The sequence below is a fragment of the Gadus macrocephalus genome, chromosome 21 (genome assembly GCF_031168955.1).
Source record: "Gadus macrocephalus chromosome 21, ASM3116895v1".
NCBI classification, from domain to species: Eukaryota; Metazoa; Chordata; class Actinopteri; order Gadiformes; family Gadidae; genus Gadus; species Gadus macrocephalus.
This window is the reverse complement of record NC_082402.1, coordinates 16,203,983-16,344,168: the sequence shown is the minus strand read 5'-3', so window position 1 is coordinate 16,344,168 and position 140,186 is coordinate 16,203,983. Positions and strand designations below refer to the sequence as shown.

At 45.3% G+C, this 140,186-nt stretch overlaps 11 protein-coding genes across 19 annotated transcripts in view; 5 read left to right on the top strand and 6 right to left on the bottom strand.

The window, feature by feature from the left end:
* serinc1 (serine incorporator 1) overlaps positions 1–6,125 on the top strand; it is an 8,314-nt gene extending 2,189 nt beyond the window's left edge. The window contains exons 3-10 of the mRNA XM_060042231.1: positions 1,108–1,301; positions 1,666–1,745; positions 3,028–3,165; positions 3,418–3,587; positions 3,746–3,836; positions 3,962–4,106; positions 4,377–4,607; positions 4,927–6,125. Coding sequence (XP_059898214.1) covers positions 1,108–1,301; positions 1,666–1,745; positions 3,028–3,165; positions 3,418–3,587; positions 3,746–3,836; positions 3,962–4,106; positions 4,377–4,607; positions 4,927–5,065 — 1,188 coding nt within the window. The 3' untranslated portion in view covers positions 5,066–6,125. The remainder of the gene's footprint in view (positions 1–1,107; positions 1,302–1,665; positions 1,746–3,027; positions 3,166–3,417; positions 3,588–3,745; positions 3,837–3,961; positions 4,107–4,376; positions 4,608–4,926) is intronic.
* A 95-nt stretch (positions 6,126–6,220) lies between these two features.
* Positions 6,221–15,294, bottom strand: hsf2 (heat shock transcription factor 2). The gene is made up of 12 exons (XM_060042230.1): positions 15,073–15,294; positions 12,825–12,933; positions 12,378–12,505; positions 11,535–11,659; positions 11,219–11,294; positions 11,068–11,129; positions 10,919–10,982; positions 10,518–10,615; positions 9,957–10,241; positions 9,323–9,425; positions 9,097–9,163; positions 6,221–8,702 (listed from the first exon to the last, which is right to left on the bottom strand). The coding sequence occupies exons 1-12, from the start codon at positions 15,163–15,165 to the stop codon at positions 8,428–8,430; spliced, it is 1,485 nt and encodes a 494-aa protein (XP_059898213.1). The 5' UTR covers positions 15,166–15,294; the 3' UTR covers positions 6,221–8,427.
* A 123-nt stretch (positions 15,295–15,417) lies between these two features.
* On the top strand, positions 15,418–17,073 carry gtf2h5 (general transcription factor IIH, polypeptide 5). Its single transcript, XM_060042232.1, has 3 exons — positions 15,418–15,575; positions 16,423–16,497; positions 16,705–17,073. Exons 2-3 carry the CDS (start codon positions 16,463–16,465, stop codon positions 16,883–16,885), a joined length of 216 nt encoding a protein of 71 aa, XP_059898215.1. The 5' UTR covers positions 15,418–15,575; positions 16,423–16,462; the 3' UTR covers positions 16,886–17,073.
* Positions 17,074–39,691: 22,618 nt separating this feature from the next.
* On the bottom strand, positions 39,692–48,146 carry tmem181 (transmembrane protein 181). The gene is made up of 18 exons (XM_060041567.1): positions 47,798–48,146; positions 46,446–46,549; positions 46,264–46,328; positions 44,841–44,931; positions 44,536–44,657; positions 44,094–44,210; positions 43,909–43,989; positions 43,380–43,479; positions 42,988–43,118; positions 42,480–42,571; positions 42,309–42,366; positions 41,980–42,082; positions 41,849–41,900; positions 41,680–41,762; positions 41,479–41,568; positions 41,328–41,394; positions 40,194–40,949; positions 39,692–40,081 (listed from the first exon to the last, which is right to left on the bottom strand). Exons 1-17 carry the CDS (start codon positions 47,926–47,928, stop codon positions 40,865–40,867), a joined length of 1,572 nt encoding a protein of 523 aa, XP_059897550.1. The 5' UTR covers positions 47,929–48,146; the 3' UTR covers positions 39,692–40,081; positions 40,194–40,864.
* A 698-nt stretch (positions 48,147–48,844) lies between these two features.
* On the bottom strand, positions 48,845–83,423 carry tulp4a (TUB like protein 4a). 4 transcript variants are annotated; one of them, XM_060041560.1, is made up of 15 exons: positions 83,343–83,423; positions 81,360–82,329; positions 73,658–73,786; positions 73,407–73,568; positions 72,885–73,065; positions 65,747–65,854; positions 65,249–65,415; positions 62,927–63,151; positions 62,339–62,573; positions 58,865–58,888; positions 58,104–58,248; positions 55,463–55,634; positions 55,250–55,343; positions 51,450–55,150; positions 48,845–51,315 (listed from the first exon to the last, which is right to left on the bottom strand). In XM_060041560.1, the coding sequence occupies exons 2-15, from the start codon at positions 81,609–81,611 to the stop codon at positions 51,199–51,201; spliced, it is 5,712 nt and encodes a 1,903-aa protein (XP_059897543.1). In that variant the 5' UTR covers positions 81,612–82,329; positions 83,343–83,423; the 3' UTR covers positions 48,845–51,198. The 4 variants fall into 4 exon arrangements, with proteins under 4 accessions (XP_059897543.1, XP_059897545.1, XP_059897544.1 ...); XM_060041562.1 differs by lacking the exon at positions 83,343–83,423 and having other exon boundaries at positions 55,463–55,607; XM_060041561.1 differs by lacking the exons at positions 58,865–58,888; positions 83,343–83,423.
* Positions 83,424–83,988: 565 nt separating this feature from the next.
* Positions 83,989–88,849, top strand: mrps10 (mitochondrial ribosomal protein S10). Of its 3 annotated transcripts, XM_060041693.1 has the most exons (8): positions 84,046–84,127; positions 84,235–84,262; positions 84,345–84,397; positions 84,974–85,019; positions 85,182–85,321; positions 86,294–86,402; positions 86,562–86,651; positions 88,493–88,630. In XM_060041693.1, exons 2-8 carry the CDS (start codon positions 84,257–84,259, stop codon positions 88,595–88,597), a joined length of 549 nt encoding a protein of 182 aa, XP_059897676.1. In that variant the 5' UTR covers positions 84,046–84,127; positions 84,235–84,256; the 3' UTR covers positions 88,598–88,630. The 3 variants fall into 3 exon arrangements, with proteins under 3 accessions (XP_059897674.1, XP_059897675.1, XP_059897676.1); XM_060041691.1 differs by lacking the exon at positions 84,235–84,262 and having other exon boundaries at positions 83,989–84,127; XM_060041692.1 differs by lacking the exon at positions 84,235–84,262 and having other exon boundaries at positions 83,990–84,127; positions 88,536–88,849.
* Positions 88,850–92,248: 3,399 nt separating this feature from the next.
* Positions 92,249–93,417, bottom strand: msgn1 (mesogenin 1). Its single transcript, XM_060041559.1, has one exon. The coding sequence runs from the start codon at positions 92,984–92,986 to the stop codon at positions 92,531–92,533; it is 456 nt and encodes a 151-aa protein (XP_059897542.1). The 5' UTR covers positions 92,987–93,417; the 3' UTR covers positions 92,249–92,530.
* Positions 93,418–93,920: 503 nt separating this feature from the next.
* LOC132449743 (flap endonuclease GEN homolog 1) lies at positions 93,921–100,413 on the bottom strand. Of its 2 annotated transcripts, none has more exons than XM_060041555.1 (13): positions 100,124–100,413; positions 99,802–100,015; positions 99,305–99,481; positions 98,988–99,098; positions 98,836–98,909; positions 98,651–98,736; positions 98,219–98,363; positions 97,585–97,621; positions 97,416–97,496; positions 97,175–97,305; positions 97,028–97,089; positions 96,073–96,222; positions 93,921–95,502 (listed from the first exon to the last, which is right to left on the bottom strand). In XM_060041555.1, exons 1-13 carry the CDS (start codon positions 100,282–100,284, stop codon positions 94,166–94,168), a joined length of 2,766 nt encoding a protein of 921 aa, XP_059897538.1. In that variant the 5' UTR covers positions 100,285–100,413; the 3' UTR covers positions 93,921–94,165. The 2 variants fall into 2 exon arrangements, with proteins under 2 accessions (XP_059897538.1, XP_059897537.1); XM_060041554.1 differs by having other exon boundaries at positions 97,175–97,287.
* Positions 100,414–101,356: 943 nt separating this feature from the next.
* ppil6 (peptidylprolyl isomerase (cyclophilin)-like 6) lies at positions 101,357–103,051 on the top strand. 2 transcript variants are annotated; one of them, XM_060041557.1, is made up of 5 exons: positions 101,357–102,000; positions 102,154–102,301; positions 102,419–102,478; positions 102,557–102,692; positions 102,829–103,051. In XM_060041557.1, the coding sequence occupies exons 1-5, from the start codon at positions 101,953–101,955 to the stop codon at positions 102,938–102,940; spliced, it is 504 nt and encodes a 167-aa protein (XP_059897540.1). In that variant the 5' UTR covers positions 101,357–101,952; the 3' UTR covers positions 102,941–103,051. The 2 variants fall into 2 exon arrangements, with proteins under 2 accessions (XP_059897540.1, XP_059897539.1); XM_060041556.1 differs by having other exon boundaries at positions 102,133–102,301.
* Positions 103,052–104,040: 989 nt separating this feature from the next.
* cd164 (CD164 molecule, sialomucin) lies at positions 104,041–113,873 on the top strand. 2 transcript variants are annotated; one of them, XM_060042226.1, is made up of 6 exons: positions 104,042–104,262; positions 105,027–105,101; positions 109,255–109,326; positions 110,185–110,271; positions 110,468–110,539; positions 110,760–113,873. In XM_060042226.1, exons 1-6 carry the CDS (start codon positions 104,187–104,189, stop codon positions 110,933–110,935), a joined length of 558 nt encoding a protein of 185 aa, XP_059898209.1. In that variant the 5' UTR covers positions 104,042–104,186; the 3' UTR covers positions 110,936–113,873. The 2 variants fall into 2 exon arrangements, with proteins under 2 accessions (XP_059898210.1, XP_059898209.1); XM_060042227.1 differs by lacking the exon at positions 110,185–110,271 and having other exon boundaries at positions 104,041–104,262.
* Positions 113,702–122,874, bottom strand: cep57l1 (centrosomal protein 57, like 1). The gene is made up of 11 exons (XM_060042224.1): positions 122,652–122,874; positions 122,222–122,372; positions 121,918–122,103; positions 121,707–121,828; positions 121,205–121,321; positions 120,995–121,072; positions 119,886–119,963; positions 119,708–119,791; positions 118,166–118,422; positions 117,767–117,911; positions 113,702–116,872 (listed from the first exon to the last, which is right to left on the bottom strand). Exons 1-11 carry the CDS (start codon positions 122,670–122,672, stop codon positions 116,657–116,659), a joined length of 1,455 nt encoding a protein of 484 aa, XP_059898207.1. The 5' UTR covers positions 122,673–122,874; the 3' UTR covers positions 113,702–116,656.
* Positions 122,875–140,186: the final 17,312 nt, after the last annotated feature.

Here is a 140,186-nt window from a genome sequence, read left to right as displayed (position 1 = left end):
TAGGGACTGAGTGGAGGGCAGACAGTCTGCTAACACTCCCATCTGAACCTGAGGAGGGGGAGGTTCCAGTCTGGGATGAATAAAGTATATCATCTCATCTTGGCTCGTCGTTACCCGCAGTACTCTGCTTTCAGCAGCAAACACCAATCTGCATGCAAGGCAACTCAACCACTACTCAACAGCAGTAGTTATAATACATATATTAGTAATGATTCACAGAGCAGTAGTTATAATACATATATTAGTAAGGATTCACAGAGCAGCAGTTATAATACATATACTAGTAAGGATTCACAGAGCAGTAGTTATAATACATATACTAGTAAAGATTCACAGAGCAATAGTTATAATACATATACTAGTAAGGATTCACAGAGCAGTAGTTATAATACATATATTAGTAAGGATTCACAGAGCAGTAGTTATAATACATATACTAGTAAGGATTCACAGAGCAGTAGTTATAATACATATACTAGTAAGGATTCACAGAGCAGTAGTTATAATACATACACTAGTAAGGATTAACAGAGCAGTAGTTATAATGCATAGAGTAGTAATTGTGATAAATATAGTAGCGTGTAAGAATAATAAAAAAGAAGTAGTAATAATACGTACAGCCATGGTAATAATAGATGTAGTAGTAGTAGTATTAGTAAATAGATTATAATAAGAAATAAGACCTCCCTCTGGTTAAACATGGTGTAACAGAACAACTTCTGTGACACATACTTTGTTTGTGGGCAGTAGCTTTCCGTTCATCACCTCATGTGTTTTCCTGTTCAATCTAACTCAGTTTTTCTCGTTTCTTGTTTTTGTTTCTTGTTGCTCTGCCTCTTCCTCTAGACATTTCAGGGTGTTTTGAAATCTGGTCGCATAACGAGCATTGATCAATAGTTATGCAGACAGTCTCATTGGAATCGGCATTCAGTAGGATTGGTGCGTTTTTCCGCATTAGCCAGTGTCAGTGTCGCCTCTTCAAAAATGAGTTGACAGTATTTCTGCTCTCTACTAATTGTAAACCTGGTTCCTTTGATGTTTTGCGTGATAAGTGCTCTATCAGTACAGATGGATTGATCAGCCGTTCTGCCCCCCCACTCCCTACAGATCCCCGGCTTCTGCGAAGGAGGGATGGGGTCATCGCTGCCTGGGGTGAAGGGCCACGTGAACTGTGACGTGCTGGTGGGCTACAAGGCGGTGTACCGCACCTGCTTCGGCATGGCCATGTTCTTCCTGCTCTTCTCTCTGCTCATGATCAAGGTCCGCAGCAGCCAAGACCCGCGGGCCTCGCTGCACAACGGGTATGCAGCACGGACCCCCAAAGGGCATAACTCCATGCAGCATGGACCCCACAGGGCACCACTGAAGATCCCCCGTGGGTCTCCATGCAGCATGGACCCCCAAAGGGCAGCACAACGACCACCATGGGTCTCCATGCAGCATGGGCCTTCTCAAGGCATCACAACGACATGTGTTTCCATGCTAGTACCTGCTTGACCACTCAAGTGTTTCCTAGGGAGGGGTCTTTAATGCACAGATGCATTCATGTTTGATACAAAAACGTGTTCAGAACAAAAAAAATCAACGGTGTGTCTTTCCAACATGTTGAGGTTTTTTTTCTCCACTATGAGTCAGGGTTAACCCTTCTCCTCTGCCCCTCTCCAGGTTCTGGTTCTTTAAGTTTGCGACGGTTTTTGCCATCACCGTCGGAGCTTTCTTCATCCCCGAGGGATCCTTCACTACTGGTAACCATTACTATTACGGGTCTTGACTGGGAAACTAATGTGTTGCACTTTGTCAACCCCTTGAAAATACAACATACTTCTCTTTAATCTTCATGGAGAGGTGTCCAAAAACACATCTTCTCTCCTCCAACTAGTCATCTGTTTTACAGATCCAAATGTAAGACAGGAGTGGAATGCACTCTTAATGGTTGCTCGTTTCCATTCATGCGTCTGTGTAACCTACAAGGTGTCGTCGCTCCTTTCCATTACCTTGATTCATTGACACTAAAGAGTGATTCACCAACGATTGAAGGTATTGGAATTAGGGCTGCACGATATGTGCAAAATATGATATCCCGATATTTTTGGGCTGAATGGCGATATACAATATATATCTCGATATTTTCTATAGAGTGGGTTAGATGTAGAGATTTGTAAGTCAAAAGCCACATGTGAGATGTTGCAAGCAGTTTTATTAAAACACGTGATTTTGTATCGTTATTTTCAACAAAATGAACACTTTGAAGGTTACACAAATAGCCAGTTAGAACATTGGTTGTGCCATTAAGGAACTCTGGCTGGCACATGTGCCAAGTGCTAGAATGTTAAATTGAATGAACAGTTTTTCATTTTCAAATAATTTCGATTTGGCAAGTTGTACCATGGGTCCAATGTGTGAAGCAAATTTTTTAATCCATCCTGGCCCACCGTTGCGACCGGGATCATGTCTTTTGCGATGTGGTAGGCCACCGCTTTAGTGATATATCGCCACTTTGCGGTTTTCCTGTCATATGGCTCACTGCGAGTGAAGGAGGCTTGCAAAATACATTGTTTCGGGGCAGAAGAAGCTTTCGCGGTCGGTGATGCAGCAGCACAGCAACAGAATTTTCCGCAGTCCTCATACTGCACTTGTGCCGCTGCTGTAAATGGTGGAACAGATTTGTCGTGCTTCCACCGCAACGGCTTTGCGACACTCTACTGATGACCTGCAGCTGCTGCTCATCTGTTTTTTTTAAACCCGAAACATTTCCATATTATGGAGCCGTTGTTTCTCCTCTTTGAAACAATTTCGCCTCCCGCCGACGTCTCGTTATCTTATCGGTATCTTGCTTGTTATATATGCTTGTTGTGTTGTGAGGGGGCGGCTGGGGCGGGAATGAGGCGTCTTTGCGCACGTTTGGAAGGACAGAGTGGGAGGGGGAGGGGACGCGCTCACAGACTCCAAGGCAACCACAGACGCCCTCAGCCGGGGTTGGGACCCTGGTGTGTTTTGTAAACTTTCTCTCCCCCCCCCCCCCCATAGTGTGGTTCTACGTGGGCATGGCCGGGGCCTTCTGCTTCATCCTCATCCAGCTGGTGCTGCTCATCGACTTCGCCCACTCCTGGAATGAGTCCTGGGTGGAGAAGATGGAGGAGGGAAACTCGCGCTGTTGGTATGCAGGTAAGCTGAGCTGACACACAGCTTATCCCATACATGGAAGATAACCCTCTCAAGTTCTGCAAGGTTAAGTGCGACACAACCAAGCTTAAAACAGAGTGGAGTGGCCGTAGTAAAACGAACACATGGCTGTTTTGTTTTATTACTTGATAGAGGCCGTTGGCTGTCCAAACTGTTACAGAAGTAGTGGTGGTAGTAGCAGCAGCCAAAACCAAATTCATATCCAAAGTTTGGCTGTCTCGTGTCTCCCTGCAGCGCTGCTGTCCGCCACCACGCTCAACTACCTGGTGTCTCTGGTGTCCCTGGTGGTGTTCTACGTGTACTACACGCATCCCGAGGGCTGCACCGAGAACAAGGTCTTCATCAGCATCAACATGCTGCTTTGCCTGGGCGCCTCGGTGGTGTCAGTGCTGCCTCAGATCCAGGTGAGTCTCTACAGGGAACTATCCCCCCCCCAAACGGCGCTGATCTCCGGGTACTCTCCTCTCCGGTGGCTCTAGTTGCAGCCCATGGGCTCGACGCTCGGCGGTGGACTTCACAGCAGCCTCACGATACCATTGTCCATTGTTCTGTGCTGCTGCAGGAGTCCCAGCCGCGGTCAGGCCTGCTGCAGTCGTCTCTGGTCACCCTCTACACCATGTACCTCACCTGGTCCGCCATGACCAATGAGCCCGGTAAGTCAGCCCTGAAATCGGGGCGCATTTGAGGAAGAGGCAGTGTATTTGTTTAGCTGCCCCACCCAGGCTCTGGGTGGGGGTCTCTGCTGCTGCGGTGGGCTTCACTGAAGGTGTCTTCACAGACAGGAACTGCAACCCCAGCCTCCTGGGGATCATCGGTCTAAACAGCACCGCCCCGGCGGGGCAGGAGCACGCGACGGTGCAGTGGTGGGACGCCCAGGGCATCGTGGGGCTGCTCCTCTTCCTCATGTGTGTCCTCTACTCCAGGTGAGGACCAGCGCATTCCTCCTTCGTGTGGTTTGGACCTTTCATTGGGGTTCCTTACATTCGGATAGAAAGTGTATTATAGTAAATGTATAGATGGTAGCATTGTACATTTATTAAACACTGTAGGTTGTGTGAGAGTTGTTTTAAATTATTGAAGCTGCTGTTGAGGAGGCTAAAGATTCCTAACGGCTCCTTGACGATATCTAAAACCCTTTGGAGAGAGGCGTCGGCTAAACCAGTGGTGTCGTCGTGTCCTCCTCTTTGCCCTAGCATCCGCAACTCGTCCACCTCGCAGATGAACAAGCTGACCCTGGCCAGCGACGAGTCGGCTCTGATGGAGGATGGGCCGCACTCCGACAACTTCCAGGAGGGCAGCAGCGACGGGCAGTCCCGGGCCACAGACAACGAGAAGGATGGGGTCACCTACTCCTACTCCTTCTTCCACTTCATGCTGTTCCTTGCCTCGCTGTACATCATGATGACCCTCACCAACTGGTACAGGTGAGGTCTGCCCTCCCTCTACCCCCTCAGAAGAGGCTCAGGAGTGATGGATAATGGCTGTGTGTTTATAGCTTCCTACTTCGGTTTGTTTGATTATGTAGATTTCTATATGCAGTTTTGATAAATTTCCATACATACCTGCACAATTTTGTATATTTGTATTGCCATAATTACTTTTAGGTTCTCTAAATGTATTGGATTCCCTTTCTACTCTGAGCTTGAGCAGAGCAGCTGTAGCGGCCTCCATTCCACCCTGTGGAGGCTGTGCATGTGACTATGTTGTGGAGGTTTCTCATGTCCATCCGCTCTCTCTGTGCAGCCCTGAGGCCGACTACCAGACCATGACCAGCCGCTGGCCCGCCGTGTGGGTCAAGATGTGCTCCAGCTGGATCTGCATGGCCCTCTACGTGTGGACCCTGGTGGCGCCGCTGGTCCTGGTCAACCGAGACTTCGACTGAGGCGTCCTCCGTCGCCTAAGCACCGCCCACTCCACCCGTCTCATGTGTTTTAATGTCGTTGACGTCAAGTGAACAAAGGTTAGGTTTGACAAGCAGGCCTACACTAGACCACATCATTTTAATGATCTAAAGTTAAAAAGAAACTCTTGCTTGGGGATGGTTTTCTTGATGTGATGCGGACATCAGAAGATGGCTTCATACCCGATGTACCCAAAGGTATTTACTCATTAGAAAAGACTAAAGAATATGGAAATTACAATGAATAAACAAAAGCCAATTTTAGCTCACATGTGATCTAGTGTAAAGTCTAAATGAATGTTTTATTTCTTCAAGCCCATCTAGTTGTATGACGTATGATGTTGGCTTATGGCTCAAGTCTGCTTTAGATTCATCCCTTTGTTGTCATTGTTGGAGGAAATCCTAAAGAATGGTATATTTTAATCGTTCAAAGATTTTCTGCAGTGTTCTCTTGCTTCCAAACAGCCCATAGCCTGTTGTGTATTGGTCAAAGTTGTGATTTCTCAGTAGCCTGATGTATTGGTGAGGCCGGCTGTTACCGTTGTAAATACTTTACCCCTCTTTGATGGGGTATTATTTCATGTCATTTTTTCCATATTCTAGATAGAATAGTAACATGCTTTTGTTTTAAAGTTGTGATTCTTGAAACTGATGAGCAGTAACATTATTTTAGTAAAATAAGTTTTGGTTCAATTTGAAGGCACGTTTAAGTATTGCGTATTTACAAATATGAATAAAAAAACAGAATGACCTACTTCCTCTGCACCAGACATGGGATTCATTGCTTGCAGTCGTGTGTATCATATAGCTGAGGGCTGGAACAGTTCATGAATTACAACACGATGTAGGATAAAGCTCTGCATGATATAAACTTTATCGTTGCTGTGGCTATTTTATTATCCTGATTTAAAAATAAATATACAAGAAGTCTGACATTTGATCCTGTACTGGTAATTTCATTTGCACTGGACTTAACTTGGCTTGTATTTATGTTAGGCGCTTAGTCACAATGTAACAATGTTATAAATTAAAGTTTCCTCCCCACTTGTCGTTTCTTTGTTGTACTGCTCTTTAACAAGGGTCGTTTTGACATTGGTTCATATGTGCTGAAATGTCCAGTGGTGAAAAGACATCAAGAACATTTTATTCTCTTTATTGCAGTATTGCAAGAACGACAACTCAAATGACCAATTGGTAAAACAAATAAAAGCGTAAAGGTATGGGGTCAGAACAGTATTAATAATGAATGCAAAGATAAGGATTCACAAATGTAATTTGATTTATATATAAATAACTCCTCATACATTACAATGCACACATGGATATCGGTATGTATAAATGTAAAATAAATCCATAAACAAATAAGTTTCACAAACACATTTCTGATCCACACATGTGTCTTGTTTAAAATAAATGTTCTATAAATATATGAATTAAAAATATATTTGTAATTTTCATCAAAAATGTATTTGGATGTAACATTTGATGAAAATTGCAAATATTTTTTAAATTAATATATTCATGGATTCATTTAAAACACGACACATTCGTGTGGATGTGTTTGTGAAACTTATTTTTGTTTATGGATTTATTTTACATTTATACATACCAATATCCATTTGTGTGTGCATTGAAATGTATTTGTGAGAAGAGACAAAATACATTTGTAAATCCTTCTCTGTGCATTCATTATTAATGAAACTGTTCTGACCCCATATAAATTGCACTCGACTCTACTGGACGGAACAGCAGTTAAACGACACCACAGGCACTTCTATGTTTGACCTGTAGAGGGCGGTGTGAACGCCGCTAGACCTGTTTACAGAAACTCCCTCCTGTGAACGCCAAGGGACAGAACATCTCATTGCAACAAGAGAAACAGCAACCAGGGATTAATGAACGGTTTTAAATATAGGACGGACGTCTGGGAATCCAATTGCGCTGGGGAGAAATAGGTTTTGACAGACTAAAGACATCCACAGTAAAACGGCAGCAGTGAGCAAAAAAAAACACCTTCCAGAATTGAATAACCTGTCGCTGTTCTATGCCATTTTACGAAGACGCTTGTACGTGAAAGCAGGTACTAGTATGCTGTTCTATGGTCTCTGAAAGAAAATGTGGCAAAGACAAATTTGTGATTCATTACTGAAGCGAATTTTTTTCTCATTGAAAATGATCAAACATGAGTCAAAGCCACTTCTTTGCATGATTAGGATGATTATAATGCAATTCAACAATTTACTTTTAAAGAGTTGTAAACAGACAGCACTCTAATACAAAGTGGAAACAGTCCCATGACAAATATCATGTCTACATATTGTAATCCTTTACATGGTAGTCATCTATTGGAATATATTGCACAGCTTGTGTCAAACCATTGGGCACCAAAATATGACCTTATAATTAAAAACCTGTGCTTTACCAAGTAGCCAACAGCTGACTGAAATAAAAATAAGCATCACATTGGCATGCATTACAATAATTGTGGAAAGTTTAAATATTGTTTTATAGTGTTTCCGTGGCCATGTGAGAGTATGAAGAACTCCCTAAAGGAAATGTGTAAAGAACAGTGCTTCAAACCAGCATCTACACGTTTATCTGGAAGTCTTTGGTGACATTAGCATTAGCACATTTCTTAGATGGATATGGTTTCCATATGTACTGCGTTTACAGTAGACATTTCCCTGTTACAGACAAAGGAGGAAACCTAACAGTAATACAGACATGACACTAGACTAGGACCAGTGCTGGTCCCCGCAGAGCACACCACAGGGACCAGTCTTCACCATGAACCAGTGAGTCGTCTCCACACGTCCTCCCAGACTCACTTCAGACTCGCAGCTCAATTTTCAACCTTTTGAAAATATTTGCCCAAAGACTCAAGCTTCCACTTCCATGCTGAGCGTCTCGCTAAGGGGCTTCGACCGGATCGGGACAACAATCATATTAATACACAGTAAAAAAAATAACAGCACAGAGGGTTGACTTTCCTTGTACCACATTTAAGGAACACAACAATCAGAAAAAATAAAAGAGCGGGAAAAAAAACATTAAATATATTAAAATGAGTTTTCAAACGTTACCTGGGGAGGCCGTCTCATGGCCAAACTCTATTCTGATTGCCATGCCAACGGTTGGACTGTGTCCTCAGCCTAGTGAACCAGGCCTCACACCATAACGACGGACCTCAAACCGAAGCAGGAATGCCCAGACGTCCCCTGGGGACCTGAGAGACGGGAGCCCCTCTGGCTCTATACTTCCTCCACCACGCTGGTCGGGGGGCCTGCTGGTGGAAGCGGTCTGGCCGGCGGCGGCCCCTGTGGGGTCCCCGGGGCCCCCTCCAGTCAGACGGCGTCCAGCAGGGGGCTGGCGGGGGGCAGTTCACACAGGTAGAACAGAGACGTCTGGCTGGCCTCCGCCTCTGTCAGGGGCTCCAGGCGCACCGTGGCACTGGGGGGGGAGGGGGTCGGCGAGGCCTCCAGGATGTCTGTGGGGGGCTCGGCCTGGACCGAGGTCAGGGACGACTGGAAGCCCCCGCCAAGCTCAAGCTCGCTGCTGGGGCCGCAGCCGTCCAGGAAGGCCAGCAGAGGGGAGGAGGTGTACTGGATCAACTGGTGGGCTGCACCGGGGCCACAGGGAGGGAACCAGAGGTCAGCCTTAGTCATCTCCCTGTGCAGCAGCTTATCCTAGCCATCTTTGTGGCATACAGGGAATGGGTTAACCTAGTGATGGTTAGTGCTTGGCACTTGGTTCTATGAACATCCCTACTGTACCGACGGCGGTATATTTCTCCTTCTTCTGACATATTGACTTATTGTAAAGTCGCTTTGGATAAAAGCGTCTGCTAAATGCCCGAAATGTAAATGTAAATTTGTGATAAGCAGGAACACCATCAGAGTGGCTGGGATTATTTTACAGTTCCCTTGCAGTGTCTGCCAGCTTGTTGGGTTTGGTGTTCATTGTATTATTTCATTGTTTGAGAGGTTACTCAAGTCATATTTTTGGAGACTCACTTGTACTGCTGAGCCCGTCTTTGCCTCTGTTCAGCTCTTCTGGGGGTTCTTTAACTGTTGCAGTCTCCTAGAAACACCAAAACAAAACACCAGGTCAGGTTTATCCAAATGATGGATGCATTAATGTCACCCAAGCAGTAACCTACCGGTTACCTTAACCAGAAAACCTAATCAGACAATGTTACAGCTATGACGTGTGAAAGGTGTGTGTGCATCCTTATATGACCTCCAGGGGGTCAGGGTCAATGCTGAAGTGCTTTCCGTAGAACATGGCCGTGAAGTCCTCCAGACTGCAGTCGATGCTGTCCAGGTAGTCCATAAGCTCCAGCCTGGAGACACAAACACAGTGATCACACTGACCTCCGTTCCCCATCCTCATGGCGCTGGGCTTTTTAATACCCGACTCATCTGGGCTCCGACAGCCCTACTATGCAACAGCATACCTTCTGGGGGAGGGGAAACAGCACCTGGGCCAAACAGAGGGGGTTACACCTTGTTTCCTGTTTCATTACAGTGATCGCTTACCCAAGAGATTTAAATTAGTATTTCTAAAGTTGCCAGCCTACACAGTGTTCATTTAAACCTCTACAGAAACTTTTCTAAGAACACCGGACTGAAGGTTTGAGCTCATCTGACCACAGAGAAAAGTCTACTAGCGCGGGATGAGTTTGTATTGCTGTTGGCCAATCATAATAGATCCCTCACTCTAAGGTTATGACTGATACAAACAGATCTGAAGGAAGAGAAAGTGAAAAGTCCCTTTCACCCAGAATTACTCCTCTGCAATCAGACGGTGGAGTATTCATCCAAAGTTAGAGCAACACTCGTCCAATACTATTCCAGTCCGAAGGCCAGCTTACTTCCCCAGCAGGTTGATGTTCTGGGAGACGGCCCCGCTCTCCTTCAGGATGGAGTCCATCATCTTCATAGGGTCCTCCATGGACAGGCTCGGCGACGGTTTGTTGAGCTGCAGGGCACTGCTGCTGCTGGCCCAGCACCTCTGTCCCTCCTCCTCTTCCTCCTCCTCCTCCTCCTCCTCCACCCCCGAGGGGGGGGGAAGCTCGTCTCTGGAGCTGGTGCTCACCTCCGTCTCGGCGGGCAGGACAGTGCAGCAGTCAAAGTCCAACTCCGTCGTGTTCCCATCGCTGATAGCCAAGGAGAGAACACCTCAATGTGTAAAGCTTCATAGCAATGATGGCGACCGTTGCCCCACAATGTAAACACAGCATTGCGGATTAGATTCCCGAAGAGACATTCAAATTAAATTTGGAACAGATACGTCCTCTTCAGTTCTGCGTTCGGCATTGGGTGGAATCAGAGGTTATATAATTGGTCCATCTCTTCCGTGGGGTTTCCCCAAACACGTATGAAGCAGTACTGTTTGAACACAGGGTGTCAGACAGGACTTTGTAAGAACGCACCATTGCTCGAGGACTCTGGCGGGCCCTTCTGCCTCCTCATCAGTGACATCACAGATGATGACGTCTTCAGAGATCTCATTGAGGCTGTTGACCGGTGACTGTAACAGGAAGGCTAATTACCGTCCTTACATGATATGGTCCCTCAGATCATATTATTACACCCAACAATAATTAATTAAGAAATTATTTTACAAGTTAAACATCTACAAATCGCAAATAAATAACTATTCCGAAACAATAGTTAAAATAAATATAATGTAATAAATAAAAATGTTCATGGAAACAAATCAGGACACATAATCCCCCCATTATGGCTCTCCTGTGTTTAATTTGAATGAATGAAAAATGTGTATGATAGTGTATGAAAACTAACGTTTAGGTAGTGGGCATTTCACACTCACATTGTCATCATAGATCTGATGGATGTATTTCGGCTTCTTTCCACTGGCGTTCATAAGGATTGGCCTTTAAAATTAACAAGAGGGGGGTTACAAATGACTGAGTGACAATGACTTTCAGAGATCTAGAATAATGTCTATATGTATCTTACCTTTTACGCTTTAAATTAATAATTCGGTTGTTCTGTACCAAAGTTACAATGAAATGTATCAACTGAAAGGAGAAAGTTATACGAGTTAGTCTTCTCCTCAATATTTTAGCTACGGCATCTTCAAAATAATCCATTGCTAGTTGAAACAAACCTTTTTGATCAGTTGTTGTTGGTGGACATGTTTCTGTCTTAGGTCGGAGATCTCCTGCCATAGTGCCTCATTCTCCCTGGATGCCGAATACAAACAACATTAAATAATTCTGTATACTTTTGAGTGTGACTCATGCACACCTTAAGCATACCTCAAGCACCATACAATAATCAATACTTAAAACTGTATCCAATATAAAACAAGCAATTATTACTTTTACTTTGATTTAGGATTAACAAATTGTTTCCCCAAGCAAAACAGTATATTAACCAACAAATAGATGTAAACTCTTTGGTTAACAGGAAGGGTGAAGCACCTTTTCAACGCAGAGAGTCGGCTGTCCATAGTTTCTTGTTTGCCGTGGACATTCTGCACACTGGCCAGGATCTTACTCAGATCCTCCTGTCTGATTTTACTCTCTTCTGGACGAGTGTTGGAAACCTGCCATTGACAAAATAATTAGAGCTGCAGTGCGTTGTAGTAGCATGTAGTGGAAGGGCCTTGGCACAAGTGTGGGCGTATACTACAAGGGGGATTGGGACAGCACTTCACAAGAGCACATGTTAACTTGGCAACGTTTAATGATGCAGACTCACGGAAAGGGCTCGGTAAGTGTGGACTCAAACCCTCACGCCCTTTGGAATTCGACATTGGGACAGCCCTAAAGCCTTAATAATTTTGCGAGAACCCGCAGCAAAGTCAGTGAGTCCGGACATTGGGATTGGGCCTTTCTGGTTCACTCAGTACGTCTACATGACACTCAAGAAAATCACATTATTGGGTTAGTCCGACTATGATTGGATTATATCTATGCATGTATATACCTTAGTAGGACTAAAATCTAATCGGGTTTCTCATAGTTGGGTTAAGACCACTAGATTATTCCATTGATAGTCGTATTAATCGGGCATGTATACGCTATATCGGACCGGAATTGGATTTTGTGTTCTGCGCATGAGATTTTTTCCGTGGGCCATGAGCCGGAAGTAGAAGGACACGATAGTGGTGTTGTTTTCGCCGTCGGAAAGCGAGAAACAGCGATTTATTTAAAAAGGTGGCGAAGATGATGGAGGAAGCCAGGGTCGTGCAAAAGTAATAAGTGTAAGATTGACTCTTTTAAAGTCTCCATCTAGAACGTTTAGATGGCACTGGCCCCCACCTTCCTCTTGATGTTCTCCAGCAGGTCGTCCTGTCCGTGTTTGAAGTAGGGGTGTTGGAACTCCACCGGCCCGTCTCTCTCCTGCTTCACCACACCGGTGTCAATGTGCATGACTTTACGGAACCCGTCTGCAAACACAACATACCACTGTGAACCACTGGGATGAAACGGCAAAGAACCCACACACACACCCAAGGGAAATAATAGGTTTACAGGGGAGGTTTGAGTGTCAGATAGAAATTGCCCTGTTGCACCATGTTAAACTGGATTTACAGGGCTGTAGTCAGCTTGATCCAGGTGCTAAATAATATAAATAGTGAATTGCTATTATAAGCGCACGTTTCAGTGCTTCACGTTGAAATATTCAACTAAAAGTAATCCTGACTAAATCTAAGGTCTTCCATGTTTCGGTGTGATGTTTGTGTGGCCAGGAGAAGCAGAACATACACATGTTGAGTTGTCTGATGAAGCTGGCCATGTTGTTGTGCTTGAAGAACCTTGGGAGGGTCTCTTTGGCGAAACGCTGCTCATCCAACACAAGGAAACTGTTACCCTCCTGTAAATGCAGACAACAATCAGCAAACATTAACACTTTAATCACAACCATTTTGAGTTAACAAGAGCGCATGATAACCTCAAGAGAATGATAAAATCTCACAAGTTATAGTTGTATATTAGAATAGGTGTATGTGTATAAGTATTTGGTGTTAACCGATGGACATCATAACTGGGGTCCAATGAGGGGGACAGAGGGATAGTGACAGAGCCCTATGCAGGCATGCAAACTGGCTCGGGGTGAAAAAGGTGAGAATGATGCGTGAGCTGAGAAAAACACAGACCCACTATAGGGTTCCAGGTTTATACTCCGGGGAGTTTTCTTTTACATTTTTTATTACTTTTTTAATATGTTAGGGTTCGTCACAAGCTAAAAAAAATTACAGGACTGCGCACAATTACGAACAAAGCATTAATTATGTACCTATTGGGGGCAGCCCCAATAGGTACATAACTTATTACAAAATTAAGAAAGAATATTGAGAAGAATAACAAGAGGTGGGAGGACAGGGCAATAGGAGTATGCCATTATTTATTTTTCTTCTTGGCCTGGACCAGTGTCTCAAGGGCCCGCTTTCCTCTCTGCTATATCGACTAGTATGTATCAACACAACTGGTGACCCGCTGAAAGGGTGCGTTCGGTTCGCAAAGTTGCGGCACGGTTTGCGTTTCCACCGCCAAAAGTGGGCGTGACATGGGGATAAAAACAAGCCGCGAGGTATAATTCTGGACAATGGACGTGTCGCGTAAAACGTTAGCTTGGGCGAACAAGGAGGTGGACCATGGACCTATTAAAGAAGGCAATACTTTATTAAAGCATGCAATTGTGATGTAGAACAAAATAAAAACAAAACAAAGTGCTTGCATGACATTGAAGCCTACAGCGATCGTTGTAGGCTTCAATGTCATGCAAGCACTTTGTGGTGGTGCCTTATCATTTGTTTACCCTCGCGTTGCCATTGCACTCTCATTGGCTGAATGATGATAACGTTTTAGATTATATAAGGTCGCGGGGAGACGAAGCTCTGTTCGTTTGTATATTTTATTTACGTGACCATATTTTTGTTATGTTTGTTTTGGGAATCAGTTCTCGTCGTTCACCTTCGGGATGTTTACGTAGCTGCCGCGGCGATCGACATCCGGCCTACCATGAGGGTACTGTTGGCGGTGGAAACGAGGCATTTAAAGGCTCGCGCTTGGCCGTTTCAGATGGTAGGCGACTTTCCGCTCGCGCTGTCGGCTGGCCGCGCGGCTTCACGAGCGCGCGCATGCGTTTGACGAGCACGGAAGCGACAGTTCCACGGGAGTGCGCCCACTTGTCGTGCCGCCTGACAGAATGTTGCGCCTTCTCTCTGTCCGCTCGCCTCTCCATTGAGAATGCATTAGCAGGCGCTACAAGGACTCCATGGCTGGCCATCAGCCCCCCCCCCCCCCCCCGCAAATGTTTTCTCAACGGATCTCCACGAATCACACAAGTGGTCAATTTTGTCTTCAAAACGGCGAATTTCGCCAAAAGGTGACTAGTTTGCATGCCTGCCTATGGGGTCAGTGACAGAGCCCTATGGGGTCAGTGACAGAGCCCTATGGGGACAGTAACAGAGCCCTATGGGGACAGTAACAGAGCCCTGTGGGGTCAGTAAGAGCCCTGTGGGGACAGTAACAGAGCCCTGTGGGGACAGTAACAGAGCCCTGTGGGGACAGTAACAGAGCCCTACGGGGACAGTAACAGAGCCCTGTGGGGTCAGTAACAGAGCCTTATGGGGACAGTAACAGAGCCCTATAGGGACAGTAACCGAGCACTGTGGGGGACAATAGTAACAGAGCCCTGAGGGGACAGTAGTAACAGTGTCCTAATGGGGTCAGTAGTGAAAGAGCTCTATCTGGACACTAACAGAGCCCTATGGGGACAGTATCAGAGCGCCATGGGCTCAGTAGTAACATAGCCATATGTGGGCATTCCTACTAGGTAGCCACCGGGTAGCTGCTACACCAGGACCGTAAGCTTACTAGCGCCACTAATCTCTGCCTAATCACTGGATTCCTCCAATGGACACTCATGGTAACAGCGCTGTTCCTAACAGGGGGGTGCTCTGAGGCTGTGTGTCCGCCTGCTGCGGACCACCGTGGGGACAGACGTCACCTGGCTCCAGCGGATCAGCCCGTCGCTGTCCTCATCCTCTACCAGCGTCCACAGCTTGGTCAGGAAGGCGGGCACCGTGGCGTTGTTCTTCATGTTGCTGTAGTAAAGAATTAACCTCGAAGAATGATGCGCAATGTGTTCTACCTTTCGTACGGGAGGAGGAAAAACAAGCGAACTAAGAGAGGAAGTACGATTCAACTTCCGGTTGGAAGCGGATTGGTCAGATGTAGCCCGACGTCATATCCCTCGCCTGTCATGGCTTGTAAAAGCAGTAGGCGGCACCAGAGAGTTGTGATTGTGATCTGGGGGGGATGGATTGTTTAGCAGGTGCTATATATCATAGTGATAAATATAACAGAGTGGCGACACTTTTTGGACTCCGTTGTAGCGTTTTTTGCCGCCTACTTCCGGGGTATGGAACATCGCATAGTTCCAAAACATCCATTTACGGCGTAGGAGATCATTCATTTCCATTGCTGGCCGTCGAGTAACTTCTGAGGTAAGTGCATTAAATAGCTACCTCTTTTGAATTGTCAACTTTCGTGTGTGTGTGTGTGTGTGTGTGTGTGTGTGTGTGTGGGGGTGGGGGTGGGGGTGGGGGTGGGGGTGGGGGCGGGTGGGTGGGTGGGTGTCAATGTGTTTTTACATAAATGCAACTCGTCGGGAGTTGCATTTATGTTGCACTCCTCGGTCGTGCGAGTATCGGCCACGAGAGTTGGCCCATGCATTCCCGTGTTGCTCGCCACTTTATTGGTAAAAACATTTTTTCATATACATTTTTGTCATCACAATATGACTCGGGTTTTTTGGAGGGAGGGCTTTGAGGGGACTCGGCCTTTTTCAGTGGGAGATAAAGCCCGCCGCTGGTTTTGACTAGGGCTTTAAAAACAAAAGAAGTTTGTCCCTCGACACGATTCGTAGTTTAACAACATATCCCAGAATGCATTGTTAGCATCGTTGCTTCACATCAGAGCTACTTAGAGAAACAACAAACCGATGATTAATAAAAAACAGGTAAATTGAATTCATTATCCTGTCCATTGACATTGTATGCTAATCAGCTTTTTTTATTGTATTTTATAGAATCTTATGTAAGTGGGCTGTTTTACTTATCAGTCATACTTATTCCAAATTATGCTTTTATTATTAGGGCAACAACTATCAGCTGAAACAGAAACAATGGCCAACACGTGTGTTCTATAATTATGAGCTCGGCAAAGGCGTCGCTATTAAGTTGGATTCAAATGAATCCTAGCAATCTTGCAATTATATGCCGAAAGCAAATAGGAAGCTAATAGGTCCGCGATAGGAAGGCTAGCCCCTATGCTGAAGGTCTCTTGTGTTGCAGAGAAACAGCATCGCAGAACCCACCACTCTCTGGACCGTCAGGATGGTCAACGTGCTGAAGGGAGTTCTGGTCGAATGGTAAGATAAATATACATAAAGTGGCTGCGCAAAGAATGCACCCTTTTATGAACTTGTTTTACTGCAAGTAGGCATTGACCAGTAGGAAACAGGAAAAATAATTATGATCCAGGTGGGTTTGTCTAACACGAGGGAACACAAAACAACCATTGCACCATTTAACTCCTAATTTACAGAAATGTTTCTGTGTTCTATTTAAATCCACAGTGACCCTGCTATGAAGCAATTCCTCTTATACCTGGACGAGACCTCTGCACTAGGAAAAAAGTTCATTATCCAGGACCTTGATGACACGCACGTCTTCATTCTGGCAGAGGTGGTTCAGACCCTCCAGGAGAGAGTGGGCGAGCTCATGGACCAGAACTCATTCCCAATGACTCAGAAATAAAGGGACTAGTATGATTTTAAAAAGAAGGCATATTTATGGAAATGTTGCAAGTGTTTGGGTTTTGAGGATATTAATAGGGTGTACAAGTTTGAAACTGCAGTGTTGTTTAACCATTTGGATTGTTTTTGTCATGTTGAAGTGAGGATATTGTAAAATGTGTGAGTAAAGTTATGAAGACTTTGCTTGTTCTTAATCTATTGTCCTATTTTGTACGTTGGAAAATGGTGATAGCATGGACATACGTCTATTGAATGGCTATTTAATGCAGCTTTTGATAAAAAATTACAGAAATAGGATAGCGGGGATGAACACCGTAGAGAAGTTGTTCCCAAACCTTTTACTATCGGTGTGCCACACAGTTCAAGACCTTTTGCAGACCCACCTTATAGATAATAATAAATCTTAAGTAGAACAGTTGAGCGCTGCATGCAGCTCCAACCAAGGTATGTTTTAGGCTAGCAGTCTGTTTTCTGGGAATAATTATAAAATGGGAATAAAAAAAGCATAAACCAGAAAAAAACAAATCAAAAGTTCAGCTTATTTATTCGTTTTTTGGTTCTTAACAAAACGAATGTACCACTAAATATCTGGTTCTATTTCATGTAGGCTACGCCGTCTAGGCTTCGCCTTATAGGCTTGTCCCGTAAGGGAAAATTTCAACTATGCACCAATCAACTTGGGCACCGCCAATATTTCCCAAGGTACCGTGTATATATGCATACCGCCGCTCATCCTCCCTTTTCTTTCAGCAATTGTACTGATCTACGAAAAAGAAGAATGACTTCGAACCTTCAAACGGGTGGCAGCGGTGTGGGCGAGGCGACGGACCGGTGGTCCATTTCAGGGCCACTGGAGAGCGCATCTATAAGAGCTAGGGGGCCCTTTTCAGGGCCTCAGTGCGCCTCCTGTCCCGCTTCCCTGGCGCCGGGTGACGGGCACCTGGCGTGTTTTAGGTGCCTCGGCGCTGAACACGCTGCGGCTGCCATGGTTACTCCTGCCTCCTGCGTCGCCTGCCGCGCGCTGCCTGAAGAGGGGCTCCTCTCCAGGCACCTCTACTTCTCCCCGTCGGTGGACCTCTCTGAGGCCATCGACATCTTTAGGGCCGGAGTTCCGGACATCGAGGACGTCGACGACGATCACATAGAGGTGGACGACGTCGCCTCCTTGGACAACGTCTTTGCAGACTCTGCGTCCGGATTCTCCTGCTCCAGGGCTTCCACCGCCACGGTCGTCCCCAAGGAGAAACCACGCCGGATGGCCGATCTTTTCAGCGAGATCATGGGCGAGGCGACGGCCATCAAGGGCATCCCTATGCCAGCCCCGCCTCTCGTCCCCATGTCGGATGACATGCAGGGCGAGTGCTTTCGCACCCTGTCTTCCTCCCGGCGGGCTACCCAGTACCCCCTGTTCTCACCGGTTCAGCACCTTTTCACCGCTGCTGGTGGAGACCCTTCTACTCTGAAGGCCTTCACTGACTTCACTAATATGGAGGGGTGAGCCTTCCCTGGCAGCGCTTCTGTGTCCGGGCGCCGGATGGCGTCCTAACGAGAAGCCGCTGCCCCCCGACCGACTCCAGAGGCAGATTACCGGCCTGACGGCCTGTGTGCCTCACAATCTGCGGCGGCGGTCAACAACCTCGCCCTGCTCTCCTCTGCCCTGATCTCCTTGTCGGCTGGCAGGGAGGTTTACGGCCCGGAGGAGGCCGCAAGATGGCTGACGGTTTCCCGCATCTCCAGCGCCATCCTCCAGCTATGCCAGCCGATAGCCGTTTCGGCCGGCCGGCATATGGTATGGGCCACCATGATTCAGAGGGTCATATGGCTCTCTCACACTGCGGTGCCGGAACGAGAGCGGGCCAGCCTCGTCCAGGGCCCATTAGCTTCAAATGGACTAATTGGGCCCCGGTTCTCGGAGGTGCTCGCGTACCAGCAGTCCGTCCGTGAGAATCGTTCCCGGTTCGGGGCGATTCTCACAGGCTCCTTACTCCCTAAAGAGCGATATTCCTCTAGGCTGCCTCTTTCCCCCCCTCAGCCCGATGGCTGTAGGGTGGCGGCCGGACGGGTGTTAACATAACCTCTGGTTCACCTGCTTCTAAGAAGCAGGTCCCTTTGAGCTTCGTGGGTGGACTGGCGACTCATTACACAAGCCCGTAGATACGGGCGCTTGTACCAGTCCCCTAGTTCCCTACATTATCCCCTCTACCTCCCTTCTACAGTCTGTGGAAGGTGAGAAGACGGGTCTGTGGTTACAGCCAGCGGACATCGCGCGGGCACGAGTGCAGCGGCTAGACGGGTCGCTGCCTGTAGCTCTGTAACGTCTACCACGCTCACTGAGCCTCCTCCCTTTCATGGGATGCCCCCATTTGTTCACACACAGTGTGGAGGCGGTAGGGGCCGAGGAATACGGGTTATTCCTGGACAGCGTTCCTCAGCTGTCAGCTCGCCCTCTCTCCGACCGCTATGCGTGTTGGCAAGAGCGGTGCAAACCATCTCTTTCCTGGGTTTTGCCATCAACTGGGAAAAGAGCTTCCCGCTCCACGGCCGGCAGATAATCTACTTGGGGCTTTGCCTACACTGAGCCGCCATGACAGCGATGCTCTCGCCTCCTCGGCGAGACGCCATCCTGTTGGCACTCTCCCGCTTTCGCGTTCTCAGAAACGTGACCACACTGCCCACCATGCGCCTGTTAGGGCTGATGGCAGCCGCCCATCCCGTGGTTCCTCTGGGTCTCCTCTTTATGCGCAGACTCCAGCGGTGGTTTGCTCGCTAACGGTTGGACCCCATGCGACACAAGCTCAGGATGCTCCTCTTACCCCGTACGGTGTCACCAGACCTGGAATATTGGGGAAACCCCCCCTGCCCTTCTGGGGTGTTCCCCTGGGCAAAGTGACGTCCTACGAAGTGGTCTTCACGGAAGCCTCGTTCCCGGGTTGGGGAGGAACGTGCCTCTCTCACTCGTTGGGAGGTGAGTGCCCCCAACACATATATGTGCTGGAACTCGTCGCTGGGAGGAAAGTGCTGCTGCATTTCTTTCACCTGGTACGTGGCGGCCACGTTCTGATCAGGACAGACAGCGTGTCGGCGGCGGCATACATAAACAGACAGGGGGGAGTGCGCTTCTCTGCTCTCCACCAAAAGGCGGTCGAGCTCTGGCTTGGGGCTCAACAGTATCTCCTCAGTCTGAGAGCCCTGCATATCGCGGGCGCCCAGAACTTCGGGGACCTCATGTCTCGCGGCGGTCCCCGCCGAGACGATTGGCGGTTACATCCCGACATTGTCAGACTGATCTGGCAGAGGTTCAGGACGGCTCAGGTGGACCTGTTCGCGTGCAGGGAGAACACACTGCAGGTGGTGGTTCTCTCTCAACCCTCGGGATCTTCCCGAAGGTTGAGAGGGGTAGATGCATTGGCACACACACCTTGGCCGCGGGTTCTCTTGTATGCGTTTCCTCCGCTCCAGCTGATCCTTCGTCTTCTGGAACGGGTCAGACAGGAGAGATTGTCCCTGATTATAGTGGCTCCAGAGAACCGCCCAGCTCTGTGGTTTCCAGAGCTAGCGGCGCGCTCTCACGGACGGCGCCGTGGCCGGTACCGTTCGGATTGGATGCGCTTTCACAGGCCCACGGGACAGTGCACCACCCGATATATCGGGACGGCTGTTGGTTTGGCTCCTGAGAGGTTGATCCTGCAGGAAAAAGATTTAACTGAAGCGGTTATCAACAATATCCAGGGTGCTCGTGCACCTTCTACTTCTTCCCTCTATGCGGCGAAGTGGTGCGCTTTCTCTGATTGGTGTGACAGGAACGACGCTGTCCCATCTCAATGCGAGATGGGACATTTCTACAATACTTTTCCACTATCAAGGTCTATGCGGCAGCCTTTTCGGCTGGCCATGCAGGCTGTGATGGTGGACCGATCTTCCGACATCCACTGGTCAAGAGATTCTTGCCATGTTTGTTTTATTTAGTTTTCTGAACGTTGATTAAATGAATCGCAGGGACTGGCATTTGACATGGGTGCTTTACTTCCTGGTTTGCCGGGGCGCATTCTGGGAGCTGTAGTTTCCTATTGCGGAGAAAGACTAGATGCACCTTTGCAAAGGCTGTTGGGTAGGATTTGAATATAGCGCATAATTGACATTTGAAACGTGTACATTAATGATTATGAATTATTATTATTATATATTTGTATTTTGATGAATGCAGGTGATGTTTGTGTAATGCACATGAGAAGTGTAACATTGCATTCCTTATTTTCCAGATTTATTACCTGCTTTCCCTTTGTGAAAAAATAAACAAACAAAAGTGGAATACTGAGTAATATCCTTTGTACACCGGGTTACCCCTTCCGTGGGGAGAAAACGATAGTTATGTTATTATAACTCTAGTTCTATGATTGTAGCCGTCTAGGCTTCGCCTTATGGGCTTGTCCCGTGCGTGCGCCTGCGCGCGCTGAAAATTCAAAGTATGCACCTATCAGCGTGGGCACCGCCCACATTTCCCACGGTATCGTGTCTATATAACGCGGTGTATACCGTCGCTCATCCTCCAAGCTTTTCTTTCAGCAATTGGAGGGTACAGCAGGTGGGAAACTAGACGGCTACGCCTACAATCATAGAACTAGAGTTATAATAACATAACTATCGTTCTATTTCATGTAGGCTACGCCGTCTAGGCTTCGCCTTATGGGCTAAGGTGAAGCTGCGAGCGGAGCCCAACACATTAAGACTCAAAAAGCCAAGGAAGTGTAAAACACAACAGCTTTATAAAAAACTAATTCCTCCTAGATCAAGCAAGGCAATGATCAAGGGAGAAAAAAGTGAGTCTGTAAAGACTCACTTTAGGTTTCCATTAGGTCCGCTACCACCGGGGGCGGAGCTACGGAATTCGGCTCTCCAATAATGGGACTCTCTCGGCCGTTTCTTATTTGAAGAAAACGGCGGGAGTGCCATACTGGTAAACAAAACCACCAGACAATTGGTGAGCCAATAGAAAACCCCCTAGCCTGTTTTTCATTTGAAAAAAGGTGGGAGAGTAAGACTGGTAATCAAGTCCAACTCGCCAGCCGGCGAGAGGAAATCCAACCACGACGCTTTAAAGAACATGTCTATATTCTTAAGCCGTAAAAGGGGTCCCGGACTCTAGCACAGAGTTGCCGAGTGAGCCCCTGGACATGTCTAACATGTAAAAACGGACAAAGGGGCCGGGGGAAGACCAAGACGCAGCCGCGCAGATGTCTTCCACCGAAACGCCCTTGAGTAGAGCCGTTGAAGCGGCCACGCTCCGTGTGGAGTGAGCTTTAACGCCCAACGGTGGCGCCAAGCCCTGCCGAGAGTAGGCTAGGCAAACACCCTCACATACCCAGCGAGAAAACCGCTGCTTAGAGAGAGCGCGGCCCCTGCTAGCGTCGCTATAACACACAAACAACTGTTGTGTGGAGCGGAACGCTGCCGAGCGATTCACGTACATAGCCAACGCCCGAACCGGGCACAGGAGATGCAACTCCGCCTCCGCCTCACTAGAATGAGGCGGGGGGTGAAAAGCCTTAAGCACAATATCCCTCGACCGAAAAGAACTATTAATGTTCTTCGGGAGGAACGCAGGATTAGGTCTGAGCAACGCAAAGGAGCTGTCCTCGTTTAGCAACAAGCAACTCGGGCTGACAGACAGAGCGGTTAGCTCACCGGCCCGCTTGGCAGAAACCAAGGCCAACAAGAGCGCCGTCTTAAATGACAGGGCATCCAAAGGGGCCTGAGAGAGAGGCTCGAAAGGATCCCTGGACAATCCGCGCAACACGGTGGGGAGATCCCAGCGTGGTGTAAGCACGCGTGAAACAGGCCTAACCCGTCTAGCCCCACGCAAGAATCTCTTGACCAGTGGATGGCTGAAGATCGGTCCACCATCACAGCCTGCATGGCCATCCGAAACGGCTGCCGCATAGACCTTGATAGTGGAGAAGGCCAAACCTTTTTCCAATAAGTTTTGCAGAAACGAAAGCACGCTTCCCACCTCGCATTGAGATGGGACAGCGTGGTTCGTCTCACACCAATTAGAGAAGGCGCACCACTTAGAGCCGCATAGAGGGAAGAAGTAGAAGGCGCACGAGCACTCTGAATAGTGTTGAAAACCGTCTCAGGCAAACCTTTGCCCTGCAGGATCAACCTCTCAGGAGCCAAACCAACAGCCGTCCCGAGACATCGGGCGGGTGGTGCACCGTCCCGTGGGCCTGTGAAAGCGCATCCGGCCTGAATGGTACTGGCCAAGGCGCCGACCGCGAGAGCGCGGCCAGCTCTGGAAACCACAGAGCTGAACGGTTCTCCGGGGCCACTAATATCAGGGACAGTCTCTCCTGTCTGACCCGTTCCAGAAGAGGAAGGATCAGCTGGAGCGGGGGAAACGCATACAAGAGAACCCGCGGCCAAGGTGTGTGTGTCAACGCATCTACCCCCAACGGGGGAAGATCCCGAGGGCTGAGGGAGAACCACCACCTGCAGTGCGTGTTCTCCCGGGACGCGAAGAGGTCCACCTGCGCTGTCCCGAACCTCTGCCAGATCAGTCTGACAATGTCGGGATGTAACCGCCACTCGTCTCGGCGGGGACCGCCTCGAGACATGAGGTCCGCCCCAAAGTTCTGGGCGCCCGCGATATGCAGGGCTCTCAGAGCCAGAGCTCGACCGCCTTTCGGTGGAGAGCAGGGGAGCGGACTCCCCCCTGTCTGTTGATGTACGCCGCCGCCGACACGCTGTCTGTCCTGATCAGAACGTGGCGGCCGCTCACCAGGTGAAAGAAATGCAACAGCACTTTCCTCACAGCGTCGAGCTCCAACACATTTATGTGTGCTGTAGGGGGCGTGCGCCACTCGTCTCCGACCGAGTGAGAGAGGCACGTTCCTCCCCAACCCGTCAACGAGGCGTCCGTGAAGACCACTACGTAGGACGCCACCCTGCCCAGGGGAACACCCTTGAGAAGGGCGGAGGGTCCTTTCCAATATTCCAGGTTTGGCGACACCGAAAGGGGGACGAGGAGCACCCTGAGCTTGTGTCGCCTGGGGTCCAACCGTTGGCGAGCAAACCACCGCTGGAGTCTGCGCATAAAAAGCAGACCCAGGGGGACCACGGGGTGGGCAGCTGCCATCAGCCCCAACAGGCGCATGGTGGACAGTGCGGTCAAGTTTCTGCGAACGTGAAAACGGGAGAGCGCCGACAGGATGGCGTCTCGCCGAGGAGGCGAAAGCATCGCAATCATGGTGGCTGAGTCTAGGCAAAGCCCCAAGTAGACTGTCTGCCGGCTAGGGAGCGGGGAGCTCTTCTCCCAGTTGATGGCAAAACCCAGGAAGGAGAGATGGTTTATCACCAACATGGTGTCCCTTCTCGCGGTCTCTTCTGAGTTGCTCAGAATAAGCAGATCGTCTAGGTAGAAGAGAATCCTCTTTCCCTGACGTCTGAGCGGTTCCAACGCCGTCTCCACACACTTCGAGAAGGTGCGCGGAGCCAGGGAATAGCCGAACGGCAGACACTGGTACTCGTACGCCATCCCCATAAAGGCAAAGCGGAGAAACTTCCTGTGCGCCTGCCGAACAGGGACGTGGAAGTAAGCATCCTTGAGATCCAGGGATGTGAACCAATCGCCCTCTCTCACACACCGGAACAATGCTCCGACCGTGAGCATTCTGAACTTCCTCGTGGCAACGAATCTGTTGAACACGCGAAGATCCAGAATAGGTCTCATTTCCCCTGACTTCTTGGAAACCAGGAAGTAGCGGGAATAAAAACCTAGGTGAGACTCGTGGGGGGGAACGACAGTGATGGCCCCCTTTACCAAGAGACGTGCCACCTCTGCTGCCAGAGCCGTGCTCGCAGCCGGGTCCCGTAGCGTGGTCTCCACCAACCCCATAAAGGGTGGGGGACGACGCTTGAACTGTATGGGATGGCCCCATCTCAACGTGGTGTCCAACCACGATGGCAGAACGCACCGCTCTTGCCAACACGCATAGCGGTTGGAGAGAGGGCGAGCCGACAGCTGAGGAAGACCGTCCAGGAATAACCCGTATTCCTCTGCCCCTACCGCCTCCACACTGCGTGTGAACCAAGGGGGGCTTCCCACGAAAGGGAGGAGGCTCAGCGAGCGTAGGAGACGTACCAGAACTAGCAGCTGTAAAAACAACGAGCTGTCTAGACGTCGCGCTCGTGCCCGCTGAACAGGGAGCGAGCCGTCCGGCCGCAGCACCTGTGCGCATGCGCTGTCCGCAGGCTGTAGCCACAGCGCGCGGACCCATCTCCTCACCTATAATGTGGGGAACCAGGAGACCGGTACAAGCGGCCGTATCCACGGGCTCGTGCAACGAGTCTCTGATCCGTCCATGAGGCTCCAAGGGACGCCGCTTCTTAGAAGCAGGTGAACCAGAGGCCATGTGAACACGCCGTCCGACCGTCACCCTACAGCCACCGGGCTGAGAGGGGGAAATAGGCAACATGGAGGAGCGCACCACAAGCGTAGGACGCAGGTGGCCTGGGGAATATCGCTCTTTAGGTACCATGTACTGCCGTTCGGCCGAACGGTCTTTACTCTTTTCTTTAATAGGGAAAGAAAAAGTAGGAGCAAGCGTCCGGAACTTCCCGGTCCGTGGCGCTGCTGCTCTCCCCGTGCGCGGCGGCTGCGGCTGCTGCACCGGGGCTGGAGTCGGAGGCGGTCCCATGGAACGCTGGGACCGGCCTAGACCGCGCTTCCTCTCAGCCTGCTGGCGGGAGGAGCCCGTGAGAATCGTCCCGAACCGGGAACGATTCTCACGGACTGACTGCTGGTGCGCGAGCACCTCGGAGAACCTGGGACCAAATAGGCCATCCGGCGCTAGTGGACCCTGGACGAGGCTGGCCCGCTCTCGTTCCGGCACCGCAGTGTGGGAGAGCCATATGACCCTTTGAATCATGGTAGCCCACGCCATATGCTGGCCGGCCGAAACGGCTATCGGCTGGCATAGCTGGAGGATGGCGCTGGAAAAGCGGGAAACCGCCAGCCATCTCGCGGCTTCCTCCGGGCCGTAGGCCTCCCTGTCAGCCGACAAGGAGACCATGGCAGAGGAGAGCAGGGCGATGTTGTTGACCGCCGCCGCGGATTGAGAGGCACAAACGAACACCCTGTCCGTTAGGCCGACAATCTGCTTCTGGAGGCGGTCGGGGGGCAGCGGCTTTTCGTTAAGGAGCCCGGCGCCCGGACAGAGAAGCGCTGCCAGGGGAGGCTCCAGGCGAGGGATCCCCCTCGCCTGAGTATCGGCCCACCCCTCCACGTTGGTGAAATCCGTGTAGGATCTTACCGGAGCCTTCAGGGTCGAAGGGTCCTCACCGGCAGCAATAAACAAGTGCTGCAAAGGCGGGAACAAGGGGCACTGGGTAACCCGCCGGGAAAAAGATGGGGTGCGAAAGCACTCGCCCTGCATATCGTCAGATACGGGGGCGAGAGGCGGGACCGGCATGTCTGGAATCCCTTTGATGGCCGCCGCCTCACCCATGATCTCCCGGAAGAGATCGGTCATCCGGCGCGGACCCTCGTGTTGTATGACGGTGGCGGTTGTAACCCGAGAGCGCGAAAAACCGGACGCAGAGTCGCCGAAGACGTCGTCCAGGGAGGCGTCGATGATGCCATCGTCGACGTCAGGTCCGAACAGGTCGATGGCGTCAGCCATTTCCACCGCAGGGGAAAAGAAGAGATGCCTGGAGAGGATCCCCTCTTCAGGCAGCTCCCGGCAGGCGACACAGGAGACGGGGGCCGCCATAGCAGCCGCGGCGTGGTCGGCGCCGAGGCACCAAAAGCACGCCAAGTGCCCGTCACCCTGAAAAGGAGTCCTGAAAAGGACCTAGCTCTAGGAGCGCTCTCGGGTGGCCCTGAAAAGGGCCGTTTGTCCGCGGCCTCGCCCGAGCCGCTGCCACCGGCTTGGGAGATCCGTGTTGAAGTTCTCATCTTCTTAATTGTAGTTCTCAATTTCTCGCTGATAAGCACAAGTGCTGAAAGAAAAGGGAGGATGAGCGACGGTATACACCGCGTTATATAGACACGATACCGTGGGAAATGTGGGCGGTGCCCACGCTGATAGGTGCATAGTTTGAATTTTCAGCGCGCGCACGGGACAAGTCCATAAGGCGAAGCCTAGACGGCGTAGCCTACATGAAATAGAACGGAACAGTGGGGCTAGACGGGTAGGCCTGTTTCGCGCGTGCTTACACCACGCTGGGATCTCCCCACCGTGTTGCGCGGGTTGTCCAGGGACCCTTTCGAGCCTGTCTCAGGCCCCTTTGGATGACCTGTCCTTTAAAACGGCACTCTTATTGGTTTTGGTTTCTGCCAAGTGGGCCTGTTAGTTGACCGCTCTGTCTGTCAGCCCAAGCTACTACAGCTAAACGAGGACAGCTCCTTTGCGCTGCTCAGACCTAATCCTGCGTTCCTCCAAAAGAACATTAATAGTTCTTTCCGGTCGAGAGACATTGTGCTTAAGGCTTTTCACCCCCCGCCTCATTTTTGTGAGGCAGAAGCGGAGTTGCATCTCCTGTGCCCGGTGCGGGCGCTGGCTATGTACGTGAATACGCTCGGCCGTGATCCGCTCCACACAACAGTTGTTTTTGTGTTATAGTGACGCTAGCAGAGGCCGTCTCTCTAAACAGCGGTTTTCTCGCTGGATATGTGAGGGTGTTTACTTAGCCTACTCTCGGCAGGGCTTAGCGCCACCATAGAGTGGCGAAGTCACGCCCCTTCCGGTAGGGCTCATGAGACCTATGAGATCGAAAAATATGAATGGGTGTCAATGGAGAGAAAATAATTATTTTCTGGTCCCGGTCTTTATATGCCCTGGATTACACATATGTTGTTTGTGGATTTAAAGGATAATTTTTCATGCAAAGAGTTCGACCGTTTATTGTGCAATTGTTCAGATAAAGGCTGTAGAGAAAACACAACGAGAAAGACTACACGGCTCGTATGTGACGTCACGCTCCCTGCGACTGGCGTGGAGAAGACCGACAATCTTCCCATCGGCATAACTGAAACTCTGCACGTGCCCCGACTTATAATGGTTTTCACCTCTTTCGATGCTTTTATCCTCCCCTTGGAAAAAGCGGTGAAGTGGGGCAGAGAGATCGCCATCTCTGTGCCGAGTTCCAAGGGCGGGTGTGGTGACGTATATCATATGAAAAAAATTATCATTTAAATCCACAAACAACATATGTGTAATCCAGGGCATATAAAGACTGGGACCAGAAAATAATTATTTTCTCTCCATTGACACCCATTCATATTTTTCAATCTCATAGGTCCCATGAGCCCTACCGGAAGGGGCGTGACTTCGCCACTCTATTGGGAGTTAATGCTCACTCGACACGGGGCGTGGCCGCTTCTAATAAAATAGAATATAGGCATGTTCTTTTAAGCGGCATCGTTAAAATTCCTCTCGCCGGATGGCGAGTTGGACTTGACTGCCAGTATTTCTCTCCCGCCGTTTTTCAAATGAAAAACGGACTAGAGGGGTTCCTATTTGCTCGCCAATTGACTTGTTGGTTTTGTTTGCCGGTATAGCACTCCCGCCGTTTTTTTCAAATAAGAAACAGACGAGAGAAGCCCCTTATTGGAGAGCTGAACTCCATAGCTCCGCCCCCGGTGGTAGCGGACCTAATGGAAACCGTATTACTCTGGTTTTTCTCTTCACTTTTCATGGATTCCATGAAGCACGGATTGGGGCCGGAGTCTTTACAGACTCACTTTTTTCTCTTGATCATCGCCTTGCTTGATCTAGGAGGAATTCATTTTTTATTAAGCTGTTGTGTTTTGCACATCCTCGGCTTTCTTGAGTCTTATGTGCCCTGGTGACTTAAGTTTTTTGACTGGGGTCCAGCAGGAGTACATTGATTGGGCTCTGCTCCCAGCTTCGCCTTAGCCCATAAGGCGAAGCCTAGACGGAGTAGCCTACATGAGATAGAACGATAGTTATGATATTATAACTCTAGTTCTATGATTGTAGGCGTATAGCCATCTAGTTTCCCACCTGGCGTTTTTACATGTAAAAAACAGGTGGGGCTAGGCTAATATTTTTTATTCTTTTAAACGACGAACCAGTGTTCATGACGTCACCTGTTTATTTTCACAGTCGTGGCGATCTTTGTAGACATTGACTCCGTCTGCTCCCGGCTATCCTGCACAACACGGGACTATGTAAAAATCTAGTTCAACATCTGACCTGTGAAGGGCAGTAATACGCTAAACGGCGTCTAAACTGCCGAAAAATGGTAGACCCCTTTAAACTGCCGAAAAATGGTAGACCCCTTCACTTTGATTAGTGTTGCTACTGGCTTTTCAGGCATACAGACATCCATCCAAACAAATTACGGGGCATTTTAATTTTGTTTGAAATTCATTTTTGGAAAAAGTTACAGCCCTAATATATTACAAATAAAAATGGTAATTTTCATAAAAAAGCAAAAGTATTTCAAAATAGAGATTGAGCTTCCTTCATTGGTCTTACTTACGGGTCAATAGGTGCGTTTCCATCCCCCTGATTTTATGCAAACTTTGAAGTATCGAATCAGTAAACGGTGATGGAAACACAAAAATTTGCATTAAAATCCTCTAATTCGCAAAAAGGTTTATCCGCTCGCTTGAGGTGGTTTTTGAGAAATGCGAAGGAGAGTAAATTCGCAAAATGGGAGATGGAAACACACTTTTCGAAACAGCTGTGACGTAGCGAACTTTGAACACACAGGACTGACAGTCTTTCCGATTTCCGCATAACGACCGGCCATAGCAACCCTGCCGACATCAACGTGTAACGTCATCACCCTATTCCGCTCCAACCACTTGATGGAAACGCACGTAATTCGAATTACTTTTTTGCGAACTTTCTAAAGATTTGCATCACCTTTTTAGATGGAAACGCAGCTAGTGTCCCATGTGTTTTTTGCTATTTTTCCCCTGTTAAAAGGGTTTTCCTGGGAGTTTTTACTCAGTGGATGTGAGGGTTTAAGGGAAGAGGATGTTGTTATGATGCTCATGCTATGTAAAACCCTTTGGGACAAACTGTTTTTTAAAAACGGGCTAGGGCCTATACAAATAAAATTGAGCATCATAACAACATCCTCTTTCCTTAAATCTTCACATTCACTGAGTAAAAACTCCCAGGAAAACCTTTTAACAGGGGGAAAATTGCAGTTGGTGCAGAGGGATGGAGCTGTGGAGAATCTGGAAACACAGAGAGACTGTGAGACGCCAAACTACAAGGTGCGAAAGGTGACGGGGGGGAGATTCTACTTAAATGTAGTTAGAGGTCTGCCTCTCTGACCCATGGAGAGAGCTGGTTCCACAGTAAAGGAGCCCAGTAACTGAAGGCTCTACTTCCCACTCTGTTTTTAGAGATACTGGGAGTCACTAACATACCCGCATTCTGGGAGCCAATAAAAACATTTAATAAGTCTCTGAATGACTCATTATTGTGCATTTAAAGATGTATATTATTAAATTACAGCATTATTTGTTTTGTCGCGGGATGACAATACAAGACTTCCATGAATGTGCATTTGAGAGAGTTTGCTTTGTATTCCAGCTGGCCTGTTATCAGCAAATTTCTATAGGCTACTATAGATCCATTTCAAAACATGTTCTAAGTAGGCTATAGGACAAAGCATAATACATCCAGGAGTGAGTGAAGCTTGCCACACACCCCAGCTCGATCCCTCCGCTCAACTACCTCAGCTGGACGCCTGGTACCGCCATCGTTAAGAGCTAGGGGCAGGGGCGGACTGGCCATCGGGAATACCGGGGACATCCCCGGTGGGCCGATGGCCCAAAATGCTATAATGTACCGGCCCACGCCCATCATCGCATCAGCCCTACAATGGTTAACGCAGCGGCACAAGTGTATATACCTCCAAGAGCTATACCTATCTAATTGCAATCGCACTGACTGACTTTTATACTGCTACTCGCAATCGGTCTTTACACTCATGGTGACTATTTTTCGTTGTTTTTTTTAAGTGTCTTCTAATATGTGTTTTACAGACTTCGGAAGTCCAAAGTAAGAAAAGATCTCCACCTTATTAATAAACACCTCTAAATTGGTTCTTACACAGCCGAAGTGTTCTCAGCTGTGCGGATTGAGGTAGAGAATTTGGATTTGCATACATACACGCAACGCGGCACCCAGTTCTACGCATGCGCTCAACCCATGAGGAGAAAGGGATTGTTAGCGGCGAATGTCTCCAGCTTGAGACCCGCTGAGGGACCACCGCCGGAGGCGGGGGTGCCTAAGCGCTGCCCGGCAACGATCCCTTTCTCCTCCTTGTCGTGGTTCAGTCTACTTCACATTGATGAGGACGTTGAAGAACCAGGAACGTCGGAGAACCCAACGTGGTCGTTTGAGATTCATAATATCGGCTCACACATCTTTTGGCCGTTATAATATTATGATATAGATATCTATGTAGGCTATATGATAATATTTTGATATAGAGCTCCAGGACTCCCGTGTGTTCTAGAATATTTACAGAACACGGCTAAAGGCTGTGTGCGCCTCGCCATTGCGATACATCCACTGTAAACAGAGCGAATGGTACCGTGGCTGCAAGCTGCTCAGGGCCACACCCCCACCCTCCTCCTTGACCCGCCTCGCTCCTCCTCATTTGCATTATAGCTACAGACACCAAAACAGCGCATTTGGGGGAAGCTCAATGTGCGACTGGCTCGGAGTGGCTGTAACTGCACCACGGCTGAATTTCGGGAACGTCGTTATGTAACTTACTGTTTTGTTATGCACCTTCAGCAACCCTACACACACAAACAATCACACACCCAGCATGCAACACTACTGATACCACTGATGTTCACACCCCATCGTATGTTCTGTTCTGTTCATTTCTAATATATTGTTCATGCTAATTCTACCCTCTGATTCCAGTTTCTTTATTGTGTGGTCTTTCTCTGCTGACATTCATTCCTTAAGGCTTTGTAGTTATACTTGTATAACCATCTGATACTAGCCAAGAGTTAAGCATATTCATCTAGCAAACTATACCTACCTTGGAGTGTTACAATAGCCAATAATCATTTTATTCCATGTGTCCATCCAGGCAAATTGGTGGATCCAAATGTTATTAAAAAACAAACATACATATATGATGTAATTTCTTTGTAATCATCCAAAATAATGTTAAGTGTATGGGTATTTTTCCCAGAAGGCCACTGACTGTTCGATGCGCGCGATCCATTGAGTGGGCAACGCGGCGTGTACTTAGTGGGCCGCGCGCCGTGTATTGAGTGGGCCGGTCTGACAGAAACTCCCGGGCCACTTTTTCCCCCCAGTCCGCCCCTGGCTAGGGGAAAACCAAATCATAGGCTAGATTCACCTGAAATTATTCAAATGGATGCTTACAACTTCCCATATTGAATAATATTTTTATATTTATTTTTGACTTGGCCCCATGTTCGTAGGAGCAAACATGGGGCCCCACATAAATGGGGGTAAAAGGGATGATGATACATAATATTTTTTAGACAATATGCAGAATCTTTTCACTTACGAATTAACACGGTCGGCTATTTTTTGCCAGCACGCCACCCTAGCCATATTATGGGCAACCGTGTTCCCCTTGGCTGTGATTTGAACTTTGAATTCCTCGTAGGAGTTCATAATAATACACTGCTCGCCTTGGATGAAATACACCGCTCTCGCGTGATTTATTTTGCATAAGGGTGAGTCAAATGACGCGATAAACGCCCCTTTTATGTGAACGCGCATTGAACCTAAAGCGGAAAACCTGGTTCAACTAATTGAATCTAAAGTGAGCTTCGTAGCTATCCTTTCTGTACCGACAGCGATATATTGATGCACTTCTTATGACAAATGTACTTATTGTAAGTCGCTTTGGATAAAAGCGTCTGCTAAATGCCCTAAATGTAAAAAAGCTTCGTGGTACCATTTATATGAAGGTATTATTGTAGCAAAAGTCTTTAGCACCTGTAACTGCAGAATTTGAATGCGTACACTAAAGTCACAGTAAATTTGAAGTCGTATATATTTATTTTGCATGTGTACTCTAAAGTCACAAATGTGTAACAGTACATTTGTAGTCGTAAAAAAAATATAAATATTTTTTATACCATTGTAAACACAAAATAGGGTCTACGAGTACGCTAATCTGTGTTACAGGTGCACAAATCCTTTTGCTACAATTATTGCAGCGCAGTTGGTGCAAAACACATTCGCACACCCGTGTTTCATAATCTGAGAACATGCCCAAAAGGTGTGCATTCGTAAACCCAAATTTGAACAAATGCATCAGAAGTTGCACATCTGTGAACGCTATGTTAATTCAGCATTTTAATGAGCGAGCACAAAACCATTTTACAACTGCTCGAATCTGCTCCTGCAAGTCTCAGCTGTGGGGTTTTTTGCAGGTTGTTTTGCAACACCCCTAGGTGGTAAATGTGTAGCAAAAGTATTCGTATCCGTAGATGACAGAGCGTCCGTGAGCGGGACAAAATAGTCCCGCCCATAATTTCCTAATCCAATGAAAATCGCCGGCAGGGATGCATTTCTCAAATTACAGTGACGGCTGGTGGTGATTTTGGGTGGGTGGGCTAAAGAATGCATTACATTTATCAATACTTCACAAGGTGACGCCATGAGGTCACCTTTATATCTCTGTTCATAACTTTCATATAATGTGAATGATTTTTAAACAAGATTAAGGTGTAGAGAAAGGCATTTCTTTATTTGAAGCACAATTATAAATAAAAAGAAAAATAAGGTGTTTAAAGTGCTTCACTGAGCTGAAATTGAACATTTCGAACTAAACCATTAAGCAAAATAAAACTTTTTTTGTGCTTAAAGTATTACACAATTAAAATGTTGACTGGTCTCCCTTTGCGCAAAATGCGGCTGTAGACGATCACACACTCTTTGGTAGAGACGTCTGTGTCGCCGTCAATCATGAAGGACATGTAGGCCTATGTGGCGTTTCCGACGTCCGCAGCTGTCTTTTGCTTTAAGGTGTCGCCCATTAGGCCTACTGCAATGAATTGTGCACATGCCATCTCATTGCTATAGGCCTACGTCGGGTTGATGTTTAATCCATTTCTCTTCATGAGAATAATTTCGGATTTAAATTGAGAATGGCAACTCCTCTTTGGCAATGTTGTATGCAACATTAAATGAGATCATTTCCGATTCCTTAGAGAACCTTATTGTTACTGCCTGTCGCTGAAATGCAGCTTGGAGAGGGGCCACTATCTCTACACACTTGTCACGTCATGTTGGGTTATTTAGACAGCTTTTTAAATGTTTCGATACGAAACGTAGTTGACCCGCTTACAAATGCACTATTACCGGCCATATTCTGACCGCACTCCTGACAGTAAATCTGTACATCGTTTGGTTGATGTGTCCCCAATCTTTTCACTTCCAATTTTTCCTCCAAAGACATTAAAGAAAACCGATTAGAAAGTAAATAATCCACTTCATTCATTTTCATGCTAACGCCCGCCATACTGCACTTGCGCTACTGTGCTGTGATTAGTCGAAGGACACTGTACTGTAGCTACTGTGCTAGGTCAGCCTTTGGGCTAAACTAATTTAGCCCAAATGGGAAGCATATGAAGGGGGCGTGTCAGGGCACCTGTCAATCAAACGTCAATGGAAGCTTACGCTACTGCGCTTGGGCTGAATACATATAGCCCATTCACAGGAAAAAAAACGAAGATATATATATCCTGGGTTTTTCTGTCACTTTTTGGTGCTGTTGCTCCTTTAGGTTCTACCAAAATTTAAAACAATATGTTCTAAGAATTTAATAATATATTTTCACTGTAAGAGGGCTTAGCCCTGTTAGCCCATTTATACCAGCCGTCCCTGACTGGGACCCATCGCGTGCCAGCCATGGAGCTATAAAGATCGCAGCATTCTTAGCGCGGTACGTTTCTTTCTGGAGAAGTGAAGAGGGCGTCTTACTGAACGGAGGTGGGTATCCTACATTATGTAAAATGAAATGACTTAGTTCAAGGGAATTCTCCCCAAAGTATTGCATTAACATTTCTGAATTTATGTTATGGCGACCATTACAATACATTCAAGGACATTTGCGGCATGTTAATGAAATACTTTGGGGGGAATTCACTTGAACTAAGTCATTTCATTTAACATAATGTAGGATACCCATCTCCGTTCAGTAGGACGCCCTCTTCACTTCTCCAGAAATAAACGTATCCCGTGCTGAGTATGCTGCGATCTTTATAGCTCCATGGCTGGCACGGGGTGGGTCCCAGACAGTGTAATTTGAGAAATGCATCCCTGCCGGCGATTTTCATTGGATTAGGAAATTATGGGCGGGACTATTTTGTCCCGCTCACGGACGCTCTGTCATCTACGGATACGAATACTTTTGCTACACATTTACCACCTAGGGGTGTTGCAAAACAACCTGCAAAAAACCCCACAGCTGAGACTTGCAGGAGCAGATTCGAGCAGTTGTAAAATGGTTTTGTGCTCGCTCATTAAAATGCTGAATTAACATAGCGTTCACAGATGTGCAACTTCTGATGCATTTGTTCAAATTTGGGTTTACGAATGCACACCTTTTGGGCATGTTCTCAGATTATGAAACACGGGTGTGCGAATGTGTTTTGCACCAACTGCGCTGCAATAATTGTAGCAAAAGGATTTGTGCACCTGTAACACAGATTAGCGTACTCGTAGACCCTATTTTGTGTTTACAATGGTATAAAAAATATTTATATTTTTTTTACGACTACAAATGTACTGTTACACATTTGTGACTTTAGAGTACACATGCAAAATAAATATATACGACTTCAAATTTACTGTGACTTTAGTGTACGCATTCAAATTCTGCAGTTACAGGTGCTAAAGACTTTTGCTACAATAATACCTTCATAGTTTGAAGACGAACACATCGCAATGGAACCTCCGACGGCGACGACCCATACGCTACAACATTCACGATAATGAACTACGAGAGCACTTACATACGTAGGCTAATAGTTAAAAGTAATACATTAATGCATTATGTTATTTACTCATATTAATTTTGACAACCTCTTGGTAGCCTACCCTGGAAAGCACATTTAACTGTGACTGATCCAAAACTAAGGAAATCCTTTACAGACTCAGTGAGCACAGCCTCGCCTTCGAGAGTGAAGGATATTGGATATATTGGATATATATTGAATATATCCAATATATATTTTCGATATATTGAATATATACTGTATATACTGTATATATTCAATATCCAGCCAATTTAGCCTGCCATATTCATCACCCATCTCCTATTTCTTGTTTGCAAAGTCTGAGAAAAGTATTGACGATCGAGTCGAGTGTTGAGTGTTACTGAAAAGACAACATTTTCTTCATTATGAAGTCTTCGGCTTTGAACTTCAGGTGACCATTCTCCAATTATCACGAAAGTTTAGGTGAGTGACAGCTCACAGGCCTGTGGTGGCCTGTGAAGGATATTGGATATATTGAATATATATTGAATATATCCAATATATATTTTGGATACATTGAATATATATTGAATATATATATATATATATATACTATATTCAATATCCAGCCAATTTAGCCTGCCATATTCAACCCCCCCTCCTATTTCCTGTTTGCAAAGTCTGAGACACTTCAAATTGTTTGGGCTTACATCCTTAGGTCACGGGATGTGACTGTAGAAATTTCAGACGTGTAGTCACAACAGGGGACATTTGGCGGGGGGGGGGGGTTGTATTTCGGCAGGCAATTTAGCCTGCCGTATTTCAACCCCCCCTCCTATTTCCTGTTTGCAAAGTCTGAGACACTTCAATTTTTTTGGGCTTACATCCCTAGGCCACTGGATGTGACTGTAGAAATTTGTTCTCACAGCCAATTCATGCCGGCAGAATTACTCACTCATTCAAAATGCTCCCAGTGTTGATGCCTACCATGTCAATATAATGAACAGTACACATTATGAATATGTGTATGGATGTACATATGTAGATGTATGCATGAAGTAATTGCAATTAACAACTTCTGACTTTGAGGAATATTCTAGAATAGACTTCCTTTCCGAAATCCTATGTAACATCAACAGATATCAAAGTTGAACACACATTACATTAATGAGCCCTACAAAAGTTTGGTGCAAGTACAAAAGTAGTGTATACATTTACATTTTTTTGTGATAATAACCTGACTGTAAGGAATACGAAGGATGCCAAGAATAGGTTTCAAGCGCAGAGCATGATAGAATGTTTATTAACACAATTCCCAAGAAGGAGGCTGGAGATGGGTCAAGGGACAGGCAGGAGGTCATACACAGGAAATTTGATGGGTAGGCGATGTCCAGGCAGGGAGCAGGCTAGGAGTCGGAGACTACATTAGTCAGGCAAACTGGTCGATGCACGGTAATCCATTATATATAGGTAATATTAAAAAAAGGCACAGTACGGTTGTGGTGAAAACAAACAAGAAATAGGAGATGGGTGATGAATATGGCAGGCTAAATTGGCTGGATATTGAATATATACAGTATATACAGTATATATTCAATATATCGAAAATATATATTGGATGTATTCAATATATATCCAATATATCCAATATCCTTCAATCTCTCGAAGGCGAGGCTGTGCTCACTGAGTCTGTACCTAGTAAAGGATTTCCTTAGTTTTGGATCAGTCACAGTTAAATGTGCTTTCCAGGGTAGGCTACCAAGAGGTTGTCAAAATGAATATGAGTAAATAACATAATGCATTAATGTATTACTTTTAACTATTAGCCTACGTATGTAAGTGCTCTCGTAGTTCATTATCGTGAATGTTGTAGCGTACATGGGTCGTCGCCGTCGGAGGTTCCATTGCGATGTGTTCGTCTTCAAACTTACAATCTAAAATATGCCATCGCTTTCTGTGATAAGTTGCTCAATTTGTGATGTTGTGATAGAATATAAACACTAATTTAGACTAATATTGTCGGAAGGAAGAGCGCCTCGAACTAAATGAAAGTATGGGGCGTTGACAATAAGCGAATGCGCGTTCACGCGAAGGGGGGTCGTAATATGCGGGGGGTCGAAATTCAGCACAACACCGGGCAGCGCACGGGCAGCGCGGTTTAGTCTACTTCAGATTGATGTGGGAGAACCAGAGAAGTCGGAGAACCCGACGCAGACGTTTGTGATTCATAATATCGTCTGGAGGCGCACACAGCTTTTGGCTGTGTATCATAATATTATATGATATTATTTAGATATAGAGCTCCAGGACTGTAACGCAAGTGTTGTACACTTCGTTGTTATTTGGATAACACTTCTGCTGTTGGTGTTACGGCGCATAACACGTCGGAATCTCGTCTCTGGTATTTCTACAACGAGACTCGTAGTGGGGGTTATCTCAGCCAAGGTTGAGAATGAATTGGGGGGAAGGAACTTTGGCTTTGGCTCCCTGAAGTACATGAACCACGACATGGAGGAGAAAGGGATTGTTGCCCGCGAATGTCTCCCGCTTGAGCCCCGCTTCCCGCTGCCGAGGGACCACCGCCTCGGCGCTGCCCGCTGCAGGAGGCGGTGGTCCCTCGGCAGCGAGGCTCCGGTGGGAGACAATCGCGGCAACAATCCCTTTCTCCTCCATGTTGTGGTTCAGTCTACTTCAGATTGATGTGGACGTGGAAGAACCACAGACGTCGGAGAACCCGACGCAGTCGTTTGAGTTCATGATATCGTCTGGAGGTGCACACAGCTTTTGGCCGTCATAATATATATTATATGATATAGATATCTATGTATAATATGATATTATTTAGATATAGAGCTCCAGGACTCCAGCCGGAGCACCCGGAGTGTTCTAGAATATTTACAGAACACGGCCAAAGGCTGTGTGCGCCTTGCCATTGCGATACATCCAAACAGATTGCATGGTAACGTGGCCGCAAGCTGCTCAGGGACACACCCCCACCCTCCTCCTTGACCCGCCTCTCTCTTCCTCATTTGTATTAAAGCTACAGACACCGAAACGGCGCATTTGGGGGAAAGCTCAATGTGCGACTGGCTCGTAGTGGCTGTAATTCTGCACCACACTGAATTTCGGGAACGTCTTCAAATACTATGTTAGGGGCCCAAAAATATCGATATTAATCCATATCGGGGGAAAATAAACCAAAGCTCGAGCTAAATCTGGAACAAGTGAAGCAGGTGTTCCAGTAGAAACAGTTTCCAAACGGCCCCCATCCTTTGCTCCCTTTTGGTTGCCTTAAATGGCTTGTTTGTGTGCCTCCAGTGACCTGTATCATCATGCAGAAGAACGGAGCAGGTCTGCAGACAGCCAGTACCTGCTTCTGGGACAACACCACTGATGGTAAGCCTGGAGGCGTCATGTTATTATGTGCAAACACTGATAGATATACACAAGCACTGATAACATGATAATAACATGAGCAGTCAGCACATGTTCGTATCACAATAAGATCACTTGTAGTTTTTTTTAATATCATTGGAGGAGAAATGGAACAAGCTATTGAAGGAAATGTTTGTTATATTGTATCGCCACAGGAAGCTGCACAGTGAGATGGGAGAACAAGACCATGTACTGCATCATGAGCGTGTTCGGCCTGGCCATCTGAATTCACTTCTGAACGTTGACTTTTTTTGAAATGACATGTATTCTCAGGTTTAATAGGGATAAACTTCACTGACATATCATAGGTGTACTGTTTGGATAAACTTTTGTTCTAGATTCTGATACATTTTCCTCCCACCCACCAACACACACGCAGAATTTAGTTCGCTTATGATATAACGGTGCAGAACACAATTTTATTTTAATAAGCAACACATATATTGCAAGTAGGTCCCTCAACACAAAAGGTACCACTCTTAAACATTAAATATACTTAAATCAACAGTTACATTCATAAAATAAATCAAAGTCTATCAAATGCAATTTAACCCTGGTATGACAGTCAAGGCACAATCTCGATCAGAATACTTTAATTCATTTTTTCAGGCGAGTTCAAAATTGCACTTGTATAAACAGCAATGTGTCTTAACACTATTACAGTAGCGGAGAAAAGTGGTTATTGAAAAGAGGTTTCTTTAAATACTTATACTAAAAAATTGAATTGGTCTCATGGCATCACATCAATAGCCAACATTACTGGTCCTGTCATTTTTCTATACACAAGCACTGATAACATGATAATAACATGAGCAGTCAGCACATGTTCGTATCACAATAAGATCACTTGTAGTTTTTGACAGGATCACTTGTAGTCCTGTCATTTTTCTTCTCACGCCACACACCAAAAGCATAATGCAAGTTGCAGAAGAAAACAATCACAACAGTCAAAAACGAAATAAGTGCAATCATAAGCTGATCACAAGAAAGCTTTGTTTAAGGAATGGAACAGTCCTATGAGTAGCCAATGTTTATAGATAAATCATTTTTGGCAAGGGCATACACATATGCATGCTAAACTTGCTTTTTGCATCCGATATTGTGGTCTCAGATTTCCAAAAGAAAGCGTTTCCTGTTGTATCATTGGCAGAAGTAAAACAAGCACCAAAACGTCAGTGGTTGAACATAAAGCACATACACAATATTAAAATATGAATGAAACCCATTACAAATACCATATTGGCAACTTTCCTGCTCCGTCATACTAAATGCTGGCTATCCAAACTGCGTAGTCTGAGGGCTGTGATTAGTGATGGGCATTTGTTATGTGGCTGTGAAAATCCCTAAAACCCATGAAAGAACATTAACTGTAGTGCGGAAAGGGTTTTAAACATTGCATAGCTGCAAAACTTCAGCAGAATGACATTCAGTACACATTTATCATCTATCTTAAAAAAAATATTTATGTACAGTTTCATGTTTTATTTCTGCCTATATGTTCACATGGGTTGGCCATGGTACGAATCCATACTCTTCCAACCGGGAAAGTCAAGCAAGAAGGAGATTCAGCATTCAGTCACTGTCACTCTCGTCCTGGTACTTGGCAGTTGCTTTAATGGCGCGGCCGTTCTGCAGGGGCATCTCTTCATAGTCACTCCTGCAACCCAAAGGGACACCAAGAGGCAAACTGAGTGGAGTAGAGGAAGTCAAATCAAACCAAGAACAGGTCAATAATGGGAGCCTGTAAGACACAGGTTGTTGTGTCATGTGGTTCTCAAACTCTTTATGTTGTGTACCAGCTTGGAGTAGCACCTTCATGCAGGAGGCACATTTATTCCTTTAACATATTTTAAACAACATTTTAATGATCTCACGGTTAATGTATGTCCATTTGTACTAGAATTTTGATATTATATTTTTTGGAGATTCCTCTGCGTGCCACTTATTAGCACAATTAACTGTGTACCACAGTTTGAGAACCAAAGATGGACTCTACTTCAACATGATGCATCATTGTGGAGGCGTTGAATCTTACCCATATATCACTTCATCATCTGAGTCGTTGAGCATGGAGAAAGCAGGGTTGTCCTTCAACTGGGAGTCTTGAAAATTAAATTCAAGCATTAATGCAAAATCATGACAAAGCAGCCAAAAATAATAAGAATCAAATTAGGAATGATACATACCATAAAGAGCATTTTTAGAAGGAGAGTACACAAACGCTAGTGTGTACAAATAAAAGTTGAGCAGGCCGTAGAAAGATAAAAATTCGGCTGGTAAGTTTCGAGTAAAGGAAACGTCAGACAAAGAAAACTTCACTCAAACATGCAACAATATAAAAATATCTTCAGCCATGAAGTGAAATCCTTAACAGTGAAAAAGGATATAGTTTTGGTAGTGGGTGGACAGCTCAGCCACAAAGTTGTCTTGAAGAGCCTTGGCACCGAACCGCAGGTAGAGTATGACCATACTAGAGACATGAATAGTCAGGGTTAGGTTCAGAATGGACAGGTAATATTGGGACCATCCACGTTCTAAATTCCTTATAAAACATACCTTATAATTAGCACCACAAGGGTCAAAGATGTCAAAAACCTCAGCCGGAGATCTGGTGGTACATTTGACATGGGTCAATAGAGTGAAGATGTTTCTAAGGGAGTGCCAATGTCAACAATATAATAAGCTACCTGAGTAGGGCATGTTCTTGAGTTCTGAACAAGCTCTGACCACCAGGAAGATGAGGTAGAGGATGTAAAGCGCTACCACAATCAGGAAGAAGATCTTCATGCCCTACAGATAAAGAGATTTACTACATCTAGCTTCAGCGGACACACCTTCCTGAAAGATCATTGTTATCTCACAAAATTTGATTTATTAATAATATTTATTGAGTATTATGCAACAGGAACTGCTTTTATAAGCCTGTTTAGGTAAATTAACTCTTACCCAAGCTGTTATTTCATAAATATCCATAATGCCTGAGACAACATTGTCATTAATAACAAAAACAACTGACCTCGAAGTTGGATATGTCGACTTTGTATTGGTAAGTGGGATCCTGGAGTTCATTGACTCTGCATGAGAAGGAGAAAGTAAAGTAGAGTAAAAAATAAAAACCAAAGACAGCAGAGTGTTGTGTACTTCACACTGCAACCAGTACTATGCTGGGTTGATGATTCAGACTCACGTTTGCCATATCCCCAGTGTGACGGCCGCAAGCCACAGCAGACCAACGATGACCAGTTTGGGCATGTAGAAGGTGAGGAATCTTCTCTCCCCCTGAAGAAAGTAAAAAGGTACATGGAGAAAGGGATCAACAACAGATGTGTGACTGTGTAATCCCTCTGGCTGCCATAGTTATTTCCCTAGATAAATGCAATGTTTGCAATGTTAAAACTAAAAATCATTGATCTGAACCACAAATGATTCAATCAGACTTCTTGCAACAGGCAACTGCTTGCCAAAGAATAACAAGATAACTTGCCAGCATCAAAATATCAATACTGATAATTTACTTTTTATGTTGTTATAAGACCCCATCTCAAATAAATAGACCTATACTTCCGCCTACTTTTGGTACGCTGCAAAAAAGTCACAGTATTGTCAATGTTATATTCCATTATCCGGCATATAAAAATAGTTGGGTAGATAGGTTAGTACATAATACGTATATACATACGGACGGACAGACTCACCTGGACCCGGATGCCATGGTAGACGCAGAGCCAGAAAAGCAGCAGGGCACAGAGGAAGAGAGCCTGGAAGAAGGTGTCCAGCATCCCTGGGAACCAGCTGTTGACCAGGAAGGACAGCGGGAAGAAGGGGTCTGAAAGTAGACAAGGAATGGCACTCAGAATGAGCTTCCTGGGGTCAGGACTCTGGTGGAAAGGGGATGTTGTACAATCCTGTAGTCTAGAAGGAACCCTATTTCAACTGTTTGGTCGTTGAAAGGTCGACCAAATGAGTGCAGTGGCCTGTTTGGTGCACCGACCAGCCTACACAGAGGGACTGTATCCACTCAGAGTCCCATGGGGCCACATGTTCCAGCACAAGGGGGCTTTATAAGGGATTTCCACCTGAAACGTACCGTTGTAGAGCAGCAGCAGAGGCAGGAGGATTGACATCCACTTCTGCTCTATCCCCCAGTCCCTCATGGAGAACTTTCTCAGAGAATGAGCAAACAAACACTGCAACAGAAATGGAATACATTTCAAATCATGCTGAAAGTGCATTTTGTTGTTGTGGAGTCGGCCGGTTATTTTAGTAGGACCCTTCAGCGGTGTGATACACATTTAATGTACTCATTTAAGTTTTTAACCAAAGTGACCAGAAGTTAGGATGGAAAATCAAAAGCATATCAATTAACATTTCATATTTTTTAGGTTCACATTTAACAAAATATAAATGAACTAGAACAGAAGAAAAAGAGAAATGTATTTGTTAAACACAGTAAATAAAGCCTAGGAACAATATAAGCATGGCGCTGCCTAGCTGATCTTATCTAATTATTATGCTTTTTTCATGCGATTAAGCCAAATTGAAGCCACGACTAACATCTTAACTTATAAATCATGTATTCAAAAATGAAAGACAAGAACTCAAGCTTCTCTTCTTACCGTGACCATGAAAGTCAGGACTACAAAAACAAACCGGAACCAGATTTCCACTTGAGAGAAGGTTGGATTGTATGTTTTCCACTGTGTGCAGAGGAAAATATATTTGACAAATTACTACTATTTTCTGAGAAAAATCAATGATACCTTCAATCAATTTCAAGAACTACGTTTCCTCAGCCACTTACCACAAAATCAACCTTGAAGTCATACGTGACATTCTCAAGACCTTTGAAGCTCACAGCGATCTGATAGCAGGTGTAGTTCAGGTACCCAAGGTGCACTACGATGATCTCATCACATGTCTGAATTGGGGAAAGGATGGGTGATGAAGAAACAAACCATATCAGTGCTGCTTGAAATAACGTTGTTCTGTCTCTTAATGCCTTATCCTTCAAGTGCTTTCTTCACCATTCGAAGAATTTAGTAATTATCAGATGTTTTTTTCCAAAGTGTCTCACTGAACATGTTAGCAACATAACAGTTAGGAATAGGTAGGGGTGAGGCGTCTTGCACATAGATGCATACAGGTAGACTGGGTCTTGAGCCCTGAACCCAAAGTAGTTGTATTTTGCAACCTGTCCAAAGGAAAAAGAAACCAACAGGAAGGAATTTCCCATGGACACTCACGTCGAGGCAGTGCAGCGTGCGTGACTTCTGGTGCACGTTGTTGCTGATGTGTGTGACGCTGCCGTCCGGCATCACTCCGTTCAGCACCACGTTGAGCTCAAAGGGCTGCTCGAAGGCCACCACTAGGCACAGAGGCGGAACATCATTAGGGGGGAGGGGCTTGTCACACCAATGCGATAAGGTCTGTACCTTAATTGAATTTTTATGAGAGGATGTACCTTAATTAAAAAAAGGTTTCCACCTGAATATATAGCGGTAGACAGAGCACTTTAACGGGGAGGGAGGTGTGCAGTGTGGGTTCTTACCATTGCGGTGAACCACTTTCATCGCACAGGTCAGCCAGAGCTGCTGGTTGTAGGTGGTGAGAGGCTCCGACTTCAAATTAAATGGCACCGTCTGAAATAAAAGGGTATTTGGGAAAAATACGATTTTGATTACTGCCCCGTTTACACAAGGACGCTTGCGGGTGGAAACAACCAAATATTTGATCGGGAGTGCCTTTAGTTTAGACGGTGACGCCGTTTTTGGGGTTGAAAACACAAAAATCTGAAACCACCCTCCGGAGTGGAAAACTTGAATACGCTCCGCCGTAGCGTTTCCGTCTACACTGCCAAGACGCAAAACTCTGCTCAGATCTGCTCACTTCGCATACGAGTTTACGTCACATACAGCGCCAGTACAGGGAAATAAACAAACATGTTGGATTATTTCCATGCGTCGGACCGTCAAGCTGCCCTGGCAGCTCTAATAAACTTACAGGAGTCTTTCCACGAAATGTACAGGTACAGATAGTATTACTGAACAGAGAAGGATCTGTAATTATGTCTTGGTTTTCGCAGATAAGAGAAGAAGGAATATTCTACGCATGCGCTCAGACTTGCTGGTGTTGTGTGATTGTGTATCACAGCTCCACCTAGCCACCTGACATGCATACCCAATCGAAATCCACACACTTTTGCATCCCCGTTTGCACGCAGATTTCCTCCCGAAAACGCTCGTCTGAACGCGGAATAGAAAGTGAAGACGCAATGCCACTTTTGCGTCTTCTGTTCAGACCGTCATCATGTAAAAGTAGCCTAAAAGACAAATCTTAAGAGATTGGTGGATGCAAACAACCTGCAAATAACCCTCCTACTGGGCATAATTTCCTGAATGGGAGATTGGAATGATTCGAACTTACTAAAAAGCATACGGCCCAAGGCAAGGCAAGGAACCATCTTTAGCCCCTAAAGTAAGCAGCCACGGTCAATAAGGAGGTCGTTTGACTAGATAGAAGTACTATTCCGAGAGGCAGGTTAGGAAAATCTGCACTTCCATTCGATTTAGCAAAATAAAGCATAGTCTATTTTTGGGTCCACAACAGAGGAGTCCAGGTGGAAGGTCTGGGAATAGAGTTAGAGAATGAAAAGAGCACTTTCAGGGCAGGCTTTGAAACCAATTAGCGAGCCTGAAAAATACACTGTATTTGTATTGTGGCCATGATGTCAATAGTGACAAGCAGTGGGCCGCAGATTGTCCTGTAGCTAGCAAGAAGTTGCAATGATGATGCATGTTGTTCAATGTGTGTTGAATATCAGCAATAATATTTAAGAAACAGAGTTAGAAAATGACCTAATTCCTTGTGTGGCTTTAATCATAAATTAATACATACATACATAATGCATACAACAAAATAGTAATAAAGTAGTACTGCTCCATACAGGTATCTTCTCAACATGCCAGACCGACCTTTACAGAGTGGTTCTTCAGAAGCAACTGATCAGCATTGTGCTGCTCATTGATGACTTTAGGACCTGGAGGACACAAATATGGAATATTTGTTATATGTTTATAAAGTGTGTGTGTGTGTGTGTGTGTGTGTGTGTGTGTGTGTGTGTGTGTGTGTGTGTGTGTGTGTGTGTGTAACTCACCTGAAACACCAATCAAAACGGTGAGGCCAAAGCAGAGCAGGAAGACCACGAAGACCAGGACGAAGTGTCTCTTAGAGAGCGTGTAGAGCCGCATGGGGGCCAGTCTGTTAGGACAACACCCAGCGTGTTCAGAGATCAGAAACGAAAGCCAGGACGCATTGCATACTTTAAAAGAACACTAGACGCTACTAGGGATATATCTGTCAACAGATCGAGGAAAACATCATTGAAAATAAATGTCCCCATGTGGGGTAGATATTGGCTGGCAGATAGACACTCAAGACAACCCTCATGGGTTAAATAAATCAAGTCAAAAAAGTGACAGGAAACCAGCGAGATATTAATTGTTACCACTAAATGTAACCACGGATAAACTAGTATATTATTACAGCCGCCCTGATGCTGATACGTCAACACTAGCTCACAACACGATGCTATTTGGTGTTAGCAGCTGGAGGCCGATATAAAGTGTCGGGCACCAGGACCCCACGCCGAGGCTTCAGTGTCACAATATGTTTATAGCCGAACAGTTTTTACACTTACAAATCCATATTGGTACTTCCAGCTCTTTACACGGAAAGAATACAACCCAATACAAATAGAGTCCACATCCGTGTACCAGCATCAATCTGCGACAACTAGGATGCGCCGTCATCAAAGGGGAGGAGCTGTAGTCAACAAGGATACATCGTCATCAATGGGGAGGAGCTACAGTCACGTGGGCGTGGCGTCAGAACCTGTGGTCAGTGACTGATGAGGTCACACATCATAGGGTTTAATTTAATTTATTAATTGGGCTGCTCAGTAATGGATTTGGAAGTAGTTTTGCAATAATGTGTACATTGCACACATGAGGTAGATACATTTTAACGTTTCCCAAATGTGAACTACTTTGCAACATTGGGCCGAATGAAAACAAACAGTGGTAGGTAGGCGGACTTGTTGACTGGGCTAGTAGTAGGTTAACTAAAATGAGTACCCTAAAGCCTGCATAGTCTAAACATTTATTAATTTAGTTATTAATATTTAAATATTATTTTCCCCCTGAAAGCATTATGAGCGAATGTCAATGGAGAAGGCGGCGCTCTAACGTGCGATTCGCCGCATTGGCCTGCTGTTGAGTGAATACATTGCATTATTTTTACCTTTAGATAATGCCGACAGGTTTTATCTTGATTCAGTTTGATGACAAGCTCATTGACGGTTCTGTTCAACTTTATTTTTCCGAATTAGGGAACAATAAATCATGCAATGTTTAAATTGGGTGGAGGCAACACATTCAATGCAGTCTTCTCAAATTCGCACTGCAGTGACATTTCTTCATCATGACTGCATTTATAAACCTCACCTACCTGTAAAAGCGATCATCTCTGTAAGGTATTAGATCCTCCTTGAAGTCGTGATAGGCCTCCTGTATCTTCCTACAGAAGTATTTGAGCTCGCTGCAGAGAGGGTTTTCTAACACCGAGTAGTCGGTGTCCATTATGGACTGGCGACTGGAAATGGCGATCCAAAATAATCTGCAACCTTTAGAGGACAACCACGTTATCTTTCTTTATTGTTTCCTCGGTGGATTGAAACTGCCGACGAAGCTGTTTTGTTTGTGTGTGGGTACAAAAAAAGCAGTAAACCCAAAGAGGGGCGTAAACACACATCACACACACACACACACACACACACACACACACACACACACACACACACACACACACACACACACACACACACACACACACACACACACACACACACACACACACACGGGGAGAGGGTCACGTGGGCCTGCTTCAGCACCACGGAGAGCGGAAGGCGCCCCTTCACAATAAACCCACATCTCCATCACAATCCTCATCCCCACAAAAGGTTGTTGAATAAGTGTTAAAACCATGAATAAAACAGTAACCTGGAACATTTTCTCAGAAACAATGACAGTTTTTATTCAAAAGATGCGTGACATAATTGTAAAATAATTTACATGGCATGCCTTATTCATTCACTATAAACATTCAGTCACCAAATCATACTCAACGTTTTTTTTCTTCCTTTTTCTTTAGGGCTACATCTACTAGTACAAAGCACATTTCTTTTCAAAAGAAAAGTGGAATGCGTTATAAAGAGGTTGTCTCATCCATTAAATTACAAGTGAATAATTAACCAATGTCTGTAGGAAATTCTGATTAGGAACGGTGAATAATGGTGTGTATCTGAAGACTTAGTGTTTATCCAAATCTAACTGAACAAATAATGAGGAAAAGGAGTGTGTTAGCACCCAACAGAAGGAAAAAAAGCAAATAATAAACAGTAGCTTCTTTTCAGGGTAAAAGTACACACCAATAGAAGGTAATAGCTATAACACTGATGGGATTGATAGACCGCACAATTTAATACAGACACACCGGTTACATCCTACACAACTACACTAAACAACTGGGCACTTGCTCATTCACATCTTTTTTTTTTTTTTTTTTTAAACCAATGCAAACTTCACAAAACACTGTATAATCTGCCCCACCCCCTCCTGCTCAAAGCCTTCCATGTTACCATCTTACTATTCGTCAACAACTTGAAACAAACCCTTGACAAAAAGAAATAAGTATGAAAAGTCCATAAGTAATATACAACCTTTGGGAAATTATGACGGATAAATTAAAGGTATAGGACAGCAACACTGCCAACAGGTTTTCAACAACATTGTGTAAAACTGCGGTCAGTATGTGATGGCAAAGGAAAATCTTTCTTCCTAAGAAACTATTGCACAACTAACACAAAACAAGATATTGTCAGCCATCTTGTTAACACCATGCCTATTGTCTTTATGCTGTCAAGATTAAACGATTTCTCCATCAAAGTCCATTAGACCCCTTCTGTTGACATGTATGTCATTTAAAAGAGAAAAAAGCTACATGAATGTAGTAATCCAGTCCATTGAATATCAAATCGTTATTGACTGCTCAAAACCGATATTGTTTTCATTAAACAGACTAAATCCTTTCCCTCTCCAGGCGTCTTTCCTAGTTATCAGTTCATATCTTCATTGACCAATAGTTTTTGGCACATTCTTTCTTGACTATGTGTACCACATTTCATTAGGCCTTAATCTTTGAACGGGTCAAAAATAACCCAAGGGTCACACACTTGACCAATCTCCCCTTCAGCTAGATCAACAAACTGCGTCCTTCAATGTTTGGTTTGGGAATGGAAGAGTTCCTTGTGTGAAAACTCTTTTTGACAGTTTATGTTTCCTTTGAATTTGATTTCTGTTGAGGATATCTGGTACCGAAACCCAGCGCAGACAGCCCTGTGAAATACTGTCTCCCCACTCCACTAGCTCTGGGGAGTTCCTATGTGTCAATGATACTGGTTGATTACACAGCGTTTAAATAATGTATGAAATGGCAGAGGTACAATATACAAAAAGAATTCCTGTACCTTGCAAGTGTTACAAGTTTAGCTTTGTCTCTTAAGGTGGCGGGGCATCTCCCCGAACTAACTAACTAACTCACTTCACAGAAGTGATGGCAGCAGACAAAAAAAGTGAACAAAAACATCGCTTGGCGCCAGAATTTAGGCTATTGAGGGCCATCTTTAAACATCAAGTCACCATAAGAAGGGTTAATATCTCAATGACAGTACAGGATTAGTCAGTCAATACTATTCTTTACAACCCTTCAATTTGGATATCTTCAGTCTATACAGCGAAATTCTAACTCAGCCGTCTTGCTCCAAAACAGAGTAGATAGGTTGAAAGCCATGTCAGCAATTTACTAAGATTGTTAGGGGAACACATAAACAATGACTAAAAGGTAGAATTCAAAGTATAGACGTGGTAAACAAACAGATAAATTAAACCCATCGTGGATGAGCAACAGTCCTTCCTTCAGACTCCCACCTTGTTGTGATGATGGCTTTGATGAAGCTTTATTCATTCCCTTACCCTTCCAGGTTTAGTAACAAGAGAAGTGAATTCAATCATGGTTCCCCTTAAACAACACGTATCAATGTAGCCTCAAATTCAGCCACAGACATTTTGAGTGTAACAAAAATAAAATGTCTGAGAGCGTAAAACAAAATGTGCTCCTATTCTCTACAAAGTTGAACTTCTGTGTTTTTTTAAACAAAATATCCCAAAGCAGTTCAGTAAATACAGTGGTTGCTGTTTTCACTGAATGTTGTACAGCAATGGATTTCAGTGCCCAGTAGTACCTCTGCATTCTCCTGCAACCTCCCCGCCACCCCCCCCCCTCAAAAAAAATAAGAAAACCCAAATGTTCAATCGCCAGGATGTGTTTAGTTTTTTTTTTTTCAAGTATTACAGCTGCTCCTCTTATAGACCACACAGAAACAAAGGCTTCTGGTAGAACCACTCAAACAAGATACATAACCGCTTGTTCACTGTTTACATAAGTCTTCTAGCTAGAGCAATATTTATTTGCAAAATGGCCCAAAAGCTCAGCTTCTGGACAGGCCCTCCCAGCTGGGGGCCTCTGAGGGGCCGAGCGAGGCCGCTCTGGGGACAGACTTGGCATCCGCAGCCAATGCTTATTGCACCGACTCTACTGGCAGCATTGTGTAGTGCAGCATGGTTTAAATCGTCCCCACCGGATCAGGGAGGACCACTGTAAACCTCTTCCTCGTCTCCAACAAAATCAACTCAAAGTTAAGAAACTTCAGACAAACAGCGCTTGTTCAGCAGATGGCAATTGAATCTCTAAATCTCCTCCTGAATTTAGGGAGAGAGGGAGGGAGAATGGTATCATTTGAGGCGTTGGGTGACGTTGGCCAAAGCCACAGCAAAGGCTTGCACAGCAGAGAAGGGATACTGGAAATCCAGGATGTAGGCATTGCCATCGATTCTGCCAAACTGCATCACCTGTGGAGAAGCAAACTAGTTAGTTCAACATACGGCCAAAGTCTAATTCCTTTGTTTAAATTTTAAGCATATATTTCTTTTACTAACATGAAAAATAGTGGAAGAGATACATCTTAATCCAAACTCCTCCTCACCTGTCGCCCTTCCAGTTCAATCTGGAAGTTCTTGGCCGACTCTTGTGTGACGCGCCCCCCAAAGTCCAGCTGGTACACCTGGGTGGCTTCGTTCCACAGTGGCTGTTTGTTGGCCATGACGTACACAAAGCCCTGGCTGCCCAGTCCTCGGTCCTCCTTCTCGTTGGCCTTGCGACACTTGAGCTCCTCCAGCTCGCTGGCGGCCCGCAGGCTCCGCTTGCTCTTCCAGCCCTTCTTCCCGCTCTGGTTCAGCAGCTCGTCACCGCTGATGAACAGTTCGGGCTCGCTCTCCGAGCTGTCCTGGAACTCGCTGTTGCCCGCCGCCTTGCTCAGCTTCTTGGCCTTCAGCTGCTGCTCTTTCTGTCCCTTCAGCTTCTTCTTGTCCCTGCTGCCCAGACGTGGGCTGGAGATGAGCGAGTTGAAGTCCCCGAGCGCGCGGCCCTCCTTCTTGGACTTGCCCCCCTCGCCGAGGGGCGGCGGCGCCTCGTCCTGCCGCCCGTCCGTCCGTTTGCGGTTCTTCTTGCCGAACTTGTCGGAGCGCTGTGGCGCAGGGCTCTCAGTGAGGGAGAGGACCTCCTGGAACATCTCCCCGGCGTCTGCCGCCATGGCCTCCGGGGCCCCCATATGGCTCTGAGACTCTGCTGGGGGCAGAGAGGAGGTAGTCGGAGGAGGAGGAGGAGGAGGAGGAGGAGAAGGAGGAACCGCTGGTGGAAGGGTAGCCGGGGCAGGAACCGCGTAAGCGTTTTTCTCAAAGGCCGCCAATTGCGAGGCCTTAGGGGGCAGGGGCAGAGGCGCAGCAGGGCCGGGCACAGGGGGACAGGGGCTGTACGTACCCCAGGGGGCATGGAGGGCGATGGGAGGGATGGGGAGCCTGCCACACGAGCTGCCTCCGGGGTACATGGGCGGAAGAGGACAGCAGGTGAGGTTGGCCAGGTTGGCCGTGTAGCCGGGCGGTACGACCAGGGCGGCGTCCTGCTGTGGGAGAGGCACCGGGGCCACCATCTCCTTAGGAGAGGAGCAGGGACGAGGGGACCCAGGGATGGGCTGCATCTGTGGCCCTGAGTAGGATGTAGCCGGGGTGTACTGGAGAGAGATCTGGTAACCGGCGGCGACCGCTGCGGCATGGAACGACGCAACGCTGGCGCTGGTGGGGGACTTTGGAGAAAGGATGAACGGAAGCCTGGAAATGTCTAGGTGCTGAGCTGGGCCCAGGATGAGGGGAGGTGGTTTGTGGGCTCCTGGGGGCCCTGTGGGGGTCAGAGTTGCTGTCCGTTCTTGAGGTACCCACACCTCATCTGTGGTGGCTGGCTCCCACTGATAGGGAGGGGGTCGCTTGACCACCAAATCAGACATGTCAGCTCCTCCCAGTGCCAGATGCCTCAGGGACTGGTTGAGGTTCTCGTCCTCGGTGAAGGCAGAGTTGATGTAGTCGGTCCTGTCCCGGCCGCTCCCACTTCCAGCCCCGGGCCCGTCCAGGGCACCCAGCAGGCTGTAGGAGGACTGAGAGGCCAGCAACGTAGTGCTGTTGGAGTGGACAATCACTGTGCTGTGCGGAGCCCCGTTCCCAGGAGGGAAGTCCTGCCTGATGATTGTCCCCCCAGCGATGCCGTTGGTGCTGCCTGGAGCCGGACCCCCAATGCTGGATCCACTGCTACACTGGCTGCAGGTGTACAGGGCGGTGGGCGCCCTCTGCTGGTAGGAGGCGGCCAGCGGGGCACTGTTCTTGGCTTTAGGGGGCAGGGGTCTCGGTTGGTCTAGGATCTGGGAGACCTTGAGAGCGGCCTCTCGGCTATTCCGCCTGAGAGTGGCATGGATGAGGTTGCTGTCCAGTCTCTGTCCCGGGTTCCTACTGGCAGCATTGTTCTGATTGGCCGGGTCTGGGTAAGGGGGCGGATCTCCACTTGGTATGGAGTACCGCGGAACAGTGAGTCTATTGAGGGTAGCGGAGGAGTAGGGTAGCTGGATCTTCTTGCCCTCGGCTGAGGATGAGGAGGTGACCCTGAGTGTGGCTGAGCTGCCGGGGCTCTGCAGCGTGTAGACGTTCTGGTTGCAGATGAGCCGGGTTCTGGGCCGACACACCTCCTCCACGTTGCCACTGCTGTCAAAGGTGGTGATTCGCTCGTAGCCTAGGGGCGTGGGGTACGGCGTGTTCCCCGATGGCGGCGGGCCCGAGGGATACTGAGGGAAGTCCGACTTCTTCATGCCCAGGTCTCCGTGCTGAGGAGCTCCGCCGGAGGAGGCCGCTGCCGCTGCTGCTGCCGCCACCGTCCCTGGATAAGGGGGCGGGGGGTTCATCTTGCTGAGCTCTAGGGGCGCACTGAACACCACCGTGTCGCCCTCAGCCAGCTGCGGGGCGGGGCGGCCGGCCTTGATCTTCAGCAGGTGCTCGTGTTCGACCCCGTGCCCACCTCTCTCGACCGCCACGTCCGCCGGCAGATGAGGGATCTGGATCTGCAGGGCAACCGGCTGCAGCAGGTGCAGGGCTGCACCTGGAGACTGAGCAGATGACAGCGACGATGCAGGCATCTGAGCTTGGACTTGATGCTGCTGTAGCTGCTGTTGCATTTGAGGATTCTGCTGCTGCTGATGTGCTTGCATTTGTTGCTGTTGTTGCAGGTGCTGATGCTGTTGCTGCAGCTGCTGCTGTTGCTGCAGCTGCTGCTGCTGCTGTTGTTGTTGCAGCTGCTGCTGTATGTGTTGTATGTGCTGCTGCTGCAGATGCTGCTGCTGCATGTGCTGCTGGAGCTGCTGTTGGTGCTGCTGCTGCTGCTGCATTTGCTGGATCTGCTGCAGCATCTGCTGCTGTTGGAGCTGTTGATGATGGTGCTGAAGCTGTTGTTGCTGCAGTTGCTGTTGGTACTGTTGGTGTTGGTGTTGTTGTTGTTGATGCGGTTGTTGGTACTGTTGTTGTTGATGCTGTTGTTGGTGTTGAAGCTGTTGATGTTGGGGCGGTTGATGGTTTTGCTGAAGATGCTGTTGTTGGTACTGTTGTTTAAGATGCTGCTGTTGATGGTTTTGATGAAGATGTTGTTGATGCTGTTGAACCTGTTGCTGCTGCTGCTGTTGTTGAAGTTGATGCTGCTGTTGTTGAAGTTGCTGCTGCTGTTGTTGAAGTTGCTGCTGCTGTTGTTGTTGAAGTTGCTGCTGCTGTTGTTGAAGTTGCTGTTGCTGTTGTTGAAGTTGCTGTTGCTGTTGTTGCTGTTGTTGATGGCGACTTTGCTGCGGCTGTATTTGCTGTGGGTGATGGGAGGACGACCCCCCCATGAGGTGACCAGTATCGACCCCTCCAAAGATGACCTGCCCTGGACTGGAGTACCGGGCTGAGACTGCGTACTGGGCTGTCTGGCCCTGGTCCGAGCCCCCCGCAGTGGCCCCGTCGGGGCTGGCCATGGGGCGGGAGAGGACATCCAGCTGGACGTTCTGATTGGCTAGGAGGGACTGGACCAGGCCGATGCTTTGGGTGGGGGACATGGCCTGGGCGGGGCTGTGGATGGGGGCGATGGGGATGTTGACGCTGCAGGGCGGGTTGTTGACGTCGGAGACGGTGGTGCCTGCAGCAGGGAGGTCGTCCTCGTCCTCGCTGAAGACGTTGGGACTGAAGACCGGGAGGTTGATGTAGTCCATGGAGATCTTGCGGACCTCGGGCAGGTAGACGGTCATCTGGCGCGGCTGCAGGTGGAGGAGGCTGGTCTTGTAGATGACTGCAGGCAGAGAAAGGAAGAATATTAAGGAAGGTAAGAAAAGCCACATGCCATGAATATTGGATCACATTTTAGCTAGCAGAGTGGACAGTGTTTTACCTGCGCCGAGGTTGGTGGGCAGGAACGCAGCCAGCCCCACGATCTTGAACTTGGTTCCCCAGATATTTGATGTGACCTGAGCAAGGTAATTATGCTAGGCAACGCAGAAGAAAAAAACACCAATGAATCCTCTGCTATTCTGAAATGACAACACATGTGACATCACATCGTTGTTGTGAATAAAATGGCATTGTGAACAGAAATCATCACTACCTGTGTGATGTCATCTAGCGGAAATTCTCTCCGTGTGAGACTGGGAGAGCCAATGGAGGGCTTCCGTATGGGTAACCTTGGCGACCTTGAGATCTCTTGCGTTGCGCGGGACAGTTTGGGGGACTTTCTTGGATCGATGTTTATCCTGTTGGTAAAGGGACAGACTAAGTCTCTACAGAGAAAATAGCAAATGGAAAAAAAATGGTTTAGGTATGCGGTGAGTGAAGTAAGCAGTACAATGCAAAGAATTCCAATATGGTAAGATTGTAGTGAAGGACGTGTGACTCAAGGACAAGTAAGGGCCAATGTTGATTAGAAATTGCCCTTTTGAGTGAAGTCATAATGCTCAAATATCCTTGCACCTTAAAAGGTAGCTCCCTCATCCTCATCGTCCAACCATCGTCTTCAAAACCGCTTATCCAGGGTCGGGTTGCGGGGGCAGCAGCTCTAGCAGGGGGACCAGACTTCCCTTTCCGCGGCCACATTGACCAGCTCTGACGGGGGGATCCCGAGGTGTTCCCAGGACAGTGTTGAGCTATAATCTCTCCCCCTAGTCCTGGGTCTTCCCGAGGCCTCCTGCCCACTGGCACACAGTGGTCATCCTTACCAGATGAACCACCTCAACTGACTCCTTTCTAAGCAGAGGAGCAGCGGCTCGACTCCGAGCTCCTCTCATATGCCTGAGCTCTCACCCTATCCCTAAGGGAGACGCCAGCCAGGTAGCTCCCCTCCTCTCCAATTGAAAGGTGTTATGTTGCCATTTGTGCCAGTTGCCACACCACCAGACTAACCAACAGCTTCTTTCCCTGGGCCATACGTACGCTAAACAAAAATAACCCCTGTGCAATACATAGACAACCCCATAAACGATCACCACTACCTCTGGACATTCCTCATCTTGCTTACCTTCCTGGACCTGCTGCTATTTAGATATATGTGGGCAGAAGGCGTTGTTGTCTGGGAGGGAGGGGAGGGTGTAGGACACTTTAATGTGCCTTAAGTGGAAGGCAGGGGGAGGGGTTATTGGGGTTATTGTTGTTATATATTTATTAATATTTCTTACTGTATTCTATTTATTTATTTTTAAAAAAAAAGCACTGAACAAGATCTGCACCTTAATTTCGTTGTGTAAATACTTTGTATTTAACCCAATGACAAATAAAGATTCTATTCTATTCTATTTATACTGCGACTTTTTACGGTCGACTTCCCCCCGTAGTGTATTGCAAATGAACACCTCCCGCCACTTCAGCCCTGGCCAATCCATAACAGTCTCCACAATCAATCCCTTTAACTTTGTTTACTTTATATCAGACCTTAAATCCCATGATGCCCTTTTCCCTCCAGAATAAGGGTGTATACACAGGTTTTGAAGAACGGAAAAAAACCAGCCAGAAATAGGCCATTAACTCAATTCCCATCTCCAGTAGACAAATATTCCTTTCTGTTTTTGTTCTGTGTCACGTTCAGATGATAACGGAGAGCAGGGTAAGTACAGTCAGAAACAGCATGTAGGCCCAGGGAAATATATTTTCCAGAGTGTTTCAGCTTTTCTGTGTGGTCACTGCAGGCACTAAAGATGTAAATCTCTGCTGTTCGCATGTGAGAAAAAATGTGACCAAACAAATGATTTGAACTAAAGAAAATCATGGACAAAATGGACATCTTCTAATTTTTCATCGAAAGAACTTCTTTGCCGCCCGCTTCCTGTTGACTTTTCAATCACCCAATCACAGATTATATCAACTGTCAAATGTATATTTAAAATCAGAAAGAGAGGGTTGTGACGCATTAATTATAGACTCCAGTCAGTTCCTTATAATGGTTCTCACCGCAAAAGCTGTTCATCACTCATGGATCTACGACAAGAAATGGCTGGTACGATGTTGATCTAGAAGCTAACATTGTCATAGAAACTAAAAAAAAAAAACACAGGGATGCAGCTGTTTTTCTTTCAGGTCAAACCGCTTCATCCCAGCACCAAGCCGGCGCATCTCTGGCAGAAAAACATGCTATGTTTACACTATGTGTGACTTAGTCTCTTTCAAATGCGGTTCGAACTACAAAATGGCCGTTGCATGTCGTCAACGTCAAACTCCAGACCTTCAACGCGCTTCTCCTGGCAAAGATTGCAGATTGCCATCTTTCACACCAAAGTCAACAGCCAGATGGTGTAAGAATGGTTTCTTCGTCAGGTGGGACAGAGGCTTTAGGATCATGTACAACCCTTGTTTCACTGAAGTTGCGTGGTAGATGATGATAGCTCCCCGGGTTCAGGCTCCATCAAACAAAGTTCTTTACAGTCAACAAGTAAGAATTGTTCATCACTTGCTTTAACCGGTTTTGAATATAGTGTCACTTTTATTTTTTTATAAAGAATGGCACACGCCAAAGCAACCATAATCAACAAACGCAACGCAGAGTACATGGCGTGCGTAAGAGAGTGTGTGTGTGTGTATGTGTCAGAGAATTTGTGTGTGTGTGTGTGTGTGTGTGTGTGTGTGTGTGTGTGTGTGTGTGTGTGTGTGTGTGTGTGTGTGTGTGTGTGTGTGTGTGTGTGTGTGTGTGTGTGTGTGTGTGTGTGTGTGTGTGTGTGTGTGTGTGTGTGTGTGTGTGTGCGCGCGCGCGCGCGCGCTCTCACCTGGGAAGTTTGGGGGATTTGCTGCCTCTGGAGATCTTTGGGGATTTCTTGCCAACCCAGTCATCGCTAAGCTCTATGTCGCTGGAGTCTGAGCAGTTACAGCTGTCAATCATGGAAGAGATCAGTGTGTTGCTGTAGACCTCATCTAATAAGGAACCAAGAAGAAGGCAAGGGGGGGAGATGCACTTTAATCTCAAAACAATGGCTTACATTACTACCCATATGCATTATCTAGCAAGAGTCTAGCAAGACGCTTGAATCAGGTCATTGGCTATTCCACTGATCGGTCGGAATGCAATTTATTTTTGCATATTTATTTTAAGAATTTATTTAGCATTTTCATGCATCAAGAGTTAGACAGAAAATATCGCCCCAAATATCGATACTTTAATAAATAAAATAAGCCGCTCTAAACAGCTTGGACCATGAACAAAGACCGAAATCCATCGCTTTATCTTTTCACTCTCATTTTATATTCATGCTCGTTAGACATATATCATGATGAATCTTTATAGGATTGTCTAACAATATATTGATTATTGCAGAATCGCAATACTATCGGCATCGCGGGCCATGTTTTGCGTATGGTATCGTGAAGTACCCTGTGATTCCCACCCCAATGATCATAATAGGTAGTACTTTATATGGCACCAACAGACAGATGTTGTTCTGATGCGGTGGGTAACCTATAAGACCTGGTGTTTACCAGAACCCCTGATGTGTTGTGTACTCAACAGTATGTGTATATAATTTCCACTCACTGGGGCTGAATGTAGAACTGCCAACTGAAAAAGAGTATATGACAAGTATATGTGACATGAGGGCTTAGATCATGTAACAATATTTCAAAGCAACTCTACAAACACCAATACAAAAGCATTAATACAGGTATATAGCAGATACATCTTTGCTTCCTCATCTCCTAGATTGATCTCCTTCTCAGAATATTTGTTAGTTAACATGTGGGGAAAATAAACTAGAAAAAATGAGTTAGAAAGCATGAGTCGTCATGCAGCCAGGGCACTACCCTCTGGTACGCAACCACATCCTCACATATCCACAACATATGCTATCAAATAAATGGCATTTAACTTTTCGTGTGTGTTTTTCTGTTTGTCTGTCTGACTGTCTGTGAGGGTGTCTGTATGTCTGTGAGTGTGTCTGTCTGTCTGTGAGTGTGTCTGTCACTGCTGTAGGTCAAGCTCATCTATTTGATGGCCATTCTTCAGTGTAACTGGGCTGCAATCATTTCATGGCTTGCTTCATCTATCACTGGGCCAGAAGGAGAGCCGTTTGATTGATGAGGAACCCAGGAGCCATCGAGGGCCCATTAAGCTGTCTGTAATTAACACCAGTCCATTTCCGCCCCTCGTCTCTCACTGCCAACGCCAGAAGTCTTCACCTTTTAAATTCTTCAATCAGTTGGGAAAAACTTGCCAGATTATGTCAAAGCAACAAAACGTACATCTTTCAACTGAAAAATACAAGCTACCTACCAACGTGTTCATGGTTTCACAGTTATTAGGGCAAAGCATAAACTACCGGGGGGTCACTTAGAAATGTCCTTATTTTTTTAAGTAAATCACTGTGTTATTCAATGAAGATAACATTAAATTAATCAGAAATACAGTCTAGAAATTGTTGATGTGGTAAATGACTATTCTAGCTGGAAATGGCAGATTTTTCATGGAATATCTACATAGGTGTACAGAGGTCCATTCCACCAACCATCACTCCTGTGTTCTAAGGGTACATTGTTTAGCTGATCATGTTAAAAGGCTAATTGATGTTTACAAAACCCTTACACAATTATGTTAGCAAAGCTGAAAGCTGTTGAATAAAAGTGGTTAGTTGTTTGTATTGAATACATGAAATTGTCTGGGTGACCCCAAACTTTTGAACGGTAGTGTATATATGAAGGGTTTCAAAGGTGAGTACCTTGTGTACCTTAAAGCAAAATTCCGGTATTTTGAACATTGAGCCCCCTTTCTGGTTTGTCTAGGATGAATTAGAGTGGTTGATACTGAAATTTTGACCATTGGTCCTGTCTCGGGTATTTGGCTCATTTCGAACATTGCGATGTAGACCAGAAACAGAAAGGGGGGCTGGTTGTAGTCCTTTTCCTCGGTTCTCCGTCTCAACAGTAGGGCTATAACGGAACGAAAGACTACAACCAGCCCGCCTTTCCGTTTCCGGTCAACGAGCAATGAGTCTTCCAACCGAAATCAATGGATTTACAAAATGCTGAATAATACACGACAGAAACTGTAATTCGCTACGATACTTGACTTGGAACTAGGGATGTGAATAACTCAAATTTTTCATGGTCGAATAATCAGTGGGTGGTATGAACGAATAATCGATTATTCGATGTCTGCCGACATTCACATAGGCAGCCATGGTTCATCGGCAAGAAATCACTTAATATCTTAAACGCAAAAAAACAACTACCTGCTAAGTAGTTCCACTCAAATTGTCTGTTGTGAAAAATGCATTAAACTGTAATCAGAAAACGTGGTTATATGCTATAGACCCTATAGTATCTGTGGTATAAAGGCTGGGACGAATTTCAAATTATAAATATGTACACTTTATGTTGAAAGTATAGACCGTCGCGAATCCCATTGAAACGAATGGCGCGGTGATTCGGTCTTCAAAACGAGAGCTGGTAAATTGTGAAAAATGAATTACACTGTAATCAGAAAACTCGGTGATATGCTATAGACCCTAGAGTATCTGTTGTATAAAGGCTGGGACGAATTTCAAATTATAAATACGTACAATGCATAACGTTAGCTCTCTGGCTCATAGCTGAGCAGACTAGAATACTTCCTGTTGCCAAGTCGTAGCAAAGGTCCGTCCTATTTACTGGAGGAGTGAACAACGTTTCCGTTGCATAAGAACTTTACGGGAAGGTAATGATGGAGTACTAAAGTGGGATGTCACGTTTCCATAGCAACCGATATTCGGTTCTACACAAACCAAAAGAACCAAGGGGAAATCCTATGCCACACGAACGTTTTATAGAAAAAGTTTTTTTTGCGAATTGATTTGCGAGTTTGCTTTACTAATGATGCAAGTAATATTGAGAATATATTGCCTTCATATAAAAAAAAAAACAACGAAAGTAACGTCGTCAAACTTTTCCTTTTAATACCCCAGGGGAATACATGAAAGCCTCGAAATGTTTTGATTTTTTATTTATTTTCATTTTGAAAGAAACAACACATGGCAGCAATGGAAAACGCCATCTCTCGTTCGGTTGTTTAGAACTGAAAATCGGGTTGACTGGACAATGGGGCCGTTTTCACTGTAGTACTCTATTGTTCCAGGTATTAGTTAAACCCTCAGGCTTTACCAGGGAAACCATGTTATGGCTTGTGAAAAACTTTGCATTTGAATGGGAAAAAATGTTTAACGGTCCAAATGTTAAAAATCGATTTGGCCCTCGGGAACGAATAATCGAATAATCAGATTTTTTGACCCATCCCTACTTGGAACATCATAAAACACCACTTACCACTCGGTGAGTTGTACATTTCTGAAAACTAATATTGAGGGTTGTCTTAAAGGCACCCAGTGCAACTTTATGTAAACATTCAATGAAAAATAAACATTCAATTTCTAGTCTTTTTTACACGTAGTAAGTTTCAATAACTCCATACCATTACATATCGACATTCAAGGAGCAAAGATGAGACGTCGTTGTGTGGTGAGAACTGATAGAAAATCGTAAACAACAACAATCGCCGGTGGGGAGAAGCCATTTTTCCATTGACTGGAAGCCTGCTTTATTTATTGTAGGTTACAAAAAATAAAGAAAATGGCGGCATTGTTGTTGTTATCGATTTTGTATCAGTTCTCACCACACAACGACGTCTCATCTTTGCTGCTTAAATGTCGGTATGTAATGGTATGGAGTTATTGAAACTTACTACGTGTAAAAAAGACTAGAAATTGAATGTTTATTTTTAAGCCTCGAAAGTTGCACTGGGTGCCTTTAAGGAAAGGTTTGTGAATGCCCGCAGCCAGCCATTGTGAAGCAGGCAGGGGCGATTCTAAATGAGCCAAATACCCAAGACAGGATCAAGTCAACATTTCGGTGTCTCTATTTCATCCTATACAAACCAGAAAGGGGGCTCAATGTTCAAAATAACAAAGTTACTCTGTGTTGTGTGTTAGTTAAAGTTATCCATTGCAAACAGCTGAGCACTCCAAGCCGCTGGGCGTCCTACCTGCTTTCCCGTCCGTCTTTGGGTCCATGATGACGAACTCGGGGCGCAGCTTGCTGATGCGCCGGCCCTTCAGGATGGGCACCAGGCCCCCCAGGTACTCCAGGTACAGCGTGTAGCAGGGCCCGCCCACCTCGGGGTTGTCCTCTGTGCGCTTCATGGTGCAGTGCAGCCGCTCGTTGCCGGCAGTGGGGTAGCTCACAAAGTCACGCATGTTGTTTGGGTCCGGGATGGGCGGCTGTGTGTATTAAACATAATAATGATCATCTTTAATACCTCGATGCACACGGCCGGAGAGGAGACCGCACACAATGCTTTCATAAATGAATTCAATCCGTCTTTCTTTTTTGGATTTGGTTTTCCACCGTCAGAATCAAAGCAGTGCTTTGTGAGGTTATGATTCTCCTTCATCAGTAATAAATGTATGAACTGGTTTCGCTTTGTTGTTCCTGTCCCCTCGCACTCACCTTCAATTCACATCATCAATTTAATGTGATTTGCATGTATTTACCTGCATGTCATAAATATTTGGCCCTTTGAGACGGTTATGATGATTACTGGGTGTACAAATAAAATTGAATTGAATTGAACCTTGATGGTGGGTGCGAAGGCGGCCGTGACATAGGAGCACAGGCGGGCGGGGATGACCAGCTTGGCGGCGTCCTTCTCCTCCCGGAGCGCCGAGGCGATGCCCTGCTGGCACAGCAGCTGCAGGCCGGCCACACGGTGCTCCACGCGCACCACGTACAGCGCTGGGCCGCATGCCAGGAACAGACGCGAGTCCCGGTGGCCCCAGCACAGCGTGGTGATGGGCCGCTGGGGGAGACAGAGTGTGAGTGGGAGGGTCTCACCGGGGGAGGCTAAACAGTGGACTGACGACAATCCTCCTGCTTCCCATTTAGCAGACACGTTGATCCACAGGGATGTACCGTAAAAACCGTTGTTTTGATTTGAATGCGAGGTCAGAATGAACATGAGGGGCATCTTGCTTCAGGAGGCCGACAGCTAGACTGCACACTAGGGACCCTATCTTGCATCCGGCGCAATTTAATTTCTACACTGACGCATGTGTCGTTGCTAGTTTGCAACAGGCGCAGAGCGTTCTTTTCCCTTCACCGCCACGCGTCGGTAAATTAGGGTATGATCTTGTGCCCCAAGGGGCGGTTCGGCGAAAGGAGGAGGCGTGTTCTGCTGCAAACGCTGCCTGGTGCTATTTTGCAGTTTCAGAAAACAATTGCACCACAAACCAGGAAATACCTAGTTTAAAGTCAGTGGCGCGTTGTTCAGATGCTATTTTAAGGGCGCATGCATAATGTTGCTTGTGCACCTTGCGCATACACTTTGCTTCTCTCATCTACCTAGCCACACATTCTTGGTAAACATCTGCAAACACCGTGCAGCAAACACATATTTTCTTGACACAGACATCGTGTACAAGCCCATAACTTTTAGGATTGATGAGTATTTGATCGTGAGAAAACATTGTTTTACCGCGAGTGAGTGTTAAAAAGAATGAATGATTGTGGGCGCGCGTGGGTGTATGTGTAAAATAATTAATGAATGCGGGCGCGCGTGTGTGCGTCCATCTGTTTAAACACAAACTAAACACGTAGCGCATAATACCGTCCATGGCAATGCATATTAACGGGGGGACAAATGCATATCAGGAACACAAGTCGATAACAATAATGCATACAATACTGGTAAGAAACGATGTTTGTTAATGTATTGTAATGCGTATATCATTAAATAGAACCACAGTTACCGCATATCATATGTGTGTTAAGTTTTCTTTGCTGAAATTTATTTGAGGACTCAGTATTTCTGGAAGAAAACGCTATTCCATGTGTGAATTAGGCCCTATTATTTGGCCATAAACTGAGCCATTTGAAGTTTGAAATTCATGTGGTCATGCATCTGTCTCATCGGAGACTGCAAACGCGCTGTCAAAATATAAACTCGTCAGATTCAAATGCAAATTCATGGCTCTTAAAGGGGATGGGAGTTGGCATTCTCATTGTTTATTGCACGTTACGCCCAAACCACACCTACGGGTAATTAGACTACTTCAGACCAACCTTTTTTAGATTTGCGCCGGGCGCAAGAGTCATTTATGCGCCGGTAAAATAGCAACATCGCCATAGAACCGCCCTCAAAGCTACTTACGCTTGGCGCTTCTCACTTGCGTTTCAGACCGTTAAAATAGGGTCCTTGGGCTTTTTCATTCATTTCATGTCTCCATAGTGATATATATCACGTTATGGGTCATTTCATATCTCCATAACGATATCTATCACGATAGGGGTCATTTCATATCTCCATAACGATATAAATCACTGAATACTACCTATTCTTTCAACTCAATGAAACAAGCTCTCCCCAGAATAACCACAAGTCTCATGACTACTTTTGACTAATTGACAAATGAAATACACTTTATCTTCACTCATTATAGTAGGAAGTGACGATCAGAACAGACAAATTAGCGGAAAAAAAACCTGAACCTGACCCTCGCTCGGACATCAGAATGAACCGCTCCTCAGACGGAGCTCCACACATCCACCGCAGCGCTATGACAAGCCCAACCCTTGTTTGTTTCTGTATAAGTCGCGCACATGTAGTGAACGTTAGGCAGGGTCAGAATGACATTAAGTACTACCTTAAAGTAAAATTACAGTAGGAACGATAGAGGGAAATAGCTATTTATGGACATTTTCTCTCGCCAGATATATGTGGTCATATGGCCCAGCCCTGCTGCATTCATGAGAGACTGAACCAGAACCTTTAAGCTCGGATCAAACTCCCGAACCACTGGGCCCTCCTGGACGACTCCCACTCCTCTGATACATCACATCAGGCTCCACCCGCTCATCGAACCATTCTGCCCCCAGAAGGCCAGCTGTTCTGGGTCACCTGGGCCGGCGTGTCCAGTGTGTAGATATGTTCCCCGCGGACGTTGTAGAACTTGACGATGGCGTTCCTGACCGGGTGCAGACCGGAGGGGTCGGGAGCAAGCACCCCCCTCTCCATCCCCGCCACGGCCAGGAGGTCCCCCTGGGAGCACCACTGGATCATCACATCTGGAGGGAGGAGAAGGATGTCAAGACGCGTGGACTGGGGAGCGTTCAATCACTGAGCACACGTTGTTGCCAAAACAGGAGCACTGCTCCCTACCGGGAGGGCATGAAGGGGGTAGGCCTCTTGCTTGACCATGCCTATCGCTGGCTGAGGACATTGGAGGGAGAGAGCCTAGCACTACATTGCTTGGAACTTGTTTTAAGCCATCCTCTCTGTCCTTTGCTACCAAACTCTTGTTCCTTAATTCCTGTGAGCTTAAGGAGTTGTGGAGCAGGTCTTGCAAGATTCATAGAACACTCAATAACACACACACACACACACGCACACACACACCTTTGAGGCGGGTTCTGATGAGGGTTGGGGAGAGGTCATCATAGTTGTTCATCAGGCTGATGTCCCCCGAGGTGAAGCTGACCGTAAGCAGTGGTTTCATGTTATGCACTGAGGGGAAAAACGAGATGTACTCATCAGCAGCAATATAGAGCCTTGTACATTAAGGTTGTCACAGTAGCACCTTACATTACATTTACATTCAGCAGACAATTTCATCCAGAGCGACTTATCAGCCAGGCCAAGAACAATCACAAATTAACTAATACAATTGGAGTGGCTACAAAACTCAAGTTTAAGTGCTGCGCAACCTAGTTTGAAAAAACAGAAGAGTGCAGAGTAGTCCATGTATAGCTGTAACAGTTACAGTAAATGCATCACATTTGAAAGTGTTTTCTAAATACCACCACAATGACATCTCACAGATCTGTTCCACACACGTCATTGTAGATTTTGTGGCATTTTTCCAAAACCCTTCACCTTCCTAGTGAACTGGCGAGGTTCAGGGCCAACAAGAGAGCATGGTAGTTAGAAGTCCATGATGATGGTCAAAAGTCCACCAAATTGTGGCACTGAACAATAACCTGACTCCAAATGTGTGGTCGAATAAGCTCCCACCTCAGCCTCCTGCATCAGGAGAGCGGGGGGATCAGTGTGCAGCTCAAATGTGGGCCATGAAAAAAGAAGTGGATGAACAGCAGGCTCTGTGCATGCTGTACGAACAAATGGTTGTGTGACGTAGAGGGACACGGACACTTTGCATTGATCAAAAAGAAGAATACCCACTGACACACTACACCCATGCACTCACACAAACTCTCTGTTGTGTATGAAGTGCCATTCACAGCAGCGGTGCTAGAAATACCACCACCTCCGCACCGTCCATTAGATCCAGCGTGGCGGGGTCCCCTCACGCGCTACCCACCTTATCCTCAAGTGGAAACTAGCCTGCTCTTTCTTTCCCTGGCTGACACCAACGGTTGCCCGCTTGCCTGGGGCAACTAAAAATAATATTTGGGCAAATTGAGATTATTTCTGTTTGCCCGAAAGGGCAAGTGCATTTTTTGAGGTTTGTTAATATAAAGCCTATTTAGTTAATAGTTTTTAAAAACTGCAGAACAACAATTTTCTTCCACAAAATCACACAAAATAGATATATTTGCAATTGATCAGCGCGCTGTCTACTCTTCTCTCGTACGGCAAGTTAACAGACACACAGCGCTAGAGTGCGAACATAGCCCAGCCTCCTGTCACTGACTCGCAGTGCGGTCTCTGGCAGAGATTAGGCACTAGTCTCAATGCTCTGTGGGACGGTGTTTGCTTAAGGTTAGCCAACACAGCTAGTATCTCAAGTGCAGCGCCGCTTCAACCGGTTTAGGTAGAGAAGGTAGACGGAGTAGTGATAGAGGAGTACGGTTTGGAAGTACTTTAGATAAAAGCAAATTACCAAGGAAAGTCAAAAGAATAATTTAAAGTAATATGCAAATGCAAGAACACGGTTTTGGGATTCATAACTGTGCACATGCTCAGCAATAGCAATCTTTTTCACGAAATTGGACCTGCACAAACTATATATTGTATGAAAGCTGAGCCTCCACTGATTCCAACAATCTAAACCATATCATTCTGGGACTATAACACACAAATAACAACTTAAGAAGGAACTTCCCCTTTTCTTTTAACAACCAAAAATGAAATTTTACCTTTGTGATTTTTGTCCACAAAGTTGAATCTGATCTCATTAAACCACCATAAACAGATCCTAAAGTTTCTTAGGATAAAGGTAAATTGCCTTCAATCAGAACACATGTTTTTCAGTGCAATCTAGTGGCCATATGTGCATTTGTGAATGTTTGGCTTGGTGTCATTCGATTATATTTGCCCTGAACTTTAAATAGAGGTCAAGCGTCAAAATGGTAAGATATCTACGTGTGTCTCATAGTACAACAGTGATACCAACTGATAATGACCAACTGATAATTATTTCAGGAGGAAATGTAATCTTCCACTTATGCCGTAAAGTAATATCCACATTGAATATTTCACTTCCACAACAATCTTTCTATTGGCACCAAGATGTTATATTATAGCCCTAGCAGTTTTGGAGAAATACTCTATTTACTTTGGGTACGTTCTTTTCTGAAAAAAACTGTTTTCCCCTGTTATCGAAAATGGTATAGAATATCCATATTTTTCCAAGTATAGTATCGAAGTTAGAAAATCCAGTATCGTGACAACACTACCATAAACGCGATTGATATTATTCAGTTAGACCTACAAGAAATGTGGAAGGTAAAAAATACATATCTTTGCTACTACCTTGGACATTTAGTTATTTGCATTTGCATAAAATCCAGATGAAAGCATGCAGGTCTGCATATAACTGGGCGATGGCTTAGGTTGCAACGGTGGACTGAAATAACTTCATGGCATGATGCGACCATTTGGTAAATAAGTAAACAAAGAGGAAGTTTGTTATTTTTTAAACACGTACATGTTTGGAAGCATTCAGCTTCAGTCTGAGCTAGGAGGATTTTTCTGAGTTCCCCAAAATTAGGCCAGGTGCCTGGCAAAAAGAGGCCCGTTCACGATTCTGATTTTTATTTGGGCAATTTAACATTACATTCGGGGAAGTCGAACATTACCTGTACTTGCCCGATGGGCAAGTGCTTTTGAAACCTTAGTGTCAACCCCTTAATGCTGCACAGATCTCCTTGGAGGGTTGTAACTAAGTAATTATAGATAAATAAATAAGCACTAGTTTCCTGCTGGGTTGTCTGGTGAGGCTGTTGATGGTTCACCAAGCAATGGCACTCCAGGGGAATTGGTGAAAGTGAAGCCCCTGTTTTCACACTTTTTGGGCTGAGGAGTCTCTGAAGTATACAGGAGGTGTCATCCCCATGGTACCGGCTCACGCCAACCTTGTGGCACTACCTTTTTAGCTAGTATGGGCGATACATGAAATTATGAAGTTTGTCAAACACTGTAGGGTTATACTATAAGTTTCCGGGAAGCTATGCCCTCTCGTACACAGCAAACATCTGACAGAGCTCACATCACACCCACCCACAAGGTGGTTGTGACATACCCTCTCTGCATTGGCATCACATAGTTGTGGCATCAAAGGTCCTCTGAACAGGCCCTCTGCCGTCACTGAAGAAGGTCACAACCAACCCCAGAGCAGAGTGAACATTCAAACACTGGTGAGCTCTCCCAAACTTTTAGGATATAACGCAATTTTTTTCTGCATTATTCCGCCATCAATTTAGTAGCCTCTTAAATCAACCACTAGATTGATAATCAATATAGACTGAAAGCAGAATAACTGAAATCTCTGTGAAATGGGCGTTTTACTTTCATCGCTTCATATTGGTTTGGACCAATCATGTTGCTGGATGCAGGGATCTCTAGGCACGTGATTGGCTTACAGCAAACTTGGCAAGCAGTGGTAAACTATTCCTGTTGGGAAGACACGCTTTAACATTTTGCACGAACACCAATGTTCCGAGATAAATAGTCTGTACGGTTTCAAAGCAACAGTGTCAACTGGTCCTAGAACACATTTATGAAGTTTTTCATTCACTCATCTGCCTGCATTCTATTAGTTGTGCAAATAGTAAAACTGCTGAATACAAGATTATCGTTTTAGTAACCCTGACAAAGTAGCATAGCTTAACATAAAAATCAAAGAAGAAGATAAAATAATAACAATTACATTTTGGATCTGTTTGATGCAAACTAGAGACTCGCCTTGCTCGTCGAAGTGCATGTGATTTTATTGACAACATTATAGAAAACACAATCAGCCATTGACTACAGATATGTCCAGATCATTTTAAGCTACGAGGAAGTTTTAGGGCTTGGAACAAGACCCATCTTTCAAGCAAGAAGCAAGACTATAATGGGATAATTGCGCCAAGTGATGTTCCCATGTGCCCAAGTTTGTATTACTTGGAGGAGTTTGCTTGCTGTTGGTGTGAAGATATGCTAAAGCTTTTGTTTGGAGTATCAAAATTGTTTTGCAAGGTCTTTGATCAAAGCCAGATGGGAATAAACCTGAGGGTTTGAAAAGTGGAGCTTTTGGCAGGTAACGGTGGTTCTAACAATGGCAAACCAACCCCTCCGGCAGAAAGCCTGTTCTGGGGCTGGATGGTCCTTGGGGCTGTTCCACTTCCAGAGCTGCTCTTTGGAACGCAGCACAGACCCATGCTACACTATTTTCACATTAAACAGATGTTGAGAATTTGCAACGGTATCGACACGCCAGCCTTTGGTTATATAGTGAACACTGCGATCCAAACAGCACACCACACAAGAAGCACACACTGGACATGGATGAAGGACATTAACAACTAGCCATGTTAGTTCTGATTTAGTTATACAGGGCTAGTGGCTATCGTTTTTCCCCCCGAGAGACCACCGAGACTGGGCCTTCGGCTGTCCTAGGAGAACCGATGGACTGCAGGATATTGAATGTTAAATATTTGCAATATCACAACTGGACTGAAAATAAAGTAACAAAATAACTGACTGCTAGCCATCAGGAGTGGTATTCACAGCCTCCACACTACCAACCAGCGACTGACGTTTTCAAGACATTTACTCCCTTACTCCCAGAGGCAACTATGCCTCCAACACACACACACACTTTATGTGTCACCCTATAGGCGAAGTGGTCCATTACACCGATTACTTTGATTGACACTGTGACATCATGGAATGAGATTGCATACAAAACGTTTCACACGTTTAGGGAGGTGTCCTCTATGTAGATGGATAGATTCTAGTTCCAGCTTCTTTCAGACGTAGACTTGTGGTTGAGAGAATATTTTGATAATCTTTTTTTTTTTTTTTTTTCAGAAATGTTCACTGTACAGAGAAATCTATCGAGACAGATAGATGTCGCTATACAAGAGGCAGAAAGGATCAGCATGTAAAGTAATGTACACCAAGCCTGTACACCAAGTTTCAGAAACCTTCAGCCATCAGGGCGGTGGCTTGTCTTACATTGACCACATTGTTTTTTTGACTCCCAAGAAGGCATTTCCCATCCTTGCTAGGACGACATGGTTTGGGGCGCCTTGTTTAAACTGGTTTTAATATGGTCTCAGCGGCCCCAGAGGGAGCCTTGGCTGGGCCCCGTGGGTGACGCACACAGGTGGTGAGTGGTCTCTCAACAAGACAGATGTCCCCCTGCTTTGGCTGTGGTTACGATATCAGGGTCCAAGCCCGGCAGCCCTGCCAAGGCATCGAATCAGCAGAACCACGGCTCCCTGGGGCACAGTCAGTCCAATGTTGCAGACATTAGTTTACAAGGTGCCCTCATATTCAAGCGGCTGTCCCTCCCACCCCTCTAACCCCGACACTGAAAGGAACAGAGCAAGAGAGAAAGGTCACCAAACCACATCCTATGTTAGGACATTAGCAGCTTCCAAGTTAGCCTCAAGACAATTGATTTTTGAGAGTAGAAATTAGTCATTAATTCCCTTCGTTTCTCAAAGTTCCCCTCTATTAAAATATAATTCTAAATGTTGTACACCCTTTGCTGCAATATGCAACCTTTGATTGCATATTATATCCGGGCAATGGACGGAGACAGGAAGAAAGCAAGCAAGGGATTGGTTGAGGATGCTCTCCGACATCTGATTCTATCTGCACTCTATAGACTCACGTTCTCACTGGCTAAAGCCCATGATGGGATGCCCTTCTCCTCTCCTGACGCCGCTTATAACCCAGGTTTGGTTATAAGCGGTATTGAACGTTTTCATACATGTTGGTCATGACTGTATTGTTCACCTCCCTTTACGCTCCGTTTACAGGTAGATCGTGCTCCAGTTTAGTGAGCTCACTCAGAGTCAGCCGTATCCTCACTATAAGTTGATAATTAGTTTGAGAAATACATACTGGAAAGGTAATTAATACACAATGACCATCATTGCCCTTTTTAAATATAACTAATATGACGTTAACCCTGCTCTTGACCACCGCCCTGTTATGCTTGCTCTGTTAGACAGCTATAGTCAGTCACTAATCGATCAGTATTGTTCGAATAGAAATTAACTTCTTTTTTTTTGTCGGATAGGTTCAAAGTTTCCCTATAACGTTATAGGGAAACTTTGAACCTATCCCACAAATAAAGAAGTTAATTTCTATTTCTATTCTATTCAGAGTCAATGCGCATTACCGTTTGTGACCCTTAACCAGTGCAGTTTTATTAATCTAACTACCGGTTAATTTCTCAGTAGCCACGCTCTGTTATTGATAGTAGTGCGGTTTGGTCAAGAACCACACTACAATTACAATAACATTTGACAGAGCATTTGGGAAACTAAAGCACAGCAGTTCTTTTCTGCTGCAGTCTGAAAGAAAGCTGCTAATGATCATTAAAGTGTTTTAGCGAGCACTGTGAGATTGAATCAAAATGGTTTTAGGAAGGAGGAAGTGTTGTTAGCCAAGGCATTATGGTCGTTGTGAATGAGCCATGTTATAATGAGCAAGAAATGTGCCACACACCATGGCATTATAAGGTGTCAGAGAAGCCCAAACCTCCCAACAGCAAAATATCGCTAAGATGACCTCACCTTCAGGTACACACATTACCTTCAGGTATTTTAGATAGCCCTAACTATAAAGATAAATCATTAGTGAGGTGCACATACACAGGCACGGGGTGAGATACAGAAGCCCTGGGATGGGGAATAATTTTTTACTACTAAATATCTTTATCACCAACGCCCCCTAAAATCCAGTATAAGGTGAGCCCCCCTACTCAAGATAGAAAATACATAAAAAAATTGAATTGCATAGAAATGCCAAAAGTGCTGAAAGCAGGCTGTAACTGAGGCACCACTGGATGGGAGACGACCTCAAACTGGTGGTAAATGGACTGCATCTATACAGCGCTTTTCTAACCAGTGGCAACTCAAAGCACTACAATATTGGCTAACATTCACCCATTCAAACCCAGATGGCGGAGGATGAGGTGTCTTGCTGGGGGACACCTCGACACTCAGGAGGAGCCAGGTATCAAACCAGTGACCTTCCGGTTACCAGCCACCCCGCCCTACGTCCTGAGCCACATGCCGCCCCCTATTGACAGTAGAGCTGGATGAGCAGAGGCCGGGAGCCACAGCAGACATACCTTTGGGCGGGGGGTAGTCGTCCGAGTCTGTGTCGCTCTCACTGCGGTCCTCCACCAGAAAGTTGGGGTAGTTCCAGGACATGCACACGATGCCGTCAGACTCGTGCAGAAGGATATGTGCCAGCATTCGGCCGTGGCAGTCCATCACGATCACCTGTCCATCCGCCGTGCCAAACAACACCTGGACGGGGATGGCAACGCCGTATTAATACGCTGATTTTACAAGATCAGACAGTGGCAGAAACACAAGATCAACAAAACAAAACAAAACCAACTCCACGCGTTCCACATCGGCCCCACCAAATAAACCGTTCAGGCGACTGGGGGAAAACAAACAAGGAAGGGAAAGATTGGGATCTGTAATAACTGATTACAGATAGACCTGTGATCTCCAGACAGAGCCGACAGCATCGCAGCACCAAAGGGTAAACCTTTCAACGGCCCAAAGAAACACCAATAAAAGAACCCCGACACACAGAGAGAGCGTGAGAGAGAGACCAAGGTTGACGGAGTGCGTGCTACCTGCTGGTCATCCGGGGTCCAGATGCCACAGGTGATCTGGCTCTCCAGGTTGATTTCGGAGGACCAGTGCCTCTGGCCGCTGACCGAGCCCACCAGGACAAAGCCGTCTCGGTAGGAAATCAGCGCCTGGGCGCCATCGTGGGACCAGGTGAAGTCGCTCACCTGCGGACCACCAGAAAACCCTCAAAGGTAGAATCAAATGTGTTGTGATAATGGGATCCTGCACCGTCTCCAGGCTCCGCGCGTCTCACCTGAGCTCCACGGTCGTTGACCAGCTCCACAGACCAGCGGCCCTCGTACTGGATCCACACGAAGATGCCCCCGTCCGTGTCACAGGTGGCCAGCTTCTGGAAGGGCTCATTCCAGCGCACCAGAACCACCTGCAGCCACCACAAACACAGGAGCATGGAGAGATCAGGATCTCCATCGTCTGTTATCTGGTGAGAATACAACGTCAAATCTATCGAAACCTATACCCTCTGTTTAGGGAAGGTGTGTGATGGGGGCACACTCTATTGTGCACAACAGAGTGCTGACTGAAGGGAGTCAGGGAGTCAGAATGTCAACATGTCAACATCTCACGCTTAGAATATGAAATGCTGCTTTTCTGATACTCACGCTCTTGTGATCTAAATTAAGCAGCGGAGCAGGAAGAAAAAAAAGATTTGTTCACCATGAGGATATGCATGTGTGAACATAGTATCATGACTGTAAGTCAAAGGGGTCACGAGATAAGTTTATTCAAAGTTAGCATTTTTGGACTATTGCTATAGCTCCACCTTTGGGCCATCAGTGTAATATTTGCTTTCTGTTCATCTTGAGTCAGCTTCTACAGCTGTAGAAAGTTTCATAAAAAGTGTGTGTGTGTGTGTGTGTGTGTGTGTGTGTGTGTGTGTGTGTGTGTGTGTGTGTGTGTGTGTGTGTGTGTGTGTGTGTGTGTGTGTGTGTGTGTGTGTGTGTGTGTGTGTGTGTGTGTGTGTGTGTGTGTAAGAGAATAGCGAGCCGGTGCGTGATTAAAAGTACACCGATAGAGTGGGAAAAACAGCCCAATCTGGCAACACTGCCTGAACGTCCTCCAAAAGTAGCCCAATCTGGGGAGAAAAACTGCTCAATCTGGCAACACTGATGGCAAACAATGATTGAGTTACGATGTCTTAAGAAGTGGGTGTGTCAGAATAGGCAGACGTCTTCAATGAAAACAGCTGAAAAGGAAGCCGGTATGAAACTTAAACTAATAATAAAATAAAAAATAACTAAAATAATACATTTGATTTATAACGCACTTCACATCAAACAAATTATCTCAAAGTGCTTATAAATGATCTAAGTTAGAAGGTGTTTTCTTCTTTGTAAAGGGACCTTGTATGCTTTGCCAAAGGCAGAGCCTTTACAAAGCCATCTAACTAACTCAAAAATCTCAGCAACTGGGTGTTTGACATAGGGGTTGTAACTCATAAAGGTAGCAGAAAGAATAATGTGCTCAACAACCCTTTATTGTTGAAAATAAATTATATTAGATCAAACAAATTCAACAATACACATTAAAAAAGGCCATAATGGGACACCTTTAATACCGTCGCAGGGGTGTCAAACGTACGGCCCGCGGGCCGGATCAGGCCCGCAAACGGGTTTAATCCGGCCCGTGAGATGATTTTGTGAACTACAGTATTGTAAAAAAAATATATATAATTTTTTTTTTTTTATAAAAATCCTTCCTATCATTACATGGATTGCATTGACTGGCACTGATTAATTTGTTGTACATTGAACTACTTACTGGACAATTGTGTGTAACTGGAAGTCGCTTTGGAATGTAACTAAAATGATCTGCTATTTTTCAATGAAGGAAACTGCTGTTCTTAATGTGTCCACTAGAAGTCGCAATAGCAATTATGTTAAGCAAGCAAACTTTATACCGGGGCTGAGCAGGGAGCAAGTATAAACAGGTAGTGCAGCTAGCCCGTAGCTACCTTGTCGTTCTGCCTTATACTTTCAACATTATGCGCTTTGGCACTCTCATTGCCCCAAAATGTCTCTGTCAAAAAGACGAAAGGTGGACACAGAGTGCAGAGTTTTCCAAGAAAAATGGTCATCGTCCTTTTTATTCACGGAAGTAAATGGGAAACCTGTGTTTGGTGTGCTCACAGCATGTTTAATTTTACATAATTATGCCATATTTTTACCGGTCCGGCCCACTTGGGAATAGATTATCCTCCATGTGGCCTCTGGGCTAAAATTAGTTTGACACCCCTCTAGTGTATGAGCATTATAGTGGGCGATGTTGTGTATGAAATTCTCCACACACTGTAGCGTTGTACTATGAGTGTGCGTGAATCCTGACCCTCGGACACGGGTATTAAATAAACCTCTACTCAGACGGAGCTTCACTATCCACACACACCTTGGTGTTACACTTTAAGGGTCTACAAAGCCCAACTTCCGACGGCACCGCCGCCGCCGGTACCCCTTGGTCATGACGTCAGGGTGCCCATAATAGGTAGTCTGCCGACAGTAAAGAATTTCCCCTGCGTTCAGCAGAAGGGACCTAGAGGACACATCGTGTTTTGGGGAGAATGGCAAAAACCTAGGGTTTCACCCCCTTTCACTCTGAATTGGGGACCTATTTCGGTGACAGTGATGTAATGGCAAAGATTACCATGTTCACAATTTATAAGACAAATGACCAAGTTCTATTCAGGGTTCAGCGACGAGCAGAGTTCGAATGCAGATTAAAATTTCCATAAGTGTCAAGGTGATGTGTAGGAAGGTGTCTTTATTTAACTGAAGGAATGAAGCATAAGCAGGCGCCCACATCATGAGAGGGGTTGGGCTAAGGAGAAACCATGGCGGATTTACATCTGCACAGACAATATGAACATTAAAGGTTGTATAAGCGATTCTAGGCCAAAACATGAACGATCACATTCATCTGATCTTTCCTCACGATCTGCTAGCTGCCCGCCACATAAGCAGGCCGTCAAAAACCTGTGTCTCTGTAGGCAGCCTATGCTCCGGGATCGTACACAAAAACAAATACCAACCATTTGGTACTACCAACCATTTAAAACCAAAATAAATAGTATGTCAACCAATCACCGACAAGGGATGGGTGTTATGATAGTTTTTACTAGATGCACGAAACACGGAAGGGAGGGGCGAGCTGGCTTTGTTTGTTTGGGATCTCGTTTCAAATACCAACAGAAGAAACATCACCCAACATCGCAGCGATGGTTGTAAGGTTGAAAGTTTGTATCAGCGACGCTGATACAACCTTTAAGCTGGGGTCTTAGCTTTCCGCCAAATCCTTTACGCATTGTGGTTTGAAATGTCCCATCCAAAACAGGTGCTTCTATTGAACACCGTGACTCAGATGGATGGGCTTTCAGGCTGGCCTGAGGCCAATACATGAGGCAACACGTCATCAAACCTTCCTCAACACTGTGAAGCAGGCCAGCCCTGCCTTGCTCGATCATCGGCATTTTAAATTCCTTTGCCATGTTGCTCACACATCCATTGATGTTTTGAGGACCATTCTCTTTTCCAACACACTTTCTGTCCTGTATGTCTGTGCTATGACTCAGCCTGTTCCCGCAGGAACACACACACACACACACACACACACAGTGTGCAAGGCTTGCGCTAAGTGCTGGATTCCCAATAGATCAGTGTTTAAATGTTGGGAGAAACAAACACGCCCTTTTTCTCCGTTCTCCCTAGCAACCAGTCCCTCCCACATTGTGTATCGAAGCCCTTGTCTCGCGTCAACCTAACCGGAACAGATTGTAATAGAGATGTAAAATGTGAAAGATTGTGAGAAAAATAATATCCAAAGTCAAGACATTTTCTCTGATGATTTTAGGAAGATGATATTTATGTTTGATCACTATGGAAAATCTCTGGTTTGTACCGATACCTGCCCACATGTCTAATACGGCAGGGGGATCAATGTTTTGTAAGTGCACGGTCCAAACAGACAACCGCACCGCACAATGCAGACGATGGCTACATTACCAACAAAGACGCCCACTCCAGCATGCGGTATATTATAGGGTAAATGTCATGGGGATTTTCACATCCAATTAACCGAACACATGAGGAGTATTGGTTTGTTCGCAGCGTTGTTTGAACACATGTGCCCTGGTGCCCCTCCCAGGACCGAGAGGTGGAACAATGTGTGGGCCGCGTGGCGGTAGGAGCTGGGGAGGGATTAGCTGGTCGGATCAGGTGGGCCCAGTCGAGTCGACAGCCGAGTAACACCATGACTATATGACTATATTAATATAGTCATAAAAATAGATTGCTCATCGCTCCCCGAGCAAAGATCATGTAAAAAAGACACTCTTGAGGTACAAGCACAAAGGGCTTTATGATGATTTAAGACCAAGAAGTTCTGCATGCTTTGTTGACCTTGTTGTTTTGCCCTCAAGGCCCCAACAAGGCCATAGAAACCGAGTTACGTTTGCCCATAAACTGTGCATCCTCCACCAGGGCTGGCCGAAGGGACGATGTTTGTTTGACACACTGCCGCCCTCCATCTGATGCTGACCTCAGCCGCTTTCAGTAGGACGATTCAATGAAACCTGTTGACAGACAGCTGCGGGCCACCATGGCAGAGAGCGGGAGAGCAGAGTACATTTAGATGACTGGTGACATGGCGATCAACATTTTGGGTTTCGCCTTCCAGGGAACAATCTGCAACGTTTACAAGGCAGTATGACACAGATCACAGAGTTCACCCTGTTGGGTTCCTCTGCATTTAACGCCTCCCCGCCCCCCACTCCTTGAGGGTACTGACGGAATATTAAATCGGACAAAAAACTCAATCAGAGAAAATCCAGACCAAAGGTGGCAGAGAGGACAGCACAGCAGTATGGAGCGCCATGGAGATCTGCAGCCAGGACACGGGTTGGTTGGAGTGGTGGGGGTGACGGGTCCTTTTGAGGAAACACTGTGTGGCAAGGAGGCGAGCCCTTAATAAATATCAATATGAGATGATGTGTCCTTATCCAGGGTCACGTTTTTTCACCAAGAGTGCAGCCACCATGACAAATTGTGGACACAGGCGAGTGGACTGGTAGCTGGACTTCCCAATATCTGGATCAGCATTGCAATACACAGGACCGCCAGTTCAGTATGGCACACAATCATTCAAGGGTGTATCAGGCGACACTCTGAATTTAGCACGTATTGGCATTCATGACGGCTGGACAATATCAAATGACGAAAATGCTTTTTATTGTGAGGATAATCCATATATGTAATTAAGAGGGAGGGCAGCAGCTAGGAGCCGGTCCAACAACTACTTCTCTCTCTGTGGATACAGAACGCGAAGTCACACCTGAGCAGAGGGAGAAGCGCCTTGTGTTATGCAACATGGCCACTCGGCGCGAACGGATCAGCTGGTTAAATCCTTTACTACTGAGCACACCGGTGGAGCGTGGGAGGGCGGCCTAATGCGAAACGGGGTCATGCCCTCCCGATGCTAGATGGGAGAAGGCTATGAGGTCGGCGCCCGGGAGGTTAGGGCTGAGTATATCATGAGTTGAGTTGATCAGCTTGACCAGGCTCTGCACGGCAGACACCTGTAGCCAACAATATAAATGCCGATATTTGGGTGGGACATATTATCAAAACGGCGATATATCGTCGCCTTTAGTCGTGCGATACGAGAATCGATACCCTGGGGCTAAATCTTATTTGTAAGACTACAAAGAAAGTGACACAAATGCACCTGGTCCAAACGGAACCAGCCCTCCATTAGCGGGGCTCTACCTGGACAGATGGGCTGTCAGGTCTGCAGCGCCTTGCTAATGGCGCCCTGCAAGGTGCTGCATACTGCAGGTCCAGTTCTCCAGCCGTACCGTGCAGGCTCCTTACTTCTGTCCCACCAGAGATACGATACACTGAATTATTCATCAGGCCGCGCCAGGAAGGCACTTTTTTTAAATGCAAAGGAACGTCACAGAGCGAACAACCTTTAAATAAATGTACAAAAGGTGGTCACCCTTTCACAAACACAGTCACTGACCCTTTAAGTGAGGAGTGAATGTTGAGGAACCAAGCCTAAGATTTTTACTCTTGTGTACTGTACAATAAGATGTAATAAAAGTGATTCTGATTCTGATTTAAATGCTACTCCTACAAATGTTTACATCATTTCTAGGGATGAACCCGAATATTAGATTATTTGTTCCCTAGCTAGGTATTTCAATCTCAATGAAGTATTCAGATATTTGTTTTGTTGAAAAGCTGTATCTAATCATGATAATGTGTTGGTTAGTTAGTCAACATGAATAGAACAGGTATTGATGTTTATCCATGTATTTCGATCGCCCATATAGCGGCCATGTGATTTATCACCAGGTAAATAGCAGTCCTTCTGTGAAATCTATTCCAAATCACTGACGTGATATGATTGTCTGGCTATTTTGTGTTAGTAATTGAAGCATTTTAGAAACCGATAAAATAAGTTGTTAAAACTAGATTGTGCAGCAGTGGTCTCCGCCCGCTATGTTTACAGGCAGTGAAAGATGAGCACTACTGATTCTTTCCTTTCTTTTTTTCTACGGCAATATTATTTTGGAAACCTAACCAATATCCAAAGATTTAAATTATTTATTTGGGCCAAACCTAGACATTTCATTGGGTGCCGCATCTCAGGGACTGTGTAAGGCAGTAGGGTCTGTCCTAAACAAGGTGCAGAGTGGTTACATCATCCCATCCATGAAACAACAGGGTGAGGAGAGACAAAACAATATGATGTTAACAGGCCACCTGGGCTCATCACTCTCCATTGGGTAAGTCTCCTAAGACACTACCTACCAGCCTCTGCGGTTACACAAAGCATAGGAGAGAAGTACATGCTCATTGTCACTCTTGATTTTGGCTCATTCCCATACTAAGGGCCACATTAATTCTGGTTGATTATGCAGAATTTCAGATGTCGGTGTTCAATGGTTGCCATCAGTACGTCATTTATATTGTTGTGATGTATAGTAATATCGTCAGCACAAATAAATTTGGTTTTGCCTTGCGAATGAGCAGTTGTTAAGTTTCACCAAAAGAAAAACACACATCCCCACAATAAACGTGACATTTAACACACGTGTGCTGTGCGTGTTTGTTCTTGAGCAAGAGCCTATAAAGAGAGCCATGGCAGTCAGACACACAAACAATAACATGATTCTGCTGAATCCTTTAAACTGCTATTTTGTATTTATAGCAGCGAATCTAAAAAGCCTTTCCCCTGGAGAATGCCAGCTTAACGCTCTACTTTCTTACACGCTGCACTGGAGAGAGAGAAAGAGAGTGATAATAGCACAACCGTGCATTTAGACTTGGCAGCTGAGTAAACTGGCTGAAGGATGTCACAGCCTCACTTCGCAGCTCAAAGATGACGATGGAACTTTGCTAAATTTTCCCTCCCCCGTCGTCAGAGACACAGACACGGTCAGACCAGTTTGAGGTGTTGATAAAACGGCCAGACAAGATTTTCAACTTATTTTGAAGGTTTGAGGCCATCAATGAGTCATCATGACTACATCCAAGTTTTATAGTAAATATGGGGGCCAGGCATAACATAAACAATGCCAGGACGCCATTGAAGTTGGCAGAGTATCTCTCTCTCTCTCTCTCTCTCTCATGGTGGATATGAGGGCAATCCATTGATGTTAGCGGTGCTGCCAGTTTGCCCACCTCTAATTGGGCTTCATGCAGGATAGGCCTGGACATTAGGCAGGTCGCGGAAACAGGATGCTATAGTAGGGGTCCCAACAACTACCAAATACAATACCACTTCTCTACGGCCACATAGAGGAACATTCAAAGACACAACTGTGAAAGTGGGGCAGAGTGCCAGATGAATTACTTCTTTCTTTAGAGTCTTAATAATGAAGATTAGTAGCTTTAAAGATAAATGTGAGCATGCACACACACACACACACCTCGACTAACCTCACTATTGTGTCCTCTGAGGTTGAAGTTGATTCTTTGCGGTGTTGTGCGGTCCCTTCTGCGGTGGCTTGACGTGAACGTGACACCGACTACGCCTCTCCCGTTGCCTGTAGCGAGCCATCCCTCTTCGTAGTAGCGCTTCCTACACACCGGCTTTTCCTTCTCGCTCTTGGGCACCCGTCCCTTCCACGACAGGCAAAGGATATTTGAGTCGCTGCAGAGAACAGGTCCATGCTCGACAGCGGCGAACATTCCTGCTGTATGTGTGAGAGAGCGACGGGAGGATAAAAGGAGTACCCAGGCCGGTAGCGACTCTCTGAAGTGGTTTGAAATGCTAGGAGCGGCACACCAATGAGGATGAATCGGTGCTGGAGGGACAGCGATGACGGTGCATAGTAAGCCTGCTTTGTTTTTTATTTTTTTATCTAGTTGTTATGACTTGACATCTAACTCAAGGTGTTCTACTAACCTTGTTGTGGGTTTTTTGCACGTTATGATATAAATAACAGGCCTAGCAGCACTTTACTGCGTTCAGATGATATCATGATGGATCACCAAAAAGAAAGGCACGTAATCAAGTCATGTCGAGGTGTAAAATCCAGGAGTAGTCCATTCAGTTCTGTATCAAACCACTAGGCAGCGGAGTGAAAAAACAAACACCATAGCAGTTGCTCTTCTTGCAATTAAGCCATGACAACCTAATAATGACTGAAAAATCTGTGTGGCGCTCTTATATTTTCGATCTATTCATCCTCAAACTTCCCTATACCTCCACTGAAATGGAGTACGGCGCAATCCAGTCAGTCTTCATCCCTTGGCCTCAGTCCCTTTAGTGTGATAGCTGCTGTGACTGGGAGGAGTAGGGACTCCTTGTATCAGCTGTCAACCCACAAGTCTGCCAGTTCTCCCAGCGACGTCATCACGTCAACGCGCGTCCTTTTCCAATCAGCGTTGGAGTACCCATTAAAGACTGAAGAGAGGCAAGAAAAACAAAGGACACGATGCATTTATTACCCGTTCAATACAATATACAATCATTTAGTGCCCCCCATAATTGGAAATAGAGTATAGATAGATAGATATATTATTTGATGATAAACGGGTGAGAAACAGTGTTCAACAGACAGATTATTATTATTCATAATAAGCTATGTGAGCTATACAAAGACCCAATGGTGTAGAATGCGAATCATACAAGGGCACACCAGCCCACCAAATCAATTTAAATCAGACCACCAGTCAAACATGGCTCCTACCAAGCAAGCGTTGACAGCTCAAAGTGACTGTAAAGTGTAATTAAACAACATAGCGGGAGCCACTCAAAGCCCCAGCCAGTCGGCGGTGGAGAAATATGGTCAACATAAACACCCATCATCAACATAAGCATTGTAGCCAGAATACAACTAGGTTATCGTTAACAACACACAACAGGCACGACATCACACAACACCTGAAAACGTTTTTTTTTTTACTATAAGCGTAAGCGTAGGGTTAACCGTTTCAAGAGCCGAAATGTGTGTTAAGAAACAATGGGAGACGGGGTTGCAAATCATGACTGGCAAGGTACAATGTACCAGTGATTGCAGCTAGCTGGCTAACTAGCTGCCATCAGTCCACCATGGATGGCAGCTAGCTGGCTAACTAGCTGGTTGAGTTCGCCAGCTAGCTACCATCCATTGTACATGAATGACAGCTAGCTGGCTAACTAGCTGTCATCAATGTACCATTGATGGCAGCTAGCTGGCTAACTAGCTGGTCGAACCTAAACCTCTCCGGTCGGCTCCGTCTCCCCGGCTGTCTGTGACTGCTAGCTCGCCTCGGCTAAAGATGTAGCTTGACTGATGCCTTCATGTCGTTTTAAATACTGTGTGTCTGACAACATGAAACCTGTCAATCAAACGGTATTGCAGTCGCGAGACCAGGTGAAGGAATATGATGAACACTACAATGGAAGAAGCGCCGCGGCGGACGAACCCGTCTTACCTCGTCTGTTTGTGTGTATGCGTCAGTGTGTGTGTGTGTGTGTGTGTGTGTGTGTGTGTGTGTTGCTCCCTGGCAGGCCCGACCAGGGCCCGACTACCGCGTCACGTGACACACGGAGCAGCCCCATAATGTTTGAGCATCTCAGATGACGTTTTTTTTTTTCTAACCATTTTTATTCAGTGAAGGCCATTGAGAGAAGTCTCTCTTTTTCAATGAGGCCCTGATTACAACATGCAAATAAAAACAGAAATACAAATGTACAATAACAAACAGTAGGTCAAACAACCAGAATACAATTTCAATACATATCAATGATACAACACAATGGGATAAAAAAAATAATGACCTTTTATGATGAGGTTTATTCATTCAACGAAAAATGTTCGACTAATTTCTATAGCTGTTTATTTTCAGGTGGCTATCTTCGATGTGGGCGTCGGCCTGGCTGTTCATGGGCCTGAGGTGAGTTCTCTATCGCTTTGGCCACACTTTAAAACATGAAGGTGATGCTCGTGTTCAGGGGTTATACTGGGCCAGTCAACAATTGGTCTCATCCAATTTAAGAACTGAAATTCACACATAGAGATATTAGCTCTGTTCGAAATCGTTCCATCTCATAGGTCCCATGAGCTCTACCGGAAGGGGCGGACTTCGCCACTCTTTCTGTTTCTCCTCCGTTCCTAACTCCGCCCCTTGCCCCGCCCTCAACAAACATGGCGGCGCCCGTGAGGTTCACTCGGATCGTTTGTGCAATGGCAAGGATTTCCTCAGGAATTCCACTTTTGGTATACTACTCCTATCTCCTTGTTGTTCGTAGTCCCACATTCGTTGTTATAAACACAATTACACTGAACGAATTTGAGATGGTTGTTTAATATATTATCTTTGGCCGCACCGGACACACGGCAGTGTCAATGTTGGTATGGCCAATGTTATCACGTCATAGTTGAGCTGTCATGTTTACCGCAATTGCTGGTTAAACCTTCCTATTTTTGGTTTCAGGGTTTGAGAAGTTTGAACGCCTGTCGTGGTCACAGATCATCACAAACACTACGGTAATAAGTCAGTGTCTCTAATGTCAAAGGCATCCCTCCACCATCCCTACACCATTAACAATTATGCCTTTAGACTATTAAATAAAATTAATTCAAGTAATATCTGAAATGCATTGAAGTCTTCCTTTCCTTCGGATATTGACGTTCCAACATTGACGTTCAACATTCTAAACTCAGTGTAATAGGTTTAAAGGCACCCAGTGCAACTTTCGAGACTTAAAAATAAACATTCAATTTCTAGTCTTTTTTACACGTAGTAAGTTTCAATAACTCCATACCATTACAAAATGGCGGCATTGTTGTTATCGATTTTGTATCAGTTCTCACCACACAACGACGTCTCATCTATGCTGCTTAAATGTCGGTATGTAATGGTATGGAGTTATTGAAACTTAACGTGTAAACGTGTAAAAAAGACTAGAAATTGAATGTTTATTTTTCATTGAATGTTTACATAAAGTTGCACTGGGTGCCTTTAACATTAAAATGTATATTAGGCAAAAATGTATTAACTATCCATGTTTTATGGACACTGGATGGGTACAAGGATATGATGATTCTGTCTTGTTCCTCCAGAGCTTCATTCCACAGGGCCTCCTCTTTGGCCTTGACGTCTTCACAGGTGAGTCGTCTTATCTTATACATTTATTGTTGTTTTGCAAAATGATTATTCTAATTGAATAGAAAACTATGCTGCTTCTAATTAAGCGTTCATGAGAAATCAGTTGAGCCAACTCCTTTCAGAAGAGTTGACCTGAAAAGGGGTGTCTTCTTCCTCTTTTAGATCACAGTTACAGACGAGCCTGACACACTGTTCCAGAAGGTTTCAGTGCTGGTCAAGGGCCATGACAGATCCGTCCTGGACAGCTATGAATTCTTTGCCACCATGGCAGCTAAGGAGCTGGGCATTACTCTAGGAAATGTGTAAGTCTCAGTTCCTATTAATTAGTCCATTAGTTTTGTTACTACACTGATCCAAAGAAATAAAGGCAACGCATCATACAGATGTCGTTTAAAGATTTATCTTATCGCTTTCTCTCTTGCATCAGCAGACTCTGTTAAAAAAAATATACATATAAACAATAATTAATAAGAATAATTTAATAATAAATCTAATTTTAAAGTCTCTCCAAATAGTATATACAGACCCAAATAAAAAAACAATTACTGCATATCACATCCAGGTCCATGTAAAGGCAAGTCAACCAACATTATGTACAATTATTAACACCTAAATGACAATTACCGGGCTTGTGAGCCTTGGTATGTCTTTCCTCTGCAATGGTTCATAACCATAATGGTTATGCCCTTAACTAAACTCTGTTCATGTAACCCGTTACACTCACACCTATTACAAAATTGACCTTAAATAAAGTTCACTTACTTTTTTACCAAACATTATTTTAAGGTGATAAATTGTAGATATATTTTGAGCATCTTACACTTTTAACATCTTATTTATATTACATTTGTAATCCTTTTTTAATGGCCTTATAAACTGAAATAACTATGAATGAATGGCAGAAATATATAAGATGAACATCTCAATGAAACATTTCGCTGAGACACAAGTTGATCGACAGCAAATATATGTTTATACAAATACATTCATACTCAGGTTCAGTTTTATATCATTATCATTTTGGGTCGCAATGACGTTATTGAGGTTGCGAATTTAGAATACTACTTTGAGCTTTGGTAACTTGATAGGAATGTTATTATTTGTTACATTTGATCAACTAAATAATCAGTGGAACAAATATCAATAGATTCAATTACAATGAAAATTAGCAAGCAGTCGCAGGATTGGTCTCCAGAGGCCCTGACAATACCTGCATGACATGTGTAAATAACCAATCCTTATCATTGTTTCCCCCCTCCTCCATGGTATCTTAGCTTTGAACCTCCAAAGGACGTTTTGAGGCTTACTCTCCTGAAATCCATTCACATCTTTAAAAAACACAGAGTGCAGTATGAGATGAGGACACACTACCGCTGCCTTGAGGTAAGCAAACAATGCAGCAACTTTTGGCCTTCTTGAAAGGGTTGAATTGGGGTTTAGAATAATCTCCTAATTTTATAGGGAGGGCTTCCAATGTCATGTCCATGTGGGTTGATCAAATGAGGTATGATTTTGATGATAGTCATTTGCGTTTTCTTGTAGCTGTTCCGTTTAACAGGCTCTACAGCACAGGTGTATCTGGAATACATTCAGAGGAATCTTCCAGAAGGGGTCGCCATGGAGGTTTCCAAGGTATGGTGCTAAAGCGTACCACAGAGATTGGGGTGTCAAACTCATTTTAGCCCAGGGGCCACATGGAGGATAATCTATTCCCAAGTGGGCCGGACCGGTAAAAATATGGCATAATTATGTAAAATTAAACATGCTGTGAGCACACCAAACACAGGTTTCCCATTTACTTCCGTGAATAAAAAGGACGATGACCATTTTTCTTGGAAAACTCTGCACTCTGTGTCCACCTTTCGTCTTTTTGACAGAGACATTTTGGGGCAATGAGAGTGCCAAAGCGCATAATGTTGAAAGTATAAGGCAGAACGACAAGGTAGCTACGGGCTAGCTGCACTACCTGTTTATACTTGCTCCCTGCTCAGCCCCGGTATAAAGTTTGCTTGCTTAACATAATTGCTATTGCGACTTCTAGTGGACACATTAAGAACAGCAGTTTCCTTCATTGAAAAATAGCAGATCATTTTACGTTACATTCCAAAGCGACTTCCAGTTACACACAATTGTCCAGTAGTTCAATTATGGCGACACATTAGTGCCATAATTCACTAATGTGATAAAAGATGCATTCGGGCGTATTATATTATTCCCCACGCGTATATATTAACTGCGGGCGCGCAAATGATCTCTGCGCGCGCGCAAATTACCTGCGCGCGCAAAACAGCCTCTCGCGCGCGCAAATTACCTCAGCGCGCGCAAAACAGCCTCTCGCGCGTAACAGCCTCTCGCGAAAGATGTTTTTACGCTCGCTCGAATATAATTTTGCCACTATGGGGGAGGGAACCAAGGCAGGGTGGGCTTTCCTATGATTGGCCGTTTCTGAAGCGCGATATTTGATTGACAGCCCTCCTCAGCCTTCCTCTCATTCAATTCTGAATTGTACAGTAAATGGCTGAAACGATAGTTACGTATTGTAACTCTAGATTCTATGAGTATAGGCGCAGCCTTTTAAGGCTATCGCTATTGGGTTATCCCTAGGCGTGAGCCGTAGCACTGAAAAATGTGTAATCCCCGACCACCAACAGCGTGGGCCTCAATTACGTCCGCGTGCGGCGTGCCTCAACGACGTCCGCATTTCGCATATATAGTCGGGCGCCGGCAGACGTTCTGCTCCCAATAAACAGATTTTCTTCAGCTATTTAAAGGACAATGAGGCCGACACTTAAAAGGCTGCGCCTATACTCATAGAATCTGGAGTTACAATACGTAACTATCGTTTCAGCCATTTACTGTAGCCTACAATTCAGAATTGAATGAGAGGAAGGCTGAGGAGGGCTGTCAATCAAATATCGCGCTTCAGAAACGGCCAATCATAGGAAAGCCCGCCCTGCCTTGGTTCCCTCCCCCATAGTGCCAAAATTAAATTCGAGCGAGCGTAAAAACATCTTTCGCGAGAGGCTGTTACGCGCGAGAGGCTGTTTTGCGCGCGCTGAGGTAATTTGCGCGCGCGAGAGGCTGTTTTGCGCGCGCAGAGGTTATTTGCGCGCGCGCAGAGATCATTTTCGCGCTCGCAGTTAATATCTACGCGTGGGGAATAATATAATACGCCCAATGCATCTTTTATCACATTAGTGAATTATGGCACTAATGTGTCGCCATATTCAATGTACAACAAATTAATCAGTGCCAGTCAATGCAATCCATGTAATGCTAGGAAGGATTTAAAAAAATAAATAATTATATGTATTTTTTTACAATACTGTACTTCACAAAATCATCTCGCGGGCCGTACATTTGACACCCCTGAGAGAATATAATCAGAATCCTTACCATATGAATGTGCCAATAATCTCTAAAGGTCTAAATCTTGTTCTGTGATTATTCTCTGTGTATGGTGTGTTTCACAGCCAAAGCCAAGACCTTCTCGTCCATTATTTGATTTTCTGTCAGATTGCAGTGGCGAAGGTTCCGGAGCATATTCTACAACCCATGTGGGAGGAGCCAACCGCTGACAACGCGCCCAGTCCGACCGCTGACCTGAAAGGCTAAACTGACCAATGGACACTGAAAATGTACATTATACAAAGGAGTTGATCATTATTGATTTGAGATAGTCCTCTACAACAGAAAAAAACTTTTTGATGTTATCAAATGTAACTTAAATTTATTGTATTGTTTCAGCCCGTTTCTACTGTGCCTCTTATTTGTTTTAGTTTCTGTGGGAGTCTAATGTATGGCTAATAAATATTGATCATATTCTGTAATCAGATATTGTCTGTTTATGCATTTATATTTTTATATTTGTAGGATTTTTTATATTATTTTGCCCTTTACAAATTAGCTTTAAGCGTTCATAATGCCACATAAAAGTTTCGCAGTAGTTAGTCTTTTGGAATATGAAGTCAGGAAACCAGCCAGAAGTAATTCATTATATTTCTCTGTTGAATAAACGTATAGGACAATGGGCACAGATTACACTCTACCAATCAGATAGATTCGCTTCAAAGGTCATATCAGCGGAGCCATAATATTTCCTGTCATACCAGTAGATTTTTGTTAATATGGCCTTTATTCCAAAATTATTGAGATGTTTCTTTGCTGTGCTTTATGAAGAGCTGCCCTGGCTGCCCTTTCAGAGCTCCACATAAGCTATTTGAGAATGACACTGTTGCACTGATCTGATAAGATAGTACTGATCTGATAAGCTAGTCCCTCACAAGGAGAGATGAGGAAGGCAAAACTCTTGTTTCTGTTCCTTCACATTCAATATAGACCCGTACTGTATGTTTCTCAATCATCCATCAGAACTTTTAAATGCAACCTCGGCATTGAACAACAATGGTTTCATAATCTTTATAATTCTTTATTCAAAAACGTCCCTTTTTTCTTATGTCTCCTATAACTTTCATTTTGGTTCCACGGATTACATCACACAATTAATTTAGTGAACAGCTGGACCTAGTGGTGTACCATGTATATGCAAGTCAGTAAGGCGAGAGGGTTACATGGGAGGCCCAAGGCTCCCCTGGACCACAAGGGAACTACCCATCTGTCAGTTGATAACAGTAAGTCTCATGCGTTCAACCATACCGTCAGAGAAGAGAACTGCAGAGATATAGGTAGACATAATTATCTAGGAAGAGGTCATAATTATATTAAAGAGCTATCTACATTCACGTTTGGTGATTTGCCATACAAGTGGGTTTTGTGCTATCGATATAAAAGTAATAAACTGAATGTAATCTGCAGCATCTTCCCAAATAAACTGATCAAATAAAATGTACTGCAAACGCTGAGAGAGCTTGTAGTTGAGCCACAATGTCTGCGGTGTGTGGGGAGAGTTCTGGGCCAACTTGCTGCTGTGCAGCACACTATATATTATAATTATAGACAAAAATTAAAAACACACAAAATCCAGATCAAAACCATCTAGGTCTGGAATAATGATTCTGTAGAAAAGCTGAGAGAATGTTTTGAGCTTACGGACTGGGGAATTTTCTTCAAAGCATGCAATGGTGACCTAAACATGTTGAATGAATCCATATGCTCCTACCTCTCATTTTGTGCTGATAGTGTTATTCCAACCGATCAAGCACTATGCCAACAACAAGCCGTGGGTAACCAGAGATCTCAAACACTGTCTCAATTTGAAGAAAATAGCTTTTATTCAAGGAGACAAACAATGCGTCAAAGACCGCACAAGGGAGCTGAAGCAGAAGACCAAGCTTGCCAAGATCAAATACAAGGACAAAATGGAGAAGAAGTTCACCAGTGGAGACAGATAATAATAATAATAATAATAATAATACATTTAACTTAGAGGCGCCTTTCAAGACACCCAAGGTCACCTTACAGAGCATATAGTCATCATTCAAAACTATGTAAAACAGACTAGGAATAAAAGGAAAACAGAGGTTAAACATGAAGAATAATAATAATTAATAACACTCAACTCAAGATGTGAGGGATGCATGGAAGTCTGAACACCATGATGGGCAGAACTCAGAATGCTGCCAAGATACAATGCCCAGACCCTGTTGCCAGTGGCGCCGGAATGATTTCAGTGGTGGGGGGGCCAAATGCGCGTGCATGATGTGTCGAACAGCGCGTGACACCTCATCATAAAGCCGGCCACTAACCGGCGCCGAAGCGCCGCGGTGCGCATTTCACGCGGGTCAATCGCCGCTCGTAGGCAAAAGCACCAATACGAAGCGGCGCGCTGCAGCACCGTTGTGACCCAAATAATGTGTCGTCACCGCAAATTAAACACTGAATCATCATAATAACTTTCTCATTGATTTCATCATTATTAACCATTATTTACCCAGGCGAACAAACTAAGAACAAAATTCTTATTTTGAAGTGCAGCCTGAAAAGAGCTAGAAGCTCTTTAAGGGGAAGTGGGAGGGGAGTGCTAAGAGTGAAAGCAAGCTTATATAAATTACACTAAGAAAAATACAATATAATACAATACAATACAATACAATACAATACAATACAATACAATAAAACAGTTAATCAGTAGGGCATGACAAGAAGGCATTTAGCAAGTGCAGGAGTCAACTTTCATTTGTTGCAGATTTTGTTTGAAGACAGAGAGAGAGGTGAAGACCGAAAGTTTAAGGGTGTTTTGTAGGGTGTTCCAGTCAAAGGGTGAAGCGAACCGGAAGGCACTGCGTCCAAAGACGGTGCAGACTTTGGGGATGGAGAGGTTGATGAATGCACTGGACCTTAGATTGCGTGGTGTGTGGGAGAGGTGCAGAAGGGAAGAGAGGTAGAGAGGTGTAATGCCAAGAATGGTTTTGTTGGCAAAATTGGGCTGAAATCGTGTAGTATGAACCAGCCATAAGCGAGCAGCAGCAGCAGCGCCATTGGGAGAATTCCCTACTAAACCAAACGAGACTCGTTAGGTAGAAACAATACTTTATTAAAGTATGCAATTGTGATGTAGAAAAAAAGAAAAAGAAAACATAAACTAAGACAGCATAAGAAGCATTCGATATATTGATGCAGATAAAGATTCTCAATCCATTTAAATTAGGCTACATCAAAATCTGAATGAATTTGAATGAACGATGACTCCGAAAAAATATCCAAACTTCGCATCAAGAGGATGTGTGAAGTGAGGGGAAAGTCTGAGGATATCTGGTCGAAAGGTGGAGAACGGAACTAGGCTATAACATAAATAGTGTCAGACTATGACAATTAAGAGATAGAGAGCATTGCAAAGGGATTTTTAGAAAGAGAGAATTTGAACGCATCATTTTTATTTTCATTTAACCTTTTCATATGGGGTGCTGTTTGTAAACTTTTGCTGCTCGAAAACGTGCTTCATTTGTTCCATATTAAACCCGAGCTTTGCTTAATTTTCCCCAGACGTAGCAAATAAACACCCTTCCATGCAGCAAGATTACAGGGGTTACATTACATATTCAAATAAACGTTATTGATCAACATGTAGAGGTAGATCGATAAAAGTAGGCCTTTATCCTTTAGGGGTAGGCCTATGTTTGTAACGTTATGTGTTAAACGTTGTAAACAAGTTTGGAGATTGATTGCTGCTGACTCAACAATCAACTTGAACCCGTTCTACTGAATTTATTAAAAAGGAATCGGCCTGCTGTCGAATCAAAATGGAATGACACCAAGTCACACAGGCCCAATACATTTTAAAAGATTTCATTTTTAATTGTTTTCCTCACTTCAGAGTATCTTCGGTACAATCATCTGTTCTACCCTGGCTTTCAGCGCCCAATTTAAAACAAATGGGTAAATTTATTAGCCTAATAAGGACAAAATACATAATTTAATTACTGCACACTAAAATATGTACAAGGGGAACATATTATAAAACACACATTTTAAATTATTATCACGTTGCAATATCTAAAGAGAAAAATAAAAACTATTTGAACAGGGTAATGCGTAACACATGTGTCCAGCAGTTACGCATGGTTCAGAAGGTCTTCCAATTGATTGATGTATTCAATGGTGTATTTTAGGGTCTGTATTTTGGTCAAAGGCTGTCCGCTCTTGCTGTAGTCAGGTGGAAGGTAGTCCCGGAGTTCGTGCAGAGCCTCTGCGAGGCTCCTCATCCGCATCTTCTCCCTCTCGCTGGCCTTCATGCGTCTTTTGGTCGACATCTTGTGTTTGGTCTGCCGTTGCGTCGCGCATGGATCCTTGCTCCGACTTGTGAAGCTGAACGACAGGTCCTGGTAGCCCTGATGTCCGCTGGAGGTCGAGGACACCTCGGGAGAGGAGCATATGGAGTCGAAGGAGGACCCCAGCGAGTTGGACTCCAGTGAGTCCTGTTGATCTCCAAACGCGCTCTCTTCTTTCTTCCAGTCCCATTCTGCGAGCATTTTGGCAGAAACGACTTCCATGTCGTTCAGACAATCCATATCCGAAAGGTCCTGAACTACTGGATTCTGTGGAGCCGCAGTCGACCTCAGACCAAAAAATAGTCGATCCTCAGAGTGCTGCTGGCTGTATATACTGAAGAGGATCTCCGCGGGTTTATGAGCTCGCAGGTTAGGCGACGAGTTCAAAGAAACTCAAGTGCTAAAACAAGAACCTCTCTCGTTGTCACCTGGGTGTGAATAAGGCCAAATAGACGGATAATGTGTAATAGAAAGACAAATAATTAGATTCCCCTTTGAGGGAAAAAGCCTGCCCTAGTTGGCGTGAGGACAATTCTCAGTGTGATGTGATGGTCTAATGAAGGAACCAAATGACTGTTACCCCTGGAGTTTAACACCTCTCCGACAAGTGCGACCTGCGTGTGTCTGCAGTCTAGAAGACACAGTGCAATTAAAAAAGGTATTCTTTAACCATTTGATGAATTGACAGACACCTTCCAAACCAAAACTATAATCCCTTTGTGCTTAGAATTTTTATAATACCATCAAAAATAAAATAAATCGATCTGAGTTTTTTGGGGGGGCGGGGGGCGGCGATGCAGTGGGGAATGGGATGTTATTACGCACCAGAGACGCAGGATGCAGCTGTCACCGGGTTCCCACTAGACACACTAACCTGCCGGACCTTTCATGTCTCCATAGGTGTGCAACGCATCACTAATGATCAAGGAGCTCCGACGCTTGTAAAACCCCAGAATTCAGAGCAAACTGACGGCTGACGGGTCGTTGGCTGCCGCACCTCCATTGTCAGATAATGATAAACAGCAGGTTTCCTACCCACTAGCCTCGTCAAATAAACACACACCACCGAAATAATGTTTGTAACTCATGCGAGTTTTAAGATTCTCAATGTTTACACTAGTCACATTATGTGACCCTTTTAGTGTGTGAAAATGTCCCGAAAAATGTATTACCATGAGGTGCGCATGGCTTTAATACAATCAAGATTATCATACATTTTTCTTTTCCAACCTTTCGACTGATTATAAAAAAGCTTAAAACAGTGTAAAGAGGGATAGTTATACTGTGAACTGATACAACTTTTTTAAATAACACAACATAATACCACAGTAAAATATAACTAAGTGAGTAAAAGATATGCAAGGACATGATTCACATCGACATTGAAGTTATTCTGGGACATAGATAACACAATGGCCTTCACATCAGATATTTGAGCCTGAGCCTCTCGGCGAGGGGCAGTGGGCTCTCACCCCCGGAAAGCGAGTCGTCGCTGTCCAGAATCGTCACAGGGGAGGACGGGGCACATGCGATGAACACATCCTGGCCCGGACTGGTCTCTGGAAGGCCGTCAATAAAGCACTCATCTGGAGAGGCTTCGGGTCGCTGGACGGCCTGCGACGTGGAGCCTGAGGAAGACCAGCCAGAGGACTTGTCTCTCTTTGGAGCTGCAGGCGCCTTAGAAGCAGGCTTGAGCTTTGTATGTCTGAGTGACTTGGACTTGGCCCTCCTCTCGGCTCCCGCGGGTCGGTTCTCGGCGCCACTTTCCTCGCTGGAGGAACATGCAGCAGTGCACACGCTCCTCTTGGCGCCCTGAGGAGGTGGCTTCCTGTCTCCGTTACCCAGGGTGACCGGGTCAAAGTGACGCTGGCGGGGAATGATGGAGGCCGAAGATAAGGCTGCTGTGACCGAGTCTGAATGAGTCCGAGGCGCTCCGCTCCCGGCGTATATGCCCTTGCTGCGACCTTGTGCTGAGGCCAATGCACATAGTTGCGAAACGTGATGGTCCCGAGATGCCTTATTTGTGCTACTTTGACTACATTTACTAGTTTTATTTCCGTCCAGCGTGTAATGCTTATCCGACAGCTGGGTGCTAGGGGCAGCTTTACCAGGGGCCGCACCATGTGGGCCCTGGGACTGGTGATCGAGATGCTTTGTCAACGGGTCTTCGGTGGTCTTCGTCTGGCCTGTTACGGCCATGTTTCGCATGAGGAGCCTCTCCCTCAGGGGTCTTTCCATGTAGCTTATCTCCTGAGCGGGCCTGGGAGCCGCTGGCCCGGGTCCGGGCGCCACACCCCCAGTGGGGAGGCTCTCCTCCACCCCGCCGCCGGCCTCTGGAGCCCCCCGGGGCTCTGCCGTCGAGGCGCTTGGGGCGGGGCTGGCCCGCGGGGAGGACGTGAAGGAGCCGTCCCAGTCGATGTCACTCAGGTGCAGCAGGTCCACGATGGTGGAGACGGAGGGCGAGGCCGCGGCGGCCGGGCGTGAGGCGAAGGACGAGGCTGATTCCACGCAGTGAGGAGGGCAGCGGTCCTCTCCGAGTTGAGGGTGCTTGGGTTGTTGGGATTGGGGCGTCGGCAGCTCAACACCAAAGGTTTCTGGGCTGTGTTCAGGTGCAGTCGGCGGAGGCGGAGGTGCAGGCGGTTCACACGCGTCCGGTTCCGATGCCACGGAGTTCTGCAGGTTCATGTGGGCCAGCAGGACTGTGAGCCCATCGCACACGTCGGTGGGCTTCTCCTTCTTACTCTTTACTTTCTTCTCTAAAGAAACAAAGACGAATATTTGTTGATGTAACATGACATAGTGAATAATACCAGGGGGAAATGAATCTACAATGGCTCAATTTATTCTTTAGTTAGTAGTGCGGATTTAAGGGATTATTATAAGGGATTTTCAAACATATTAGGGAATACTATGAGCTCTACAGCCGCTGAGTAAAGGGCCATATGAGTAGCCTGGCCAGAACTGTGAGACAGACACCTCTGGTGCATCAAAAGACTTTGGTGTGAAGCAGACTAGCTGCCAAACTTAGCATTTACAGGTGTCAAAGAGACGCTTTTTGCAAGCTACCACAACACGTTAGGTTCCTTTGATGTGGACACTTTAGAGGAAGGCTCTCAGGGAAGTCTTTGGTCAGATAGCATGGAGGGTCTATGTATGTCTTGGGGATGGGACTTCTTAAAAAGAATAACATTTGCATAGCAACAATGTTATTCATGTTGTGGTTTATCCGACATGGTTAATAAATGCCTCTACATTATTTATTTTTTATTCATGTTGAAATATCCCAAAGATCCTCCCATAATAGTAAGGATCAGGGGGGCTCTTACTCTTGGTCTTGTCCTCCTCTGCCAGGGCCTTGTCTGCCTGGTAGCGCTCCACCACATCTGGGTAGGCCCGGGAGAAGAGAGCCTCCTCTTCCACTGTCCTCACCTCGCCCTGGCCCTCCAAGGGATTGTCCTCGGGAAACGCATAGTGCTCTGTTGTGGGCAGAGGGACAGACACCAACAAATATGTTATCAGAGTTGCTAATTCCCCCGCAGGAGACGGAAGAACACTTTAGAGGAATGTTGCCAGGTTTTATTTTTCTGTTAAAAGGCAGCAGGCGACGGCATAGTCTGCCCCCACCATCACACACACACACACACACACACACACACACACACACACACACACACACACACACACACACACACACACACACACACACACACACACACACACACACACACACACACACACACACACACACACACACACACAGCATCAGTCATTCTTAACTTTAGAGAGGAGATAACACAGCAAATTCAACATATTTTTTGCATAAGCCGTCTAGGTGTTCTATTTCTGCATTACGACAGGTGGGGTTTCACAGGCCGTCGTGTTGCATGTCCTTTTTCATGACAGTTTTCCAAGGCTCAGGAGGAAACAGGTTTAGCACCTAGCGGGTGTTGTGGCTGATTTGACACCTCTAAGGTCCTCCCTAAACACCAACTCATAACCAGCGACAGAAAAGACCCAAAAGCCCTCCCAAATCTGCAGTCACCCCAACGACCCGCTTCCCTCCAGCTTGGGTGGGCTAACCTGTAGAGACATGATGTCCTTTCCCTGGAGATCGTTAGAGGATATACTTTTCAATGATTGATGTCTGAATTGAAGAGCAACAGATTCTAAACGGTGGACATTATAGATGACATCTCGACAGATGTCAAAGCAGAAATTTGTGGTGTGGTTTATGAAAGATAATTTTCACAATGAAGTGATGACTAACAAGAACACACAGACCCGGTGTGCTCCAGACGATTTCCAAACAGGCCACTCCATTCCTCACTCTTGGTTTCAATATTCTGTCACAAACAAAAACACAGAGATCAAGAATTATGCAGCAAGTGTTGGACCGATCTAAAAATATAATTATTTTATAATACATACCGAAGGGGTTTGATTTGTGAAGAGGCCTCTTTCCGGCATATTCTGTTCATGAGGTCAATGTAGGTCATCAGGACCAGCACCTTCTCACTGGTGTAGTGCTTCGGCCACTCCATCTTCAGAAGGGCAAATTTCTAAAAATAAATAGAGACACATTTGTCCTCCTGTGGATCCACTATGAACGATCCCCCACCGGCTCCTTTGCACCGAATACATTTCATAACAGACTTGAATAAAAACGTACCTGCATTGGCAACATATTTGGCTTCCCCCACCTAAACTTTGGCACAGGCTTATCCTTGGAGATGAGAAATTCCTCTATGATCTGCAACGGTGAACATTGTTGAATATACTTCAAACCTGAAATATGCATTGATACCAACGGGACAAGATAGAAACTTAATTCACATTACCTCTGTAAAGGGGAAATGTTCACTTGCCAGTGTTTTCCTGAAATTATAAAATAATAAGACTAGGGCATCTTTATCAAACCATGTAGACTTTTCACACAATATACTCAATTATGGGCTTGCCCTTTTGCATGTGCAGAGGCATGGGTAGAAGACTACAGAAGTGAAAATAAGTCTACTACCCGGGTCCTAGCGGGAGCTTGAACATCAGAATGAATCTCAGGATTTTCTGTTGGCGATACTCCACCATTTTGTGATGCCTCGAGAGAGTCATAGCAATGTAAAATCCTAATTAAAACGTAAATATAACGTAACATGGGCTAATCAAAACTTTTGCCATGTCTCGCTTGTTTAAAGCACAACAATGTCTCCCCATAATGACAAATACTTTCACTATCAATTACTAAACAATGACCAAAAAACATTACTATCAATGGCATTCCTTTGCCCCTATACTTCTAAAATGTTGTCATTGAGATGTGACGTCACGATGCACAAGCCCTATAAAACCCAAAAAGAAGTCTCTCTTTGTTCTATGATGAGACCTCTGTGAAAAGTATCTATACGTAGCATAGCATGCATTAACCCAATAGCTCTGTCACAACAGGTGACACTGCTTTATCGGAGAGGGACTTGCTTTCTGATGCCAGCCTCGAAGGAGTTTGCCTGTTGTGTTGTTCTGTGCCAGTCACACGGGCACTGGTAGTCGTAGTCCTGTGGCTGGCAGAACTGCCGGCTGTGGCACAGCAGGCAGCCCTGTCGCTCATGGGCCTTGGCGGAGCCTGAGGAGGGAGGAGAAACATGGACCATTTAGAATAAAACACTCATAATTAAAAGTGAAAGGTAATGGATGAATACCGGTCAGCATGATATATAATTAATAATTATAATATTATTTATATTGTACATATTTTAGAAATAGATTACTGGTGAATCTCTTCTATCATTCTTTTTGGGCTTGATTGTGACAGCATTAACTCCTGGTAACCAACCCCCTGACCCCTCCCACATCCCATTCCTTCCCTCCAATATCAGAACCTATAGGGGCAGGGCTATACCCATTACCCACCAGGGTGGAGACATAATTTGCAATGGGCAACCTTCTTTGTAGCCCCCACTGGTACGCAGGGACCCTCCTCCTGCCATTGGCGAAACCTGAAGGGGTAATTTAAGACGCAAATTGTAAAATTAAAAAAAATCTGGATTGGGTTGGTTTCTTTGGTAACTTTTACTTCAAGGTATATGTATACTCACCTGTGTAGAAGTGTTTGTCCTTTCAATTTCTGAATAAGCTTCAAAACGTGTTCTTTACCAACTCCGTGTATGCCCTTAAAAAATAGCAATACAAGTTAAAATACAAGAATTCATTTATATCTGGTTGTTTATCTAGTTAATCAGTTCCATACCTTAGGAATGTAGTCACAGCCTAGAAGGATGGCCAGACCCACCAGATCCTCTCTGGACAGATGCAGTTCAGATTGTACTCGAGATGTGCGGTAGCAGTCTACCAGCGGGTCCTTGAATAAACACAAAAGGTTCTTTATTTGTCATATGCAGGAGATAAGTGTAACTACTAAGATATACAAACGTTTCCTTGCTGCTGATAATTACTTTAATGAGCAACACCAGTGTTTTTCCTATAATACCTCCTATGTTATAAGGGTATGCCCTCAGGAAAATGCATTTTTTACAGGAACATGAACCCTTATATTCATTAGCTTGCCTTAGTTGTCGTGTTGAAATTCCTGTAAACGGTTTTGGCTCCATACAAGAAGGCGTCTCCATCGTTGGTGATACAGCCGTCTACCAGGCCCTGGGAGTCCAGGTAGGCACACATGGCCTCAGCCTCCCCGGCTGCAGTCACCCACGGAACACCCAGACAGTCCAGCATGTCTGCACACTGCAGACAGGGTGACAGACAGGAGACAGGGTGGCAGACAGGAGACAGGGTGGCAGAAAGGAGACAGGGTGGCAGACAGGAGACAGGGTGACAGACAGAAGACAGGATGACAGACAGAAGACAGGGTGACAGACAGGAGACAGGGTGGTAGACAGGAGACAGGGGGCAGACATGTGCGGCAAAACAGTGACTTGACTGTAATTATAGGGTTAGGCTTATATATATTTATATATCTATATATATATAGATAGATAAATTATATTACATATAATATATATTATATGCATCCACTTGTCCATCCTAACGATCAGTGCACTCACCTCTCGGAGCACGGCCATAAAGCGCCCTCTACCGGTGCTTTTTATTGTTGTTGTGTTTTTTGTTGATTTTGAAGGAGCCTTTTTGACCTCTCCGAAGCGGCTCTCGGTCCTCTTGCTCATTGTTTCTGCCTTCAGCTTCGGGGCTTCACCTTCCATGACGAAGACCAACTTGATCCCCATCAGTGTGAGGGACAACACTCTAAAAAATAAATTCCTGAACACATACGAGTTGTTAATAGTATCATACGAACATTGTTAGGTGCCAGATATTTTTGTACAATGAATGTTTACAAGTAAACAGTCTGGTATCAGCAGGTATCACCTTAGATGAGGCTTGGTGACTCTCCCCATCATAGCCTGGACGTGCTGCGCCTCGCAGACCCACAGGCTGAGGTCCACGGCTAAAGTCTGTCCAGTTAAGCTGTATAACGGCACGGATTCTCTAATCGGCCCAATTGTAGACCACAGATCCTGCACACCCATTACAATGTGAGTATTTTTGCATCCAATTTAAACGACAAAACGCGTTGGCCTTTCACATCCAAATTCGGTCTGTTTTTCAAAGTGTCGCGCCTAAATCACGCGTCATCTTACGGCGCCCGGTTACAGTCGTTGCTATGGATACGGCGTTTGTGTTTATATGCTTCGTTGTATCTACATTTCTCCACAAAATAAAAAATAATACTTGCGTGTGTGAACTCATGGCGAACACTCTAGCTATTCCTTCAAAATCATACTTAGAAATATGTGGATTGGTTAAAGAAACGAGTTTCCATATCGCTAAAGGTGTCGCTGAAGTAGGTGACATTGTTTTAACTAAGCTTTCATGCATTTGATATAATATTTGATATTTGTAATTGATTTGATCTGCAACAATATAACAGGGATTAAAACAGAGATTCCCCGGGACGTTTCTGGATCCAACCATTCACCCATTTCTTGAATGTGAATGGCATGAGTACCTCTGCAATAAGAAAATGGTATGTTGATGATTATTTTACTACATCAACTGATTGAGTTGGACTGTAGCAGCCGATGTCCACGGCCATCAAGGCTGTGCACAATGTCTCATAGTGGTCATATATAACATCATCTGAAATTAGTATTGAATGAGAAATGTTAAATTAAATAAATAATCAAAGAGACTGTAGCCGTTCTTAGAGGTTCACAGTCGACGTGCAGTCTCAGTTGAAATGGCTGTTTGCTTCATGTCTTTATCATTTCTGCTGTAATTTGATTGAACACTGCCATGCTGAATCAGAACATATGAGTCATTTAACACCTCTCACTTAAGGAACTGGGTGGCGAGATGTGGAACTTCTCAAAAAACCTGATGTGCTTTCTGAATGGAAAACTCCTTGGTGACGAAAAGGACCTTGGCACCTGGGCTGAGACACAGTGGAACTTCACTTTCACCAGGCCACATGCACTTGTTCTGGCCATAGCTAAAGACCACTACTGGAAACACCTCAACAGCACAGGGGCAAGTACACTCGACAGTCGGTCATAGATCGGGAGGAGTGCATTTCACATCAGACACACATCAGACACATCATACATTTCTTGTATTCATCCACAACTGTGCTTTTATTCACCCACACACTCCTTTTCTATTACTCTCTGGGAAGCATAGATATATATATCTTGAGGGGAGATATTGCTTTTATACAACAGTTCTAAAAGCACCATTTATTAGTCAAAAGTAATAAGCAACAACAGATTTTCATTTGTTTGTTTATTTAATGATTTATTTGGCTCAGCCAACACAGATCCGTAACTGGACTGGGACTGAACTGTTGCCAAGCAACACATAAACACACTACCAATCTATGCTACATAAAGACTGCTAATAACATTAACGGTTATTAGAAGAACTGTAAAGTGGAGTGATACATGTATTGTTAAAAGTCCCATAGCTCTAAACTCTATATCAGCACTCATGGAATGCCTCTTGTCCAATCAAATTACTTGGTCGGAAGTAACTGTTGTATAAATATATATATCTTGAAGGGAGGATTTTGGCCAATAAAGCATTGGGATGGTCAGTAGTGGGATGGTCATATTCCTTTACTTACATTTATTTTTGGTTAGCAAGCCTAAAGTTCTGTCAGTTTAGTCTCTTTTATTTCCCTATAGAATCAATTTGTCTTCATGGATATTGACATTCGCAGTGAAGGAATTGGGAGGTTAGTGTTTGAGGTAAGGTATTGGCATGACATCCAAAATGTATTTAAAATCTATATAGTACCAAATAGTTGTGAGATGGGGAAATCAAAAATATTAATTGTGTTAATTATTAATTAATTATTGATTAATTATTGATTGTGTCAGTGTCACAATCTTTCTTCCCAGCTCTTCTCCAATGTGTGTCCAAAGACATGTAAAAACTTCCGGGCTCTGTGCACGGGGGAACTGGGTCTGTCCCAGGGGGGCCTCATGCTGGGCTATAGGGGCTCTCTGTTCCATCGGGTCGTGCCCAATGGCTGGATACAGGGGGGAGGTATGGATGTCAGCTTCATGAAAACCTCTATGTTAACATTGTAAAAATGCTGTGTTTCATTAGCATTTATATTGACCCCCTCCACAAATCACTAAATGAAATATATATATATTTTAGATATATCACCAGCTGGAAAAGGCGACGGAGGGGAGTCGATCTATGGTCCATATTTTGAAGGTAAATTCAAAAACCTTGCTATTTACTTGTGTGGTTGGAGATGTTAATCAAGTTATAATCTGTTTTCTCTGGCTCTAGATGAGAGCTTTGCGATTTCCCATAATAAACGAGGCATTCTCGGGATGGCCAATCAGGGTCCCCATAGCAACAGATCCCAGTTCTACATCACTATGCAGCCAGCCCCCTGGATGGACAAGAGTTATGTTGCCTTTGGGTCTGTGCCACTTATTTATTTGATCAGATGTTTGTCTACTACATCGTGGCAGATTGTTCAGATTTTCATTCAAGATAATTTATGTGTTTCTGCTTCCAAAACTCTGAAATTAAGTACTTGTACAATTTCATTCCAGTCAACTGGTTGAAGGCACAGATTTCATGAAGAAACTTGAAGAAGTCCCTACATGTAACGAAAGACCCAAGCAGGACTGTAGAGTGGCAGATTGTGGAGTATTGGAGCCATGATTGCTCGACTTACTTTTCTTCTTCTTTTTTCTTTCTTTGCACCAACTTTTGTAAAATGTTGGCTAGTCTACTATGTTGATTAATTATTATCAGAATAAAAAACATACGATATCTGGGGATAATTTGTATATACCAAATGTGCAGGCCCACCGCTCCCTATACGCAGAGTACGCAGAGTGCGTAGGGCACCAAGTAGCCTACCTGAGGGGGCACCAAAAATTAAGGTTTGTAACCCCCCGCTCGCGTAGGCCACCGAAACGGCCAGCAGCGGCCCTGCAAATGTGTATCAGTCTAGTCAATCAGTCTATAGCCTATGTGACAACACACACCCGCACACAACAATTGTTGATAATCCAATATGCTATCGTAGCCTCCTATGTCAGTACTGACATAGGAGGCTGCATTGGCTAAAGTTGTTTGGACGCACAATGTTTTTTTACAACAAGGAGAGGCAAAGTTGTGCATTCCAATTCAAACAAAACAATAATTGGCAAGTAGGCTACTTCTACAATTTGGCGCACTCAACAACTGAATAAATGCCGGTAGGCTTATAGCATATCGGAGACTGGCACGCAATCAGTGCACTTGCAAAAAACTAAAAATAATATATTTGTTAAGAAATGTTTTGAATTCTGAATACTGGACATGGTGAGCTTAAAAATATTTAAGTGACCATTAGTGACAATAAAATTTGTATTTTTTCTTCTTTACAAACTTTTAGACCCCTTCAAATTTTGCGGGTCGAGCCCCCCCGGACCCCCCCGTATTTCGCACATTGATCCAACACTTTCAGCTGCCACAGCGTAATAATGCAGTTGGCAACGCATTTCTGTTTAGCCCTCTGAGGGAAATGGTAAATGGATTGCATTTATGCCGCGCTTTTCTATCAAGTAGCCACCCCAAGCGGTGTACGATATTGCTAACATTCATTCGTTGATGAGGGTGATTGAATGAGTGGATGTTAAGGTGACAGCCAGCTCGTCAGGGGCAGTCAGGTGGGCGTCTTGCTCAGGGACACCGCGACACTCGCTAGGAGGAGCCTAGGATCGAACCAGCAACCTTCCGGTTACCAGCCAACCCGCTCTACCTCCTGAGACACATGACCCGTCGAGGAGGAAGTAGAACCGAGCAGTAAAACGTCAACGCACCACGAAGAGGAACCGCATTTCAGAAACCCTTTTCTAGACGCTCCGTGAGAGAATTAACCTCCGTTGGCTCAGAAAGCAGTGACATTAGCGAAGGTATCATGTACTTCAGAGCCGTATTGTCCACGTTAGTGGTCGCTCTGGTGTGCTGGTCGTCCAAAACAACAGCAGACCCAGGTATGTTTGCGACGTCTCTCAACGCAGTTTTTCTCGATCAGATTTTTTTTGTAGCTCTCAGCTCTGAGCTAGCAGCTAGCTGTTTAGAAATAGGTCCAATGCTCTACATGACACTCCTTCATTTGTGATACCTCTTTAACTAAATACGTCGTCGAGCGCTTCGTTATTTGATCTCTAGGCTATTAACATCCTGATTCTGGTCCCATGGCTGTCAGTCCTGTCTGATTCACAGGTCTGGATCCACGTTGGCCATTCCAGCCCAGTTAACCTTACCTTATCTCACCCAAACTCTGGCCTATTGCGGTTAATAATAAATGTACAAGTGTGGTGATTGTGTACTTTATAAAGTACATACAGTAACCGTGTTTAAGTTATGTAAGCTGAATAATCAATTCCAGGGTAGTGTATAATTTGATCGTGGGAAACCTCTTGCTGTTCGCCGCCGTGGGCCGTGTAATCTATGATTTGTTATAATAATCTATTATTTGTTATAATAGGTTACTACTGATTTTCCCCGCCACCAGTAACGCGGGAAAACAAGTTGACCACGAGTGAATTGAAACATTTAACAAATGTGTATGATAGATCACATCATAACAGCGTTTAAAATGTAAATGGTTTTACAATTTGCAAGTTCTTTTAGGAGTAGCCTATTTTAGAAATGTTGTATCTAATCACATGTGACTCCTGCATTAGGCCTACTGTTGTCTGTGGCTTCTTGACAATTACTCTCCGGCTTTGTCTAATGGACGTTTTGTTTACAGGTGATTGTACTACCGTGACAAATTGTCAAGAATGTACTGCCATTGCTCTATGCCAGTGGATGAACTGCTCATCATGTGAGTATCTCAATGTATGACAAGTTGTAGAGCTTTACAGGTCAGGTATTGTGTCACCCTAATTCCCGAGGCTGCTGAATTGATTAGACGTGATTCCTGGCTATGAAGAGAATGTGTAGCAGTCCAAGTTTTCATTTAGTGATATCATCGCCCAAATTCCCAAACCCTGAACCAGTAGGTAATACCTACTACACGAGAGTGGGCAGAAAATGACATTTCTGATTTCTTAACACCTTTTCCTACATGTAATTCAAATTTCGTGTGTATGCATGATGGTTGTATTGAACGTTACACATAATATTGTGTCACTTATAGTGTGTTACCGGTATATAGTTATAATTATATATTGTTACGTAATTCCAATATTATCAGAGTCTTTGATATTGTCACTCTAAATAAAGAGTCAAATAAGATTTCTTCTGCTTATCTATCATAGAGGATCTGCCAGTAAGACTACTGTGGTAGTTAATTATTCAGGATCCTTGAACGATGGCTGTGTATGGTAATGATTGCACGTCCTAAGAGGAAAAGAAAAATGGAATGGCAAATTTAGAGAGAAATTAGTTAGATCAGTGTCACTTCTCACGCGCTGCTCTTTTAGGTGGCTCACTTTATGAGCTTTTGTAGGTCACTCTCTTACCGGGTTGCAGGGTAAGCAGCCGCCTGTTTATCTGTTTTCAGTGTGGTTCTCATTTGGAGTTATGAGTACATCTATAGTTCCTATTCTGGTCATACACACTGTAATGTGTGTGAGGGAAGCTAAGCTACTCACTTTCATGTGATGTATCACTGCCACTGACTATGACTACAATGCTGGGACAAGGGAGGATTTGGAAGGGGATGGGTACAGGATGAAGGTAATATCCTTATCCTGGAGATCAGAAGGAGGGCTATTGTCACTTTTAGGTGCTAACTCAGTCCTGCTCAACCTCCACTGCTTTTGGAATGGCCATGCATTAAATACAGTATATTGAACATTGGACACCTGGAGACGAGCCTCTCCATCAACCAGTGCCCAGTGTGCCCACAACACATAGCCTCGGAGAGAGATCGGGCCTTCAGCTATCTCCTGCTGAAGGCACCTGGGCGGGTGTAGATAGACGCCCAGTAGAAACTATTTGCTGTTGTCGATTTCCTGCCGGTGAGAACAATGGGACTGGCCACCTCACTGTGGCATGCGTGGCTGAGTCGTTAAACAGGCCAGTCCAGTTGCCAATCCCATGCCTCTCCTTGAGAGATGGAAAACAGTGGCTACAGGGCTTAGTGTGTCCTCCTCTGCCTTCCCCGCCTACCTACCTCAGGACCTACCCGACTGCATGTGACCTACCATGGAGACACTAAATAATCCTCAGTCGTGTCCTCCGGGTCAGTTTGTGATCATTTTATTTCACACCAGAATGCTACATGGGCTAAAGGCATCAGCACTCCCGTTCAAACCACACATACACATTGAAGGCCTAGCTAATGGTTCTCACAAGCCTAACACCTGATCACCTAGTAGATTTGAAATCAGCAAAACCCTGTAATGGTCAGCAGCTGGTCAGGGAGGAGGGCGTTAGCGAGACGAAGCCCAGCTTACACCAACCTGCTGCAGTGAGCTCCCAGCTATCACTGTTATTCCCAGAGGGATCTTTTGTTGTATGATTTTGTGTAAACAACACGCCTCTTGTGTCAGCAGCACACTTCCCCAAAGCACTGTATCTATGTGCTACAATGCTTGACACATGTACAGGGCAAAGTCCTCCGCACAGTGGTGTTCGGTGACAGCCCTCTTGGCACTATTGACCCATTGGGTTGGCAGGGCTTTAGTCCTGCTCCATCAGCCCTCGCTTTAAAGCGGGCAGAAGATCTCAACTGTGGCTGCTGCTCCTGCTGATGTCACCATCATTCTTGAAATGTGTGAGAGGCTGTTCCATCGTTCACAGCTGCCCGTAAAGTAACAGCACCCTGTCCCTCTGAGAAACTGAGGGGGGATTTGATCGCTGGTTTGACTCTACTGATGACTAGAAGAAAAATAAAGGTTAAAATTAGTTCTAAAGCTCAAAGGTTTTTAGGAGGGGAACAGGGAGATAAGTCACTGTTTAGAAAGAACCTCTAGGCTAGATCTTGGTCTGAGAGCAACCTGATCTCACCATGGATGCCTAACTCAAAATCTGTGGAATCCTCACGGAAACACGCCAATTTCCGTGATATGCCCACGGAACTTGCTCCAATGCAGGTTAATGACACTCCTATTCCGTGGCACACACACAGATCCCGGTCTCAACGATGATATATATATATATATATATCTACACACATACATACATATATACACACACACATACATAATATATATAGTAGGGCTGTAACGATACTCGTATCAAACCGAAAATCGCGATACTCAAAGCCACGAACCTGTCTCGCGGTGTGAGAAGGCAGAAGCGCGATATGCCCTTTCTAACTCTTCGGTCAAATTGTCCGATTGAAATTTGCTAATAATTTGTCTAAATAATAGTCTGCTGACAGCGCCCCCTCCTATCGATGCCGTAAATATGTGACGAGATGCCCTCTCTGTGATCACAGCTCTCCGTGGCTACGGAGGATTGCATTTCTCCACAGCCGTCGAAGTCCTCATATGCGATATGAACGACATTTATCCAGAGTGGGCCAAGCGCGAAAAAAATTGCCTGTGTGATCCTGTCTCTATTGTTTTGTGTGATTTGACTGGCAGTTTGTCTGCTTATAGGTCGGAATGAAGCGGCCACCGATTATTGACAGGATGGGTACTTTATTCTACCGGACTCGTTCGCTTCTTCACTAGACACACGCGCTACCGCTCGCTCTCCTCGCTCGTCCACTCACTCGCTGACGTCACTCACACACGCATACGCACACTGCCATTCTCCCGCACACACATATGCTACTCGTAACACTATGCCTCGTTATTGCGACGTTCATGTTTTTCCTCATCTATTGAAAGTTAGGCTATTAAACATGTTGCATTCTATACGGCCTGATTATGTCATTATTTAAGCTACATAGCCTAATAAGAAGCGCTAATAAGGATATTTGAATAAACCAACCAAACAGTTAAAGGGGCCCTATTATGCCTACCAGCAAAAAGCATCCTCCAACTGCAATCTTTGGTTATTTCTTTATTAATTTAGCTATACTTTAATAGTATTCTTTCGGTTCAAATCTGTTCAGTGTTCCAAATTATTTGTTATTAAATGTTACATTAAGATAATTGGTATTTAAGTGTTGTTTAAATAAAATGCTTTTTAAATGTAAAAGAATCGTGGGATGTATCGAACCGTGGGTCAAAAATCGTGATACAAACCGAATCGTGAATTTGTGTATCGTTACAGCCCTAATATATAGGCCTATATATTTATTTATTTTGTTGCTTCAAGGAGGTCTGGTGGTCTCCATATATATATATATATATATATATATATATATTTATTTATTTTATACATAGACCACCAGACCTCCTCGAAGAATGAAAGTGGTCTATTAAATTCAAGATGGGTGAGCGAGAACAGGGATATAGTACCATACCGTCAATATGAATTTCATTCATAGAATTTCCGAGAGGATGGTCAATGGTCTGATACAGATCATATCACAGACAATTTTAGTGATTCAGTGAGGCCACCACGGATTTCGAGTGAAGCGCCCGTGGTCGACTCGCAATTGAGATGGATTTCTGTGAGACCAGGTTGTCGGAGAGTTAACTGGTAAACGGAGTGATCAGACGATGAGAGCAAACCACCGCGTCACTGTTCTGCTGTGATGACTCATTGCTTCCAGTCGTGTGTGTTTGTGTGTGCATGTTTATGGTTTTATTCATGGTCACCTGACCAATGGGCCAAGAAGAGCAATTGAACCTTAAGTCCGCTTCACTCTCACAGGGACATGGTACTTATGGTTATTATGCACACATTCTGTCGCATGTGGTTTGGCTGCATACAAATCAATTCATGGCTAAATTCGAGATCCACATGGTTGATTCTATCTTTATGTGGGAGTCTTTCATGGTTGGTCAAACAGTTGGTTTTGCTAAACTACTAATCCCTGAAACTTGGGTCACAGTACAAACAAAAGTTGTTACAAGTTGTGGGTGGAGGCGTGCCAAATTTACTGAATGTATCTTGTTTTTTCTTTGCAGCTGATATGCCCACCTGTGTCAATACAACTGTAACGGGAGATAATGTCACTTGTGCTACTGCTAACTGCACAGGTAAGGGTGAAGACATTGCTTCCTACTGCTGCTTGTCATTTGTAATAATTAAAGCCACTTTGCATATGTTGGATTACATCACAGGCCACGGAATACACACAGACAGACTCCTCAGGCCTTTCCCAGGCTTTGGTTCGGTGTCACCCCATGTTCTGAATATATGTTAATTAGAGATGCACCGAATTTTCGGCCACCGAAGATTTTCGGCCGAAAATGGCCCAAAAGCGCATTTTTCGGTTTTCGGCCGAAATACTTTTATCACCGAAACCACACGGCCGAAACAGAAATTTGTGATGGCGTAAACAAAAAGCGCTGGATAAGCGCCAATATGTCTGCGTTGTAGACGTTTTTCAATGTTTCTGAGAAAGACCCACGTATAGTGATTTGCAAAAATTATAATGCCTTGATTTTAATGAAGTTAGTACACAGTCATCGCCATAAATGCAATGGTACTAATAATTGGCATAATAATTTCTTTCGGTTTTCGGCCTTGGTTTCCTCATTTTCGGTTTCGGCCAAGAATATTCATTTCGGTGCATCCCTAATCTTAATGGGCTGTTCTTCTTATTTGCTTTTCTTTTCCTATTGCCCTCAAACAGTATCTAGAATGCTTTCAGTTTCTTGTCTTCTCATGGTTAGAAACCCATGTTACAGTCTTTATATCTGAAGTCACATTTAAAAAATAAATAATAAATAAATAAAAATCCTTTATTATTAGGACATTATAAAGACTGGGTCATCCGCCAAAAGCACCAGTGGTCTTTTTCGTAATGTGCAGACGTAACCTTGTTTGTTTTCTGTGGTGTTTTTTGTTTGTCCCTCTGTTTCCCACAACCCGGTGTTGGTGTCCACCTCTAGCTCCTATAATCCCTACCCTCCCTACCCTCCCTACCACTCCTGCTCCCACCAGCCCCAATGTCACCGACCCTCCCCGTTCGACCACAGGTAACCAGCCGGTCAAAGCTTGCTGCTCACTAACTGATTGGGATAGAGGGCATGTGTTTGTTATGTTTGTGTGATCTGTGTCCATGGTGGGGTGCGAGGGTGTTGTGAGCGGTGTCAGAGGAATGTCGTGATGGAGAGATTGGAAAGGTGGGGGGGGGTTGATGAAGAGGCTAACTGAAGTTGTTCTGTTCTACAGCCAATGGTACTGGCACCACGGCCACTCCCATTCACACCAGTGCCTCAACCCCCGTGCTCACCACTCCATCAAGTAAGTGGCTCGCTCCTCTGCCCAGCTGGCTGATGGGACTTAGTCACAGCTAGAAAAACAGTTGAAATGGAAAATCTGCTTCAGATTTCATCCGATATTTTTCTGAAGGACTGCAAATATGACCGACAATCCCCTGATCCCAGACAGTCACAGAAGACAATCGATTTGTTTTGTTCTTGAATTATATGACTAAATTGTATTTGACATCTGCCTCTTCCAGATGGCACCCAGCCCGGCCCCTCCACAGTGGTCCCAACCACGGCCCCCAGCAAGTCCTCCACCTTCGACGCGGCAAGCTTCATCGGGGGCATCGTGCTGGTCCTGGGCTTGCAGGCGGTCGTCTTCTTCCTGTACAAGTTCTGCAAGTCCAAAGACCGCAACTACCACACCCTCTGAACCGGTCCCCACACCCCGGCACACTCGGACCCACCACCACCACCACCACCACCACCACCACCACCACCTTCTCTGTCTAGAACCTTCTGATGACCACCTTCCACCTCAGCACGCACTTCCTCAAACACGTTTCCGATGAGTGGCTCAAAACAGTGTTTCCAAGCAGCCCTACGTTGCTATCCAACTTTTGTTGTTGCAGTTTGTTGTGCCACTCGTGGTGGTTTTAGATGTAAGCTAGCACGGCAATTGAGGGCTGTATCTAACAACCGTGAGTCCGACCCACACTTGCTAGAGCCAACTAGAGTAAAGTTTCACTGTTATATGGCAGTGATGCCTCCAGCATCAATATCATGCACCACCAGACCTGATTCAGAATCACGTAGGCAACATGAATTCACAATTTTCATCACAGGCATCACAATTTTCCTTTTTCTGTGTTTTGATGTGTTAATTACAGAATAGGCAGAGACATTTAGAGGTGGGACAGTTACAAACTGGTTACAATTACACACTTTTTATTTTGCTAAGATCCTGCATGGTAAACACTGTTTGAGTTCCGTCACTTTGGTGAACGTGACTGTAAGGATACTTGCTGCTCCCTGTATCGATTGAATTGGGGGGCATAGCACCACATCACATTGGTGAAAACCCCAAGGGAACAAACAATACTCCACACTTGCTATTACCGAAGTGGAACAGTATCATCCTCATGAGTTAAGGGCCGGCTTGACGCATATTGTAACATTTAGATTGGAGTTGAGTATATCGTTCCTCATTTGAGTCATCACTAGTGGTTCAGATCAAACCTCCAGCTGCCACCAGGCATGTCAACGTAATACATCTGGACTATTTATAATTAGATTTTCCTCCGGTCCAACCCTGGTAGAACAGTTGATACATAAGAATCAAAGTTTGCCCCTTTCTTTGAGAGAAGACACTCGTGTCAATATATACATGAGGGAAGAACTGAGTGATTCCCATCAGTTTGAAAATTGTATAGAGATAATATAAAGGTTTGAATTGAGAAGGCAAGGACCTTTTTGTTGTGGACAGTGCTAGCAGTGAAGTGCCTTTAATGTAAAATGGCAATGTAACATTTTTGTTGTGTTGACCATGAAAGAGAAAATAAGAAGCCTTGTCCTCTTGGCAGAGATCCAGGTGGCATTAGAGAGTGTGTATGTGTGTGTGTGTGTGTTTGTGCGCCTGCATTTCATGTTTGGTGTCAACCCAATGTAGTATCGCAGCTGGACTGAACAGTCTCACTATTTAAGAGTGCCGTGTACTAAGCTTGTCCCCTGTTGGCTTTGATACATTTGTGCTCAGTGACCGAAGAAGTCACTTTGTTGGTCTACGTCATCCTGGTAGGAGTATTATATATTAGGAGGAAAAGGAAAGGTGAGGGATTAAATTTAAAATGACTGGAGTATATAGTTAAAAAATATATACAGATTTGAGTAAACGTTGGAATAGTGTACCGATTACTTATTTGTGTGCAAGTAAGCAGCTGCTTGACTTGCAGAGAGTTGAAGCATGTGATCCCATGTCACCGATGACAAGGATTCTAATTGGCTGGCTGCTCACTCTGATTCAGGCCCTCCTTGTACATACAGACACACGGTTTCTCTACACTTACCTTTAATGCAACATGAAAGTGCATCAGTATAGATATAGCTATAGCTTTCGCTCAGACCTGCTCCTCAGACCAAATGCTTCAGTGCCGTTTTGATTGTCCTTTTTAATTTTTGTATCGATTCGGTTGGGATTTTGCAAGCTATAATTTGCCATTCTGAAAAGAAAAAATTGCCCAGATTTCAAATATCTTTTCTACACGGCTGACACAAACAGACCATTATTTAGTGTAAATTAGTATGCCAATGAAGAGTTATGCCTTGAAGCATTGTGCATTAAGCCAAAGTTCTCCATTTGGCATGGAAGATGGAGCACTCACAAAGCTTTGTTTTTGTAACTTTTGCCTTTAATGTTTCGATGGTTTCTGCCACCACAAAAAAATTGTGAATGCTTCTATTATTCATAATATTTATCCGACAATGAAGAGAAGTTATTTCTTTACCACCAACAGTATGTCATTTATAAATGTGCATGTGACTTATATTTTTACGGACAACATTTGATTTCATTCTCACTCTTTAATGATGTAACCTCACTTCTCGTGACGACATTAGGCTACAGCCCAAATACTCTCTTCATTGGATCCAACGCCACACAATGTCATATGCCCCTATAGCCCCTTTCTGGAGAGCGTTTTCCCCTTCCTAGTTACTAAGTAGTTCAGCCCCAACACATCTTTAGGAAGAAGTGCCTTATTCAGTTGAATACATCCATATAGTCCTCCATTAGTTTGGTCTTGAATCACAATATGACGCACCTTTTAAAATGTTAAGTAGAACTTTGCACCTTCAGACCGTCCTTACAGATTGTTCCGTGGTGTATTCCGCCTAAATGTCTGCTCAAACTCCCCCTTGTCTACATCCTTACATTTCTTCATTTATTTTTAACGCAGAAAAGTCTTTGAGCACATTTGGACATTTTTCCTTCAAAAAGACATGTCACAAAATTGTACTACTTCAACTATAGTTTGGATTTCATCAACGGCTAATTTCAAATGTTGCCTGTTCCTAATGCCAGGGCTTGGGTTGTACAATGTGAAACTCCTGTTGATTGTATTTGAAAAGCCTCTTTTTGTCCTTGCTTGCCTTGTTGCTCGGTTATCACTTGCACAAATTGCCATACTTTTTTTTTCTCCCATTTTAAGAGGCCACCCCAGTTGTTTGTTTGGTTTTACAACTATACTAGACTCTTGCTGGTATTATTGTGCCAACCTTAATTCAGTTAGCGTATTGTCTTTTTTTTTGTCTTGAAATGAATGTTATTTCAGTTCAACAACATGAATCAATAAAGTTTGAATATTGTTACACAAGATGTATTTGCATTTATACAATGGGGCTCTTTTCCGGCTACTTATGTTTGTTTTGATACTATGCTGACTTGGATAGTATCGTCTATCGCCATGACTAAAGCTGGAAAGGCCAGTTGCCCAAACAACGGCTATCGGGTTCAAATCCTACCTGCTCACCACGAGCAGCCAATGCTGTGTCAATAAACTCCTCTATATAGAACCACCGCCCACCTCTTGCATTCACACAAATAAAACCGGATCATAACAAAAAAAATAAAGATCTAAACTCAGATTCTTGCTGTAGACTGTCCATGTACTTTGACTTTTTTTGTTAACCATTTAAGCATTTTATTATTGCATGGAAAAATGCAACTAACTCTTCAACATACATCAGGACCAAACTGTATTTTCTATGAAGGGTCCAAAGGTCAATCTTAATAGTGCGCAAACACCCATGCACCTGTTGCATGGGTGTTCCTCCAACAAGGTAATCAGCGGAGTAACCAGGCTATACTCCCTATAGCCTGGTTACTCCACATGACAAACCCAGGGACCAACAGACTGCTGTTGTGCCTGAAACAGGATACACTGTCAATCCCCAGTGTCACAGAAAGTCCTGCTCACATAGCAGAAGCTGATAATGGAAAGAAAACGTCTGCTTAACATATCGTCACAGGAACAATGTTCTGGGTTGTTGACCATGTTGTCCTTTATTTTATTCATTTTTCTTTGCTGAGGTCCAAGGTTCAAGGCTGGCGACGTTTCCGGGACAGTGTCAGGAAAGAGGCGGGGGCTATTTCAACACCACAAACAGTTTCTACAATACAGTTTTGACAATCAAACGGCTGGGGTGATTGTTGTATGTTTGAGCTGTAATGGTTGGCCTCGGTCTAGTGCAGTAGTGACTTTAGTTTTACAGCTTTATTGTGTTATCAATAAACATAAAAAATGCAGTCAGTCTCTTACCAATACTTTTTCTTAAAGGGAATTAAATAGCGACACCGCTTTGGTTGTGCGTCTATTACATACTTTGAATGTGTCATTACTTTCATAGGATTTCAGGTGACCTTCAACGGTCAAAACAAAGCAAAAAGTAGGGGATGTAACCATCGTGGGAGTAATGGCCATGGAGAGGGTAAAACAGAATGACTTCATATAAAGTGAGCTGGAAAGGTCAGAATAACCTCGTGCTCTCAATACTATGTGTGTAAGGGGATGGATGGGGCTTGGCAGAGCTAACTAAATTTCTCTGTCCAGCCATGTTCGGTAATCTAATAGAGGCACATGAAGAAAAAAAACACTGGATTCCCTCTCTCACACACACGCACACACACACACACACACACACACACAAGTGAGCAAAAAAATATACAAGAACAGACAGAATGGAAGATAACATAATTAAACAAACCAAGCCAAAATCTTATAACAGTGATCTCCAGGTATAATGATGTGCATTGCAAAGGTGTGGACTGGATGCCATATCATTTTTTGGTTTAAGCCAGCAAAGTGGTGTAAGATGTTGACCAAAGAGCAGAAGGTATGAGAGCAAACACTGGAATCATGGCTCGTCATCCAATGTGACTGAATCCCTCAACACAAGACACCAGCATTCTGCCGCGCTAACCATGTGCACAGGCCATCCAACAATTAAGATAACATATCAGTAGTTGTCATCGGCTAAGGATGCCCTCTGGGGTTCACAATGCAGGATCTCTGAACACCTCCCTAGGGAAGTGTTCCAGGCATGACCATTGGGGAGGAGACCTCGGGGAAGACCCAGGACTAGGTGGGGAGATTATGTCTCTCAACACTGGCCTGGGAACGCCTCGGGATCCCCCCGTCGGAGCTGATCAATGTGGCCCGGGAAAGAGAAGTCTGGGCCCCCCTGCTTGAGCTGCTGCCCAGCGATCCGACCCCGGATAAACGGATTTACGAGGAGGATGATGAGGATGAATCAGTAGTTGTATTTCAGATTAAGCTGGTGAGAAAATAACAGTTTACAAAACCATTCAATGGAGCTTGTTGCATATCTATTGCCATGATTTAAAGTGTTAACGTCGTGGGTCTTGCTGACGAAGTGGATAGGATGGGGCCACTTCCTCTTTAATCACGAGTCCCTCATGGGTTACAAAGTCAAAATAAAACACAAGTAAGGAAGCGACCCCGACCCTATCCCCTTCCACAGCATAAACCACCACTAGGCTTGTGGCTCAAAACTACCGCTAAAACGGGAAATAGGTAATGCAACGACATTTAATCAAATTTAATTTGAATGGTTTTGTAACACTTCTTTCTCCCAAACTTAATCTAAAATACAATTACTGATGACGGGCTTATCGAAGTTTTTTTATTTTTATTATTTTCAGTAATTATGCCCAGCACTGCCCTCTAGAGTTTTCCCCAGAGACTTACCGTAGTTGAGTTTAGGTTTTGAAATGCATTTGACTTTTAAGGCCCCAATGATATTGATATCATTGGTGATTTTTTTTTATTTAACGAAGGGGAAAAAAGGAAGATGCTATTGGCAGAAACCAATAGCTGACGTCATACAAACAATTCATTAAATGTTAAAATAGCAGAATTTGAATTTATTTCTATACACCATGAGGTGACAAAGAGGTAACGACACAAACACTCAACACATTATTAATAACTGCCTGTCATTAAACCTTTGTGTGCAGGATTTAATTTATATAATTCTAGACAAAGCAAAAATAATTCTGTAAACTATACAAAAAGCAAGGAAACCTCGCACGCACGCACGCACACACACACACACACACACACACACACACACACGCCTATGTCTCCCACAATATATCATCGGTCTTCAGGCTGTTTCTGAACCTCTGGGTCTCCTTGAGGATGTGCAGGCCGCTCTGGGAAGCCCCGCCCCTCCTCCCCGGGCGCCCCTCCCTGACGGGGGACGGCTGTGGGGGACTGCTGGCCCCGCTCGCCTTGGAGCCCCTAGAACCTCCCCCTGCAGCTCGCCCCTTGTTCTGGGTCAGCAGGCGGACCTGGAAGGAACCCAACGAATACAGAAACACTCAATGACATATGACATATAATACAGTCTGATGGTGCTATAGAGGATGTGTCTGACAGTCTGCTGGTGCTATAGAGGATGTGTCTGACAGTCTGCTGGTGCTATAGAGGATGTGTCTGACAGTCTGCTGGTGCTATAGAGGATGTGTCTGACAGTCTGCTGGTGCTATAGAGGATGTGTCTGACAGTCTGCTGGTGCTATAGAGGATGTGTCAGACAGTCTGCTGGTGCTATAGAGGATGTGTCAGACAGTCTGCTGGTGCTATAGAGGATGTGTCTGACAGTCTGCTGGTGCTATAGAGGATGTGTGCGTACAGTCTGCTGGTGCTATAGAGGATGTGTGCGTATAGTCTGCTGGTGCCATAGAGGATGTGTCTGACAGTCTGCTGGTGCTAGAGGATGTGTCTGACAGTCTGCTGGTGCTATAGAGGATGTGTCTGACAGTCTGCTGGTGCTATAGAGGATGTGTGCGTACAGTCTGCTGGTGCTGTAGAGGATGTGTCTGACAGTCTGCTGGTGCTATAGAGGATGTGTGCGTACAGTCTGCTGGTGCTATAGAGGATGTGTCTGACAGTCTGCTGGTGCTATAGAGGATGTGTCTGAGCGTCTGCTGGTGCTATAGAGGATGTGTCTGACAGTCTGCTGGTGCTATAGAGGATGTGTGCGTACAGTCTGCTGGTGCTATAGAGGATGTGTGCGTACAGTCGGCTGGTGCTATAGAGGATGTGTCTGACAGTCTGCTGGTGCTATAGAGGATGTGTCTGACAGTCTGCTGGTGCTATAGAGGATGTGTGTCTGACAGTCTGCTGGTGCTATAGAGGATGTGTGCGTACAGTCTGCTGGTGCTATAGAGGATGTGTGCGTACAGTCTGCTGGTGCTGGCGGAGCTTGGTGATCTGGACTCCTTTGTCCTCCATCTTCTTAAGCAGGCTCTCCAGCTCTGGCTCCAGCTCCTCCGAAGTCTCTCGGCCCGGGACCTTCTCAATCTGACGCACCAGCTCCTGGTGCTCACTATGGGAAAACAGAATTATAGTGTTTTTAAAAATAGGACAAATGTAGAAAAAAATAAATACAGGCACCTCCTTAATTATATTTACATTTAGGGGATATTGCTGACGCTTTTTTCCAAAGCGACTCGCTCAGGGACACCTCGACCGAGAGTGAGAGATCTAACTAGCAACCTTCCAGTTAACAGCCTTAATCCTGCTTGGTAGGAACCACCCATAAGAGACGGAGAACAACGAGGAATCCTGAACTTTACTCACAAGCTCATCTGTCCCAGCTCATCCTGCAGGGCCAGCAGCAGGTCTGACAGAGAGTCCAGGTCCTGCGCCGCTCGCCCCGGCCTGGAGGTTTCGGGCATCGGTGAGGCCCCGGTCAAGGCCCGGCGCAGGCTCCTGCGGGCCCCGCCACGCGCCTGGTGCAGGGAGCGCACGTGGTTGCACAGCTGGGGCTGATGGTGCTTCAGCATGTGCAGCAGACTCTGCATGTTCCCGCTCACCGAGTGGCTCGGGCTGGTGGACTACGACAGACAGACACAGCAAGGGAGGATGAGGGCGACGCTAGGACTGATACAACAAGGGAGGGATGAGGGCGAAGCTAGGACTGATACAGCAAGGGAGGGTGAGGGCGACGCTAGGACTGATACAGCAAGGGAGGGATGAGGGCGACGCTAGGACTGATACAACAAGGGAGGGATGAGGGCGACGCTAGGACTGATACAACAAGGGAGGGATGAGGGCGACGCTAGGACTGATACAACAAGGGAAGGATGAGGGAGACGCTACGACTGATACAACAAGGGAGGGATGAGGCTTACGCTAGGACTGATACAACAAGGGAGGGATGAGGCTTACGCTAGGACTGATACAACAAGGGAGGGATGAGGGCGACGCTAGGACTGATACAGCAAGGGAGGGATGAGGGCGACGCTAGAACTGATACAATATAATAACATGATACAACAAGGGAGGGATGAGGGCCCACGCTAGGACTAATACAACAAAGGAGGGATGACACCGACGCTAGGACTGATACGATGATATCTAATATGATAATATGCAACCATATCCAATGGCACCATATTCATATTTAAAGAAACCTTAAAACATACTTTAATTCAGCTTTCTCTTCATCCCTATTATTCATTTATTTTATTTTTGTTTATTGTCATTGTATTGTTAAGCATCTTGTGTTGCGATTTTGTATGAAAGGCGCTTTATAGATAAAGTTTGATTTGATTTATAACGTGTTTGGCAGAAATGTTCATCCCAGGCCTGTCATAGTCTACATTGATAAACGTATGCTATTAAAAAAGGCGGTTGCAAAACACTCTGTGTAACTCAACATAAGACACTGCGACTCCCTGTGCACTTCCTATTAGGGAATCACAGGGTACCTCACGATACGATACGCAATTCATGCCCCGCCATACCGATAAAATCGCGATACAGCGATTCTGCAACAATCAATCTATTATTAGACATCCTATAACGATACATCCCTATATGTCTAACGATGAATTCAAAATGATTGAAAAGGTAAAGTGCTGGATTTCTTCCTTTATTTATGGTCCAAACTGAGTTTTTCAGTTACTGGTCTTTTATCCCACCCCTACTAGTTCCTACGCATATAAATGCACGTCATCAATATCAAGATGGGACATCAGGACAAAACCAGGAGACGCTGAGTGAGCGCTGAGGGGAGAGGGGGGGATCCTGTGTGGAGCGACACCACGACACGTAGGTCTACTCAGTCACAACGACATGGAGGTCTACTCAGTCACAACGACATGGCGGTCTACTCACAGTTCCTGCCACAAAGGGCAGGCGTCTGGCCGTCGGGAGGCTCTGCGACATCGGCTCACTGGACGGCTTCGAGGCGCTGGCTCTCTGCGTTGAAAAACGTCACCATGAAGTCCCCCAAAAAGAATTCTGTTTCATCACAAATTAATAAATGGACATCGTTTAATTGTGGAAAATATACCCCAGACTTCTTCTTTGGTTTGAGCTCTTGGCTTGGTGGGGAGGACAGTCGGAGGTTGATGTCCATCTCCCGCTGTAGCTGTTGGCATAGCGATGTACACATCAATTTGGAAGCATGCGTGTGAATTAGTGATCGACCGATATATCGGCTATATAATTGCGTTTTTTACGTGTATCGGTATCAGCCGATATTTTTATTCAGTATTGGCCGATTTATTTATTTTCTTCGGAATGAATTACAGACAGTTCAATAAATGTTAATTCTTTTTTTAATTGATACATTGTAACATTTGTTATCATCATTGTGTCATTTTTATGATGTTAATTGAGGGAGGCTTAACCTGGAAATCCAGACCCACATCAATAAAACTGTAGGGTCTGGCAACGAGTAATGAAAATGGCCCTACTCGAGGGGCCGCACCAAGCATGCATTTAAAAATATCAGAAGAATACAAGGGCTGTCGTATCCAGACCAGTGGAGCTAACCAATAGATAAGACTCTTGCCGTATCCGCAACGCTTTTGGCGTGCCTATATTGATACATCAATGTGATTGATTATTGTTCTGGGCCAGGGGAGGCCCAAAATATACACGAGTATATTGCTCGTTCCCAGAGTGACTCGCTGAGCAAATTCAAATTGTGCTCTTGCGAGAACTCTGGATTTCCAGGGTATTATCGGCTCAAGAAAATCGGTATTGGCGTATCGGTTATTGGCTAAGGCTGATGAAAAAATATCGGCATCAGTATCGGCCCTAAAAAAATCCATATTGGTCGATCCCTGGTGTGAATGTACTTTCACATTTACATTTTGGGCCTTTATCCAAAGCGATTTGTAAGAAGATGGTGCAACAATTTATCGCTGGCTGGACAGTAAGGATGTTCATAGAACCAAGGGCAAAGCACTAACAATCGCTAGGATAACCCATTATACCCCGTATACAACAACGATAGCTAGGATAAGATTACACAATTAAGTACTTTTCTTTTTTTTTTAAGAATACATTAAGCTCCAGAACGTACAACATATATAAGTGCGTACATTAAGTGGCAGGACGTACAACATACAAACATGTAGTGGATTATACTGCACATGCTGCTCACTGACTGACCTCGTCTGCTTTCTCCTGCACCAGCCTGCGCTCATGCTCCTCTGCTACTAGCCTTTGCTCCAGAAAGAACATCTTCCTCTGAAGAGGAAAAGAGACGGATTACACACATACAGACACACACTACTTGCCACCTGTAATCAAAAGAAATGCACAAATTTTTCTGCCATGGTTCAACAGCTTCTGTGTGCTAAACATGCTTGCTCGAGTTACCGATGCTTGAGATTGGGTTTGGCTGAGTTTGATGCATTCCTTCTCTAGCTTCTCCAGCTTCTCTTGCTGGTTCTGGAGGCTTGTACAGTCTGTCACCGTCTGCCTTTGAAGGGAAGCCTGACAGAGGAGAGCAGTAACAGTTGGATACAACACAGTTTACACTTTGTTTTCATTTAGGGGAAAGCTTGACATTTGGCTCTCCTAAGCTGTTAAAATTGGACTTTAAATGGGAAGAATTCCTGGTGTGGATCAAATGCTGCAGTCCAGTAGCCTGGCTATTACCAGACCAAGCCAATCGTAGATTGCACGTTGGTCTGGGGAAGCTGCCGTCATTTTCTTCAGCACAAGAGGCGTGATCAACGGCCCTAGTTCAACGGCCCTAGTTCAACTGACTCTGTACGCGATTGGCTGCTTGCCGTCGCTTCACTGTCGTCATTGTTAATGACGACATTGTTAAACCAGCCAATAGCGGGCCAAAGGGAAAAGCCAGCTTGGTTTCCACCTGTTTCTCTGCCAGGGTGTTCTTGTTCTGCTGGGCTTTCTCCATCATCCATCTCATGTAGTACAGCTGCTTCTCAAGGCCCCTACAGCGGGCTTCTGCAGCCTGCAGTTGTGAGACTAGCTCTAAAACACACGCACATAGTTACGTTTTCATTCTGAACTCATATTCAACATTTGAGATTGAGCATCCTTCCAAAGTGCTCAGCAATTACCGGTCTTGTTGATGTTTTTGGGGGCCGCGGTGTGTGGTATCGGAGTAGGGCCCTTCGAGGAGGTGGCGTTGGGCTCGAGGCTACACGCCGCCAGGGAGGAAGGCTGGATGTTCTTCTCAGCTTTCTTCCTCTCCAACTCAAGCCGCCTGATCTTCTCCTGAAGCGTTTTCAGTGCGTCAATGACAGCTGGCCCACAAAAACAAACCAGCGGGGTAAGTATGTCACTGGGGGATTTGCTATCACTGTATTATTATATGCATCATGGGAGAATAAATGCAACAAAGCAAAACATCTGTTTCGACACCTTTACTACTAACAGCGTCAGTAGTCCGAGAGAGCCCAGGAGAGAGGCCCGGTGTGTTCATGCTCAAAGGGGGTTCAGGTCTGGGCAGTATCCTATCAGGAGGCTGATAATAACTCCCGATGTAACTGTTCTTTGAGGGCGAATCTGAACTCTGAAAGTAGAAGCAGACTAGAGTTAGATTACACAGTACTAGATACATTTATTAATTTATTTTATTACCGGGTGTGCGGTTGCATCGTTTTAAAAACAAACGCACAGCAGCGTTGTTAGGAACGCACAACATTCCAACATCGACATACGCAGTAGCGTTGTAACCAGTCAGGTTTCCTAAAAAATCTATGATTAGGTTTGTTTAATTATCCGGAGAATGATCAGCTCGTTACACAAAACATTGGGTTTGATCTTTGTTTGGGTGCAACTGCAAGCCTACCCGATCATAGGAAGTGTCCATTGTGTACAGCCTCGCCTTGGTAGGTTTACGCAATTATAATGATCGGTGGTCGTTTCTTGAGAGGATGATTGTTGACTCTGAGGAGCAGTTTGAACAATTTTGTGCAGGAAGCAGTCTGCGCTGTGCGGACTGTTTAAACTTCCCTCCTCTTTCGCCATCTGTGGTTCCGCATGCGCACTTCGACCAGGCTTCGACCCAATCCTCCCTGGAAGTCAGGCTGTTAATCATAGAATAAACAATACATAAATGATAAACCACATATCAGTTTATCATTGTTTTATTTTTTATTTCAACTTTATTTATTCAGGGAAGGCTATAGAGTGGCGAAGTCACGCCCCTTCCGGTAGGGCTCATGGGACCTATGAGATCGAAAAATATGAATGGTGTCAATGGAGAGAAAATAATTATTTTCTGGTCCCGGTCTTTATATGCCCTGGATTACACATATGTTGTTTGTGGATTTAAAGGATAATTTTTCATGCAAAGAGTTCGACCGTTTATTGTGCAATTGTTCAGATAAAGGCTGTAGAGAAAACACAACGAGAAAGACTACACGGCTCGTATGTGACGTCACGCTCCCTGCGACTGGCGTGGAGAAGACCGACAATCTTCCCATCGGCATAACTGAAACTCTGCACGTGCCCCGACTTATAATGGTTTTCACCTCTTTCGATGCTTTGATCCTCCTCTTGGAAAAAGCGGTGAAGTGGGGCAGAGAGATCGCCATCTCTGTGCCGAGTTCCAAGGGCGGGTGTGGTGACGCATATCATATGCGTCGAGAGCAGCGAAGAGCTGTAGTTCACAAAGCGGCCTCACATAAAACCTAAAATTATCAAACTTCTTCACGAACATTTTTAGTTTTCTTTGCATGAAAAATTATCATTTAAATCCACAAACAACATATGTGTAATCCAGGGCATATAAAGACTGGGACCAGAAAATAATTATTTTCTCTCCATTGACACCCATTCATATTTTTCGATCTCATAGGTCCCATGAGCCCTACCGGAAGGGGCGTGACTTCGCCACTCTATTGTCTTTTTCAATGACGACCTGATTACAACATACAAACAAAAACAGAAATACAAGTGTACAATAGATGTATAAGTCGGCCTAACAACCAGCAACATTTCAATACATAGCAATAATACAGTACAATTTGAAAATAAAGAAAGCTATTTAAAAGACGAGCAATCCTTATTTAATGTGATCTCAATCATCCCCTCGAACTTCAACATCCACAATCATTGAAATCACAAACAATAATGTATTTCATGAATTAATCATGAAGCTATAGGCTATTGTTTATATTGTATATTATACGTTGATAAATTCAAGGCCTCTTGCACTTGAAGCAGGTCAGGTGGATTGGCTGCATTTCAGATCGCCTGCTTTTGAGCGCATGCATGCCAAGCCTCTTCTTTAATAGTTCCATGGCCTTCTTTAATATTAATATTTTCAAGTCTCGTGCATAATGCATGCACGAGACTTGAAAAGACACACTTATGCCGCCTTCAAAACGCTCGGAGTTTCCGAGAATTTCGGAGGTTCCGGACCTTATGCTGTGATCCTGATGCCTCGGACACCAGCCTTCCCAGTTGCAAGTGGGGAAATCTCCCAGCTTTCTTGCGGCATTTGACGGAGGCACGCCCCCTTTTGGTCAGGCCCACTCGGAATGCTGAGAGTATACCGAGTTCAGCAATGACGCTCTCATTTCCGGTCTCGGAGCACTCATAGCTCTTACGCCGCCTCCTGCTACACGGTCCAACATCTCCATCTAGTGGCCGCTTGACGCCACTGGCCCTCATTCTCCCGACACACCTGCCATCAATCTACAATCTCCACTCCCAACTTCAGCCGGGGATCTCCATCCAGCCGGCGCCAGTTCGTCGTTTACAACTTCTCAGTGCGTATCGGTCCTACCAGCACTTTACAAAGATCTGCTCATTTTCCCTGTTCCCTCTCCTCTAGTTCTCAGTCCGTCACTCTGCCTACCTGTAGCCGAACCCCTGCCTGCCTGACTACCCGCCTGTCGCCGAACCCTTGCCAGCCTGACTGCCTGACTGCCTGCCCGCCTGCCTGCCTGTTACCGAACCCTCGACTGCCTGACTACTGCTTGCCTAGCCCCGGCTTGTCGTTTACTCCTTGTCCCAATAAACCCCACTTCCTTTCACTCCGTCTGTATGGCGACTATCAAACCACTTATTTAGTCACCAAGAGGCTAGATCGGGAAAATAAGAATGGGTACTGCGTTTTGTTGGTTTTATTAGAGATAAGTTAAAAACGTTCCATAGTAGCATAGTCCTAAAGTGATCGGTGCTAAAGTGCGTTAAATGTTAATAGATTGTGCGGTCAGCAAAGTTGGACTTCCCCCGTCCACCCCCTCTCATCTCAAACATTTCATTCAAGCCACCCGCGCGTGAACAGCTGACTTTTACCACTGATCCTGACTGACGTAGCCCCAACACCACGTGACCTGTCAGTCTGCCTATACCTGTCACCAACATTCCGGCCCCTAATTATTACATGTTATTACACAGTAGTAATAATTACCAACACATAAATTCATAATAGAAAAACAATACAATTCCAATTTTCTTTTTTTTCTATTTTTCAATTTTTTTTGTCTTTTTTGCGATTTTTTGTGCGCAAGGAGAGAGTTCATAGTTCATATGGCCATTGCAGGTCTTCATCCTTCATGAACCGAACCCGCCCCAAAGTAAAGTCAATCCAAAGTCACGAAAAAAGGTCATGTCAGGCAAAAGTCAATATAATCCAAATCCATGGAAAAGAAGGGAAGCCTTCACGACTCCGTCGACTCCTGAAGAAGGCAGATCTTTGTCACAGGTCTGCAGAGAAGGCTGGTGCGGGTCTTGATCCGGACCTGTCGCACCAGTCCGTTCCTGTCTGGCATTGTCTCTGTAATCCTCCCAATGATCCAGGAATTGCGAGGTGCAGAATCGTCCATTATGATCACTATGTCACCGGGGACAAAGTTCCTCTTGATCTTTGTCCATTTCTGTCGTTCCTGTAGTTGTGGCAGATAATCTTTAATCCACCTTTTCCAGAACAGGTCCGAAATATATTGCACCTGCTTCCATCTCCGGCGTGCATAGTTGTCCTCCTTGAGAAACAGACCAGGTGGTAAGCTGGGCTTGACTTTAAGCAGCAGAAGATGATTAGGTGTTAAAGCCTCCAAGTCATTCGGATCTGTGGATTCCTTCGTGAGAGGTCTACTGTTGAGAATTGACTCCACCTCACAGAGTACTGTATTGAGTCCCTCCTCATCCAGACTTTGGGTCCTCAAAGTGGAATTGAGAATCTTCCTGATGGAACGTATTAACCTCTCCCATGCTCCGCCGTGATGTGATCCAGTGGGAGGGTTAAACGTCCACTTGATTCCTTTCAATGAGAGCACATCATTGATCTTCTCCAGATTCCATCCTTCAACAGCTCTTCTCAGCTCACGCTCTGCACCAATGAAATTAGTGCCATTATCAGAACGCAGCTCTTTGATTTGTCCTCTTCTTGCGATGAAGCGCCTTAAAGCATTGATGAACGAATCTGTGTCCAAAGATGAGGCAACTTCAATGTGTACAGCTCTTATTGTCAAACATGTGAAGATAACTCCATATCTTTTCACAAGACTCCGGCCACGCTTGATGTCAAATGGTCCAAAATAGTCAACTCCGACATAAGTGAACGGAGGTTCTCCAGTCGAAACTCTGTCACTAGGCAAGTCTGCCATTTGTTGCTGACCTGCAGCTCCGTGCAGCCGACGACAGATGACACATCTGGAAATGATCTGCCTTATGGCAACGCCTGCAGCAGGAATCCAGTACTGCTGACGCAGCCTTGACAGCATATGGTTCCTACCGCCATGGCCCACCTCTCGATGTATCTGGCGTAAGATGAGGTCTGAGATGTGGAGATCCTTTGCTATTATGGCTGGATGTTTAGACTCTTCGGGCATGGCAGCCTTACTAAGTCGGCCTCCGACTCTCAACACACCTTCTTCCAGTATCGGACTGAGTCTGTAAATGTGACTGTTCCCTTTCACACACTCTCCCTTTTGGAGGCAAGATAACTCTTCAGAGAACTTTCTTCTTTGACAGATCTTGATTATCTCCAGTTCAGCTCCTTTGATCTCCTCCAATGAGAGGCAAATCTCCTTGTCAAGAACATCTTTGTGTTTAGTTAGGTTCAATCACATGCAGTGACTTCTCTCCTCTTCCTGTTGTTCCAAAGTAAGGTTCTGAGTCTCAAGATCCATGCCATCACTCTCGTGAGACGTTTCCAAGATGAGCTGCGGTTGATCAGTCTCAGCACAGCATCCTCCTCTTGTTCCACAGAGACAACGGCAGCCGACACCTTGACCTCTGGGTCCCCAGGTGGAAGTTCTCCCAAGTTGTCTGGGTTAACAGGCCAAGTCTCCTCTTCCTGCATGAGAAATGAAGGTCCAGATATCCATGTCTCATTCTTGAGGAACAGCTCCGCTCTCATGCCTCTGGAGGCAAGATCTGCAGGGTTGTGTGCGGTACTCACATACCTCCACTGTGATGCTTCAGACATTTTGAGGATCTCTGTGACTCTGTTCGCTACGAAGATGCGAAACCTTGATGTTTGGTTCTTGATGTATTTCAGCACCGATGTACTGTCTGACCAGAAAACGCTGTCTTGCAGCTGCAGTCTCAGCTCCTTCCTCCATAGCGTGTCCATGCGAGCTGCCACCACATCCGCAATCAACTCCATACGTGGGATCGTCACAGGCTTTAAAGGTGTCACCCTGGATTTTCCCATTATGAAGGCAACGTGGATCTGAGAACAGTCATTGTGCAACAGCAGGTAGGTGACGGTACCGTATCCCTCCTCACTTGCGTCAGCAAAGTGATGCAACTGGGCGCTGGTTGCTTCTCCAAAGTTGGGCGGTTTTAAACATCGTCCAACGCTGAAGCCCTCCAACAGGTGTAACTCCTTGAGCCAGTTGACCCACTCCTGGGCTACAGATGTTGGTATGACATCGTCCCATCCTAGCCCCTGCCGGCATAGGTCTTGAATGATCCTCTTGGCTGTGAAAACCACAGGGGACAAGATTCCAAGAGGATCGTAGAAAGAGCAGACAGTAGAAAGGATTCCTCTGCGTGTCAGCGGTCTGTCCTGAAAGCTTATACTGAACTTAAAGGTGTCAGACTGGACACACCAACGCACTCCCAGTGCCCTCTCAACTGGTAGGATGTCGTGGTCCAGATCCAGGTCTTTAACGTCCTTCGCTCTTTCCTCCTCCGGTATTGCTGCCAGCACACGACGACTATTACTCAGCTACTTCGTCAAATGAAAGCCTCCCTTGGCACAGAGCTTTACCAAATCCTGGTAAAGGGTTATGGCTTCATCCTCTGAGGCTATTGAAGCCAGGCAGTCGTCGACATAGAAACTGTGCATGATGGTGTCAAACACTTTCTGGTTAAAGAGCTGTTTGTTATCTTCAGCACACTTTCGGAGAGCGAAATTAGCACAGCTTGGTGATGACGTTGCGCCAAACAAATGGACCACCATCCGGTATTCCACCATCTGTTGACTGAAGTCCCCATCGGGCCACCAGAGAAATCGAAGTAGGTCTGCATCTGTCTCTGGCACTCGAACCTGATGGAACATGGCCTCAATGTCAGACATCAGAACAATGGGCTCCATCCTAAACCTGGTCAAGACTCCCACCAGTGCGCTTGTCAGGTCAGGTCCTTGCAAGAGATGTGCATTTAGTGATGCGCCTTGAAATGTTGCTGCGCAGTCAAAGACGATACGGATCTTCCCTTTCTTGGGATGGTATACACCGTGATGAGGGATATACCAAACCTTGCCGTCGCATCGTTCCTGACTTGTAGCTGGCACTCTCTCTGCATATCCACTGGATATCAGGTTGTCCATAAATGTAGTATAGTCTTTTTGGAATGCCGCATCCCTGCCAAACCTCCCCTTGAGGTTGAGAGTACGTTGCTCTGCAACTTTGCGATTGTTGGGCATGGTAATTGATTTGTCCTTCAGCGGCAATCCAACAACATAATGGCCATCAACCAGTTCCACAGTCTCGTCAGCCATTTCCAGGAACTTAGAGTCTTCCCTTGACAGCCCTTGCAGTTCATCCTGGCTGTTTTCAGGGAAGTCAGTCTTGAATTGTTGGTTCCAGAGCTCGTCAAGAGTGACAGCAGAGATCCTGTTGATGCTAACTGCAGACTGAGTCACAGGATCGTCACTGCCCTCTCCTCCAAGGGGTCCATTTACAGTCCATCCAAGCATTGTTTTGACCGCATATGGCCCTCCATCCACACTTCGGATGACTTCCAGTGGTTCCAATGCTCTGGGAACATTCAAGCCAATTAACATCTCCACGTCTGCATCTATCTGTGGCAGATAGACAGGCTTCAGATGTGGCCATCTTTCCAGATCTTGCTGTCGTGGGATGTTACCTCTGTTAACAGGCATTTGATGTTGGGTGAAGATCTTCGGCATTTCACAGTACCAGTCACTGTCCAATCCAGCGACCTCCAAGTCCGATGCAATGCAACTGTCAACCACCTTCTCTTGGCCCATGGTACGTAAAAGAATCCTTGTTCTTCTCCCAGAGAGTCCCAGCTTATCCATCACACCCATTGTGCAGAAGGACGCTGAACTCCCTGGGTCCAGAAAGGCGTAGGTTTCGACTGACCTTTGACCTTTACTGGACTTAACCTTGACTGGCACGATAGCAAGCTTACAATCTTGCTCACCGGCCCCAGTAAGACCACCGGTTTGGACTTTGACTAGAGCACCGTCCACTGCTCTGTCAGAGTTGCTCCTGCCTTTCTCTGGATCTCCATTCTCCTTAGAGTGGATATGGAGCAAGCTGGGGTGTCGTGAGCGACCTGTGTCAGGGTCCGACTGGAAGTGTCAAACGGACACTTCCAGTCGGACCCTGACACAGGTCGACCTCTCCAGAACCACTGCCCACCCTCGTAGGACAACTAGGACAGACGGGGCTACTCGGCTACTCGGGGTAGCACAACCACCATAAGGCGGAAGCACTGGTTTCGGGAACACGATGTGAGGCACCCTTCATGTGGAACGAAAGCCTGTCTTGCAAGACAGACGTTTCCTGCACTCCTTGCTGATGTGCCCAGTGCACAAGCAGACGAAGCAAACTCCATTTTTCTTCAGGAACTCCATCTTCTCACTGTGAGCTTTCTTCTCCAATAGAAAACACGACTCCAGTGTGTGTCTACCCTTTTTGCAGAAAAGGCAGGTCTTCTCGGGTCTATCTTTAACCCTGTTCTCCCAATGAGCATCCCTTTCCACAGTAGTGAAAGTTGTGGCAAAGCTGCTTCCTCTAGCCTTAGGACGAGGCACAGGTTTAGCTCTACCACTTTCTTTGAAGGCCCCTATGACTGGAGCATCTTGTATGTCTTCGAATACAGGGTCTGTAGTGATCCTAACGCTCAATAAAGGTCACAATATCAGCAAACAGTTCTTTTCCGATGCTTTTCCTGAATGTCGCATGCCTTCGCTCGCCACTTGTCTCTCAACTTGAAAGGCAGCTTCTTGATCACAGAGACCATGTTTGCAGACGTGTTCAAGTCAGATAGGTTGTATACATCTTTCATGGCATTGTGACATCCTCGCAAGAATAAGCTGTATGCTTGTAAAGCTTTTCCATCCTCCGACTTTATTGCTGGCCATGCAAAGATCTTGTCCATATAAGCGGATGCTATGACGTGCTCATTTCCAAAGTGTTCCTGGAGTAAAGCCTTTGCTGTAGCATATCCAATGCCATCAGTCATGTGTTGACAACTTCTGACTAGCTGTTTAGGCTGACCCCTGGTGTATTGCTCCAGGTAATGCAGGAGGTCAACAGCATCGTCAGTCCTCAGTTCTATGGTCTGCTCAAATGACTGCATAGTGCAGAGGGTCACCGTCAAACAGTTGGATGTCTCTTTTAGGTAGTGAAGCAATGCATTGCTGATGCACCAACATCGAAGTTATGTCATTTTGTTTTTGCATTATAGACATCATGGTGTCCTGTTCACTGCTGATGTTTCCAGAAGCAGATTGTGTGTGTCTATGCAGAGACAGTGGGGCTCCTGTAGCCTTTGGGACTGTGCTCTGAGCCTGTGTGGGGGCTGAGGTCCTCTGGAGATGTTTGTTTCCATCACATTGCCTTTGTTTCGGCCTTGTGCCTCCAAACTCTGCAGGTTGTCCTCTTCCAATATCTCCAACATTTTGCCGTACAAAGGTCTCTGCATTAAAGTTGAGGCCACTTTCAAAGTAGGCTTCCATTCCATCCAATTTCTGAGAAGCAACACTCCGTACCCCTGACCCAGAGGTTCTCAAAACATTAAGCTTTGCCGCCGATGCGGCCATGTCCGTTTCAAGTTGAAGTTGTTCCTTTTGCTTTCTGACTCGAGCTTCCTGCTCTTGCAGCGCATGCCTTATTTTGGCTTCCTCTTCCTCAAGAGCATGCTTTTGTTCGAGCAACCTTTTTCGAGCTATTAAAGCAGCCATTTCAGCTTCGGCTCTAACACGGGCAGATGCAGTTGAGGACACTTTTGACCTGATAGATTTTGAACCATGATTCTGGCTGCTATAGTTTGATATGCTGTCATCTGGCTGAATATCATCCTGAACATTATGTGACTGAGGCCCAGTCACTTCCACATTTTCCACACCTCCATTTTCCTCTTCTGCAGCCTCATGTAGCAGAGGGCTTTCATTTGACCTACAGAGGTATTAGCCACCAGCAGAGGCCTGCTTGGGGATCCTCTGAGTCTGGTTACAGAAAACCATGCATTAACATCCTCAATAAAATCATCTTTACGTTTAATGATTTTTGAGAACCAACCGGTTTGTTTTTCTTGTTCATCATGAGGAATGAGAGGCATTAAGGAAGCATGTAGTTCATTAGAGGTGTGAGACAATTTCATCAAGCCATCAAGTTTCCCTTTAACAGCTGAAACATGTTTTCCATCTTTCATGAGCTCTTTCATAGAGCTTATCACAGTCTTTATTTCATCCACTTTCCTTTTTCGTTCCTTTTGTATGGACTCAATTTTATTTGCAAGAGCCTTTTCAGTTAGAATTACTTTCCTCTTTCCCATGTCCTGTTTCCCAACATCTGAACCAACACTTGTTCCACTCATCTTGAACGCACAAGTAAATGATCACAATGAGAGAATCCAAAGCAAGGCAGCCACATAAAACAGTTACAGCTATCGGCGATAGCATAGAGACAGAGCAGAGCACGTTAGTTTGTCACACACACAGCTTGGCCCGGCGGGCCGCGAACACAGCGTGATATCACAATTCACAATGACAGTTTCCACTCAGCGGCGGGAACAGATCAAAGTGTTCCAATCAATCATGTATCACAGCAGTCACGGAACGGGTCGGGTACGTTACCGCCTATCCTTTCAGTCCGTCCTTGTTATCTGTTTGTTTGTGCGCGTCCTCCTTACATTGTTTGCATATCATGCATTCCTTTGTTGCTCCACGCGTCCATTTGTGACATGTCGGGTCCTTTCGTGGCTCCAATCCATGTGGTTGTGTCACAGTTTTGCTGACAAATGTATGGCGACTATCGAACCACTTATTTAGTCACCGAGAGGCTAGATCGGGAAAATATGTTTTTGCCAGACGCGCTGCTTGTTCCAAGAATCACTTAAAGGCACCCAGTGCAACTTTCGAGGCTTAAAAATAAACATTCAATTTCTAGTCTTTTTTACACGTAGTAAGTTTCAATAACTCCATACCATTACATACCGACATTTAAGCAGCAAAGATGAGACGTCGTTGTGTGGTGAGAACTGATACAAAATCGATAACAACAACAATGCCGCAATTTTCTTTATTTTTTGTAACCTACAATAAATAAAGCAGGCTTCCAGTCAATGGAAAAATGGCTTCTCCCCACCGGCGATTGTTGTTGTTTACGATTTTCTATCAGTTCTCACCACACAACGACGTCTCATCTTTGCTCCTTGAATGTCGATATGTAATGGTATGGAGTTATTGAAACTTACTACGTGTAAAAAAGACTAGAAATTGAATGTTTCTTTTTCATTGAATGTTTACATAAAGTTGCACTGGGTGCCTTTAAGAATGGGTAGGCCTACTGCGTTTTGTTGGTTTTATTAGAGATAAGTTAAAAAAGTTCCATAGTAGCATAGTCCTAAAGTGATCGGTGCTAAAGTGCGTTAAATGTTAATAGATTGTGCGTTAAATGTTGAAAGTTGGACTTCCCCCGTCCACCCCCTCTCATCTCAAACATTTCATTCAAGCCACCCGCGCGTGAACAGCTGACTTTTACCACTGATCCTGACCCATCCTGACTGACATAGCCCCAACACCACGTGACCTGTCAGTCTGCCTATACCTGTCACCCCTTTATTATGTCCATGCCTGTCACCAACACCGTCTCTGCCTCCCTGTGTCAAGCGTTTGGGTCCCCTCGTCCTGTTCCATAACAACAGCGTTCCCGTTCGCGAATTTACGAATCCTATTATGGCCATGTTGATGGCCCTACTCTGTCTGTGGTTGGCCGGGTTGCATGCAACTGAACGGTACCCTCGCTGTTAGCATTCGAGAGCGTCACAAAATAGCTCTGACCAGGGGTGTAGCCATGTGGGGGTCAGGGAGGGCCGTTGCCCCCCCTGGCAGAGCTTTGCCAGCCCGCTGGCCCCCCGAGTATTAAAAAAAAAAAAAAGCTTAACATTTAACTTACGTAATCTGTTGTCGGTTGCCTGGCAACGGACAACTGATTACGTACCCAGGGACGCAGGAAGTCATATGAAGGGGGGGTGCTGACTACTGAATTGTTGAGCGGGGGCGGGGGGGGGGGGGGTGCAAACGATTGTTGACGGGGAGGGATAATAAACGCTCCTATAACGCGCAGCGTGATGCGCACGTTATAAGAGCGGCGGCGCTGGGTGCTGTATGTAATCGAATGACGGAGAAGAAAAATAAAAAAACGCGGCATTGCCTGAGTTCAAGTGTTGTAGTTGCGTCTGTTGTCCACTAGGGGGGGTGCTGCAGCACCCGGAGCACCCCACTTCCTGCGTCCCTGTACGTACCCGATACAAATTTGGTGTGACAGCGCCCTTAATTAGGCCTAATTGATTAAAATATACAAAACAAGCTAAATTAAACCACACATGTTCCCAAATTGAACGGACAAGGGAGGGCCGGGGGATTCATTGTTAGGGCGTACTGAAATCCTCACTGTAGTAAGCAGGACAACACGAAAAGCCGCCGTCAAGAACAAGTTTGGGAGCTGGCACGCCTCTTTTAAAAGAGTTATGACATTTCTCACATGGATAATTCCACGTGGTAATTCCGACCAACCAACCAGGGCAACGTTTTGATATGTTGAGGGGAGTGTCTTAAGTCCACATTTATTTGAAACATATTTAATAGTTATGGCACGTTCACATCGCTCGGAATTATGGGGAAAACCTTTCCGCGACGTCGGAGAGTTCTCGTTAACGACACCTCATGACGCTCTTATTATTCCACTTGGGTTCAGCAACTGATAACAGAGTTGCCCAGTTGGTGACGTTTGGTTTACTAGTGACGCGCCTGAACAGGGCGGAACATGAATATTTTACTCAATATAAAATAATCAACCATCATATCACATACTTTACTATTGATTGACGTTGTAACCGTCTGTTGGCATCGACTTTGCTCAGTTTTGAACGTAGATAAGGGGAAGTGTAGCCTTCCATACAGTGGCAATACAATGTGCTTCTCATAAATAAAAGCAAAAGGATAGTAGGTGATAGGCTACAATGAAATAAAGACGTTCGAACATGTAGTGATCATACTAAGTTCTGTTTAGTTCAGATTTTTTTTTTTCTTTTTCTTTTTTAAACCTGGGCCCCGTTTCCCGATATCGATGGATCTTCGCTCGTAAGATCATTCTCCCGATGGATCTTTCGAACCATCGATAATTTCTTTGTCGCGTTTCCCGAAACTCCTCTTAAGGTGAACGCGCATTCGCTGCACTCACGACGTCGTAGGATTGTAACTGTCTACTGACACGGTGCTGAAATGGGCTCCGTAGGAGGGGGAGACGCAGGAATGTCGCAGGAAAATTGTGTTAAAAAGGGTTAAAATATCTCCCCATCAAGGACAACAGCAGAGTAGCCTACGAAAAAAATAGACTGCAATTATATGAATGCTAAAGACATTAAAACACAATTGATTTGGCTTAAGCCGACATATAGGCCTATCAGTCCTAATCCTGAATGCACTTTGCGTTTCACGGCATTTTCCCCCCTGAAATAATTCCATATGACAAAAAAACATGCTTTTCTGAAACATGCTTTGCGCAGCAAAGAGAGCCGACTTAATCTGATTCCGCATAAAGTTTCCTTGATTGATCATTTGATGTGTGCTAGCGCTCCGTGCGCAAGAGGGAGAGGGAGAGAGAGAGAGAGAGAGAGAGAGAGAGAGAGAGAGAGAGAGAGAGAGAGAGAGAGAGAGAGAGAGAGAGAGAGAGAGAGAGAGAGAGAGAGAGAGAGAGAGAGAGAGAGAGAGAGAGAGAGAGAGAGAGAGAGAGGCGTCCCCGGAGTCGCCTTGTTGCGATCAATGGCCGAATCCGGGACAACTTTGACCCCCTCGAGGTCTACACTGACTCGGCAGTCATACAGCGCTACAGGCTGCCCAGGGAGGCCATCAGACAGCTGCTTGGGGCGATCAGGCAAGACCTCAGACGTGCTACAAGGAGGAGCTTTGCGCTCACACCGCAAGTGCAGCTCTTGGCCGCCCTCCGATTCTACGCCACAGGGAGCTTCCTGCAGGTGGTAGGAGATGGCCAGGGCCTGTGCAAGGCGTCAGTGTGCGGATCGGTCCAGGCAGTGACATACAGCCTCCTTCGTCTCGTACCGCGACACGTCCGTTTCCACAGCAGAGACGAGATGGGTGCGACCCAAGAGAACTTTTTTCGGTCGTTCCGCATCCCACAAGTGGCCGGAGTCGTGGATGGAACTTTGATTCCAATTCTCACGCCCCACGTTGATGGCCACGTCTACATCTGTCGGAAGGGATATGCCGCTGTCAACTGCCAGGTGGTGTGCGACCATTAGGGCATCATCCTGGATGTCGCAGCGAGATGGCCTGGAAGCACTCACGACTCCTTCGTGTTCCGCGAGTCCTCCATAGGACGGCTGGCTGCAGCCTCCAGGGGAGAGTGGCGGCTCCTTGGAGACAGTGGCTATCCGCTTAGGCCTCACCTGTTCACCCCAGTGGCTAACCCGGAAGACGTCCACGAGGAACAGTACAACGAAGCCCACCGTCTGGCCCGGTGCATTGTCGAGCGCACGATCGGCAGGTGGAAGTTGCGCTTCCGATGCCTCCACAAGTCCGGCGAAGGGCTTCAGTTTGCGCCAGCCAAGTCGTGCGCTGTGATCTGCGTGACAGCAATGTTGCACAACATTGCAGCCAAGGCTGGGGTGGCGTTGGGTGAACCGGACGAGGACGAGGAAGATCCGTTTCGGGACGGCCTCCCGGATTACGCTGCTGGTTTGGAATCACGCCGAAGATTGATCGCAGCTTTTTTTTAACCCCCCCCCCCCCCCATGTCACTAAACATCCCGTCAACGTGACCAATCCCCACCATATCCCAACCTTTTGCCTGCTCCTTTTGCCTTTAATTTTTTTTTCATTTCTTTCATTCATTAGGCCTATTATTATTTTTTTTAATTTCTTTCATTCATTTTTTTTTCTTTCATTCATTATTTTTGTTTAATTTTTGGGGTTATTTTAGGCTATGTTTTATGAGTAGCCTATGTCACAGTCTGCACAAATCCCCCCACTTTCTCTCACACATTTTGAGTGCCCTGCCTGCGCAAACTTTTTCTGGACTGTCCCGTTTTATTTTTGGCCATTTTAACATCTTTATTAATAAATTAATTAATAATCTTTATTAATCACCAAACTAAGAACATAAAGGCCCAATGCGTTTTAATAAAACGCATCCAATACACGGAATGTCCGATGGTGACGCCACTGAGGCTATAGCTGACGATGCTCTTATGGTACGGCCACACCAAACGCGTTACCCGCGTACCACGGGTATAAAATCGGCAATTTTTCCATAGGGAAGCATTGGTTTACGCGCGTATGAGGTGCGTACACGCGTATCATGCGTACCAAGCAACATTTTACTCGCGTTAGGGGCGTATGAGGCGCGTATATATACGCGCGTACATATACGCGCGTACATATACGCGCGTACATATACGCGCGTACATATACGCGCGTACGCGAGGAGTTCAAAAAATTGAACTTTTTACGCTCATACGCGTGATACTTAGCCGCAATAGCCAATCAGCGTGGAGCTTGACCCGACGTCACTGGCAGAGAGTAGTGACCCTTGCACAGAAGCATACGGCCGACATCTTTCTTTATTCTGGGTGGAAATAGTAACATAGTTACGCCATTAAATGCGTTTATGGAAACATTTTTAGCGAGAAATGTGCATTTTACTTTCATAATGTTCACTCGGTGAATGTGAAGGATGTTTGGTTTGATAGTTATGACGAAGAGTGAACGCTCCGTTCACTTGCATGGACAGAGTCTCTGGTTGCTAAGCAACCTCAACGTCTTGGCAGACTTTTTCTCTGCCGATCAACACTACGAATGCTGGAAACACACCAGACACACCATGTGAAGTTATTTAACCCGATTATTGTTATTTATATCCGAGATTACTTAATCTAACCCGATTCAAGCTCTATCATGCACCCAGACACAGCGGCGTTTGGGTTTCCTTCCTCGGACTCCTAAATCCAGCGCAGCCATGGCGCGTAGCTGCGTATGTAGGACCATTTTTGACACAAAATGGTCAAGCAACATTTTAGCTGCGTTACACGCGTACATGGTACGCGGGATACGCTTTTGGTGTGTCCGCACCTTTAAGGTACGGCCACACCAAACGCGTTACCCGCGTACCACGCGTATAAAATCGGCAATTTTTCCATAGGGAAGCATTGGTTTACGCGCGTATGAGGTGCGTACACGCGTATCATGCGTACCAAGCAACATTTTACTCGCGTTAGGGGCGTATGAGGCGCGTATATATACGCGCGTACGCGAGGAGTTCAAAAAATTGAACTTTTTACGCTCATACTCGTGATACTTAGCCGCAATAGCCAATCAGCGTGGAGCTTGACCCGACGTCACTGGCAGAGAGTAGTGACCCTTGCACAGAAGCATACGGCCGACATCTTTCTTTATTCTGGGTGGAGGTGGGGGTAAGTCATCCATGTGCAAGTCACAAGCAAGTCTCAAGTCATAACCTTCAAGTCTCAAGCAAGTCCCAAGTCACTGTGGTGAGAATCAAGCAAGTCACAAGTCAAGTCATTGCTCAGGTCAAGCAAGTCACAAGTCAAGTCATACAAAAATCTGATGATCTAACCCAGTTTCCACATTTAAAAATCGGTAAAGAGAGTGGTTCATAAGTTGAGTTTTATTTCAACATTAACAATAACAATGTCTTAACAATAACAATAACTCAAACTATTCCAAAACCATTATGTGCATAGTTGGAAAATATTTTTATGATCATTACCTCCAACCTATGAACAGAATCAAATAGAACCTCTAGGTAGCTGTATACGAGAACAGTTCAAGTCAATCACTCAATCTCCCTACATGTTGTAGAATATTATTTGCAACACATGGCATCAGACATGAAAAAAAAGAATATTTTAAAAGTAATATCACACATACTGTAGGAAGGGGAAATAGTAATACACAAGCCTGAAAGCTGGTAGCAATCTTGCTGCCTCGCAACATGCATCGACTTACAATGCATTGCATTTGCAAAAAAAATAATTTGACAGTACTTTGTCACTGAGTTCTGAATGATGCGGTCACATTATCACCCCACCATGGCTGAACACACGTTCACCAGGTGCACTTGATGCAGGGACTGCCATAACTCTTACCTCCACCTTGAACAAAAAGACACTTACAACCACTGAGTTAGAAGTAGCCTACTGTCATGAAAATTAAACAAGTTAATCATCTGTGGAACGGGCAGGGCTCGAAAAACTCCAGCCAATGATTTTCAGAACCACCGAGTGGCATTGGACAGTACGTCAATCAAACGGTCGTACTGCACTCCCCTACCCCCGCGCGTGACCTCTTCGTGCACGTGCACGTACCCAAAGCTCGTGACCCAGAGCAAGCTTCTGTTTGTTGTTATCCTGCGGTAGCTACTGGAGCTAGTTTACTAGCTAATCCACATTTGGACCTAGCACTAGAATACAACCCTAAACTCCAACCTAGCTAGCCTGGCTCACTCGCGCATCTGTGTTCGCGATCGTGTGTGATTGCGCGTCCATGTACTTGGAATGGGTGGAGTCAGAGTCAGCGTTGAAGGAGAGGGGGTAGGACCATTTGAGTTGCGTATTTTCAAAATCTGATGGCGTATCGCAAATCAGTGATTTGCGATACGCCATCAGATTTTGTTTTTTTTCAGATTTTAAATCAGTGTATCCAACCGTTAATCTAACTTTAAAAAAGTCATTTCGAGTCATCTGTCTCAAGTCTAAGTCAAGTCTCAAGTCATGAAGACCAAGTCAAAGTCAAGTCGAGTCTTTTATCAGTGTTAGTCAAGCAAGTCTCAAGTCCTCAAATTTGCGACTCGAGTCTGACTCGAGTCAAGTCATGTGACTCGAGTCCCCCATGTCTGGGAAATAGTAACATAGTTACGCCATTAAATGCGTTTATGGAAACATTTTTAGCGAGAAATGTGCATTTTACTTTCATAATGTTCACTCTGTGAATGTGAAGGATGTTTGGTTTGATAGTTATGACGAAGAGTGAACGCTCCGTTCACTTGCATGGACAGAGTCTCTGGTTGCTAAGCAACCTCAACGTCTTGGCGGACTATTTCTCTGCCGATCAACACTACGAATGCTGGAAACACACCAGACACACCATGTGAAGTTATTTAACCCGATTATTGTTATTTATATCCGAGATTATTTAATCTAACCCGATTCAAGCTCTATCATGCACCCAGACACGGCGGCGTTTGGGTTTCCTTCCTCGGACTCCTAAATCCAGCGCAGCCACAGGCGCGTAGCTGCGTATGTAGGACCATTTTTGACACAAAATGGTCAAGCAACATTTTAGCTGCGTTACGCGCGTACATGGTACGCGGGATACGCTTTTGGTGTGTCCGCACCTTTAGCGTCCTACGAGTACCTACGAGTACCCCTGGAGTACTCGTTAGCTCCGAGCGTTTTCAAGACGTTCGTTACCAACGATGCTTTCGGGAAACGCGGTGAAAACTCTACGATGCCCTTTCGAAGCACTTCACGATCCACTTTGGCTAACGACGCTTTCGGGAAACGAGGCCCTGCTTTGAAGAACTTTTAGATTCCCAACGCAGTGCACACGAAAGGTCAATGCGGGAACACGCGTAAGCGTTTGCGTTATCACCGGCGAGTCGTCTCGTTTCACTGCTTTAAACACGCC

Bases quoted from the DNA above. Each gene is read 5' to 3' on its own strand.
- hsf2 (XM_060042230.1), bottom strand. From the start codon at position 15,165: ATGAAGAACAACGCCACGGTGCCCGCCTTCCTGACCAAGCTGTGGACG. The intron at 12,934-15,072 runs GTGACGTCTGTC...CTGCATTTACAG, and splicing joins GGCTGATCCGCTGGAGCCAG to GAGGGTAACAGTTTCCTTGT. The intron at 9,164-9,322 runs GTCATATAAGGA...TGGTGTTTCTAG, and splicing joins TTGACCCTGACCCCCTGGAG to GAGACTGCAACAGTTAAAGA.
- gtf2h5 (XM_060042232.1), top strand. From the start codon at position 16,463: ATGGTCAACGTGCTGAAGGGAGTTCTGGTCGAATG. The intron at 16,498-16,704 runs GTAAGATAAATA...TTAAATCCACAG, and splicing joins AAGGGAGTTCTGGTCGAATG to TGACCCTGCTATGAAGCAAT.
- tmem181 (XM_060041567.1), bottom strand. From the start codon at position 47,928: ATGGACACCGACTACTCGGTGTTAGAAAACCCTCTCTGCAGCGAGCTC. The intron at 43,480-43,908 runs GTAAGAAGAGAA...TTTCTGTTGCAG, and splicing joins TCCTGACTTTCATGGTCACG to TGTTTGTTTGCTCATTCTCT. The intron at 41,901-41,979 runs GTAGCTTATTAT...ATGTACCACCAG, and splicing joins CAAGAACATGCCCTACTCAG to ATCTCCGGCTGAGGTTTTTG.
- tulp4a (XM_060041560.1), bottom strand. From the start codon at position 81,611: ATGTTCGCCGCTGTCGAGCATGGACCTGTTCTCTGCAGCGACTCAAAT. The intron at 58,889-62,338 runs GTAGGACGCCCA...ACTCTTTTTCAG, and splicing joins AAAGACGGACGGGAAAGCAG to TTGGCAGTTCTACATTCAGC. The intron at 58,249-58,864 runs GTGAGTGGAAAT...GTTCCTTATTAG, and splicing joins CAGTTCTACATTCAGCCCCA to ATGAGGTCTACAGCAACACA.
- mrps10 (XM_060041691.1), top strand. From the start codon at position 84,056: ATGGCGGCGCCCGTGAGGTTCACTCGGATCGTTTGTGCAATGGCAAGG. The intron at 85,322-86,293 runs GTAAGTCTCAGT...ATGGTATCTTAG, and splicing joins GGCATTACTCTAGGAAATGT to CTTTGAACCTCCAAAGGACG. The intron at 86,652-88,492 runs GTATGGTGCTAA...TGTGTTTCACAG, and splicing joins TCGCCATGGAGGTTTCCAAG to CCAAAGCCAAGACCTTCTCG.
- msgn1 (XM_060041559.1), bottom strand. From the start codon at position 92,986: ATGGATTGTCTGAACGACATGGAAGTCGTTTCTGCCAAAATGCTCGCA.
- LOC132449743 (XM_060041555.1), bottom strand. From the start codon at position 100,284: ATGGGTGTGCAGGATCTGTGGTCTACAATTGGGCCGATTAGAGAATCC. The intron at 98,910-98,987 runs GTATGGAACTGA...CTATTTTTTAAG, and splicing joins GCTGTGACTACATTCCTAAG to GGCATACACGGAGTTGGTAA. The intron at 98,737-98,835 runs GTGAGTATACAT...TTACCCCTTCAG, and splicing joins GGACAAACACTTCTACACAG to GTTTCGCCAATGGCAGGAGG.
- ppil6 (XM_060041556.1), top strand. From the start codon at position 101,953: ATGGATATTGACATTCGCAGTGAAGGAATTGGGAGGTTAGTGTTTGAG. The intron at 102,001-102,132 runs GTAAGGTATTGG...TGATTGTGTCAG, and splicing joins TTGGGAGGTTAGTGTTTGAG to TGTCACAATCTTTCTTCCCA. The intron at 102,302-102,418 runs GTATGGATGTCA...TATATATTTTAG, and splicing joins TGGCTGGATACAGGGGGGAG to ATATATCACCAGCTGGAAAA.
- cd164 (XM_060042226.1), top strand. From the start codon at position 104,187: ATGTACTTCAGAGCCGTATTGTCCACGTTAGTGGTCGCTCTGGTGTGC. The intron at 105,102-109,254 runs GTGAGTATCTCA...TTTTCTTTGCAG, and splicing joins GTGGATGAACTGCTCATCAT to CTGATATGCCCACCTGTGTC. The intron at 110,540-110,759 runs GTAAGTGGCTCG...TGCCTCTTCCAG, and splicing joins CGTGCTCACCACTCCATCAA to ATGGCACCCAGCCCGGCCCC.
- cep57l1 (XM_060042224.1), bottom strand. From the start codon at position 122,672: ATGGACACTTCCTATGATCGG. The intron at 122,104-122,221 runs GTGTCGAAACAG...TTTGTGGGCCAG, and splicing joins TGACGCTGTTAGTAGTAAAG to CTGTCATTGACGCACTGAAA. The intron at 119,792-119,885 runs GTATATTTTCCA...TTTTCAACGCAG, and splicing joins AACCAAAGAAGAAGTCTGGG to AGAGCCAGCGCCTCGAAGCC.